This window comes from Lutjanus erythropterus, chromosome 4, assembly GCF_056507025.1.
Source record: "Lutjanus erythropterus isolate fLutEry1 chromosome 4, fLutEry1.hap2, whole genome shotgun sequence".
NCBI classification, from domain to species: Eukaryota; Metazoa; Chordata; class Actinopteri; order Lutjaniformes; family Lutjanidae; genus Lutjanus; species Lutjanus erythropterus.
The window spans coordinates 41,944,617-42,055,263 of NC_139320.1; the positions used below are offsets into that span (position 1 = coordinate 41,944,617).

Below are 110,647 nucleotides of genomic sequence, written 5' to 3' on the forward strand. Positions count from 1 at the left end.
GACAGTTCACCCCCGAATCAGAAATACATATTTTTCCCCTGGGCTGTAGTGCTGTTTATCTATGTAAATATTTTTGGTGTGAGCTGCAGAGTTGTTGAACAATGTCTATGTGTGGTAAGTATTACTATTATTGTTATTTGTTGTATTTGTAGTTTTAGTATGGGTAATGTTATTGTACAATTATACTATAGTATATTTATATTCTAAGATATTTATATTAATAACCACGGTAATTGCCTCCATGGACAAATATGTATTAGTGGCCAGCGGGGCTTTAGGCCTCATCACTGCCTTACAAGCTACTCATCCTCCTGGCATCACAGATTTAACTTCATCCTGGTATTTTGCAACATTCATAGTTTTGCCTTTCCCCAATCTATGGAACTTAACTAAGATATCAATTTACATGTAAATAAAATCTTAAACATCTTGAAATGTTCCCAGGAAGAGTTGGTTCAACGGATACGTGACTTTTCCACTTCTGGGGGAAAGCAACATTACGTAAGACTGTTTTGAGATGTCAATTCACTAAGGTACCATCACACACGTGCAGAGGCATACACTCATGCACGCACACTTTAATCACACACTTGAGACCTTTGTTGACATGAGACACTAATTAGCTTCCTCTTGGAACTCATTTGTGTTGTTGCTTCTGAGTATCATCGGCTTCAAACAAACATGTCACTCTGTCTCCAAGACAAAACTTTTTGATGGTAAACTGTTGTGCTAAACTCAAGATTGTACATTGCTGACCCACTAAACACTCATACAGCCTTGACTTGTAAAGTTGAACAGGTTTGTTGGGGTTAGAAGTTAGTTTTGAAGCAATTAAACTACATGTTGGATCAATATTCATCTAAAGAGTTGGGTGAAGCAGCAATCAGTACTCAGAACTTTCTTTGTGTAGTTTGCATGTTCTTTCTGTGTCAACATGGGTGTCTGCTGAGTGCTCTGGATTCCTGTAATAACCAAAATACATTCAGATTAGGTCAAATGGAATAGCCAAATTGTCCATTAATGTGAATGTGGTTGTATACTATCCCTGTCATAGACTGTGACCTGTCCAGGGTGTAGGCCTACCTCACCACAAAGCATGCCGGGAGAGCCTCCAAACAGGATAAGAGGTGACCCTCCAGAACTGCTCAGCCCTTTGGCCCTGCATCCTTGTTGCTATTTGGACCTCTGCTCATCTGTCTTGATTCCAGGCTCTGAAAATCCCTGTCCAAACGATTAAAGGGTTTTGTGAGTCTAGCCATTACAGCTGCCAAAAGATGCATCACAACTAAATGGAATCCCCTAATATCACTCGGTGGATTAATGAGGTTAATTCATGTGTGTGTGTGTGTGTGAGGGGGGAGAGTGGAGGACTGGTTACTATGTTGGAGGGAGAGGATGGAGGTAAATGTGTGTTTTATGTTCCAAATGGAAGAGGCAACATCTCTTGTCATGGCACTGGTTCTGAATTGTCTTATGTTGACTTTTGTTATGTTCTGGCATGTCATGTTTGTCATAAATGAATGTGAAAAATGAACAAACAGAATTTTCAAATAAACTGATAAGTTTAGACTCATTGTCCCCTTTTTTGAGACAGTGTCAACCTCATGTCTGTGTGTTATGTATGGAATTAGAGTCAGGTCATCTCTAACTTAGCATAAAGATGGGGAGGGAGGAAGAGGATATAGCTTCTGTCCAAAGTGGAAAAATCAAACCAAAGACAAACAAAACAAAGAAACACATTCAAATGTGACTAGTCAAAGTAAAATACTGTATCTTATGAGACATAGGTTATAGTGTTATAGTGAAATTAGTTTAACTAATTATTATTTGAACTGAGCTTAGTGTCCAATGTGATTGGACAATGGATCTGCCTCCTGAAAAGTTACTCCTCTGGTGAGCTTTAAAAGCCCACATCCCAACACCTCCATAGTTAGTTGCAGTGAAACCTAGTTACCTTTTTGTAAAATCTGACAACCACTGGTTATAATTGATCATTTTACAGTATGTTGAATGATATTTTGCTTTGAGAGCAGCTGTTTTTATCAGCATCTTTTTTTGCATGTTTTGTATGAATATTGTTTGCACATCTTGACATTTAGCTGAATATGCCTTTACATAATGCTTCAATCAAAGTAACTGAATTTATCATAGGTGGTTTTGAAACAACCAAAAGGCCTTTGGTAGTTGGTGTAGTTATATTGATTACCTATGTTCTAGCTATCCTAGCTAATATAACAAACATCCTCTTTATTATTTATGACAAGAGATTACACAAACCAATGTATCTTCTGATTTGCAACCTTGCTGTTGTTGATATAATGTACACCTCCAGTTCCTGTCCAACAATGATAGGGGTCCTACTTGCTGGTGTTAACACTATATCCTACGTGCCGTGTTTAATTCAGATGTTTGTTTTTCATGTGGCAGGGGTGATGGAGATGTTTGCTTTAGCAGTTATGGCATTTGATCGATTGATTGCTATTAGCTATCCTTTTCAGTACCACAGTTATTTAACAAATGTGCGCACTCTTGTACTTACATACATCCTGTGGATTGCTGCCTGTGGCTTTGTGGCTGTAATGCCTGCATGTGTGATCCCTCTCCCTCACTGCTCTTTGAAGCTGAAGTACACGTTCTGTGACTTTGCTGCTGTAATGAGAACCACTTGTGCTGACCTCAGATATTATTTTAACATGATAACAATCATATCATTCTTTCTTTTATTTTTCACTTTTACTTTTATTTGCTTGTCATACTTTTGGATTATAATTTTTGTCAAAATATCCTCAAATGATGAAAGAAAGAAGATGGGCAGCACTTGTTTGAGTCACTTCATTGTGGTGACGTGTTATTACTGTCCAGTATTTATCCGCATTGTCTTGACCAGATTAGGTTTGGTATTAACTCTTGAAGCACGTCATGGTTTAATGATTGGGGCGATCCTCGGTCCCTGTCTTGTAAATCCTTTTGTTTACTGTCTTAGGACAAAAGAAATTCAATATAAACTCTTTAAGATATTCAGAAAAGTTGAGACATCTCAATAGATTGTTGTGAAATGTGAATTTACTTTCTTATAAAACTTGCATCTTTTCATGGTCTAGGTATTGTGCTAAAATAAATATATTCATACAAGTATTTTCTAAAGTGTTTGCCTATTAACTATCTTTATGTCAATAAATGATATGCCATTGATATATAAAGTGATTATAAATGTTTGAAGTGTGGACTGAAACAACTAATGTGGCATTAGATTCTGATAGTGTAAACAGTTAGGTATTAAACTTAATATCACATCATAACATTTTCTGTAACCGCTTATTCCCAAAGGGTCGCAGGGGGCTGGAGTCTATCCCAGCTGACATTGGGCGAGAGGCAGGGTTCACCCTGGACAAGTTGCCAGTTCATCGCAGGGCTGACACATAGACAGACAACCACTCACACTCACATTCACACCTGCGGGCAATTTAGAAACACCAATTAACCTAGCATAACTAGGTAACTAACGATAACTAAGTTAGCAGCAGCAAAAACATATGTTAATATATATCACATTACATATCACAGACAAACCCGCACAGAGTTGTGTGACAGCAACTATGATAGAAAATGCCAAGAATCAATTAGTTTTATTTGAATATTTGTTTTAGGATTTAACTGTTAGCATTTTATGGAATTTTTGCTTCATGGTTGTGTTCTAGGAAAGTGTGTTTTGAAAGGCAGTGCTTGTCATACACAAACCAACTGCAAGACTTTTGATAAGAACTGAGCAGGATGACAGTTTTGTCTCACAGCGATCTGTATTTCACTACAACATAATCTGTGTTAACAGCTGCACAAATTGAATAACAATTACATAAGAGCAAGAGAAAGAAACTAAGAAGTGGTACAGAACAACATCAGCAACATGTCACTGTCCTGTAAAAAAGAAATAAAACAAATAAATATCCAAAATATATTGTCACAAGTTAAGAAAAAAAGTCATGTTTTTTGCTGTGTGACATTTTATTTTTCAGATAAGACACTAGATTTTTAATCTGTTTATTTTGTTTGAGAAGTACAGGGATTTTTTTGTCAGCTCATGAAGGAGCAAGTAATCTTTCAGTTAGTCTAAAAAAAAAAAAAAAAAAAAATCAAGGGACCCACTACACACTGAACTGTTACAGGGTTCAGGGATTCTCAGGGTTGGACCAAAATGCAGACCACGCAGAGAGGGGAGCAGTTTGTAAAGATATTTAATAAACAAAGACCAACAAAAGCTTACAAGTAATGCAGGATAGTCTTCAGTCCAGGCAAGGGAGAAAAAAACAAAAATCCATGCAGGGAGAACCAAAAATCATGAATAAACAGAATCCAAAGAACACAGGCCACGAGCCAAAATGCACGAGTGAGTATGAACCCGCAACTGAGAAAAAAGTGACAATATCAGGCACACGGCCTGGCAACAAGGATCAGTCAGTCAATAAGTTCATAGGCCCCGGGGACTGGATAGAGGCCAGGTATGACGGCCTGAGGGCAGGAGACCTCAGGTGGACAACCCAAGGAGCGGAGCTGATCAAGAGGGCAACCTGGAGGCTGCTGGTGAAGGCGGAGCCCCTCTGGAGGCCTGCGGCAGAAGGCGAGACCCCTCGGGCAGACAAGCAGGAGGCCGGCGGCGAAGGCAAGACCCCTCGGGCGGACGAACAGGAGGCCGGCGGCTGCAGTTCAGGATGGGCAGGAGGTGATTGTGGCCCAGTCAGGGACTGAAGGAGACTGCAGCGCCAATGGCCCAGCCGGGACAGCAATGGCGAAGATGGCCCAGTTGGAACAGGAAGTGGCTGCGGTGGTGAAGACAACCCAGCCGGAGCAGGAACTGGAGGCAATGATGGCTGCGGCGGCGGCAGCCCAGCCAGAGCAGGAACTGGCGACAGCTGCAGCTGCAGACCAGCCAGGACAGGAGAGATTGGGGTGCTGGGCAGCAGAACCTCCGTGGCGCTGGGCAGCTGAGAGACATGACATCAGCGACCGCCACGCTTGCGTCTGAGAGGCCTCTCAGATAATGACTCTGGGGCTGGATCAGGCAGGAAACTGGCTGGCAGAGAAGAAGGCTTCAAACTAACAGGCTGGAAGCCTGTAGGTAGATGGCTAGCCAACTCAGGTGCTGGGGTGGGGAGAAGGCTAACAGGCTAAGCAGGTGGTTGGTGGTATATAGAGTCCAGTTAAGCTCAGAATCAGGGTTGCTTGGGGATTCGATATCGGCCTGTAAGTCTTTCTTTAGGCTAGCAAGCACAGCCAGGTTCTGAGTAATCAGGGGAAAAATCAAAAGTTTGGGCCTTGACAAAAGAGTCTTTTCCATTAAAGAGTAAACAAAAATCCTGCGTTGTAGATCAGTGCAACCCAGGATGGCTGAGTGCAGCCAGTCAAGTTCTTGGCATGCCTTCTTCAGCTCCTCTGCTACTGAAAAGTCCGCTGGGTCCATTTTCAGCTGGTTCATTCTGTTACAGGGTTCAGGGATTCTCAGGGTTAGACCCAAATCCTGACCACGCAGAGAGGGGAGCAGTTTGTAAAGATATTTAATAAACAAAGACCAACAAAAGCTTACAAGTAATGCAGGATAGTCTTCAGTCCAGGCAAGGGAGAAAAAAACAAAAATCCATGCAGGGAGAACCAAAAATCATGAATAAACAGAATCCAAAGAACACAGGCCACAAGCCAAAATGCACGAGTGAGTATGAACCAGCAACTGAGGAGAAAAAGACACAGGGTTAAATACACTGGGGAGATGGAGGATAACAAGACACAGGTGAGGGCAGTGAAGGACGAGTGAAAATAATCAGTAATCAAAAGAGCAGGAAAACAGACAAAGATGGGAAGTAAAAACAAAATAAACAAGGGAAGACCAGAAACTACCAAATAAAACAGGAAATAACCAACAAAACCATGACACTGAACAAACTACTTGACATAAACTAAATGCATGCAGTATTAATTAAACTAAAATTGTGATAACATATCATACTCTAATAATAATAATAATAATAATAATAATAGATTTCAATTTGATAGGGAGCATAAAGATTGGACTCTGGAACAGTGGAAAAAGGTCATGTGGTCTGATGGCAAAAAATTAATGCAACTCTGGACAGAAATAAATGTGGTAACTTTATATAAGCTTATCAAAATGATGCCACGGTGAATGCATGCTGTAAAGCTAAAGGCGTTCCAATGAAATATTAGAGCGTGTGACCATTTTTGGCCAGGCATTGTATTTCACTTGTACTTGAGTCAATATAATTATAAATAAGCAATTCTTTTACTTGAGTACTGTTTTTTGTAGTAAGACACATTTGACCAATGAGACACTGATGAGATAAACGCAGCATAGTGCACAGAGATGATCCCACCCCAAAGACCTCATTATGTCATTCTCTCAGAAGTATTTATAAGATGGTGTGTAGAATTCGGTTTGGGTTGGGATGTTGTAACCATTGTTGTCAGGTTTGGGGTTTTTTGCTCTGTTTGTTGTTCTGTGACTAAAGACATGACAGTTCCAAGGCGATAGAAAAAAAGGTTGGACCATAAAGGTATATGGATAATATCTGAATGATGAATGATGATCAATTATAAAAATCCTACATTTGTCAGAGAACATTTTTTTCCAGCATTGTAACACATAAATGAGAATGATTTATACAAACATAACAACAGTCAAAGACTTTGTGATTCTTGGATTCCCAGGACTTGCCCCCGTATATTACGGACCTGTGTCTGCACTTCTTTTCCTCACCTACCTGCTCATACTCGTTGGAAACGTTTTTATTCTAGTTTTTGTTGCCAATGAGCGGCGTCTTTACAAGCCAACATATCTGATCTTCTGTCACCTGGCCATGAATGATTTGTTATTTGGGACAGTGACCTTACCCAAAATAATATCCAGATACTGGTGGGATGACAAGATGGTGTCTTTTGGCGCCTGCTTCACTCAGATGTATTTTGTTCATTCTTTGGGTGCGATTCATTCTCTCCTTCTGCTTATTATGGCTCTTGATCGATTTATTGCAGTTTTCCTTCCTTTAAAATATCCACTTCTCATTACAAACAGCAAAATTTCTGTTGCTTGTGGATTGTCATGGATTGGGACATTTATTAGAATGATAGGAGTTGTACTTCATGCCCTAACCTTGCCTTATTGTAATTCTAACACCATTGTGCAATGTTATTGTGACCATATTTCAATTACAAACCTGGCATGTGGTACAAATGTTAAGTATGTTCAATCTGTCGCTGTTGGTTTTGCAGTGTTTAGTCTCTTACTTCCACTTTCATTCATACTTTTTTCCTTTATCTCCATCTTCATCATAGTTTTGAGAATACGACACACGGAGGGACGATACAAAACCTTAACAACTTGTACACCACAGTTAATAATTTCTTGCCTGTATTACCTGCCGAGATGTTTTGTTTATCTCGCTCATGCTGTAGGATTTTCTTTCGGTTTGGACATCCGCATTTTATTGGTATTGTTGTACAGTCTTGTGCCTTGTGTTGTTAATCCAGTCATATACTGCTTGAAAACCAAAGATATCAAAGAAATTTTGATTAAGAAATTGAAAAATGCTAAAGTTGGAATTAAGCAAGTGTTACAGTAATGAAGTATCTGATATGTACATTATACTCTTAACATTATCTCTATTTATCAAATGAAAATTGTCTTTACATTCTGCTCTAACATTCTAGAGTAAAAGAGACTGCAAGCTGGTGCTGCATGCACTTTATGATGTTGAGACTTAACTGTTTTATGAATGTTCATATTTTGCAGTTCTGATTTATAAACTAAAATGCAGTTGTTTGCATTTTCTAAGACCTAAATAAAGTTCTGCACTCTGTCATTTATTGTTTATTTTACATTTAAATATATTTTAACAAGCATGGTTACAAAAGGACTCCCACACACTGTGTAACTTGCAATATAACATTAATTTGTGACATTTCAGCACTAGACCTTCATCAGCTAAACACTTTGTGTCAATCTCAGATGAAGACTGATTGTCAGTCTGAAACTAATCACATTCCCCACATGCAAAAAAAGGGACAAAATTATCAGTGGGTTACTGAAACACATCAGTAGCCATCAGAAGATGGGTACACTGTGCTCATAAAGGGATGGACATGGTCAGCAGCAATACTCAGGTAGACTGTAGCATTTAAATGATGCTCAGTTGGTACTAAGGGGCCCAAAGCGTGCCAAGAAAATATCCCCCACACCATTACACTAACAGCAGCAGCCTGAACTGTTGATACAAGGCAGGATGGATCCATGCCTTCATGTTGTTCACACCAAATTCTGACCCTACCATCTGAATTTTCTACTGTCCAATTTTAGTGAGCCTGTGTGAATTGCAGCCCCAGTTTCCTGTTCTGTGCTGACACGAGCGGCATCCGGTGTGGTCTTCTGTGTTGTGTGTTCAGAGATGCTCTTCTGCATGTTTTGGTTGTAACAAGTGGTTATTTGAGTTACTGTTGCCTTTCTATCATTTTGAACCAGTCTGGCCATTCTCCTCTGACCTCCATGTGATTGGCTGATTAGATATTTGCATTAAAAAGGAGTTGAACAGGTGTACCTAATAAAGAGGCTGGTGAGTATATGTGACAGCCCTTCTGCTTGTTCCTCTGCTGGTTTCTCTGCTTGCTTCACTCAACTGTGTCTGTACTTTCTCCTCAGGGCTGTTGACCAATAAGAAGCTCAATCAGCAGCTCGGGACACACCTGGGCCCGGTGTGCCGCATGCATATAAAGCAGAGCAGCCAGTCTTGTTGCAGACGTCCTCATCGCAGCATCTTTGCTTTGTGTTTTTTTTCTTCCTTTTTCTCTATTTTTTCCAGCACAATACCCTACAGCACTTTTCTACTTACCCTTTCCATTTACCTGGGCCCCGTTTCCCAGAGCCTTCGTAGCGCTACATGTGTCGTAAGTTGTATCTTAAAGTCTCCCTTAAGCTTACGGGCTGTTTCCTAGAGTCTCCTTAGCTAAGATATATCTTTTAAAAGGTATATCTTAAGAAGGGCGGTCTGAACCACTTGTAAGCTGCCTCTTAGTGATGCGCTCCATTCATTCTAACAGTTTTAGCTTTATTAGGCCAAAATTATGCTTTTTAAAGGGACAGTTGCAGTATAATTCACATCTAGACTCCTTGCACAAATTACATCATTAGTTTAAAATTAACCTCATCAAAAATAATAATGAATATTATGCATAAATAGGTTTATTTATGTATATATTTATTCATTTAATGGAGCTAACTAACTGACAATATGTTTTTTCTGACTATGCTACAGGCTGTTCCCCACCACTTTATACTGGATATCTGAGGTTTTTTCCTCTGGGATACCCGCTCCGAAGCTACCTGCTGACACCAGTGGCGGTTCCCGTAACACACGATGAGCAGGAGTACAACTCTGCCCACATCCTCACCAGGGGCTTGGTTGAACTCACCACTGGCCGTTGGAAGCTCCGGTTCCGATGCATCCATCGGTCGACAGGAGGACTGAAGTTCAACCCTGCAAAATGCTGCGCTGTCATCATCACATAACGTTGCTGTGCGTGCGCGAGCATGTCTTTCTGCGGAGGAGAATGAAGGGGAGGATGACGACGACTGTGGTGTCAACCTCCTGCCCAAACATCATGCAGCACTGTACAACAAGTTTTCAAACAAGACAAAGCATCAACATTTTTGCCTGAAGTTCCTGAGTTTATTAATAAGGGGAGTCACCTCCACCTGCTGTGTGACAGACCTTTCCTTGTATGGACACCTTTCCTTAAATGGACATGAGTGAGTGAACTTGGCGCGCTTCTGCAGCTCAGCTTTGTCTCTCGGAGACTTAGCTGAGCTACAGAAGCGCGCTCAAAAGACTCTCCATACCCTTTGTTCCCATTCTCTAAAGTTAAGTTTTAAATAAATGAAAAGTTTCAAAAATACATATCAAATGTTGCCCTTCATTTTAACAATGAAAAGTGGCCTGGTTTTACTACAATTTCAAGAGTTTGCCCTGCTGCACAGGCAACCTCATTTCTCCCTACAACAAGCCCACTGTTATCATTTTTACCATACATATAGAGAGAGGGAAACATGATATAGAATATAAGTAGGATGGGGATTTTGCATGAAACGGTGCCAAAACACTCATCTGAACGGAGATCTGGTTTTAAAACACTGTCTTTAAAAAATACCTGTGTATGTGTGGATTAGGATTCCGTGGCGAAGAACAGCTCCAACTTACGATGTACCTTAGCAGCTCTTCGTAAGAGCACCCACTAAGGGACAGTCTGGGAAACACTCGTAGGAAAAGAAGTTCCTTTGCTAAGGTATATCTTAAAGACCTTTGTAGAGCGCTGAGATACATCGAAACTGGGAAACGCGGCCCTGGGCTGTAACCCATAGAACAGCCTAAATGTGTGTGATTCGGTTAAAGAGTTCGGTGGGGAATATAAATGTTTTCCCACTTTCCCAGAGTCAGAACTAAGCAGATAAGTGGGACATGTTTTGTCAAGCTTTGTCTGAGGGGAGGTCCACGGTCTCAGACTTTGAAAGCCCCTGTTAGGCAGATGGTCGGGCACATGCAGCTTCCAGGGCAAAATTTAACAGTAGATGCAGCCAGTTACAGGTGGTTCAAAAGCAAACACACATGGCCAAGAACACAACTTCAAACAAACCCTGCCCTGAAAAACATTCACCTACATTGTTTTTGATCATGCAGTTCCAAAATTTTCTAGGATTTATTCCAGAAGGGTCACCAAATTGTTTTAAAAAAAACAAATGATTTTAAGTCCAAGAGGAGACATAAAGTCTTCAGAGTCATTGTCACTAAACAGCACACATGACTCTTCACCAGTGGCAGACTATTTACTATTTACAGGTACCTCAGTTGTTAAATTCTAATTTTAGCATTATTAAAATGAAATGGCACTAAAATGTTGTTGTCCATTACATTAGCAGATGCCTTATTACTGTTAAGAAAAACAACAACAGAACCTAACCTAACATAACATTTTTTTTTTCTTTATTAACATTGGTCTTAGTTTCAGCTGAGCGTTTAAAAAAGTGAAAAATTGAAGGTTGGTGTCTTGTGCTTGTGCTGTTTTGACGTGTTCCTCAAGTTGAACTCATCATTGGAAAGATAAAAACATCAGATGACCCTATGATTCATATTATGATCCTTTGAGAATATGCCATATCAAACTTCATTAAAGGCTGATATCACCTGACATTCATACACTGCCATGGGGTTGTAGGGTTGTAAACTCCAATCTGGAAAGTAGAAGACTGATTGTCAGATATACTTTAGTGCATCATTGTGAACAGTTGGGTTTTTGGATAACTCTGTTAAATTATCTGGCATATTAGGCAAAATATTAAAAGCCAAATCAGTGTTTTTGCTGTGCAGGTCGAATCATGATTGCCAATTTTACAAGACTGAAAAGCTTCTCTATCCTTGGATTTCCTGGACTTTCACCACAGTATTATGGACCTGTCTCAGCTCTGCTCTTTTTTATCTACCTGTCTATCGCAGTGGGAAATATTTTCATTTTAGCATTCGTTGCCTATGAGAAGTCCCTGCAAAAACCGACATATCTTGTGTTTTGTCACCTGGCGTTGAATGACTTAACATTTGGCACTGTGACTCTCCCAAAGATCATATCAAAATACTGGTTTGATGATGGTGTTGTTTCATTTTATGGCTGCTTTACACAGATGTTCTTTGTTCATTATCTAGGATCAGTGACTTCTTTCATCTTGTTGGTAATGGCTCTTGATCGATTTGTTGCGATATGTATCCCTCTGCGTTATCCTGTCCTGATCACGAACAACATCATATCTGTGCTCTGCGGGGTCGCCTGGTTCATCCCTCTGCCTCTGATGGTCGCTGTTGTCCTCCATGTCCTCACTTTACCGTACTGTAAATCTAATGTCATTGCTCAGTGCTACTGTGACCACATTTCTATAACAAGTCAGGCCTGTGGTGAGGATGTGAGAACTGTTGCAGTCACTTCTCTGTGTGTGGCCATGTTTTGTCTCCTGGTTCCTCTTGCATTTATCTTATTTTCCTACGTTTCCATTATTGTTGCGATCTTGAAAATGTCCAAGGCTGCAGGGCGCAAAAAAACCTTATCAACGTGCACCCCACAAATATTTATCACATGTCTTTTTTACCTGCCCAGGTGTTTTGTCTATGTAGCGAATACTGTTGGGTTTTCTTTCAGTTTAGATGTTCGTATTTTATTGATATTGTTGTATAGTCTATTTCCTCCTGCTGTTAATCCACTCATTTATTGCTTCAAGACTCAGGATATCAAACAGATGCTGATGAAGAAGCTGAAGAAAACTCAAATTGGAATAGAGATTAAACTGTCATATTGATGTTAAGCTGACAGATGAAAATGTAGACAGCACACAATAAGCCAATAGCAGGATTCATCTGTCCCTGACAAATTTTTTACATTAAAGACAAACCACAACCTTAACTTCCAACATGATTTGTTCTTTTCCCTCAGCCAGTGCTCCCAACGTTCAGTCTTGGCCTTCTTTTTCTTTGCTGCACCTTTAGTGCACATGAAACAGTCACAGCAAACTGCAGTCTGATCGCAACTCCCATCTAGTGCACTCAAAAGCATCACCTCTCAGGCAAGGCTTGATATGTGACTTAAAAATATGATCTTTACTAATTTTCAAACTTGTTGGTACACTACTATAGGAAATACATCAATTTGTGTAATAAATAAGAAGCCAGTGATTATATGTAAACTTTGTTGTAAACTTTTGAAACTTTTTGTATCTTTGTGTTTTCTATTGTCTTATTCTTTGTCTATCAAACTCATTAAAATGTTTATAGGTGATTGTCATCACTGCCACAATGTTTAAACATATCCTGGTGAGTCTTCCTTTCCAGGCAATAATATACTAATTTTCTTAGTTTTTATTATTGAAAAATGTGTAGTGTTTGTTCAGTTTTACTAGTTTCAGTTGTAGTTTTTTAATATTATAATATTGGGGGGTATTTGTCAGGGGCAAGCTCTGTGATGTTGAGAATACAGACAATGAGTCTTATAGACATCCCAGTAATAAACTGGGATGTCTATATGACTCAGCATACATGCACCAATGCCTCCTTATGCTTGTTATGTTGACAAAGACTAATACTAAAGATGATTCCTGTATATATTTCATTTTATTTTATTTTTTAGTTATTTTTAGTTTTTTCTAAAGTCAAGTCCTTTGATTTCAGTTGATTAGTTTTAACTTTTAGTTCCGTTTTAGTTTCTAATAACCTTGGTTTACATGTGCTATGTAATGTTACAATTTCAAAATGACAGGTGATCTCATTGATGGAGACTAAGATCATTTCTGACATTGATCAGATTAACTAGTTTTCATGTTTGTATGTAAATGTGAGAGGGTGAGAAACAGACAAAGAGAAATGTGTTTGTGTGTGTGTTGGTGCACAAATACAAAGAAATAAGTGATATACCATAATACACAGCCTCTCAGTTCTTAGTTTAGATACTGTACAGTTATAAAGAGTGAGGTAAGTCAGGTTCAAGTGCCACTTAAATTTTTTTATAATTGCTACAACAAAGAGTCGGGTGTGGAGATGAATGGTATTAGTAGTGAGGAGAAAGTATGGAGGAGTGAGGGATTTGTATGTGAGTGTTGAAGGCAAAAAGATCCAATAAACACAAAACCTGGAGGGGTGGAGGCCGACACAGGTGCCAGCACTTTAGCTTAATGATCCCTCCTAATTGCCAGCTCCTGCAGGAGGAGGTCAGCTGAACCACTTAACCTTTAGGCTTAACCTTTTCACTTATTTAATCCTTATGTGACTTGTATTCATCCACAGTGATCATCACTGATTTAACCATCTCAAAATTGAGATTACACAATGTACAGGGAAACTGTATACCAAATATACTAAAGCAGGTTTCAAATTTCCAAAAGAAAGATGACACAGTAAAAGAAGTGTGATACAGTAAAACAGTTCTGAAAGAGGCTGAATATTCTCAATAGAAGGTGACAGTGCATAACACAAAACTGGGGTTATTATTGTTAATAATCCATACAGTCCCATTTAAGCAACGCAGTAATTTTAAAAATAGTTCTAATATCAAGTTGTCGAGTTAATTCATTATCATTATACAACACAGAGTTACACAACAAAAGAGAGTTGTAGTTCCTTCAAACAGACCGTATACAGTAATTCAAGTAGAAGTTGGAGTAGAAAAAGATAAAATACATTAAAAAATTAAAAAATATATAAATTCTGTTATTTATAAATATACATATACACTCATACACCCAGGAAAAAAAACTCTGTGGTGCTTTTCTTGAACTTGCATCAGGTTGAATGTAAACAGCAGCAACAAGATGATGATGATAATTTGGTTCAGCATCTGGGAAACATTTTCCATCATCTCTGACTGTGTCTGTGCACCGAGCATCATCGATGTTAACACAGTCCTCCTCCTCTCTCCCTGCCAGAGTCTTGCAAGTTGCATCCTGTCAGCTCTGAGTACACTCCATCCCATCAAGTGCACCAGCTTGATCTGGACTGTTGTGGAGCAGGTCTGTGTAATGCTAAAGTCAGGCCACAAGATATTTTTGTCTGTTAAATGGTCATTGTGTCAGATTAGGAGATTATGAGATCCTCACTGATGACTGATCTTCTCACCCTATCCCTAAGAGAGATGTCAGTCACCCTGAGAAAAAACATTTTGGCCGCTTGTATCTGCGATCTTGTTCTTTCAGTCATTACCCACCCTTCATGACCATAGGTGAGAGTGCGAACGAAGATTGACCAGTAGATTGAGAGCTCTGCCTTCTGCCTAAACTCTCTTTTTGTCACAACGGTGTGGTAAAGCAAACGCAATACTGCTCCGATTCTCCGGCCCATCTCACGTTCCATTGTCCCCTCACTTGAGAACAAGACCCCGAGATACTTGAACTCCCTCACTTGGGGTAAGGACTCATTCCCTACTCGGAGTAGACAATCCACCAGTTTCCTGCTGAGAACCATGGCCTCAGAGTTAGAGGTGCTGATCCTCATCCCAGCCACTTCACACTCAGATGCAAACCGATCCAGTGAGTGCTGAAGGTCACAGACCAATGATGCCATCAGAACTACATCATCTGCAAAAAGCAGCTTTGCAGTCATCAGACCACCAAACCCAGTCATACGCCTTCTTCAAATCAACAAAACCCTCCAAGATTTTGCAAGACTGAAAAGCTGGTCTGTCGGTCCACAACTGGGGCGGAACTTGCATTGCTCCTCTTCAATCCGAGGTTCAATTATCGGCCTGACCCTCCATTCCAGCACCTTAGAGTAAACTTTCCCAGGGAGGCTGAGTAATGTGAAACCTCTATAATTGGCACACACCCTCTGGTCCCCCTTTCTGAAAAGGAGAACCACCACCCCAGTCTGCCACTATTTAGGCACTGTCCCAAACTTTCATGCAGTGTTAAAGAGACATGTCATCCATGACAGCCCCTCAACACCCAAAGCCTTCAACATTTCTGGGTAGATCTCATCAATCCTTGGGGTTTTACCACTGTGGAGTTGTTTGACTACCTCAGTGACTTCCTCCAGGGAAATTGACATTGATCCCCCAGCATCCTCCAGCTCTGCCTCTACCATAGAGAGTGGGTTAGTTGGGTTCAGATGTTCCTCAAAGTGCTCCTTCCACTGCAGGATGACCTCCTCATTTGAAGTCAACAGGGTCCCATCCTTGTTATATACAGCCTGGATGGTCACCTGTTTCCCACTCCTGAGGTGCCAAACTGTTTTCCAGAAGCACTTTGGTGCCAACTGAAAGTCCTTCTCCATGGCTTCTCTGAACTCCACCTACAAATGCTGCTTTGCCTGTGTCACGGTTGGGGCTGCCATCCTTCAGGCCTGTCAGTACCTTGCAACTGCCTCTGGAGTCCCCCGAGATAACATATCCCGGAAGGCCTCCTTCTTCAGTTGGACACGATGTTCGAGGGGCATCCACGACCTTAAGACCACAGCTCTCAGCCGCAGCCTCAGCAATGGCTGTTTTGAACATTGACCAGTCCAGTTCAATGTCCCCTACCTCCACAGGGATGCCAGAGAAGCTCCACCAGAGGTGGGTGTTGAACGTCTCCCAGACAGAGGCCTCCTCCAAACGTTCCCAGCTCACCCACACTATACGTTTGGGCTTGCCAGGTCTGTCCAAAGGCTTCCCCCACCACCTGACCCAACTCACCACCAGATGGTGATCAGCTGACAGCTCAGCCCCTCTCTACATACAGCCTCAGGTCAGATGATACAATAACATCATCATACATCATTGACCTTCGGCCTAGGGTGCTCTAGTACCACATACACTTATGAGCATCCTTATGCTCGAACATGGTGTTCATTATGGACAGTCTATGACTAGCACACAATAATAAACACTCGTTTGGGTTCCTCCCAGTCATGCCCCTCCAAGTGTCTCCATTGCCCACGTGTACATTGAAGTCTCCCAGTAGGACTACTAAGTCCCCTACTGGAGCCCCATGCAAGACTCCGTTCAGGGTCTCTAAGAAGGCTGAATACTCCTAACTGCTGTTCAGTGCATAAACACAGAGAACAGTCAGAGTCCCCCCCCCCCCCCATAACCCGTAGGCATAGGGAGGCGACCCTCTCATCCACCATGGTAAACTCCAACATAGTGGCAGGGAGTTATGAGTATCCCAACACCCGCCTGGCACCTCACACCCCGGGAAACTCCGGAGAAGAACAGAGTCCAAACCCCATCCACGAGAATGGTTCCAGAGCCGAGGCTGTGCGTCGAGCTAAGCCCCACCAGATCTAACCGATAGTGTTCCACCTCTTGCACAAGCTCCAGCTCCTTTCCTACCAGAGAGGTGACATTCCACGTCCCCAGAGCGAGCCTCTGCCACCCAGGTCTGGTCCGTCGGGACCCCCTGCCTTCACTGCCACCCAACTGGCAGTGCACCTGACCCCAGCAGTTCCTCTCAAGATGGTGGGCCCACGGGATGGGGGAGCATTGACCATGTTGCTTGTTCGGGCTGTGCCCAGCCGGGCTCCATAGCATCATCGGCCACCAGGCACTCACTGTCAGGCCCCCTTCCAGGCCTGGGACCCCGGGGTCCCTCCGGGCAGGGTCACTCTGCCCCTTCGCTTTGTCATGGGTTGTTTGAACCATTCTTAGTCTGGACCCTCGCCTGAGACCAGTTTGCCATGGGAGACTCTACCAGGAGCACTAGGCTCTCAACAATACAGCTCCCAGGTTCATAGGGACACGCAAACCTCTCAACCACGATAAGGTGATGGTGACCAGAGTGGGTGTCTACGAATGTATTTCTGTATTTGGTGGTATTTGTACCAGTAATAAATCTGTATGCAATGGTAAAATGCAATCATACCTAATGTACAGAAACCAGGACATAGATGACAAAGCCAGCAGTAGTGTAACTGTAGTCTTAAAGTAGGTAGAAAGCCTAAGAGATTACACTGGCTCACATTTGTTTGTGTTTGCTATAAGAGTGTCACAGAATTCTGTCTACGGCTGAATGTAGATTAAGGGGTTAACTGGGTTTATTTTAATATTGCTGTCAATTTTTAAAGTTTTCATTAAATTGTTGATAATGTTAGAGGATCATATTCTCAAATGAATCTGGAAAGTTCCCCTCCTACCTGAGGATGCACATGGTCAGACTTCACAAGGAGCAGATATTAAATGTGACCCAAGCTCTGCACTTAGCTTTTAGGTGTTGGCCTGCATCTGAAAGGTAAGACAAAGAGAAAACACCACAACTACACAATGTATAACTGTCTTTGTATTTGCTGTTGTATAGTATGTGTTTGTCAAATAATCCAAAGATTGAACGTTAAAAAACAAATTTTATATGCTTTTTTCAAAATTTCTGAGGAAAGTAATATAAGTCATGACAAATGCTTTTACCTTTGAGCAATTTTGTTTCTGATAGATTCTAACCAGGTAAAGAGAGGAGTGAATAATGCAATATGTAATTACCTTTAAATAGTTTCAACACTGATCAAATACTGTGTAAATTATTAATATAACGATTATTTATTTACTTATTTGTGTAAAGTAAAAGCAAGTAAATCTTCACATTAGAGACACACTTTTCTGTTTCATATAATTATAAATTGAATAAACTTTAGTTATATAGTTGCTAAGTTGATTAAGTTTATCCATTAGGAGAGAAATAATTGTCTTCCACATTGCTATAGTTGTGTCATGTTAAATATTGCTTTTGTGTCTTGTGAAATAGGAGATAATGATCTACACTAATGTCACAAGAATGAAAAGCTTCACCATCCTTGGATTTCCTGGACTTTCACCACAGTATTATGGACCTGTCTCAGCTCTGCTCTTTTTTATCTACCTGTCTATCGCAGTGGGAAATATTTTCATTTTAGCATTCGTTGCCTATGAGAAGTCCCTGCAAAAACCGACATATCTTGTGTTTTGTCACCTGGCGTTGAATGACTTAACATTTGGCACTGTGACTCTCCCAAAGATCGTATCAAAATACTGGTTTGATGATGGTGTTGTTTCATTTTATGGCTGCTTTACACAGATGTTCTTTGTTCATTATCTAGGATCAGTGACTTCTTTCATCTTGTTGGTAATGGCTCTTGATCGATTTGTTGCGATATGTATTCCTCTGCGTTATCCTGTTCTGATCACGAACAACATCATATCTGTGCTCTGCGGGGTCGCCTGGTTCATACCTGTGTCTTTGTTGGTGACCATTGTTGTCCAAGCCCTCGCTTTACCGTACTGTAAATCTAATGTCATTGCTCAGTGCTACTGTGACCACATTTCTATAACAAGTCAGGCCTGTGGTGAGGATGTGAGAATGGTACAGGTCACAACTCTCTGTATGGCCATGTTTTGTCTCCTGGTTCCTCTTGCATTTATCTTATTTTCCTACGTTTCCATTATTGTTGCGATCTTGAAAATGTCCAATGCTGCAGGGCGCAAAAAAACCTTATCAACGTGCACCCCACAAATATTCATCACATGTCTTTTTTACCTGCCCAGGTGTTTTGTCTATGTAGCGAATACTGTTGGGTTTTCTTTCAGTCTAGATGTTCGCATTTTACTGATATTGTTGTACAGTCTTTTACCACCTGCTGTTAATCCAATCATATACTGCTTCAAGACTCAGGATATCAAACAGACTTTGATAAAGAAGCTGAAAACTAGTCGGATTGGAATAGAGATCAAACTTTCATTCTAATAACAAACTGATGATAAAAGTTTGGTTAATTTGCAAGAAATATTACAGTAGAAAGTTATTTTTTGGAAAAAGTTAACATGATGTGTAAATTTATTCTTTGTGTGTGTGCTTGTGTGTTATATTAGTGAAAACTGTGTGTTTTACAGCAATTCAGATGATAATGGTATATAAATGCTGGTTATTTCAGATGTAACTGCTTTACAGATACCGTACAGTATGTCATGTAATAGAACTGATTCGCTAATATGAAGAAACAATACTGTACTTTTTCTGTATTATAATGGAACTTGGAGATATCGTTATTAAAGTTTTATTTTAACTCACATTCAAGAGTGATTTTTTTTATTATTAATTTTGGGTGTTACATTTAAACAAGCCACTTCAATTATAGCCTTCACCAAAAGTGTATAGCATTTGCAAACGCTCAACCTGTTCTCATCCCAACTCACCAAATACAGATGTTTTGTTTTTGCCTTCTGTTTTTCATACTGATTCACATGGTACGCTTTAGCAACTGTATCAGATGCTGCTAGAAAGCCTTTGAAACACATGGTTAACATTGTGAAACAGTCACAGGTTTCACATGGCGTATGGGTGAGTGCGAGGACAGTCCCATAGACTCACGTCTCTGACTCCAGCAGAATGCGTTGTATTTCTGCAGGTCTGTTTGACAGGAGTCGTGTCTTAAGGATGTTCAGGGTGATCACAGCTGCACCACTTCACAGCTCGGACATTTTACTTCAACATTTATGGTGTTGGCTTCTCTGCTGTCTTAAAAGGAGACTGATGAGTGTGCCTCAACATTACCATTAGACATTAAAAGTGCTTTAGTTGCTTAGAGCAGAAATTCTAAAGGAACTAGAGAAATATGTCAGTATGAACATTTTTAGCAGTTACAATTATGAAAAACATGGGTGTAAGCTACTGATTGGAAATTGAGTTCTATTTTACCGAGCATGTCATGTGTCCTGTCTACACTGTCAACTACTAGAACTAGTTAGGCCTCTGGGATCTGCCTGTTTACATCAAATAAACTGTCAAACAAAATGCTTAGCACATATTAGGCAGCTCCACAGAGAGACGCTGCAGTCGGCTCATGGAAGCAGATCTGCTGGCAGTTTCACAAGGTAAGATTTACACCTGAGATCCTCCACAGGAAACATGAAATCACACTGTAGTGGCTTGTGCTGTTGCTTTTGTTTGCATTTTGGTCAGATTTGACATAATTAGGTTTATTTTAATGCTTGTTATTTCATGTTTTTCTCAACTTTTTGCACGCAATAACTACTTCAATCATTGTGTTTTCTATTTGACAGGTTGCTATTGTGAATTAAAGTGATTATGCTCTACACTAATGTAACAAGCATAAAAGATTTCTTCATCCTGGGATTTCCTGGACTTTCACCGGAGTATTATGGACCTGTGTCAGCCCTGCTGTTCATCCTCTTCTTGGTTATAGCTGTAGGAAATACTTTCATCTTAACATTTGTGAAATGTGACCAGTCTCTTCACAAACCTTCATATCTGATCTTCTGCCACTTGGCGTTAACAGACTTAATGTTTGGGACTGTCACTCTGCCAAAGATCATATCAAAATATTGGTTTGATGACAGCATTATTTCGTTTTATGGATGCTTTGCACAGATGTATTTTGTTCATTTTATAGGTGCGACTCATTCCTTCATCCTGATGGTGATGGCCCTGGATCGGTTTATTGCGATTTGTGCTCCACTGCGTTACGCAGCTGTTTTCACAAACACCACTGTGTCTGTGCTGTGTGGAATATCCTGGCTCATGCCCATCTCATGGATGGTGGGGATAGTTTTAGATGCTCTTACGTTGCCTTTCTGTAATTCAAATATAATTATACAGTGCTTTTGTGACCATATAGCAATAACAGCGCTCGGCTGTGAGAATGTGCGAGAGGTTCAAGTGGTGGCGTTTGGTCTGGCCATGTTCAGTCTGCTGGTGCCGCTGTGTTTTATTATCTTGTCTTATTTTGTCATCATTGTTGTTATTATGAGAATGTCCAGCTCTGAGGGACGCTCGAAGACTCTGTCCACCTGCACGCCGCAGCTGCTCATCACGTTTTTGTATTACATGCCGAGATGCTTTGTGTACCTGGCAAATAATGTGGGATTCAGGTTCAGTGTTCCAGTTCGCATCGTGGTTGTGATGCTGTACAGTCTTTTACCTGCTGCTGTCAACCCGATAATATACTGCTTCAAAACCAAGGACATCAAGGAAAGCTTAAAAAAGAAATTTATCAGGAAAATTAATATCAGCACAAAAACTGGATAAAATGTTGTAAGGCAGTGTGCAGTTAATACAATGATATAGCAGAGCAATTAAATCAAGTGATGCTTAGTTTTCTATTGCTATCTCAAAAGTGTTCACCCCTGTAGACTGTAAAACCAAATGCACAAATAAATTATTTGTAATAAATATGGAAAGTTAAGTTTATTGTTTAGAAGTTCCACTAATCTAAAAATGTTGAGTGCCGGTGATTTTTTTCTTTTGTGTCAGGTTCAAATTGCTTAGTCAAGTTGAATTTGCTATAATAATTTTAATTTAGTACATGTTACACTCCAAAACTCCAAATATTTAAGTTATGATAGCCTCAAGAAAAAAAAAAAGATAACTGCTTGCAACAATTGAGATTTTGGGGGTACAGCATAAGTTTTATTCACAATCAGTTTTAAGATTCTGCTGTTTTTTTCATGGTCAGGCTCTCACTTACAATTTTTAAAGTCCTCTATGAGCCACAACACACTATAAAAACAAGACTATTAGTTAAGTTAAAAATATTAGTATTATGCATTTATTACAACATTAAATCCTCATTCTACTCCAGTCTTTAAACATTTGTTAACTGATTCTGTCCCTCACTGTTTTGTGATTCTTGTGTTGATTTCATCTGGCTCCTATTCATCTGTTTGTTTGTTTTTAATTTATCTGTGTTTTATCTGTTGTTTTGTTGTTCTTGTTCTGTGAACACTTTGTAACCATGTTAAGAAAAGTGCTATATAAATAAAGTATATTTTTATTGCTTACATTTACATTTTCTTGTCTTGTTATCTAATATGTCTTTTACTATACATTTATTCTTTCTCTCTCTATCACTGTGTGGTTTTACCTGGTGACTTTGTTTAAAAACTGCAAAAAAATAAAAATTATTACCATTTATTATTACATCCACATCTTTCTATAAGCATCTGGCAACTAAAACTTACCCTGGAAACAGATACCTGGTTCTGTTCAAGGACAACTAGCACCTCTAAAGGATACAAATGAACTTGTAATACTTTGCTTGTTTAATCCATTGTTGTCATTTTATGGGGGTTATGAGGTGGACAATGTCTTGGCTCCAGGATAGCAACTTTCCAAATTTACACTTGTTCTTTTGTTTTTTGTTTGTTTGTTTGTTTGTTTGTTTCTTCTGCTAAGCTAAGCTAACACATGTGAGTGCTACTGATCCCCTCTCATCTAACTCTCACTTAGGACGAAAATAAGTGTATTTCACAAAATGTCAAACTATTCCTTTAACTGACATGCTTGTTTTCATTAAGTTAGTGAGGTCTGGCAAATATACAGGCTCAGGCCTTTTGGACCGATACCATTGCGCAATTGATTGATGTTTCACGGCCAATATTATAGGGAATACATTAATACAAATATGACATGTCACAAGTAGTTAATTCTCCTTGCAAATAAAAACCATGAGCATCACGCAAAATATTTTTTTCTGATTAAAATGGGACAGACATTCAATTAAACTGCCATAAAAGTGGGACAGAGCGCTGTCTACACTGACACACACTAAATATTCCAGGTTTTAATAGGAAATAGACAATATTCTTCCTATTAATCTGTTTACATAGTTAATGAAAATGAATATTCCTCTGATTTTACCATTTATCTACAGCTGTGCATACATGTACAGTTAATGTAATGATGAAACAAACACAGAAACAACAACAAACACAACTTCTATCTTACATTCTTTCAGTCACCTTCTTGAAAATACTGGCAGTGTGATATTTACACAAACCCATCTAAGTATTTTGTAGTTTAAAAGAGTGTTTCTCCTTCTGACCAGAAACATGGGCTTTTTGTGTGTGTGTATGCGACACAAACACGCACACATCCTCTTTTCTGTTTATGGTCAGTTCTGTGACTATAAACAAATAACCATTCAATTGAACGAAAAATTAATTGATTGGTTAATGGAAACAGTTGTTTTTAGAAAAGGAGTTTGTGCTTCAACAACAGGGTTCTCACTGGGGTACTAGAGCATATTCCAAAAAACTGAAAAGGTAGTACATCTCAAGTCTTCAAGTCAAGAAGAACAAAGTACTCACATTTCACTTATTTATTTCTCTCACATCACAATAAACAAATGCTTAAGCATTTCAACACAACTAAGCCTGCAACTAAATATTATTTTCATTTTTGATTAATCTGTCAGTTATTTTCTTTATTAATCGATTAGTTGTTTGGTCCATAAAATGTCAGAAAATGGTCAGTGTTTCCCAAAGCCCAAGGTGACACCTTGTTTTATCAGCAACCCTGTACATGTGCCACTGTAAATACACACTCTTTACACAATCTATGCAGTTGAACTGAGTGCCTGTAACCTTGAATTTGTCCACTAGGTAGAGCCAAACCATCAGGGTACGGTAATAAAGTGAACACTGTGGATGAAAGACTTGTTGGGGTTGTGGCTTTTTATTGTTACAGAGTCAGTCATTCATCTCTCTTGTAGCCATTATTCTATTTTTTACTAACACAACACAGGAAAAAAGTAAATTACACTGAAAATAAATTTTTCCTTTGCCACTGTAATGGAGGTCAAGGGCATTATTCATGACAGTGTTATAAAATCATGTAACAGCATAATAAAACTTAATGACATCTTTATTACAAGTCCAACATGTATCACTGTAATTAAACTATTAATGGCATGTTATTATTATTATTATTATTATTATTATTATTATTATTATTATTATCTCATGACAGACAATGTTTAATCCAGCTGTTTATGATTTGTAAAATTTTAGCATAAGACTCTTCTGTGATTCATGACAGGTCTCATGTCATGGTTAAGACATTGTCATGTCCTCAGAGGAAAAAACAGCAAAAAGTACATGAAAGAACATGTAAAGGCCGTAAATTTTTGTTTAAGTGAAAAATTTTTCACTGCTTCAAGTCTAAACTAAAACTTTTTTCATGTCATTAACTTACGTTATTAAAGAATCTTTATATATTAAAGCCTTTTCAATGACACTCAAGTAACAGACTGCATAATTATTGGTATTTTTCCACCATACCCATTAGTTATGTTGTAGATTTTATATTTTGCCCGTACATCAAATTGAGAAAGTACACAGGAGTCCAATATTTCTTACTCTGAAACTGGTTTAATGAAACTTGATCAAGGAGAATGAATCAGTACACGCTTTGTTCAGATGTTCACTTCAATTCTGGAGTTTCAGCCCCCTAGACCCCCATAGTCTTTAAACATTCACAGATAATTCCATAATTAATCTATGGCCGAATAAGGTCAGACCAACACATCTACAACATATAGTATTGGCTTATTGGTCTGCAATATCCAAACATGGGAAGTTAAGAATGAACCAGGTCTGAGACCACAGTTTAGCACCCTTTACCCCCAATAACTCAGGGTCAGTGATATCCAATCCCTGATTACAGTTACGTCTGCTCCGTTCAGAGAGACATCACAAACACATCTCTGACCTTAACTGCCACGGCAACACTATCAGGTTGTTCCCTTGTTTATCTGAAAGGAGAAAACAGCTGAATCTACTGTCTAGAAGTGAGACAGTGTGTCTGTTAAGAGTTAGTGCAGGCCTATCATTAACCCCATGGCCTTAGTATGATACCTAAAATTGGAAAAACCTCTAACAAGCTAAACCTTTATAATAACCGTCAAATAATTTCCTCTATGTCACTTTGCATATCATAGCTTTGAGTGGGTTCATTGGGTAGACGCGCAATATCCTCAAATACAGCAGCATAGCTGCTAAAAGGTAGATGCATATTTAAAATATTTTCCCATCGCTCAAACATTGAGGGAGCACTCTGAGGTTCATGCTGACCTGCAGCAGACTGACAGGTGTGTTGTAACAATGAGCTGACAGGTAAGATGCTGCACCCTGGCAGGGTTGACTGCTCATGTGTGTATTTCCTGGTGCTGATGATAGAAAACTGTCCACAGTCAGACTCTACACCAGTGAATGTGCTGTCTGTATCACTGTCAGAGGAGACATCAATCATCGTGTTGCTCTTGGGGGATGGTCGATGTGACACTGTTCGCTCCAGAGGAGAGTTTAGTTTATTAATTTCTTCAAAAGTGAGACACTGAACAGGCTCCAGGTACTCTGGTTGTAGGTACATCTTCTTGCAACAAGGCGGCGTTTGTTGGGGCTGCTCTGCATCCGTCTTTGTCAACAGCTGCTTGTTTAGAGAAGCCACATTCTGAGGACTTTTTCCCCTCTCTACAGCGGGACAATCTTTCTTAAATCCTGCTAAGAGCGTCCTCAGATCTCCCCAGCGTTTAGGTTCAGCTTTCACACACTTTGAGCTGTACAGATGTTTGTGCCAGCTGAGCTTCAGCGAGGTTGTGTCTGAATGAAATGTACTGGAGATGCTGCCGATCTCATAATACTCCAGCTCACTGTTTGGCACCGGCTGAACGCTCGACAGACTGGCATCACAGTAAAACTCCACACTTAACCTCGGATCATGTTGTTTCTCTTTTTCTGGAGACGCGGCACCTGTGAGTGTCCTGCTGTTATCAAAACAAAACGCAGCATTGTCTGTCCCGTGCTCCGTCTTCTGTGGCAAGTTTTCATCCTTACACTTTGCACTCTGCCGCCTGACTCTGTACAGAGCAACAAGCATTCCTATAATCACCACGATGGAGACGAGAGGAAGAACCACAGCTATGAGCCACAGCGGCACGCTGGCCTGTGCCTCAGAGCATCGACCATGGCCCTCTGTTGCAGAGATGCAGATATCACACACGTGGTCGGAGACATTACGTAAACATATGCAGGAAGTGTTTTCCACAGCAGCTCCGCACCTCCACCTGTTCTGACAGTGTGCAGAGAGACAACCTCTCCCGGCTGTGTCCTCCATGGAGCAGGGAGATGGGAGACAGACACTTGGAGAGCTGCAGCTCAACTGGACGAGAGTGGAGCTTGGCCAGACGTCCACCATGAGACTCTGTCCACTGACAGGCAGGGTGTAACCACTCACGTTGAAATACTGCACACATCCAGTGAACCCTGATGTAAAAAGAATGAAGACAGTTTCATCAGTGTCAGTCAAAGTGCACATTTACATATACAGGTTTGACTGTATTTAGAGTGATCTAGTTAAAGGTGCTGTATGCAACATTCACTCATAGGTGCAGATTTAAGGGGGATTGAAAGGAACATGTCCTCCTCAACATTTACAACATGTGCATTTGTTCTCCTCATTAAAACACCAAATGCAGAGGACTTTTATTTTAGAGCTTTAATGCATTATATTTTGAACTGGCACCTGGCGCCTGAATTTTTTTGTTTTCCAGTACATAAATAAAGACATTCTATAAACTGATGCAAAAAAGGCATAATCTGGTGCAAAAAAATCCCCAGGGTGAAGGGAGACAAGTGTCCTGGGGGAGAACCTCATCTTAATATGCGTCCCCCGCCCCCCCCCGCCCCCCCCCCAATGAATGAAAAGAAGCCTATGCCCTTCCATTCGCTGCCACTAGAGGACACAGTACAGCGTGAGCATCTCTGACCATCTCTGGCTGCTTCTTTTACTCAGTGAAGTTGGGAGAAAAAAAATAAGTGTAACTGCATTGTCTCTTTCATCCTCAGATGTCTTCAGAAATGTATTTTAGTTCACTGTTTGGCTGTAATATCACCTGATATGCAAAATGTAGATAAATACCTCATCATGACTAATTATCTAGGTGAAAAAAAGTGTAAAAGATCTATAGATTTTATGACCTTTTTATGTCTGTTTCAAACGTTAACATACAAAACAATATTTAATTTGTCAGCAGTGTTTTCTGTATGTTTACCTATCTGTTGGAGCTTTGAATCAGCTGTCAGAGCTGCACCAACAATAATCTTTTCCACACCAAGAGGAGTGAGATCCAGACTTTGCTCTGAGATGTCCAAGGCTGGTTTACCATCCAGAAGCAGGAAAGTTTTCTTTACATCTCTGGACAAGGAGAGGACATGCCAGAGCCCGTCAGCCACGGGAGACTCCACAGTGAACTCTGACAGGTGTCCTGACAGTGTGTCTTTAGACATGTACACAAGCTTTCTGTCTTTTATCTAAATAAGACAACATAAAACAAACAATTTTACACTCCAAACATAAATACAAGATGAGTAGGTATCTAGCATTTAGCATTCAGACATACCTTAAGCATTGTGTATCCTGTCTGTCCCACAACAAACATCAACACTCCGTTATCTTTGGTACTAAACTTGATGTTAATCATTGTTTGGTCTCCAGTGTTTCCCTGTTTTTCATCATCCAGCAAGTCTTTTAGCAGATAGTCTCTCTTGAATCGCTCCTTGATGACATACTCAATGTAGTCATTGCCATCAAATCTCAACACAAGCTCATCTGACATTTCTATTTAAAAAAAAAAACAACATGGATGGGAAAAAGAGGATTTCAGTTGAGAGGCAAATTAAGGAAAAAAACAGCAATCCTGTAAAAAAAAAAAAAAAAAAGGTATCTTTACCTTTGGCACAGTGTCTTCCAGTAAATGAGCTTTTACACTCACAGAGATAACTGGACCAAAGGTCGTGGCACTGTCCGCCATTCTTGCATGGGTTGCTGTGACATGGTGAAGGTGTTTCCCGAGGACACCTTTACACAACAAAGATAAGTTACAAAAATAAATCACTGCAAAGAAGGCACACACAAGTAAGAGAGAGACATGTCTGTATTATATAAATAAGTTGATTATAAGGTTTATTAATTAAGATTTTATCTAGATTTCTCAGTATATACAATATACAGTTTCCACATCAAAAACCAAAGATCTATCTTCACACACACTCAACCTCAGCATCTTCATATATGATCAGCTTAAACAAGTGAATAAGTAAGTTAAGTTTAGTTGTATTGCACCTTTCGCAAAGTGCTTCACATCAATTAAAAATAGCCAATTAAAAAAATATACAAAGACGAGCAAAGACAAAAAACAGCCCAGGGTTGGCAGTTGGAATACACACCAACAAATGACAAATAATAACAAAATACTGAACTACAGTCTTCAAGAATTATAAGAAAATGTATAATACTGTTTTTATTTTGGGCCATTTTTGTGCCTTTGTCAGATGGGGACAGTAGAGAGACCACAACGAATTAGTTTTATTTTGGAGGGGTGGAGGTTGACATACAAGTATGGTCCACAGCTTGACTCCTATACCACTACTACACCCCAATAATGTAATTTCAATTATAGGACTTCATAGTTTATCATTATTTTGGGAAAGTGAATTGTGCATGTTGTAAAAGTCTTACCTATCTAGGATGTTATATGTTGCGAGGGCCATTGAAGGTCTCAGCAGGATGCCGTTCACATGAATGTTACGAATACAACCAACAAAGTCGTGGGTTTTTATCTGAGCAGGATGCAGTAAAATAGATTCAAAAGTCCTCAGTCCTCCAAATGTCACATTACTTCCAACATCAAGTGTCCTGGTTGTAGATAAAGACACAGAGAGGTAATTAATACAGATTTTAAAAAAGGCTAAAAACAGAAATGATGAATTATGGGAAATTAGCCATTATTGTTTCAGTGATACCTTGCTAAGCTGCCATCACTCTGTGAAAAGCAAAATCCACTGCTCTCAACATCAGTGCAGTTGTCCACATGCAAAGAGCCCATCTGTTAAAAACAATGAATGGAACACCAGATCAACTTCTCTCATTTCCATCATATACCGTAATTTCCGGACTATAAGCCGCGACTTTTGTCACACGCTTTCAACCCTGCGGCTTATGTAATGATGCGGCTAATTTATGCATTTTTTCTAACGGCCGCCAGGGGCGCTCGAGCAGAAAAGGTAAGAGTGAGACAGGTGGAATATATGTGTCGAGGAAGACGCAAGTTTAATGTAACTTCGCTGTGCTACCGTGTTGCTGCTATGTTACTGCCGCGTCTCAGTGACTTTTACCGGTATGTTTTTTTAACCAGCCCTTTTAGTGCTGTGTTACTACCGTATTGCTGCTGTGTTACTGCCGCGCCACAGGCACTGTTTAGAAAGAAAAGCTAAGGTATATTATTAAAACTTTGAAAACTCTTTCTGTGTACCGTCTTTCTTTGTAAATATCTCATGTTTCAATGTGGGCACATGCGGCTTATAGACAGGTGCGGCTTATGTATGTACAAAATGGTTTTTCCTTTAAAAATGTACTGGATGAGGCTTATAATCAGGTGCGCTCTATAGTCCAGAAATTACAGTATATGTCATTCATAATAAATAATAAACTCACATTGCCAATCCTCCTGGCAGTGACACTGTGAAAATGTCCATCTGCCACTTGCTTGTCTGTGTGCAGCCTCACAGGTCCGGAGCCGAGGTCGTAAGAGAGACGTACGGCTCCATCCAGGATCTCCAGTGCGAAGAACTCTCTGCTGGATGATCCTCCAGGGTTGTAGAGGAGCAGGGAGTTCCTCTGACTGGTCGCAAACTCGAGAGAGATTAAATTAGTCCTGCGATCCAACGGAGGAAACTCCATGAAGGACAACTCCTCAAAGCCGTAACTGTGGTCCTCACATCGGACACCACTGACTCCTAAAATAAAGATGGAACATTCATTGTTACATTCATTTGCTTTCTTGTTGAAAGTTACATGAGAAGATTAATATCACTTTCGTAACTGAGCCGTCCTGAGTGCCAGCCATTTTGTTCTGTGTTCCAACAACGATAACCTTTTTCAATATAGATGAGCCTTGCACATGTCAAACAGGAAAGGAGAAAGCTGACCGAGGTTCTGCCATGTACCAAGCTCGCTCAACTGTTCTTGAAGCACAGAATGAAAAGAGGTAGGTCCATTCAGTATTAGGCTACAGCAAGCAGCCAGTTAGCTTAGCTTAGCACAAGGACTGAAAATGGAGGCAAACAGCTCGCTGCCCTTTGGAAACAAAATCCACCACTAAGGCCAGAGATACACTGTCTGTGCTGTTTAACCACACATTTGCATTCGTGCATGCACAGCATTAATTTCTAAGGATACGCAAAACCATTGCTCCAAATGGATGCAAGATATGTGAGGCAGCCATAAAGCCACCCAAACCCGCCAGAGAGCTCCACCTGCCAGTTCACAATAAACAAACTTAACCGACTTGCTTTAGAGTTCAGCCTAGCTCTGTGACAGGCTAGCTGTTTCTTACTGTTTCTAGTCCTTATGCTAAGCTAACCTAACCAGCTGCTGGCTGGAGCTTCATGTTTAACATAAAAGTGGTATCAATCTTCTCACCTAACTCTCCGAAGTAAACACATGACCCAAAATGTTGATCTTTTTGATGCATTACTCTTACCAAAGGGACAATGACAGGAGAATCCGCTCTGTGAGTTGATGCAGCTGCCCTGAACACAGGGGGCTGATCTACAGTGGTCTATTGACTGCTCACATGTTTCTCCTGGAAAAGGCAAATAAAGACTTAACAGAATTTCTGGAATCTATTTATGCAAAAAAGGTGACTTTTCTTTTTTTAAATATACCAAAGACTACCTTCAAATCCAGGCACACACTGACAGTTATATCCATCCTGTGTGGGAATGCAAGTTCCTCCGTTTTGGCACTTCAGCTTCAGGCATTCATCCACATCAGTGGAACAGAGAGAGCCAGAGAAGCCGCTCTGACAGTGACAGTAGAAACCTCCAGGAGTGTTCACACATGTGCCTTCATTCTGACAGGGATTCACCTCACATTCATTGATGTCATCTTCACACAGTGACCCGGTAAAGCCGACGGGGCATGTACAATTAAAAACCTCTTTCTGCGGTGACACAAAAATGACTGCCATGCTCTCCAGGACAGCAACGTCCTGGCTAATGTAAATGTTTTTGTTGCAAGTTGCCCCATTTTGACAAGGGCCGGTGAGGCATGGGTCACCGGTGATGCGAGAAATCGTCGCATTGCTCTGAGCCTCCAGTAATTTCTTGTGGCCTGCAGATATACCGCTGGCGACCTCTCTGCTGAGATACTGACCATTGTAATTTTTGACTGCAGCCAAGAGAAGAATTTCCCTGCCGATATGTTTGATTCCAAACACGTGAGTCTTAGAGGCCTGAAGGTTGAACAGACTGTCCAGAGCTTTCACAAACCGCAGATATTTATTAGACAAAAACTCCTCCATTGAGGTCCGCGACACATAGAAAAATATGCAGTTGTCAATGGAAGCGTTCATGAAGCCTTTGTAGTTAATATAGATACTGTTGTTGACTGGGAAGTGAAGATGGTCTGTAGCTTCGACTGTGACGTTAAATGTCGCCTCGCCTTGAAAAGGAGACGACCACAGCTCACATGTGCCATAAGGTATCGTAAACATGTTAAGTGATCCGCTTTTGATGGCACAGCTGAATGTATCGGACTCATCCTCGTCCTCAGGGTGGACGTTACCAATCATGCCTCCTTGGAAGGAGCTACCAAAATATTTCACCTCAATGAAGATGTTTCTCGGCAGTGAAGGGTTGTCGTTTTCGTCCACAATCTCTATGTGGATAATTGTGGTTGATGACAGCGGAGGGATCCCTGCATCCCTAACAGCCACAAGGACTTGAAAAACATGGATTTGTTCCCGATTAATAGTCTCTGTGGTGAATAAAACTCCATGTGAAGTCAATGAGAAAGGACTAACAGTTGCAGGATTTACCAGCCAGTAAGTAAAAGGTCCTTGGTTTGGTGGCATATCCAGATCAGATACATTTAATTTGGTGACTATGGTGCCTTGAGGCTGGTTTTCTTTCACTTGAGCCACAGTGAACGTGAGTTTGGGAGCGTTGTCGTTAACGTCTTCAATCATCACAATGACGTTAGTTGTCCCAGTGGCTGGTGGAGAGCCATTATCAGTGGCTGTAACAGTCAGATTATAAACTGGCAGCAGTTCTCTGTCAAGTGGAGAGTTCACTGAAATGACACCACTGGATGGATCGATGGTAAAAGAGAAGTTTGTGTTTCCGTTTTCAATACTGAAGAAGAAATTATTCCAGTCCAAGATGGAGTCCTGATCCAGAGCGTTCACAGTTGTCACCGATGTCCCAACTGGGCTGTCTTCTGTTACATTTGCCAGATAAATTGCAGAGGTGAATATGGGCGCATCATTCGTGTCAATCACACTGACGTGGACCAACGTCTCGTCTGTACCCTCCATGCCAGTAATGACACCAGAGTTCTTCGCCAGAACTTTTAAAACTACCTGATTGTTGCCTTGTTTCCTTAAACTGCCAGTTGTGTAGATTTCTCCAGAAAGTTTGTTGATTTCAAAGCCCAGAGATTTATTTGGACCAAACATCAGGTAAAACACCTGACCTTCTGGGCCTTGATCATCATCTTCAGCTTTTACTTCTCCAATCCTTGTTCCAAGAGGCACATTTTTAAACACCGAAAAGTTAAAATCTTTGTTCCTGAATGTGGGTGTGAACTCATTGACATCTGAGATTTGGACGACAACATGTGCCAAACTGAATAAAGTGTGACCTCCGGTGTTTGAAGCTTTGATTGTTACATCAAAGATCTGATCTTGCTCGTAATCAAATATGTCCAAAGTGGTGATTGTGCCATTTCTTGGATCAACTGCAAATTTATCCACATGGCCAGCAATAAGAGAGTAGGATATTTGTGCATTTGCACCTGAATCAGCATCAGAAGCCTTCACCTGTAGGACAGTTGTTCCAGTTTCTGAGTTTTCAGGCACTGAGGTTTTATACTCTGAGGATGAAAAGACTGGAGGATTGTCATTCACATCCATAACTACCACAGTAACATTTAATACACCAGTTTTAGTGACCCAGCCACCATCCATGGCTTCAGTTTGGAGATTATAGATAACGTCTGTTTCAAAGTCCAGCTCCCTGTTGAGAGTGAGCAGCCCAGAGGCTTCTCCTACAGAGAATGGTAAATATTGATTTTCTGGGCTGATGCAGTACTTGATGGCACCATTGGGACCATAATCCCTATCATCTGCTTGAATTCTCCCAATTACTGATCCTACAGACAAGTCCTCTGGGACGGAGAAAGTGACATCTGGCTCTCTGAAGCTCGGAGAAAATTGATTCCTTCCAGTAATTTCAAAAGTGATTTCAGCCTCTGATGATAAAGAGGGCAAACCTTGATCTTTGGCCGCAACTAATAAAGCGAGAGACAAATTCATGCTTTCTACCAGACTTTGATTTGACAGTATTTTTCCATTGTCCACTTGGATCCAGAAGAAATTAGAAGCATTGCCTCCTATAACAACATATTCAATACCAGTGCTGCTGTTATTGGCATCCTGATCTATCGCTGTTAACTGGACCACCTCAGTGCCAACTGCCATGTCATATGGGACAGTGATCAGAGGCTGAAAAGATAAAAACACTGGTGAGTAGTGGTTAAATGGCTCTAATCTCACTGTGACAGTGGCATTATTGTACAGAGGAACGCTGCCACCATCGAATCCTATGACTGTAAATTGGTGTATTTCAAATGCAGAATTATGCAACATCAGTGGCTGCTTTGTATAGATTTCACCAGAGGAAGCGTTCACCCAAAACTGCTCATTTGGAGGTTCAATAATGTACAAAATCTTGCAGTTTTGCCCCATATCTGCATCTGTAGCAAGAACCTGGATGACAAACACCTCTTTTTCTTTGGTTTCAGGCAGGACAGCAGTGTAAAAAAGATCAGAAAATACTGGCCTATTATCATTAACATCTGTAATGATTATAGTGACGTCGGTGCTGACGCTCCAGGCTGAATCATTTGCATTAACTCTCAAGATATAATAATCCTGCATCTCCCTGTCCAGAAGTCTTTCAACAGTGATGTAGCCAGTGGTGAAGTCGATATTAAACGGCACATTGTCACTTTGGTCAATTATGGAGTAATTAATGATGGAATTAGCACCTATATCATCATCAGTTGAGGTGATTTGTATAATTGTGTGTCCAACAGGTGCATCTTCGGGTACCTCTGTGTGAAGAATTTGTGAAAAACGAGGTGCGTTGTCATTCCTGTCCAAAACAATGACAATAACAGTCGCTCTGTCTTTATGAAGAGGGTTATTTAGCTCCAGAGCTTCAACTGTTAAATTAAATTCAGGGATATATTCTCTGTCTAAGCTGGAGGTTGTGCTCAGTAAACCAATTTCAGGTTCAATTGTGAAAAAATTCTCAGTATTCCCTTCAGTTATATTGTACTGCACTATGCCATAGCTACCTGAATCAGCATCAATGGCAAGAACATCACAAACCCAGGATGGCGGTAAGTTCTCAAAAGTCTCACACCTGTACTCAACTTGAGTGAATTGAGGGAAGTTATCATTTACATCACTGATGTTTATGTGAATTTCTGCAAATGATGAGAAAGGAGGCGAGCCGGAGTCTCTGGCTTCTATCAGCAAAGTAAACTCCTTTTTGTGCTCATAATCCAGAGGGTTCTCCACCGTCAACTCTCCACTTAATGGGTCCACATGAAACATGTCTTCAAAGTTTCCAGAGGCTAAATAGAAAGAGACGGGTTCAGCTCTGATGCTCCCTGCAGAGAGGATTGCTACTAATGTTCCCACAGGCTCGTCCTCGGAGAGGGAATAACTCAGAACGTCCACATTCATCTCTGGAAACTCAGAGACGTTCTGAAACCTGATACTGATGGTAGCGGTGTCAAATTTAGGATTTTCTCCAGCATCTTCCACATGTACATTGACAATAATATCTTCTGTTTCCTGAAGAGCCCTTGAAGTGAATACAGTGCCACTGTACGGAGAGATGGAAAACAGATCTGAACTTTGTCCATATAAAGAATACTGCAGTTCTGCATTCATCTCAGTGTCTCCATCTGTAGCTCTGACTGCACAAACAACTGAACCTGTAGAAGAAAAAACAAACAAAAGCACAAAACATAAACAAAAGTCTCAATCCAATACATGGGAGCAGGCATATGTCACATTCCTACTATCAGATTGACCACGCCTGACTGGCCATGGGATTTGAGCTCCTAATAGCTAGAAAGTAATATGATGTTCTCATTATATGCTGTTAAACTGGCAAAGACCTTGGAATTTACATTTTCCACCAGTCAAAATGAGAGGGTCTACTTTCATCAAAAAAAAGAGGTGAGTGCATGACATAACGGCAAAGTACCCAGATGAAATATAAAACTGTCAAGAGGAAGTAAAAACTATCACCTGGAGCCATCTCAGTGGGCACATATGCGACATATGGGCTGTTCATGAACTGGGGCCAGTGGTCGTTAATATCTCCAATCAGCACAGTAACGAGCACTGAGCTGGACAGAGGCTCAGTAGGATGCTTATCGCTGCCAATCACCATCAACCTGTAAATGGCGACCGTCTCTCTGTCCAGGACGTCAGTTGTAAACAGCTCTCCAGATGTTTCGTCAATGGCAAAAGGCACATCAAGGCTCTCCATGGAATACCTAAAGGAGAGTTGAAAGATGCAACAGCCTTTTAGTGTATGCAGTCAATGATTTGTTAATTTTTTAACAAGGAGGATGGCACTATCCCTAACCCAACTTAACCCTATCCCTAACTCTAAAGAACAAACTAGGGCTTATACTAGGTGGCTTGGTTTGTGGGTGTGTAGTTTCTGATTTTTCAGAGCTATGGTCAGGGCCATAAATTCTAAGTTGCACAAACCTCAGACAGATAAAGGATCTGTGAGTCCAACAGACTGGACTAACAGCTTCAGTTAAACAACGTCTCAGCTCCTGCACTCTATCTGCCACTAGGGGATGGAGAGGGGGAGGCACTTTAACAAGGGAGATGCATTTTTGCTAAGGTGGGTGTTTAACCCCATTACCCGGTAGATCGTAGGCTATCTTCCAACAATTCTCTCACATTTACCTTATTTCCCCACTGACACCTTCATCTATGTCTGATGCCGTCATCATGGCAAACACAGTGCCTGCAGGACTGTCCTCAGACACTATGGTGTTGTAGACTTCCTCCGTGAACTCTGGTCGGTTATCATTGGTATCATCCACCACAACTTGTACGGTTTGGGTGCCTGTTAAAGGTGGCAGTCCTTAAAATGACAAAATAAATATAAGATTATTTGAAGTGACACCGACAGTTAAAAGTTTAAAGAACAATGTAACGTTTATCGCATTTTTGCTTCGGCCTGAATCACCTGAATCAACAGCTATGATGGTCACAGAGTACAGTGATTCCCTTTCTCTGTCCAGGCTGTGTAAAATCTGAAATGTGCCACTTGGAGTGATGGAGAACAAACCATCACTATTTCCACTCTGTATAAAATACGTCAGCTGGTTGTTGATGCCTGAATCTTCATCCAAAGCTGAGACCTGGATAAAAAAACATGAACACTGAAAAAAATTCTATAATCAACATTCAATTATTTGGTTAACAAAGGCTTGTGGCACCTCATGTGTTAGCTGAGCAGGGTCGTCTTCATTTTCCATCACATGTATGGTGAGTGTCTCTGGAGTAAAGACGGGTGCAAAGTCATTGACATCCAACACAGTGACGCTGACAGCAGCAGTAGCAGATCTAGGCGGATTTCCCTGATCTAAAGCTGTTATGGTTAGGTTGTAGTTTGAAACCCTCTCCCTGTCCAGTTTGCCCATGACTGTGATGACACCGCGAACTGTGTCCAGCACAAACGGACTCTCCTGCGTCAGCATGTACCGCACCTGTCCATTCGTACCAATGTCTCGATCAAGAGCCTGAACCTGGAACAGGCTCGTTCCTCTTGGGACGTCTTCTCTGACTGTCAGGCTGTAGCTGCTCTGTGAGAACTCGGGGTCGTGGTCATTTGCGTCCTCAACGTGCACCGTGACATTCACAGTGGTCACCATCCTTGGCGAACCTTTATCAGTGGCTGTTACTGTGATAATCAGGGTGTCCACCTGCTCTCTGTCCAACGCCTCCTCCAGGTAGATTTTTCCACTGCTGTTATCGATGCTGAACACGCCACCAAAAGTGTTATTTAAATAATATAAAACCTCCCCATTGGCTCCAGTGTCTTCATCCTCAGCATGTATGGTCATTACAACAGAATGAAGAGCAGTGTCTTCAGGTATACTTAATATTTCTGCTGACACAAACAGTGGCGCATTGTCATTGACATCTTCAACCACCACAATAACATGTGCTGTGCTGGTGAACTGTAAAGATACAGGCTGGACGCAGTCGTTGGCTGTCACAGTCAGATTGAAGACAGGTTGTTTCTCTCTGTCCAACTCAGTGTTCAGACATAAGCTGCCGGCAGGGTTTATGAAGAACACTTCCTCTTCATCTCCACCAACCATTCTCAGGTTCAAGTGTCCATTGGTACCTGGCAGAGAGGAAAAGATAACATATAATGTTATCACAAATAATGCTATTTTTTTCCCTTTAAGAAATCAGAAATGAAAATGATTGTGCAGTGGTTTTAACATTTAAATGCACAATGTAAATTCTGTGGCTCTATCACTCTACTGGGGTCTCTCTCAAATTAAAACAATTACAAAAGACGTAAATTGATGTCATCATGAAGCAGTGTGGGATCATGGGATTTGTTTTCTTCTTAATCATGTTGATTGACGAGGTAATAAATTAAAGTTCTCTTCACATTTTGTCTTATCACATACTCCAACTTCTCTAACGTATCCCGTGTTTCCCTGGAAGTTATGGTAACTAACAGTGAGCTAGCAACGTATAGAGAGAACACACCATTACCTTGAAAAAATTATGGCTTTCTCTGCATTTGAATATTGTTGGAAACATTTGGGATAATATAAGTACACAACTCAACAAAAAATGGCTTGCATTTTTAGACATTTTAATGTGGAAATATTATATTATATTATATTATATTATATGTTTAAATCAGTGAATAATATCAAGCCTAATTAGACCTTTGACCCCATGTCACTGTTCCAAAAGCAATGTGGGCTAGCTGCTAGCTAACATCAAAATTTATTTATGAAGGCAAAAATACCCAGTGGAAAATGTCTAATACTGGACAATATATTGTCAAAGGTCAAGTCAGACATTTGGGAGATATTTGGTTTGATCAGAGAATGACAGAATAATGCTGTCAGTGGCTTTTCAGTTTGTAAAAAAGTGCCTAAAAGCTTTTGATAGCCACAAGCTAGTGAGAAGTGTGACTGTGTTTATGTGTTTAAAGATGGATTGGGTCAGGGTACTTATAGAAACAGGTCTGGGTGTGTCTGGATTTGATTTGGAGATAATTGTGGGTAACGGGTCAGTTTTGCAGGTGCAGCTTTGAAAACGTGGACCTGTGTAGGGCTCTGAACGATGACTCATAATTAGCTTAGTGTCATATATATAAGTCAAGTAACGAAACATTGCACTTTGCACATGATGCACTCATACTAAGACCTGTTTGTTGCCAAGAGCATATGCTGATAATATACTTTAATCAAGCATTTATTAGCAATAAACAAAAGAGAAGAATAGGAATTCACTGGCATATGGAAAACTAAAATGTGCAGACTTAGCCTCCAACAAAAACTGATTTTCAGGCTGCATTTCCAGCAAAACACAATCAAATAAATAAATAAACAAAAACAAGATTCTGTTCAGTCTGTGCAGCCAAGAAATGTGTGAATATTAATTGTGCCTTTTCAAACTCAGAACTTGGAAGCTTTAATTTACACAGGCATCCGTACTTTCATTCACACTGGACATGCAGATTGAGCTCCAGGTCAATCTAATTAATAGGGCAACAGTTTTCAGCGCCATCATTTTTATTGCTATGATAAACTGAAAGATTTGGATGAGGCCAGTTCTTACAGAAAGTGTTTAACTTTTGAAAAAAATAATTGCATCAAACATGGCTGGAGCATCTCATTAACTTTGACTGAACTGTGCGATGCAGTGAGGATTGTCAATTTGACCCTCATTAATTGCACAGACCTGTAAATCCTCGGCTGCAGCAGCATGTGAAAAAGGAGACTTTAAGCTATAGACTTTAAAGTATTCGTGTAGAAATAATAGCTTTCCTTTACAGAAATATAAGTACTTCAGGAACTTTTTTTGTTCAAGCTGTGGCCAATTGTTTTGGTTTCACTTCATTCATTAAAAATGTTATATGTTTCTGTTTCTGCACTTACCTTCATCTTTATCTGACACATTCAAGGACAGGAAACACGTGCTGACCCGTGTGTCTTCCCACAACGACGCAGAAAAGGTATCCTGACTGAAAACAGGGGGGTTGTCATTCACATCCAGCACATTGAAGTACACCCTGACACCGGATACCTGAGAATCCCCCTCCTGCACCACCACAGTCAGTATGTAGAGGCTTTGTGCCTCAAAATCCAGGCTGCGGGATAATAGGAACTCCCCTGAGAGGGGGCTGAGAAGGAACAGGTTCTCTCCGTCATCCTCCTGAACTGAGTATGCGATAGGCGTGAGAGTCTCAAGCACGGTTTCCACCTTTCCCACAACTGTTCCTGTCAACACAGATAACGTGCATAATCACTGGGTGGTCCAGAGACCGTGCGATGACAGGAAAACATTTAGGCTGGGTTTCAGCAATAAGTATTTTTTTTTTTTTTTTTTTTTTTAAACAGATTAAATCATGGTTTAAATTCTCTTGTCCAAACTTTAAAACTAGCATAAAATTAATAAAGATTAATTTTTTTAAAAAAAACCTCAGTTTAGTTTTTATTCTAAACCTAGATTAAATTTAATTCTGCGCCAAAAAATTAATCTCCAATTTAAACTGTGATCCAGTATTAACTTTAAATTTACAATTGAGGAGGTTTAACTTTTAAAATGCTTTTTGAGATGGACTGAGCAAAGTAATTCTCAGCAGAGCCCTCAACTTTTTAGCTAGCTAGCCAACAATGTAAGTTGTTCTTTTTTTCTTTTTTTTCTTTTTTTTTTTTTTACGTCTTAGCCAGGTAGCAAATAATGTAATTTAAGAAAAATAAATTTTAGCTTGCTAGCAAACAATAGGATTTTATTTTTACTTTTAAGCTAGCAAGTAATTAATATACCTTTTTTAAGATAGTGAGCATACAATGTAACATTTTTACTTTTAGCTAGCTACCAAACAGTTAATTGTTTTGTTTACTTATTAGCTAAGTAGCAAACATGATGGGCTCTTTATACTTTTTAGCTAGCAAGCAAATAATGTAACTTTTTACTGTTTTATATTTACTACGTCGTGACGGCTCACAAATTTAATTTTTATGTGTTTATTTTAATTTGGGTAAGAAAGCATCTTCATACTTTATTTGAATTTGGTGTACATCACCCAACCTGTGGCAACAGAGTTCTGCTTAAATCTGGATTTACTCATTTTAAAGTTTTTTAGGTTCATTTTTTAACTAAGTTTTGTTGGTGCAACTCAGTCTTAGCAACATCATTGTCAAAAGAGAAAAAAAGGACCTTAAGTGTTCTAAACATTAGGTATGAGGATATTGTTGATCTAAAATTCAAATTAGATAGTCAAGTTAGATAGTAATATTTAAGACTTAAGTAACTGTTGTCAGCAAACATTATGCATTAGTGGCTAATTTACTTGAGGAAAGGCCTTGCCGCACAGATGACTAACCTGGAACTGTGTCTTCTTTCACTTGAAATGAATAAACAGTTTTTGAGAAAGCCATCTGTGTTTGCCATCTGTTATGAGAGCGTAAGCTGACTGTGCCATGCATGGGCACAGCATCAATAGATGTATAATACCAGGAGGGGGCCGTATGCCGTCCTGAGACAATATCTGCAAACTGCCTCTTGCTGCTCACATTCAGTGTATATCCAGATGAAGGTTCATGAGAGGATGTAGTATTAAACACCTGAGGAACCACAGAAAAAAGAAAGAAATTACTCTCAGTTTCTCGTTAAAGTAAAATATGCATAAAAAGGCAAGCACTGAAAGTATTAATGGGCACAGTCCCAAAAACCAGATCAAATGATGAAAACAGTACTTGCATAAACTGCAGGTGTGCTGTGTGAATTCTACAATGTGTGGGATGTTTTTTCTTTTGTGCAAGTTTTTGTTGCTGCTGTGTTTTTTGATCCAAGGCCACATGGACAACTTTGCTCTTGTAGCACTTACTCAAAATGTCAATAAAAGGAATAAAAACTCCAATATCCATGAATCATCATTAGAAATCAAAAACAAATATTAGTTAATCCACTGTTAAACAAAAACTGGCATCCTGAGGGGAGAAATTTATGTCAGATATGCTTATTGTGAGTTTTTATTGCTTTGAGATATTATGGCTTTGTTAAATACTCTGATTGGTCAAAACTGTTGCTATGCAGCACACACTGTTGCTGTGGATACATTTCTGATCATAGACACTAGAGAAGCAATAAAATCATTTTTAAATCAATATTTTGTTAATTTCATGTGTTTTTTGTCAACTACCTGAGTAACAGGCAGGATTATATCCAGTGAGCAGGTAATTATGTTGGGGATAATGTATAGTGAGCAGGTTGTTATTGTGAAATAAATCCCAACAGGATGATGCAGGACCCCAACATGAAGCAGAGGAGTCTTGAATCATCCTGTGGGGATTTATTTCACAATACCCGCTTGCTCACTATACATTATCTCGCTTATTACATGATTATTTACCAAAATAAAAAATAAAAAACATTGGCACACAGGAGCATGACACAAAACATCAATTTTATTGAATTTGATGGCTTTATTTTGCTATAGTGACCTGCTTACTGTACATTATCTTACCTGTTACACGAGTATGTACCAAAATATCAATAATTTGACACAAAATATTAATTCTAAAATGATTTTAGTGATTTAACAATGATTTTATTGCTCCTCCACGGTCTACGATCAGACCTGTGTCCATAGCAACAGTCTGTTCTTCATAACAACGGTCTGTTTTTCATAGCAACAGTCTGCTATAAAGAAATAACAGACCTTAGACTGTTGTAATTGACCAATCAGAATCAAGTGTTCAGTGTAAAAGTGTGAATCAGACAACTTCAGGATAAATCAAGACCTCGAGGCTTATCTAAATATTTGATTGTGATTGGTAATTTACAGCATTCTAATGTCTGTTACTTCTGTATAACAGACTGTTGCTGTAAAAAAGCAGTATAATATTTTTTTTATATCAATAAAATTATTTTTAAATTAATATTTTGTGTCAGATTATTGATTGTTTTTGGTAAGGGACCATGTAGAAATCAGGATAACATACAATAAAGGGATCATTATAGTGAAATAAACCCCCTCAGCATGATTCAGGACCGCTCCACTTCATGTCAGGATCCTGCATCACCCTGGGTTTATTTTGCAGTAGTGACCTGCTCACTGTATATTATCCCTTCCATGCAGCATTGTTTATGATGAAAAGAAGTTTAATAATTATAAAGTTTCCCTATTTCAACCATTTAGTCACAAGTATATCAAGTAATCATTGGCAACTATAATTACAGCTGATTATGTTCACTTACTTTTTGTATTCTGATTACATAATCCTGATTACATGTAATCCACTACTACTAGTACCCTCACTGTAATCATATAAACTTGATCAGTTATTTCAATTAAACTGTGATTGATCAGTCAAACATAAGTTGCAATCAGTTACCTCAAAAACCTGCTCTCACTGCTGCAACATTTGAGCTAACAGGCCAACTTACCAGAAAATGAAACAATAAAATTGTGCATTTTCTCCATTGTCCAGTCGACTCCATCATAAAGTTTACTCCCCAAGGGCCTCTCACTTGGTCATAATTGCCAGCTGAAGTGAGAGATTAAGATCCTGAAGCAAAACAAAACAGAAGTGGCAGTAAAAAGTGAAGCCCTGGAAACTGCACTGCATTACGTCCACACAGGACCAACAAATGGAAAACTATAAAAGCTGTATCCATAGTGATTACTCAATCTTCTCAGCTTGTAATCCTGACTGACACGCCTCTTTGACATCACTCTATGCAAATCCTGCAGCACAGAAAACACTTCTTTTGCAGCAGATCGAAAGTTTGCTGTTATATTTCAAACAGGAAACATGCCAAAATCTTTAAACTAGTTAGTCCACATGTTCTTGTTTTCTTTATAAAAATGAATCCAAAGTCTGGAAAGTAAAAAAAAAAAAAGGAAAACAGTAATTATATACACACCACTATGTTTTGCTGAATTAGTCTGTTTTATATTCTCTCCATGGATTTTGCTATTGAGGTTCCTCGGTGTAGAGATGAAATGGACTCTTTGAACAGTTGTTTCCAGTAAGGTGGCCTAGAGGGAGCCTTTTCTCGCTGCATGTCAGACTGGGGATTCATTCAGAGACTGCAAGGCGTTCATTCAGCTGGTGAAAGGAGAGAAAAGGAAAAAAAAACTGCTGCTCTGAATCACAGGTTTCAAAAGAGAGCTGACATGACACTGTAGCACTGAATGTTAAAACTGAATTTACATGAACAGATTGTTGGGTTGCTGGGAACAAGAATTTCTTTTTAAGCCTGATTAAAGTATAGTTTAATTAAATTATGCTGCACCACACTTTTAGCCTACCTCAAAAAAAAAAAAAAAAAAAAAGATTAAATTAAACCTACACAGCTCCTCTCTGCAGTTCTGTCTCACCCCGTGTGTGTCTGCTGATTGATCATGACTTCTAACCAATCAGATGTGCTGTGCTGTAGGCGGGACATTGAGCCAGACTACAGAGCGTAGTTGTGTATTATACTGTACAGTGTATAATGATCTAATATATGTGTAGTATATACATAGTACAGCACTGTATAAGTTTGAAGTTTTTAATATTATTACCATTATCATTACTATTATCATTATTATTACATTACATAACTATGGTGATAATTACAGACAGACAAAGATCAAAGACACATGCATTTTTTAAATAATTTAACCCTAATCCCACCACTTTTTTCTTTTTTGCTGATCCGAAAAATGATCCGATCCGTGACTCAAAACCGTGATACGATCTGAACCATGAGTTACGATCAATCAGGCTGAATCCATTGAGGGATTCAGCAAAGAGAGAAACAGTGTAGTACTGAAACTTTGTGGTGAATACCTCCGGTGCTAAGCAGATTCGCACCGGAGGTATTCACAATTTATTCTTATAGTCAAGGTACAGAGAACTGACTCATTTGGTTTTAGATTACCTCACTGACCATCTGAATCATCCAGGAAGAAAGATACCAAGGGAGCACAAACAAGACTGAAAGATTAATTAATGTTCATTTGAATAAACTTCACTTTTATTAATTAATTCAAAGCATGCACAGGTTGAACAATTGTAAGTCACTTGAGGTTAAATTTAGTTATATGAATATGTGAATCATGCTTTTGTAATTAAGTCAAAGTTTGATGTAGTACAGCATCTTTATGAGCAAACTGTTACACTAAATATACATGGAAGGGATAATGCATGTCAAGGTTTATTTCACCATGATGACCAACTCACTATAAATTATACTGCTTTTTAGACAGCTACTTTAAAAAAAAAAAAAGTTCTGCCCCTTTTTCTCTGTGCCCCAATTACAGTTGAACAAGTTTGGTACCTGGTGGAACCTGGAATATTCTGATATAGTGATATCACTATGTATTTAGATTTCTATTGGTCAATGCAACAATCCTTGTTTGAGCCATTAAACAGAAGAAAGATGGTGCATCACGGCGTTTTTTGATCCGTTGCACCCCTACCCAAGGGAGGACTTCAACAGCTGATGGTCCGGTGAGCAGGTTTTGCAGTGGTATTCATTTGTACATGGTGTTTTCTTGCAAGATGACTGACGAAGTGAAGTGAGGATCCTGTGTGTGTGTGTCTGACTCTGCACACACCTCTCATAATTTATAGCCTCCAGTTAACCACACACAGCGTGCTGAGGGGAAAAAGTATGTCAGGCTTCTTTTTGTTTCTGTATGTTTCTTTTGTCATGGGCAAAGTGCATTAGAGAGATGTATCATTTTACTGTCAAGTGAGTTGCAGTGTTTTTCCTTTGTTTCTAGAGGCAATGAGACTTTGGCTACGTTATTTCATTAAAACTATGCAATGTACATGCATATTCACATAATTTTGGACTATTACAGTATAAATACAACAACAATAACAGTAATAATTACAAGAATTTGAATTGTGATTTTCTCAACCTCTCATTTAAACATATCAGTACTTGTTTATAACATTTGTATATATACACACAAATTCAATATAATATGCATAAAAATAAAATATATAACTTTTATAACCTTGCTGTCTTGCGCAAAGTGGATAGTCAAACTGAATAAAAGCACAAATACATTTAAATACATGATTTCTATATCATTTAATTATTTTTTTACTTTATCATTAGCACTACGAATAATAAAGGGCAGATTATGAATCAGCACCATGGAGCAAATTCGTGGCCGCCTTTTAACTTTGAGCACCTGCCCCTGCAAAGGTCTCTGCACGGCCCTGAGCTGAGCTTTATGATTTGTCCTCTTCTTTCTGTCATTACAGTTGATCATTTTTCACAAAGGAGGAGAAATTAGAGCTTCTCTCCTGGCTAACTAGGCTAACTAATGTTTTAGCTAGGTAACAAACAATATGTTTGTTTATTTGTAAACTTATTAGCTAGCTAGCAAACAATATAACATTGTTTTTACTTTTAGCAAACTGGCAAATGAGTTAGCTACCAAACAATGTAACACTTTATAAAAACTTTTTAGCTAGCTAGGAAACAATGCGATATTTTTTCTTTTTTTTTTTCTTTACTTGTTAACAAACAGCAAACAAGCTAAGACACAATACAACTGTTTTTGCTCAATTTTTAACCTTTTTGCTTGCTGCCAAACATTTAACTCTTACTCTCCCCCTGCAGAGCTCAAATGTATTTCTTTACTTATTTATTTTTTTTAAGTTGGATAAGCAAGCAACTCCATATTTATTAAACTGCATTTAATCTCAGTTTATATCACTAAACTTGGATTTACTTGTCAGACATTAGTTTATAATTATGCAACAGAGCTCTAATTCATTTTAAATCCAGATTTACTCATTTTAAAACTAGTTTTACTAAACTCTGATTATAGCTTAACTTTGATTGAATTGATCTTTGCTGGTGCAATCTGGTCTTAGTATACCAACATAAATTAAACCAATTTTGTAGCAGTTGCATATAATTAGTATATTAGTATCATTAGTGACTACCATTTGCAAAATATTCTAATAAACTTCTTGTTAATATTCAAAATTAATTGATTTTCTCAAATGATACATATGATTTACTGGATTATTGTTACTATAGGACATATTCTAACAGTTACACATATGAACCTCTTTTTTTTTTTTTTCTTGGCCACCATTATTACAACTTTTCACCCAATAAAAACTACTGTTGTAATCCAAATGTCAACTACATGCAGGAACACTGAGGATGAAAGCCTGTTTGTGTGCTACGCCCACTGAAAGCAGACCACTGGGGCTCCATTCATATTTGCAAACACTTTTGAGAGGAGGACAGTTCTTTGTGTAGCAAAGGGCACCGCTGCTGAGAAAAGTCTAATAAATGGACATGTGAGCCCCCTTTTAAGTGACTGTGAGGCCACCGTGACTGTGAGACTGTCTTCAATTACACGCAGGGGAACTCCGTCCCAGCAAAGGATCACAAAAGGTCCCTGCCTGGACCCACTGGGGCAGCGCACAAAACACAAAGCACAAAACACAAAAACTACTTTTCTCTGGACACTTTGGTGAGACTGAAATAGATGCACAACAATTCATTTCATGTTTTGGATGTGGTCAGTTAAACTCAGCTGACAGTTGGTTTTCATCCTCTATTAGTCACGAAAAACACAACTAATTCTTACACATGTTCATAAAGTGTGTGTGGTTTAGATTTAACTTTTCAATAATATAACTTGCTGATATTCAGGAACAAACAAACCTAAATTAGCAACATATTGTCTGATGGAAAAAAAAAAAAAAACCTAGAGCAGCCCTACTCAACCAAATCCAGACCTTTAACAGCATCAATCCAGCCCTTTGATCATTTATAAATAAGAATATGATATGAAATATGATTGTGATTTTATTATAATTACCAGCTTGCATTCTAAGTTTATGGTTGTTTACGTTGTTTATTAGAAGATCATCATTTATTAGCAGGCAAATTAACCCATTTATTGGTTATGTCTGTTGTTAAGCACAGAGACACTTAAACAGAATGAAAAAAGCTGTCAAATGCAACATTATGTTTATCGAAACAAGCTACTTCCAATCTTTAATTACAAAGGTGCGTTGTTTTTTCTTGTGCTTTTGTACATAATTTTTCTTTTCCTATTATGAAAAAAGGTGCATTGTTTTACACATTTAAATTCCTAAATTTACAGGTCAGACATAAGAAATGTAAATGCCCGGCCGCTTGGATCTTTACTTTTCTGAAATCTGTCTTTTCTAAAACGATAATTAAACAGGTCTGAACCAGACCATTTAGATTTAGGTACATTAACTCCAGTTATAGAAAAAGGCAGGGTTACTGCTCTCCCTGTCTGCCTCGTCAGTTAGGTGAGACTGAGAAGAAAGTCTGTCTCATGTTTTATTGCTCATTATATCATAAAGACCTTTCTCCTTGGTAAAACGTACTTAATTCCTGATGATGAGTCCTGGATAAATGATGAGAAACTTGGTTATATTTGAAGCTATGATCGTGTCTGACTGCAGCTGTGTTTTCTTGTGTCTTAGAAGTCCATGTGTGCTGGATACTGGCATGGCACAATAATTTAATTATAGTTTTAAACATGTAACTGCACATTCTGCGCAATTTACTTCATTGTGGCGCCACCCTCTGGATTAAGGCTGCTCAAACTACACCACAATAATCCACCAGGGATTACATTCAGTTTTCAACTAAACACACACATGAACATTGTTTTACCAGCTGGACACAGACAGGTCGGACCACATTCAAGTCAGTAGAAAGACTTTACAAGCACCCCTTGAAAACAGTGGATAAACTATTGAATTGTTAAATTCTAACTAAATATGATTTCTTAAACTGGGAAAACATCAAATTTGCAAATATTCTACTTGTGTAATCATTGTTCCACGGTCTGGCCTCCCATCCACTTCATTCACTGAACAAAATCAAAACTCATCCACCAGAGCTACGACCAGAAGGGACTGTAAAACTTTATCCAAATCTAACAGTGGTTAATGGGCAATTAAACATGGTGTCTGGGGTAGTTACGTCATTGCTTTACTAATTGTCTGTATTTTGTCTGTGATAATGAACTTGTGTACCATTCCACATGAAGTGAGCATAATGCACTAAAAAATGCACCACAGAATTATTTCTTAGCTGTATATATGTAAAGATCTATGTATATTGCTTTATTTTTATTTTATTTTGTCACGTATTTGTATCTATTCTACTCTGAATTTAATGAATTATCTCTATTGCATGTATGTGTAGCATGCAGGAATTACAACTTTCATTTCATTATGAAACTCAGTGTTGTATGATGATAATAAATCGCCTTTATTCCTTGTACTCAAATTCTTGTGTTAATGTGCATCGCCACTTCTTGAATAAAATAAAATAAACAAATTTTGGGGAAAAACAATTTTGGAAATTTAACACAAGATGGCATGGTAATTACATAAATTATTTCCAGGTAAATGCAATAATCCTTTAGAATGAATTAGTTTCTTATAAAGCTTACACATATTTGATTGTGTTCATATTATTTGCTTGAATCAGTTTGCTGTTCTGCTGACCAAAAATCTCCCTGAATCCAGCTATTTCAGTTTTATCCAGAGTTTCACTACAGATGTTAACAACACATCAGCAACTGTGAGTAATAACCTTACTGATACCATTAAATCCTCATTTCAAGTTCACTTTTCAATGGAAACAGAAGTGCCAGAGTAAAAGGAAATGAGAGGCGCTTCATAAGTGCATGGCAGCCTTTGATAACACACTTGCCCAGTGATCTTTGTCTTAATTCAAAGAGGAAGTGGCACGATGTATTGGAAAGCTCCAGAGGCCCTTCTACAACTCACTTTATGAATCATTTGTATGTAACCATGAATTATTTAAACAGTAGTGTGAAAGGAACAGTGTGTACATGCGCATAAAATACATCCTATAACATGTATTTTTCTTATATTCTTTTTCAATTCTTTTATTTTTAAATATTCCTGTTTATCATTTTATAATCCTCAGGACTGTAACAAAATAGTTATTACTGTGAAAAATAACATTTCATTATTATAAAAGAAAGAAAAGGTTTCAACTATGCTGTTCGACATATAATTTGACAGCAGACACAAGAAGAGCTGTTGTATTATCTTGCACTTGTTCACTTATGCAGCCATCAGCTATACTTTTTTAAATTAAGTGTTTTTAATTATTCATGTGTACACCTGACAAGCATGTTCCACTTATTGGGCCTTTGATAACCGACTGGTTGCCTTAGAGATGTTGTGATAACTAAAAATAGAGGAACAAAACACAAACTTCTTAAGAGAAACGACCTTTATTGAAGACATTCTTGAATGTCGACAGCTGCATTTGATATTAGAGTGGTATTCAAAGAATAAAAAGACATTGGGACAGCACATAAAAAAATATTTTTCAAAATAAAGAAAAATACACTACCAACTCAGAAATCTCATTTTTGAGTTGCAACACCTAAAGACTAGTTACTTCATACTGATTTGCAGTCCTCCTAAATTGTTACAGAATATGGCAGGGATAAAGAACTACCACTAGAAAATCTCAAACTTAAGATATGTAGTGTTAACTTTACAAAAAAAGGAGAATAACACTGTACATCTTAAAAACATTAAATATACACATGTTCTTGTTCAGTCTGACTTGTTTCAAGATGGTGAATTGAGTATATTAGGGTTATATGGCATAAACAAAACTTCAGGTCCCATCCCGAGGCAATCTACTCATCATCCTCATCATCGTCTTCCTCCTCCTCCTCCTCGTCTCCCTCTTCTTCATCATCTTCCTCATCATCGTTGTCATCTGCTGTAGCAGCCGGTGCTGAATCCACTTTGCCCTTTGTGCGGTAGGCGACGATATCCTGTGGACAACAAATATGTTTTTAGTGCTAATTTTACAGGCTTCAAAGAAAGAAATAAGCTACAAAAAACATCAAAATGTGTTTTTTAAAATGAACAAAAACAAGTCGAGCCTTTTTTACCTTGTCGTACTTCTCCTTCAGCTTGGCAGCTTTCTTCTCATACGGCTGTTTCTCCTCTGCAGGTGAGCTGTTCCACATGTCTCCCAACTTCTTTGCTGTGTCCCCAATGGTCAGTCCAGGATTCTCACCTTTTACCTTGGGGCGGAAGTCAGCACAGAAGAGGAAGAATGCAGACCTGTAGGGAGAAAAATGTGTCATGGTTTAAGATATCATAATCCACTTTGCATTTAGCCTCAGAAGTGTACGAGCAAGTTGATTATGGTACATACGGTGGTCTCTTGGGGGCATTGGGGTCCTTGAACCTCTTCTTTTTCTGGCCCTTGGGGGGAATGTAGTTCTTCATTTCCCTCTCATAACGCACCTTGTCCTGTTTGGCCATGTCTTCAAACTTGCCCTTCTCTTTAGCTGACATTGTCTTTGGGAAAACAACACATGCAATTTCAAACAATCAAGAAGATGTACACTGCCTGAAAGAAAATACTGGATGCAGAGAATTCAAATTAAAAATATTGACAGCAATTCATTTCTTATACCTTCCAACGCTCAGAGCACTTCTTGGAGAACTCTGCAAAGTTGACAGAGGCATCGGGATGTTTCTTCTTATGCTCCTCTCGGCATGTTTGCACAAAGTAGGCATATGAGGACATTTTGCCTCTCGGCTTCCTCGGGTCTTTTCCCATCTTGGATTACTAATAAGAAAATAAAAAAGGGTTTGAGAGATATGTTCCCATGGGGTCGGTGAAAAGTTCTCAGATTAATTCATTTAAATGTTTGTGATATAATTTTTTTTTTTTTTTATTTCCTTACCTACACCTATCATATTCAAGTCCTTGGCTAGGTATTTTAATTACAATGATTAATCGATTATTAAGTTAATTGCCAACTATTAATCAGCTTGAGTATTTTTTTAAGAAGAAAGGTCAAAACTCTTGGATTCCAGCTTCTTAAGTGCAAACATTTTTGGCTTCTTTACTCCTCTATGAATGACTATATTTAGGTTGTGCATAAAACAAGACATTTGAGGACGCTATCTCAGATTTTGGGAAACACTAATTGACATTTTAAAAACAAACAAGTATTAATTAATCGAGAAAATGGTAGACGATTAATTAACTACTTTTATTGTTCTTTTTGTATTTCTTTCTTTTATATTGCTTATGTCTATATCTCATTTTTATTTTAAATAATCAGAACGCACAGTTTATTTTAAATATGCACCAGGAATAAAACGCATTTTCTTGACTTGTGTATATTTTGTATGAGTATTCTGTGTTGACAAAGTGCAAATATCTTTAATACAAGTCTAATATCTTTTTTAAATACATTTCTCTTGTGTTACCTTTCACGTTACAGAGCAGAAATCTCAAAATGATTAATTATTCCACGGGACATACAGTATGTTTTCTGTATTATTTTCTATCGTATAAGGGGTCCTTGGCTAAGAAAAGAAAGAACAGAAAATCTGATCTAAATATCCCCCGCTTGCTTTGTCAGTTCCATCTATTGTTTAAATTGGGTGGTGGGAGGAGGGTGTCTGGGATGACTGATAAGCCATTGTATGTAGAGGCCAACATAATGCTTCTTTTAATCTTGCACATTACCCAACTGGCACTGTACTTCCAGCTTCTGTTCACAGTAATATATAGTACAAAGCTAGTGAGAAACAGCACAATGTAACGCTAACCTCCAGTTGATATAACATGTAACGTTAGCTAGCCGGCTTGGGATTGCAATATGTAGATGAAGACATTAGCATTAGCTTCCACCGCCTTTGATTGTTCGCCAACGTTAACCGTTAGCCATTACCGTTGTGGCTCCGCTCTCGCTTTGTGTCCTCTTGCTTTTACCGTTAGCTTTTTAGCTAGGCTAGGCTAGTTGTAGCAAGCTGGCATACCACGGTTCATTTCATATGTCGTGTGTAGAAGGAAACCCCAGAATCGCGAAAGATCTCGCGAGACTGGTAATTTAAACAAAACAATATGATCTTTCCCTAAAGCTAACTAGCCATCCGTTTGTCCGTCAACCCGTACATGTGCTACCCACAGCGTTAAATCATATTATTGAACGGAATTAGTTTGTACATTGCGTACAGTCAATAAACTGCGAAGTACAAATCCCGCGAGATTTTTGCAAATCTTGGGTTCCCTTCTCGACACGACCAATTTTCATGATGACGATTATTAAAATGGCTGATTAAATTGCTAACAATGGCTAACGCTGTGTGCTTTCACACTCCACCCGTTCTTCTAGGCCCCGTTTTATAACCTCGCTGGCTTGTGTGGATAATTCAGACTCTCGGATTTTAAGTTTAAGTGAAAGTGTCGATTATCCCGAGGAAAGATGCTCCGCCTGCATCTCCTTCCGTCGGGCTGCATCAGCACCAGCCAGTAGTATTAACCTACGTTCACCTTCTATCTACCATTAGCTTGTATGCTAGCAGCGCGGCCAGACCAGCAGCCACCATTGTCAGGTTCACAGGAAGCTAACAGTAGCTGTTATAAGTTAGCTCGTCCCTGTTAGCTGGCATCACATTAGTGCACGCTACGCTAACCTATGCGTAATGATTAACCTAGCTTGGTCAAAGGGGGAGTTATCCATTGTTTTGGTTATTATTCAAGGCCGCTGTGTTAGGTAACTGGCTAACCTACGTAGCAAAGTTAGCAAGGCAGTGTTAAACATTAGCAGGAGCTTGGCGCTGTGTTTGCATCCTATCCAGCTCAGTCATACAACTAATCACGTTCAACCCCGATGTATACTGTGCAAACCCTATCGCAGCCCGCCGTTTCATTCATAACACATGCACACGACTCGCTTTGTTTGGTAAGTGAACATTTAAGATGCTTACCCCTACAACGCTACAAGAGGCCAGCGGTACGTCGGTAGCTACGTCTCAAACAATGGGACAAGAAGCACCGTTGGTGCGCGCTCTTTTGGCTGAGTGAGGATCCCTCTGTGTTTATCCTGTCTGCTGCGCTCCGGCTGGCGGACATTGGCTGCCGTCAACTCCTTGGAGCATCTTATTGGACACTCGCTGTGCTTGTTGTGTAGTTGGCTGTCCAAAACACAAAGGGGCGATGGCGCTAAACTTGAATAACAAACAGGATGTACTGTACATATATCCTTTACAGTAATACTGCAGTGTGAAATTACACTCCACCATTGTCTATTTACTGTATTGAAGTGGTGTTTTACTTGCAGTTTATAATGCCGAGCAATACGTAGTTTTTTATGTCTTTATGATTATCTCATTTTGCAGTAATGAATATTATTTGTACAATATTTGTGGGAAAACAACGAAAATATTTGAATATTAATAAAGTGCACTTAATTAAAAATGGATAATCAACAAACTATATATTATCTGGTCAAAAATGAGTAATTTTATTTTTTCAAGATTTCAAGATATATGTTGTCAGTTATGCAATTCTGATTCCAAGAAAGTTGGAACGCTGTGTAAAATGTAAATAAAACAGGATACAGTGAAATTTAGAATGAGTGTATACGAAAAACACTGAGGATTATCAGTTTGACAATAAAAATATTGATTTGGATTGTATAGGTTAAAAAGGATTTGCAAATCACTGAATTCTATTTTAATTTACTCTTTACTGCAGCATCCCAACTGTGTTTGGAGTTGGGGTTGTAAAATTAGGCCCTATTACGAAACAACAGTGAGAAATTAATAAAAGACAGAAAATAATAATCATGACATAACAATATACAATAGTAGAATAAAATGTGCACTTTTATAATAACATATCAATTAATGCAAAAAATAGAATATTGTGAAGAAGACAAAAATATTTAAAAAAAAAAAAAAAAAAAAGGCCATAAAAGGTTACATTCAGTTTTTTGTGGAATATTGCACAAAGGTTGGATTGCATTTATGTGTGATTGGGATGTTTGTGTTTGTCTTGAACCTTGCATATTGTTTCAATATTGCACTTTTATTTGTTTTCACAGGTTAAAATTAGATATAAACATTACAATTATTAGATGACTGGTTGAGTAGTGAGTAGAATGATCTGGAGGATTTAGTTCTCAAACCTGTAGTCTATTTATATAAACTTACACACATTGGAGCTATTAATATCATAAATTGTATACAATCAATTCCTATGAATTTGTATATGAAATGTTAATTAAGTACAGTATTTCTTTTTTAAGTGTATGGCAGAGTATTAGCACCAGGCATAGGAGAGAAAATGAGAGGAGGAAGAATCTTTTTTAGTTTTGCATTTTGATAAAGTCATGATATCAAGAATAAAGATGAACTTTCAGTACTAGTGCCAGGCATAAGAAAAAATAAGGGCAAAGATTATTTTTTTAATAAAGTCGAAATGTTGAGAAGAAAGCTGAAGTACCATTTCAACTTCTTTTTACAGCATTGTGTTTTATTTTCAATAATTCAGCTTTATGCAAAATAAAAACAACTCCGATTTATTTTTTGTATTCCTGGCACTAGTACTAAAAGTTTGACTTTATGCCCAATGCTTTGACTTCATCCTCAAAATGCAAAATAAAACTAAATCTTCCTCTCTTTTTTCCTTAATGTGGCCCTACTACTCCATTGTAGAGATATAAGCTGAAGATTATTGCTTAGAAAAAATAGTAAATGTATTTTGTTAGTACACTGTCAGTAACAGACATATATAAAGCACCTCTGGCTCTGTTGAATTTTTAATGCAACATCCCCCCTGCTGAGCAGCTCACAGTGGCCATTCAAATGTTGTAGGTCTCCATAACCACAGCACCTAGAGACGTCCTGCAGAGATCACCTCGGCCTCTGTGCAGACTCGCAGAGCCAAACTTCATACTGTTATTCACAAGGGCTCAGACTTAGGATCCAGGTGTCAGTTATGCTTTTCAGCAAGCCATCCATGAAGTGAACTTTCTTCTGGGAGTGGAAATGGGAAGGCTTTCATTACACCGAAAATAGCTATCACACAAGGTTCCAAAACAGTGGTCACCAATGGCAACCAGAGGTAATGTTAAACCAAGGATATGTAGAGATTGAAAGATACTTCTTATACTAACTTATACTAACTTAAAAGTAACTTAATTTAAATTTTGAACTGCAGAAATATTTTATTTAATGCAATGTTTATCTTATGTTATGTAATTAGACTATAATTATGATTTACTGTGTTTTTTTATATTGTATATTTTAGTTTAAATAATTCCACAGTATTACTTTGCAGAGTTGTTGCAGATTTATGTAGTTATACTTTATACTTTTTTTCACATTCTGTTTCCATATTTATGCTTTCTAGCTTCCTCTTGGTTCCTGCTTGCTAGTATGAATGTGAGTGTAGGCAAAGATGTAAGATCCACGGGGGATGTGATAATGTGTCCCCTTATTTTTGAAATTCCTCCTCACTTTTGTAGTTTCAGGGTGATTTTCTTTGAAGCAAATAAAAGTTATCCATCAGAAAGTATCAGGTACCTATTAGGGAAAGTAGATAATCTTAAATTAGATTACAAAAAATGTATGAAAACACAATAACTAATTTTAGTATAATTTGATCATTTGTGTCATTGATTTTAATGTTGTTTTTGTTTACAATTTTTTTCCCTCCCATTTCTGAAACCTAAATGCTTGATTTAGAGAGAATCTGATGTGAGTCTTGAATTACTGTTTTCTATGTTGGGGTTGATTTAAAAATACAAATACATTCAAAAACATTGTCCAATGAGAGAGTGCATCCTTCTTCTTACCTGAAGTCTGTGGAGACTGATGTACACAACATTTCAAGCATTCAAGGTTATGATCTAATTGCACATTTTTTGTAGACGGCAAACAGTGGTGGGATCCATATGAAACATCTAATAGAAGACAATTTGTCTACCGGCCAAACTCAGCTGCAGAGATTCTGCTGTAAGTTCTATCTGTGGGCTTCTGGTAAAGTTCTGACTGACAAAAGTTGTGTGTGTTGATGTGTGATTGTATGTTTTTATTGATGCATATGTAGGCGCCCAATGTCGACTTCATATGTAGACTCCTACTCAAAGTCTGAACCTTTTGGCCCAACTGTGTACAAGAAGGATTTTAGCTGGAGGCCAGCCTGTAAACCTGAATGCATCCGCACAGGAACAGCCTCAGGGCAGAGGAGAAACAACCCGCATCCCAGTCAGGTTGGTATTTAGGCTGTTTTAGCCTCAATTTTACATTTATAAATGAATATCATGCTTGACCTCTCACAGTGTATCATAACCTCTAAGTCAAGCCATTTATTCCCAAGTCCTTCATGATGTGGAGGCTGCCCAGGGACTCCACACAAAGTTTCGAGTATGCCGTCTTCCCTTCAAAATGTCCCCCATCTGAGGGGGACATCCATAAGGCCTTGACAGCACAGTACCACTCCACCTATAGGTGTGACTTCATGGGTATGCCTCAAGGTAGGACAAGTCTTTTGGTCCAGTCTAGTGTTTTTCAAAGAATGTCAAGATAAATCAACTCATGACTTTCATGTACATCAGCATGTCCAAATCAAACCATCTCTGAAATAATTAGGGCTGGGTGATAGACTGTTATTTTTAGGCTGTGCTGTGATATATAATATACTGTATATTTCAACATACACATTTTCTCAAAAGTAACATGCCAGACATTTGTCTTTAGTGCGGGTGATCTTATAGAATATGATCATTGCTATAGTTTAGGCATCAGGCAATCTGATAAAATCAAGTATCATGAAAATTTTGACTAAATACCTAAATATCAATATTGCAACAATCTTGTAGGAATGCTTCACCAAAATATTAAAACAATGAGATTTTTGTTAAATAATCATCATAATGTGGCTTTAATGACTAAGTGGGTAAAGGCAACAGCCAGTCTGATTAATCAGAAAATTACATCACTGTGCTGTAATGCAGCCTTTAAAACCAGGAAAAGACAACACTTACGTTATATATGAAATGATAGCCCCCCCCCCCCCAAAAAAAGGACAAATTTAGTCTCATATCCTGATATTAATATAATTTTGATATATTGTTCAGTCCTTGTAATCATATTTCTCTCCACAACTGATTTGCAACAACAAGGACGAGTTTAATCCAAGATTAATTCTAATCAGTTTAGCAAAACTACTTTTAAAAATTGCAAATTAAGCAGAGGTCTGTTGCACAATTGAAAACTCATCTCAGTTTAGTAAATCCAACTTTATAGATATAAACCAAAATGAAATAGAATTTATCAGAATGGAGATCCTTGCTTACCCAACTTAAAATAAATAAAGAAAGAAATGAGTGAATAAATAAATAGATAAACAAATAAATAGCTGTCTGGACCTAATAAGATTGCTCTGTATAAAAAATTACATTGTTTGCTAGCTACCTAAAAAGTTAACAAAACATTACAATGTTGCAGAATTAATGGAGCAACATGGCCGAATAATTAAAGATTTAAGTAGTAAGTAAAAAATAGAGGTTAAATTTAATCTGTCTTAATGTTGAGATAGTTTAAAGTTTGTAGCTATATAAAATTGATTTAACTGGGTTTAAAAATCAGTTTTTGCTGCTGCAACCAAGCCTTTATCTTATTGTCCTGTTGTGTTTGACAGGATGTGATCGCATTAGTAATACAGAAAGAAGACTTGCACCTAAGCAAAGCAGGTGTGAACTGCCGGCCTCAACTGAGACAGAGATGAGGGACAATTACCGCAGGCCGAAGCAAAAACTTGAATTGCTGCACAACAGAGCAGATCGTAATGTGACCTGTCATGGTATAGGTACTGTATGATGACAGAAACCTAATATAAACCCAGAAAAGTGTGCTTGCAAATCACCAAACCAGATTATTTCTTCTATTCTAATCATGTATTCGTTTCCTCTGTGTGTTGCAGTTCCAACTGTTGTGCAAAGGCACGTCCACACTCACCAGAAAAGATCAGACTTGACAAACTACGACAGGTTTTGTGGAAAGAGAGTCAATAATGTCAGAAGTGTGATAAAGTCTCTGTTGCCCGAGGAGCTGGAGCAGTTACACAGAATTTTACCTGAGGAGGGTGAGCATCAACTTCTGCTTTTTAAAGTTTGAGCATTTTAACAGGTTGATACTGACAGATAATTTGTTTGTTGGGTCTTTTTTGCTTTGCAGAAAAGGAAGCTGTAAAAAGAGTTTTGAATGAAGGTACTTATCCAAACAACAAGGCAAAAGTGAGTGAACTTCCAGCAGTTGTGCTTAATTCCTGCTCTCCAGATTGGATATCAAGCTGGCCAGGACCTCTCTGAACCGCAGCCTTATTGTCCCTGTCAGTAGTTCCATTATCGCCGTTTGTAATTTGTGTTTTCATGTATTTTTTCATGGTAGGAGTAAAAAAGTCCAATAATTAACATGACAAATTGTAACTTAAAAGTGTCTCACAGAATTAATTTGCTACATAATTTTTTTTGTGGAGCTTGTGTGTTGTGATAATTGAACTTCTCTGCCCGATGAAAAGATATTTGTCTGCTTTAATGTCTCATCTCGCCCACATTCTGCTATCTGACGCTGTGCAGTTTGTCTGGAGCTTGATAACAAGACAGAATAAACCTTGTTGCATTGATTTACTGGGATCTATCTGTGCAGAATGTCACTCTTTGATTAACCATTCTTCTCTTTTGCTTCGTGAAAAAAAAAAAAAACTGTTTTGAAAGTCTCTCCAACAGGAATATTAATTATCTTTTTGTTTAATCTATTCCTCCCCTTGGTAGTTGCAATGAAATTTAAAAATGATTTAATATTAATGAGAAATTAAACTATGATTGCCTGTAAATTGCTACAGTAGTTAAAGTTGTAAACAGTGTTATTTTGAACATGGCGACAGTTCTGTTTGTCTCTGTGTAAGCCTTGTCTTCAGTGTTGTAGTCTCAGTTGTCACTCTTGGTTTCTTAGTTACCATGGGGCCACCTGCTCCGCTCTGCTCTGCTCAGGTGTAATGTTAGAGTGAGTGTCAGGTGGACTAATGTGAGATCTGTCTGACTAACACCTGTTCAGAGGTTAGACTGAGGAAATGTGCGGCACTGAAGTTTTCTTAAACCTTTAAGACACAGCGTTCTAATAAGAAGGATGCCTTTGGGGAAGAGGGTTCGCTCTTCTTCAGCTTCAGGAAGATTAGAAACACAACATGCGACCAGGTAATCTGCTGCTTTGTTGCTCTCCTTACAACCTTATAGTGTAAATCACATGTGACATTTTGCTGAGGTTCATTCCTATTCAGTGCTACTTTATATTAATTTGACAACTGAGTTTCTAGGAGTATTAATGTCATGTCTATGGAGAAGAGACAATAGGACCGTGACTGAGGCCATGCTTTGCTTCTCATGTTTAGAAAACTGTTGTCATGGTGCTTGAGTTGCCATCTGTGGCAGCACTGAGCAGTTACCGTGTAATAGAGGAAGTCTGCTCACCTGGAAGTTTTTATTATTATTATTATTTGAAGTGGGGTTGTGTGAGGTACTTATCCATAGGAAACCAATGTACAGCTGTGGACACGGTCGGCCATCTAAAATAAAGATCCACCGAAAAAAAATCTATATCAGTTTAAGTGTACACTATATTTAGAATATTTTTACCGCTTTACCTTGCCATCAGACAGCCTTTTCCCGCAAGAAACTACTGTTATATAACAGCAGCCAAACTCAATGGACGAAATCTGTAATTTTACCTCATAGAACACGGGAGTTGCTGGTCTACCAGTGCCTTGATCAGTTAGTTTGTTTGTATTAATGTGTAACTGCGGTAAATTCAGACTAACCCTTTACAACACAAAAGTCACACAGTGACGCAAAAAACAAATCGGCGGTAGACTACAAACTCTAAAGTGGTGAAAATACTCTCTATATACTCTAAATATAGTGTACACTTAATCTGATATTGATTTTTACAGGTGAGCTTGTTTTTAGATGGCTAAAATAGACCCTGTCTACAGAAGTCCATTGCTTACATGAATACAAATTGGTGGCCTGCCAACCACCATCTAATACACAACCCCACTTCCAAAAATCTAAACAATCCCTTTGAATAGATTTATGGTTTCCACTGGCAATTTTTTTGTCACAAAGATTGTAACATTGCTGGTAAGCCAGAGTCACTGAAGCTACTAAAAGGAACTTTAATAATTGTGTTGATTTTGAAGGCCCCTGTGGACAAAAGCAGTGGTGTTTCCACTGTAATAACCACTAATTATAACATCAAAAAGAATATTATCTGAATAAAAGTCTCCTCCTGCTTTTTTTTAACTGGCTCATGTACTCCTTACTATAACTTGGCCTGTTAAAAAATAAACTCAGGCTCCTTTAATCTGATTTCCAGGGCACTCCGACCTGATGGCAGACATTAAGAATACAGAAATAGCTTATCTTCTCACGTGTGGTCTCATTAATTTATGTAGGTCATATAGAGACATCATTAATAAATTGAGACTCTTTCAATCATAACCAGTTAAAAACTCTTTGTAGTAACTTTAAAGATACAATAGCATTTGTATACTTTTAATGATGGCCAAACACAATATTTATCCATAATATCAGTATATATGCAAGAATTTAATCAAAGAAACTTTTCTAATCCTCCAGCATCCTCTGTGAACTGGGGAGCAGAGAGGAGAGGCTGAGAAGCACTTCTGGGCCAGATAGTCGGGGTGAAAAAGTCACAGCTGACTTCTCGGCGCCGAGACGTGTGGGTGTCAGCGAGGAGCAGCCTGAATGGTTGATTCGAGAGCTGCTGAAACAGAACAGGCGAAGACACTCTGTCACACTCGGAGATCAGGCTCAAATCATGGAACGACAGCACCACAGTATTATTGACTCAACTCACAGACTCTACAGCCTGCAGGTACAGTTCTCAAAACAGCTCTGACAGTGAAATCACACAAGTAAATGTGACCTAGTTGAAGTTTAGTGTAATTTCGTATATTTTCACATGTATATATACATACAAAAGACAATAAGAAAAATCAAGAATGAGAACATTGTGCAGGAGAGACTGGAAGCCAGAAAAAGCTTATGAAGATGCTTCATTTAGACTACATTAATAACAGTGACCTGCAGCCGATTCTGTCCCAGCATCTCATTTTTGTTGCCTGCAAGATTTTGCAAACAATATAATTTATATAATATATACAATACATGCTGTGTTACGGAAATATGGTGTCCATAAACTGTGTGGCTCCCTGTGGTTTTGCCAAAACAAATTATATGGAAATGAATAATTTTTTTTAACATTTTAATTTTCACTTATTGTTGTAAGCCTAAAGTTATTCTTACAAACAAAAATGTGTAGCTTAGGCACCGAATGAAAAAACATGTTTTTATACTTCATCAACTAAAATGTGCATCATAGCCTTCGAGTGCAGCTCAGCATCTTTTACTCTAAATTTTCCCGGTGGCTAATCTTGAGTCTCCCAAGCGTAGCTATAGATGCCAAATCCAAAAAAGTAATAACTTCATAAGCTTTTATGGAAGCCAAATAAGGCTTATGAAGATACCTCCCCTAAATAAATAGCAACAATTAAACCTGAAATTATCAAGACTAAGCAGTAATACAAAAAAGCAATTTACATACAATGGAAGTGTATGTTTACAAGTTGAGATGCATTACACTGAGATCCAAGACGTTAAAAATCTTAGCTAATTAGAGATTTCATAGGGATTTCCAGCTGTGGCATTTTAGCCAAGTGGGTGTAGCTAGTATTGTTAATTGTAGCAGCCGTGCAAAATGCTTAATTTTTCATTTTTAAGCCAGTATACATTTTGGCTACACAAACTTAAACAACCCTCAGTGTTGCTCAGAAATCACAAAAAACTCCAAGGCACTCTTTTTGAAAACAATTAAAGAAAATCAAAAGTCAAAAGTCTTTGTTCTGATGCGTTTCAGCATCAAGCCGTGTTGAAACGTGTCTGAGTTTGTTTGTTTTAAGGTCCAAAATGACTATGATGTGACAATAAAGGCATTTTAATTGAGGTTTTTGTTATTTTGGAGTACATGTGTCTGTAGCCAAAGAAAACCTCAAACAAATGCGTTTTTAGTCCAGGAAGCACAATTTTTAAAAACATTTGTTATTTTTACTCTATTACTTATATACTACTTTAAATATTTAATGTTGTCTAATGAATTGTATAATAGATGTGCACTTGAATGTGTGTCTGCCATGCTTTCAGAGCTACTTATTAATTCTTACGTCACTACAAAAACAATAATAACCAAATGTAGAGGAAGTTTTGCAATATGATAACAAACAGATGCATTTTTGTAGTCATACATTTACAACCAGCCCTGTGTGTCTGTGGAAGACTTTAAAAACAAACAGCAACAACAAAAATCCTCTCTATATATTTTAACCTGTCTACATCTGAAAAGCTGTACTAAATTTAGATAAATTCAGCGCCATGTTAGATTTTCTCTCTCTCCCGTTGTGTCTGCTCTCTTGAAGTTGCTACTTCTCGCCTCAAGATGTCACTAGAACGTTACATTGCTTCACTTGCCAGTTTGCAGTCCTTTTCCAAAGTGCTTAAACTCAATTTCAGCTGAGGTGTATCTCACCAGCAGCTGATTGAATATGAGGTAATGCCAGAAAATGCCATTTTAAATCAAGCTGATGATCAATTTACTTGCAGCCTGACATCGCGTCAGGCAGAACAATCTGTCCCAGAGCCCGGGAAGGCCATGTTTCTGGCCAAAGTAAAACAAAAGACCCTGGTAGAGTCAGATTCAAGCTCTCATGCTGACAGGAATGATGGAAATTATGAAGTCTATCAGTCTCAGTTGCAGATGTCAGTCACACTCATCATGCTTAATGTAATGAGCCATGCGCCATAACAGATTAGTCAGAACAGACTGAGGAGTTCAAAGTTATGCAACTGTAATAAAAAGGGATGTGGAAGGCGGTCGAGGTTATGTGAACACTTTCAGGACTCCCATCGCTCTGACTGATTAAACAATTATCTCAGCATTTCAGGAGATACCGTGGGGAAACCTCGACCCTAGTTACATCCTTGAGGGATTAGGCTGTTTATCCCTGTTATTTATTAATGATAGATCAAAGAGTGTCATGGATCGAGGACCCGTTGCTAGGAAACGGTGGCAAATTGAAGAGAGGCCATTAACACGGAGAGCAGGCCCTGTCACCTGGCCTTGTGCGAGCATCTCAGAGATATGTCATGGCTGCTGGTGGCGGCTATTACAGACAGTCATTAATACTCAGAGGTGGAGCCCTAATCATGTCTGTTGATAATTACAGTGTTCGTGTCTCCTCTCTGACCCTGGTTTGTATTTTTAGCACTCAGACTTTATGAACTGCCTGGTGAGTGGATTATGAGTGGAATGAAAAAAAATGGATGGAGCTAAACTTAATTGCTGGTTTTACTATGCGTGGTGGTCTTGGTTGCACTTTATTTTACAGTATACTAATAAGATGTAACAAGTCGTATTTTTATATCAAATTATGCAAGATATAATACATTCTTTATTAGATAGTAGTTATACCCTATTTAGACACCATTCATTTAACAGTATATTAATAAGACATAACAAGCAGTGATTTGTATCAAATTCTACAAAAAAGAGATATAATATGTTCTTAATTAGACAGTATTATTATGTATTATTTATTAGAACCTTATTAGACTTTCTTAGAGGATAGGTTTGGACCCATTACAACAGAACTGTACTGTAAACTAAAGTGTATTATTTCCCACTTATTAGACTTCTTAGAGGATAATTAAGGACACAATACAACAAAACTCTAAATACTAAATACACTAAACTAAAGTGTGCTGATGTTGCCCATTATTAAACCCCTAATTGTAATTTATCAGTCAGTAATTAGGGACACATTACAGAAGAACTGTACTGTAAACTAAAGTGTAGGCTATCATCATTTGCCATTTTTAGACTCCTTGCTTGGCTTTTGAGAGGATAATCAGGGACACATTACAACACAACTGTACTGTAAACTAAAGTGCATTATTTCCCACTATTGGTAGACCCCTCGTTTGACTTTCTTGGAGGGTAATTAGGGACATGTTACAGCTGAACTGTACTGTAAATTAAAATAATTTATTTCCTAATGTTAGACCCTTATTGGACTTTATTAGAATGTAATTAGGGATGCATTGCAACAGAACTGTACTGTAAAAAGTGTGTTGTATCCCACTGTTTGGACTTAATTAGCAGGTAGTTTTGGACAGTCTACAACAGAACTATTGTAAACTAAATGGTATTATTTCCCATTGTTAGTATCTTATTAGATCTTATTAGAGGATATGTAAGTACACATTTACAACACAACTGTACTGACCAAAGTGAACCAGATGAACCAAGTGAAGGCCAGAATTAAAGAGATAGAGAAATATTTTTATCTATGAGTGACTGCACAGACTTATTGTCATACTAACTGTGAATAATAATGCACTTTAGTTTACAGTACACTTCTATTGTAATGTGTCCCTAATTACCTTCTAAGAAAGTCTAATAAGGGTCTCATAAAGGCTCTGATACTGTTTAATAAATAACATATTGTTTTTAGTTTTTGTCTAATTTGAGTCAAAGTATGGCTTATGTTTTATCAGCGTACTGTAAAATAAAATGCAACTGTGTTGTTTTGTAACATTCACAGTCTATCTGCATGATAGTTATTGGCTTATGTCATACTATAATGCCATAATATTTTCTCTCTCCGTTAAGACTGATGAGACAATATCACTCGACAACCTGCAGAAACTGAAACTCGCATTTGAGGTACTGTATACACTGCATCTTTGAAAACCCACACTGACAGTGTGGTTATTCATTTCTGGATGATTTGACTGTTTTCTCTTTGTAAAGGAATTTGAAACGGGTGACTTGAGATCCATCGATGTGAGGAGTTTTGGACGTGCAGTGAAGACGTGTTTGGGTTTGCCTGAGACAGTAAGACACAGTGATGTTTCTCTTTATATCTCTCTCAGATTCTCTCATCTCTGTCTTCTCTCTGCCTCGCTTCTTTGCAATTAACAATGAGCCTTTGTAATTACCTGACTAATTTACAGTAAGTGTCATTGTGTTTTATTCTTTTGTTCTTTGAATTTCACAGAGCAATGCACAGATTCAAGGGTTATTCAAGAAGATTGATTATTCAGGCCAAGGAAGGATTTCATGGGTGAGATGAAATTCATATTTGTTTCTTATGGAGCATGCAGCCTTTTTACTCAGTGTAAGGAGAACCGTACATGCATGCTAACCAGGAATCTGCAATAAAAAAGTTAGGCCACCATGAAATATGGGTGCATCTGAAATTCAATTAGGATTTGTGGAGCAAGTATAACTGAACACAATGACTCAGGCTAAATCAACTTTTCTTGTGCCAAGTTTACTGTGTACGAACACATTTCAGTCAGGAGACACTAGAAATGTGACAAGTGTTTGGCAACTGTATTATATGATATTATATGTATATATAGAGAGAGGGAATGCTGAAGATATGGACATGAGACATGAGGAGGAGTGGACTTTAGATCAGCTCAACCTGCACTGGAATGAATGAACAGGAGGTGAATTTGGTGGAGGAGGGCAGCGGTGATTGAATGACAGCTGACAGCAGCAGAGACGAGAACTGATTTAAAGTTGGACAGCAACAGTATGACCAGCTGATAGAGACTGTGGCAAAATGTGATTTATTTAACTAAAAAACAGTGAACACACATAATCAGATGATTAAGAAAAAGCAGGAGGAGTGATAAAGAGAGAGAGAGAGAGAGAGAGAGGGCTGTGAATGAATGAAACATAAAGATCGTCTTACTAATTGAACTTAGGCTGAGCGTCATCTGTCTTGTGCTGACTCAAAGGCGTTAATTTCCCAAGTAACAGCCTACACTGGTATTGACTCGTGATGCTTGACTTAGTTTTTAATATCTTTTCAGTGTTTTATTCCTCGGCTTGAAAGCTAATCAATAATTACAGGCTATGTGCAAAGTTGAAAAATGTTGTCCTGGTTTTGGATTTTGTGAAGAATTGATTACAATATATTTCCAGATATGATGTAACTCCTGGAGTATGATTTGTTTGTTAGGAGTCAAAGAATTAATTTTAGAATTGCGCTCATACACAAGGCTGTAATTTCCACTTGGGATGGTGAGGACACGCCCCATGTTTACTCTATTTTTTGACACTCAACAGTCTCCTAAAAATAAATATATTAAATATTGGGGATGTCCAACTTGGACTCGTACAAGTGGCATACAAATAACATAACTAAAGACTTTTAAATTGCATGCAGTGGAGACACTTAAGTCTGATTTTGCTTACAGGTGACACGCCAATCCTTCCCATTAACTTCTGTGGAGAGCTGATCCATCTGCTTGCAGTTGAGTTATTTTTAGGCAACAAAACTGCTTGGTTAAGTTTAGGAAAATCATGATCTGGATTATTTTAAGTACTTTAGGTAAAATTATTTATGTGACGTAAGTGAGATAAGATAAGATAAGATAAGATAAGATAAGATAAGATAAGATAAGATAAGATAAGATAAGATAAGATAAACCTTTATTTATTTTTTTATTTATTTCTGGCAGGAAATTTAGTTGTCATAGCAGCAATAACAGCAATGAGAATGAAACACAGGTAAGGGACAGTTAAAGAGTAGCAAGTACAGGCAAAAAAAAAAAAAAAAGAAGAAGAAGAAGAAGAAGAAGAAAAAGAAAAATCTAAATAATAAATAGAGTAAGGTGAAACTATGAGCAGCTGGCCATGGAAAGCTACAGTGAACACTGAATGTGTGTCTGTTGGCCTTTGGATTGGATCTATACCGGGGTACGACAGGAAAAAAAAGTTTTCCTAATTTTCCCACTCCATGTAGATCATAAACCCTGAAATATAACATGACTCATTGAAATTGGCTGAGAAATTTAAAAGATATAATGTTTTTTGTCCAGAAAAACAGCAGCCCATGACTGGTCCAATATGGCGACATTGTATCGCAACAATGGCCCGCAGTGGTCATTATGGCGTCTACGTATCTAGGGGTTAAAGTCTCTTGTTTGTTGGATCCATCCAACCAACCTGCCTCCTCCACATGGAGACTTTCACTCTTTATACTCACCTGACAATGGGGTGGATAGGTATATGCACGCAATTTCAAAGCCTAAAGTCAATTTATTTGAAGAGAATGGGCTGGTTTTGACAGTACAGGTCAGTGCCTTTTTAGTTAAGACACACATACATTATTTATCTGTCATAAAGTATTAGATCAACAAAAACTGAATGTGGTTTTATATAAGGTTAGTGAATTAATAAAATTATACAGCATTTCCATTTTTTTATTAGAAAAGCTTAAATGTGGAAAAAATGGTGTGACAAATGTCATTATTTCATCACTTTTAGATTGATATACTTATGTAAAATGATTTTTGTTTTGACGCTGTGTATCTTGCTCACATAACCATGTTAATAATTTGGTAACAACCTGAATAATAACAGTCCTAACACTAAGTGATGTTATGCAGGGCGACTTCTGCACACACATGCTGCAGGAGTACAAAGAGAGACAGGAAACTGTCAGACGCAGTAAGCAGGTGATGTTCACTCTGCCAGCTGCTATGAGGACGCTGTGTCACGGCATTCCCATCACCAACATCCACTCCACCCAGGACGGCACCATCGTCACAGTGAGAGAGGACGGGGTTGTTTGTCACTGGAGCCCTGAACTCAAACCACTGAAGACCAAACACATGTTTGTACGTTTTAAAATTTATTTACCTGATTGATTTAAGGATAAGTCTTGTGCCGTTCTACATTTTTCTTTTTGTTAACAAATCCCACAAAAAAAAAAAAACAATGTGTTTGTCCATCTTTCAATGCCTTAATACAATTTTTTTTAAAAAATAGCTCACAAATACAGAGCTTAAGTTTCTCAAAAAGATAAATTATTTCTTATAACAGAAAAAAAAACATATTCCAACTGGAGGACGTAGTGCATTTGTTGGTGGCTTTTATCCTCTGATTAATACCCTTGATGCTCTGGTGAGTATTTACAGCAGGAGCACATCTAATATCTATGTGACAATGACTCAACGTAAATTACAGTGCCCATGTTCATCGTAATCAAGGAATATGTCACGCAGTGCTCACTGATGTGCTTTTAATAGTTTTGGACCACAGCTGAAAGTGAAATAAGATAAATCAGGTTCAAGCTACAGAGGCAGCACTTGTTCTGTTCAGTGGTGGTTTGCTTCTTTTCAGGGGATTTGTTGATGATAAGAAAAATACAGACCAGATTATGTCTTTAATATTTTCCATATTATGTACACAAGGTGTAAGGTCTTTGTGTCATTTTGTCACATAAGGACAAAATATTATGACAGGGTTTCTGCAGGTCCTTAAAGCTCCTACAAGAAGTTTTTAACTGATCATCAGTGAGACAATTTCTATATAGATTATCTCTGAAATCAGATGAAACAAGTCTGTTTTTCCTTTTTTCTAGACAAAGTTACAGTGAGTTGTGTAGTGCATTAGACGGTTAAAAGGAAGCAGAAGATTTTTATTTTGATCATTTTATTTTTGACATTATATTTTGTGGTTATTACGGTGGAAACCCTACTGCTTTTGTCCACAGGGGTCTCCAAAACCAACATAATGTGAAAGTTCAGCTTGCAGTAACTTTAAAAAGTCTCAAATTGAACAATATGAATTTTCGGTCATAAAATGTCTTACATGTGTTTTGACAAGTCTTAAAAATGAATTTAGTTAAGAAGTTAACATAACTTTTATGAATGTGCATCAACTACAGTCTAACTTTTAAGTGTGTTTTGGGGAAAACTGTATTGATCCTGCTCTAAAAACTACACAACACTAAATGGAAGCAGTAACCATCAATACAAACTGTGCATGTACTTTTAGGTCTTAAATTACATTCATAATCCTTAAAAGAATCTAATTTAAAGTTGGTACAAAGAACTTTTCCAGTTTGTTGATTCTGGAGGCCTCTGTGAACATAAATTTACCAAAGTAAAAATCTGCTCCCCCTTCTTTTTAACTGGCTAACATACTACTCACTTTTGCCTGCGAAAACTGTAAACACAGGCTCGTTTCATTTCATTTCAAGGTGAATTCAACCTGGTGGAATATGTAAAGAATAACTATGAAGAAATAGTCGATTTTCTTGCAGATGGTTTTGTTTGCTTAAGTAGGTCATACAGAGGCATCAGTACTAAACTGAGACTGTTTCATAATCAGTTAAAAACTCCTCATAGCATTATTAATGTGCTGAAACCTTCAGAACTGCTGCATGAACAACTGACAGGTGAAGCAGAGTTGAAGCTGAATAAGAAAAAAACAAAACCCACAAGAGTCTCTACCAGTATTAATTTCTTTTGTTGGATTGCATTATTATTCAGCTCTCTACCTCTTGTAGGGATTTTTTTCCCCCAAGATGACAAAGTCATGGCCAGCCTTACTCTGACTCTGATTGGGTAGTACTACCCTTTGTTGGTTTGGGTCGTTTGGGTCATAGACATATATATGTGTGTATAGATGCTGCATTGCCCTTTGGATCATATGTCAATGTTGCCACCACACTGAAAAGGTCAAGACTGACCTGTAAAAACCTGCAGTTTTTTTCTGGATAAAAACACTATAATGTTTATTTCTCAACTGTTTTTATATTCAAAGGTTCATGATCTATGTGGAATAAGTTCCACATAGACTACTACATGTAGATCATAACTTCTTAAATACAGCAGTTGAGAAGTAAATGTTAAAGTGCCTTTTATTTAGAAAAACTGTAGCTTCCCTGTTTACAGACGTTGTATATCTATGTAAGACAGCAACAAGCTGCAGCAGTAAATGTAGCGTCTGTGTAGGTTGTGGGTCGGTCTTGGTGTGAGGAGTGGTTAAGGTAAGAATATCAGGCTAAGCAGGAGTAATGCGGGACATGCCTTTGCCATCCTGAGAAAAAAATTGCCTCTTGTTTTTGCATAATGAATTTGACAAAAGTTTTGTAATTTGTCTATTTTGCAGAATGAAGGACCTGCAAACAGGAAGTCAAAGTGGGCAAGTGATTTTACTCTAATGATGGAGTACAACAAGCTGATGATCGCAACAGGGTAATGAGAGAAAAGGTTTAATAAAATGACTTAAAGAGCAAATTATTCATTGACTATATTGATTACTCTCTTTGCCTGCAGGGCCCAGACTCATCTAGCTTTGTTTATTGTGCTTGCCGTTGTTATCTCACAGGGACAGAGAGATTCAGCTTTATGAGCTCACAACTCTGGATCCTTACTGCCAGATCAGTGCCCTGGACACCCTGCCTTTGACTTTAGACTACAGGTGAGCAACAAAACTGAGCGGTAACACATCTTCCAAATGTCACAATAAGTCCCAACACACTCCATGGTTTGTGTTTTTCCTCATAGATACATCAGCCCTGATAAATGTTGTATTCTGTATGGAGACACTGAGGTTGGAACCTTTGTTCAAATCTAATCCAATTATCAAACACAAATCATTCATTGTGTAACTTGATTCATACTGGGAGTTAATTTGTGTGTTTTTTGTGTTTCAGGGGTGTGTGACTATCATTTTAATATCATCTGTTGAAGATACCCTTAGGTAATTGTGCTCTTCTAAAGACATACTACACAACTGAACACTTACTTCTGTTCAGTTAACTAATATACACACTGTTAGTCAGTATTATTTCATCAGGAATTAGAAGTTGCCCATCAAGGTATCATAAACACATTATAGAGGTATTATTAGGATAACTTAGTTAAGGTCGAGGGAACCATTAACAGCCAATCATAAATTATGTTCTCTGATGATCAAAAGGAATCTGTTGGGGGCCTCTCAGAAGTTATGACAGGGGTCCACTGGAGCAAAATATAGGAGGGTCATGCATTTTTAATTTTAGTCAGAGGGAGGGGACACTGTTTTTAATTTAAGTCCTGGGGAGAGTTATTCAAATTTGAAGTGATTCAGCGACTCCCCTCCTGGCCACATACACGAAAGTGTAGCAGGGCTGCTGTCACATATATTCCAAGTATCCAAAATTAACCAAACCTATTAAACCCATTCTAAATAACATACAGTCCCTTACTAAAAACACATGCGGACACAAGATTATTTTATTTCCTATGAGTGATATTTCCAGTGGGTTTGGAGATTCCTGAGCAAAGTAACAGTACGTGATCATGATTAAAGCCACCTCCGAGAACCAACACGTGCACTTTAAACCTCATGTCACTAAGCTAATTCAGTTTTACTTTTTTCAGCTGGAAACCTTGCAAAAATAAAACACTGTCGACCAAAAACATTAGTACACACCATTTTCTTTTCTCCTGCCTTACTCAGTCCTTGATAGCCTGTCTTCTATTAGTACAAAATGCAGCAGCAAGGCTGTTAACAAATACTAGTCATCAGTCCCACATCACCCCAGCTCTCACCTCTCTTCTTTAGCTTTCACTTAAATGATTTTACAGTTTTATTCATCACATACAGGGTCCTGCATGGCCCGGCCCCTGTATATATCGCAGAGTTGCTGAGCCCCTGCTCCAGCTCTCGGCAACTCCCATTATCTGATTAAGGCCTTTTATCTGTTCCCGGCTCCTATTTGGAATCCAGAGGTGACCATGCATTTTTTTGTCACTGTTCCTAAACTTTGGAGTGGCCTCCCCGACTCCATCAGATCTGCAGGATCCATGGTTTGTTTTAAGCGGCTGCATTAGGTTAGCATAAATAGTGTCTGTTTGCCTTAGTTTTGTTTGTCTTCGTCGTATGCTTCAATCTACTTTTATGTATCATGCATATTGTGTACTTGTATTTGTGTGCCTGTATTTTATTCCACATGAAACACTTTGCAAATGTGTCTTTTAAAAAGTACTATATAAATGAAATTATTATTATTATTATTACTGAATAGCATGAATGATAGCAGACACAATATATGCCACTTCAGACCAGAATCAGAATGACTTCATTAGAGATTTTCCATTAGTGTAAGTAAACGGACATCTTTGTATTCATACAATAATGAAGCACCTTTGAATAAGATAATTATAATTTCTTTTCTCGAATGGTCAAGACTTACTTTTGAATTTTCATTCAAATTTGCAGTGAATGAAACTTTCTGATTTGCGTAACATCATGCAGTTTTCAACTGTTCAGTGTAAGGATCTTTTCATTATATCATAAACATAAAATACTGAGCTACAGGGAAATATGTTGCAGAGGTGCAGAGGATGTTAGAGGGGAAGGGGCCCAAATACATAGAAGGCATCATGTTAGTTCATGCAGGACACAGAAGTCATACACCCCCAGCTATTTTCAGCTCTCAGCCTGCTGATTGAACCATTTCTAATCAGTCACACATCAATCACAGCCCATTCTCACAACAAGGCGGTTCATTTAAGTATGACTCCCTCCTCATTTAACCCTGCTACAGCATTGCTTCCATCGTCACTGCTGCTGCCACTCTCAAAACTTTACCTCCACAACCCCAGCCTCCACCTTTCCAGTTCAGAGCCCTAACACGCCTCAAAGGTTATGTATGTCTTGCGTAGGCCCGTGGGAGTTTTGCATTGCGCTCCTTGTTGTGGCATATAGTGCACTGACATGCTCCTGCGATGGTCTCAGATGGGTTGTCATTGTCATAACTTCTGTGTTCATGTGCTTTTAAGTTGTAAAGTGGAATCAACATGGATGCTGCTGAGGAAAGAGTAGGGGGTGTTTGTTTACTGAATCCATTTTTATATCCTGCCTGACTTCAGGGTTTATACTAATGTTTCTAATTTATCTAGATCCCCCTGTGTTGATGGAAATAAACGATTACAACCTAATACCATATTACAAATTACACATGAGCAAAAAAAAAAGAACAAAAAAAGATATGAAATATGTGAATCAATGGAGTTGCAAATTGTAAGCACTTTTCTTTATTGGTACATTTGTAACATTAACAAGCAATTCATCAATCTTCTACCTAAATATCAGATAACATATGGAAAGAGCTCATAAAAATAATCTCGGTTATTTTTCAGATCTTAATGACTGATTAATCAATCACTGATTAATAGTTATTATCTCTAGTTATCAACCAAACATTTATTCTCATCCACCGTATTCTTGGCAAAATATTCTCCGACTTTCTGAGTTATTGTTCTAACTTGAGAGGACATTCACATAAATTTCCACTGTTGGGAAATCATTTTTCTGATCATTCCGACACCACATGGATGCACTATTAGCATTATGACTGGCTACACCAAGACGCATCATAAGAGTGGAGCCATAAGCGCCAAGCATAACTCTATTTCCATTACTTACAATAAATAGTTAAATCTATGACAAGAGTGTTCCAAAAAATAAAATAAATATATGCCTGGGATGACTTTTGCAACACTGTTTAAGGGACTGAGAACACTAATGTAAGACAGGAGACAAAATGAAACAGCTTGTTTTCACACACATACAGAGTTACTACAGAATTGAGCTGATGGTGACATACTGTTCATTTTTCATAACTATGTAGCTGCTGTGGCTTCCTTTCACAGTAGAGAGAGGAGGGGTCTGTCTGTACACTGTCACTGATGAAGATCTATGAGCCAACCCAACATACAACAATCCAGTAGAGTGATCGGTTATTAAATTAAAAGACTACAATCAAAATTATGCGCTTACTGTTTAAATCCATTAGCCTGTATGCCCACCAGAAGCCGACATGTGTGATCTTAATGATTAAGATATTAGACAACATTTATTTTCTGAGAGAGCTGATGTTTGCCTCACAGTAAAACTCAGTGACTCACGCTGTCTGTCGAGCGTGCATGTGCATGCATGTAATTTCATGTGTGTGTGTTCTTTCACCCGAGAAATGGTTAGTCCACACACAGTCTCGCTGCTTCAGCAGGAAACCAGGAGGGAAGGAGGGTAGAGGGCATTGTCCGGAGCACAAATCTACCGACCTGATATTTTGATTCAATCAATAAATCTGTTCAGCAGGGCAGGCTGCGCACACACAGGAATTTATTTATTTATTTTTTTTAAAATGCACCCTGTAAAAAAGGCAATCTCTTTCTAGGTGTCCAAATAGCAGCTACTCCAGCCCCCTTAGAGGTAGATCTATGCAAGTGCACGTCACTCACAAAACATCCGACCTCCGTTTAAGTAAAATCTATTTTTGATTTTCTTTAAACAATTGCAAATGCAATGCAATGCAATGATTTCACTGTTTTCCCAGGCTGTAAAAACTGTTTTGTCATGCAGTATAGTATAGTTGTTCCAGTGAGTCAGTGCTTAGTGATTCATTTACTGGCAACTCATTGTATTGTTCTCAGCAAAAGCTTTCTTTTGTAATGCTGCTACTTGAGTTAAATGCAGTACATTTTAATGTATTCAGGATTTCCACACGTGTGCAAATGTGATTCATTGCATGTCTCTGACAGCAGTGATCATGCAGCTATTGTGTTCTGCTTAAACGAGAACAGAGTGCATGTACTCAGGGAAAAAATAGACCAGTTGAAAGGTCGTTTCAGCCATTTCAAAGATGTGGTAGAAAATTATACCCTGTGCTTCCTGTAGGTTCCCCAGCCAGTCAAATAAATGATATGCTCTGCACTTATGTGAGCCTGTGTCTCAGGAAATGTGGCTAGTCTCTGATCTGCCTGATTGCACCTCTCAAATTCCTTTTTTTTTTTTTTTTTTATAGATTATGGAATAAATTACCAAAGATTGAAAATATACCCAACATAGCGATCGACAATGCAGTGCTTTCTCCCAATGTGACATTTGTCAGATGGAAGGTTCATCAGGACTGGGTGACACAGGTGACATTTTTCTCCTCTATGTCTATATATACACTCTTCTTCCAAAGAAATATATATAAATTCAAGCAAGTGACAACTCACAATATCTGCAGAAGCTGTGTAACATCACATATATGAGTGTTATGAACAGATAATCCTGAAATAGAGTGAGCCACTAACTCTTCTCTCTATATTTAGGCAAAATATTTCCAGAGTTTTCAGGCCGTTGTCTCCTCATCAAATGAAGAATCTTCATCTCTTGTTATAGGTAATCTCTGTTTAACTCGTTTCTTTTGCTTTTTTTAAGGTTTGGGGCACCATCAGAATAACAACAAACAACTTCAAACACATATTTACCTGTTTGTTCCTACACATACATATTTTCCTTGGCTGTTCTGAGATTTTTTTTTCTTTTTTGGTGACCAAGTTTAAAAAAAGAAAAAACAAAACAAAAAAACAAAAAGCCAATGTTTATTTTGCCTTTTTTGAGCTGCTGTAGAAACATGGCAGTGCAACATGGCATCCCTCTCTAGATGCACTTTCTAAAAACCCCAACACTTCTTATTTTCAGTTGATTATAAGCTAATGAAAACACAGTTACGAACATTATATTCTATTTCTGCCAAATTCTGCTAATAAATCCCTCTAAATCTTCCACACTGGACCTTTAAGTGCTTTCACTCTATGATATGCAGTAATTAAACTCAGTGCTGAACATTAGGCAGCCTGGTAGGAGAGCTGTGAGGGATGACTCATGATGATTCATCTATCACAAATTCACCGATCAGTGCCAGCATGTCACCATGTGTGCGCGCATGCGTGTGTGTGTGATCGCCCATGTCCACTTGCCTGCTTGGTCATTTATTCTGATAATGACTTACCCTCGCTCTAAAAAGCATGTTTTGATTGATGCTTATGGCCTTGTAATAAAATGCTTCTTTTCTTTCCTGCTCCTGAGGCTGCATGTTGCCATTAACGGATGCTGAGCAGCAGCTGAGGGAGATCAGAGAGGCCTGCTATGAAGGAAAGACCAAGAAGGTCCAGCTGAGCTGGACCCCACAGCTCCGGGCATCGTGTGAACAGACAGTTTTCACAATCCACAAAGGTGTCAAGACATTTGACCTTTGTCAGAAGCACAGCTTGCTGGTCACTGGAGGCATGGACAGACTCATACGCATGTGGAACCCACATTTTTCTGGGTGAGGAACCAGATTTCAGAGGACTTTCTTTACAATAATTAATGCTGACTTAAAAAGCTGTATCCTCTTTTTAGGAAACCAACTGGTATTTTAAAAGGTCACTGTGCTCCCATCTTCTACCTCCGCGTCTCCTCAGAGGACAGTCAGATCTTCTCTGTCTCCATAGACAACACTGTGAAAGTGAGTCATGACTCATTTGTTATGTTTCACTTGTGATTTTGTGTCTTGTAAACAATCCAGGTGAATGCAGCAATCATACAGCAATGATTTCAAATGTTTTACACCAGGTACCATCTCAAAAAATATCAGGCTCTCTAATAACCACTATTATGATGGATGTTAAAATACAGTAGTGTAGGCCAGAGCATGTGAGCAGAGTGGAGCGGTGAGAATTTTCACTCCTCGCTCACGGAGCTGTTTGTCTGCTCCACGCTCCATCCAACCCTCCCACTCCACTCCACTCACACGCTGTGGTGTAGGCTTACCCTATTCAACTACAGACAGTTCATGCAGGAGGCAGGTTTATTCCTAATAAGGTTATTTATTATTGACTGTTGTCGCACTGCCTTCACAGCAGGCCAGAGGCTTCTTTCTATCACAGTATGTTATGTGCATGAACTGGCTGATATTGAAACAAAAATACAACAGAAAAGACCAAACTTATTTTAAAATAAATTACAGCAATAGTTTAAATATTTTCATTTGAAAATTTGCCTTTATTTTATTTTTATTTTTATATGTTTTTAAAATAAGTAGTATTTTTTAAATCTTAGGAGATTCCACAGTGTAACCCCTGTGGTACTTGTACCATAGTTTGAAAATCTAGGTATTACTGTGTATACATTACACCAGCAATGGTGAAAAGTAACTAAGAGGCCCTGCCCTCTGCTTGTATTTTCTTATTTCCTCATGTTTTGCTGTGTTCTGGACATTTCTCTGCTTCAGCCTGTTTGGCATTCAGGTGTTAGCCTCCAGCCAATAACAGCACACAGGTTGTGAGGTCAGGACTCTATAAAAACGCAGCAACCAGCTGTTACATCACTGTCTTTGTTTCTTTCCTCTGCTCTCTGCCTGTGAGAGCTGCACAGAGAGATACACACACATACAAACACACACACAGACAGATCAAACACAATCTGTCCGTGTTTATTTGTGCTTTAGAACATACCTGCTATTAAACTATGAGAAAATGACGTTATTTCTCTGATTCACTGTTTTGTTTTGTTCACTAATGCCCCTCCCTCACTTCATTCACTTTCTAGCTCTCCTGTTTGTTGAGACGGGGGGGAGGGGCTAACATTGAATGGCGCATTCACAAATGATCCTGCATGTTCTGCTTTTAAGTAAAAATTTGAGTTTTTCCATTTTATCCCACCGTTACTTCACAAGAATTCAGACAGGAATATTACAAATATTTCAGTTAATCCACTACATATATTTGACAGTTATAGTTAGTAGTTATAGTTACATAGCTCTAGTTACCATCAAAAACATGTACGCTAGGTCAGTTCTCCAGTCAGTACTCCTGTCTGCGGTGCAGGTTTAGAACTGGAGTTGGTCCCCGGGGGCTGTACCGTGGCTGCCCACTGCTCCTGATACCAGAGTGGGTTAAATACAGAGAATGAATTTGAGTGTGTATTTTTACTCTATACTATGATTGTATAATCACAATTAAGTTGGCCTTTACCTTTAATTACATTTTAAGGTTAGGGTTAGGTTAAAGTTTTACACACACATGTATAATCAGTTTATAAATCATGATGCATAATTCCACATTAACAGCAATATAAGTAAGCTATTACATACAGGAATAATAATGATCTTTACTGTAGTATGACACTGACAGGAGATAAGTAGTTTTGATACTTTTAGTTACTTTTAGTTGCTAATTATTCTGTGCTTCTACTATATTTTTAAATGCAGGACTTTTACTTGTAAAGAAGTATATTTCTTTAGTTGTTCTAGTAAATAAATGATGTGACTGTTTCTTTCATCGCTGCTCACCTGCTCTCATTTCAGATCTGGGATATTCAGGATCAGTGTTGCCTGTTTACAGCAGAGCCCAAAGCAAGCGGGATTCATGGTGACATATCTGCATGCTTATATTCCTCTGCTATGAAATCCCTTTACATCGCTGCAGACTGTATGGCTGTGCTCTCCCTGAAGATAAGGTTGGCTGTTGTGCCTCTGCGCTTTATTCATCACAGAATCCAGTCTGCTCTGAAGATATTTTGAAAATATTCCTACACTGAACTAATTTAAGATGTATAGTCTCTATCATTCATAGTTTCTGATAAGTTCTAAAACAGATAGTTGATGATTTTGAAGATTTCATTTCAAGGATTAAACACCCCACTTTCACCCAAAAGATACAGAATTTAAGATGTTTGTTCTTCAGAGATGACTGCAGCTCCTTAATATTCATCTCCCTGTTCTTCATTTTGTTATCTCTGTCTTCTGTAAGGCCGCGGCTTCACAGCCGTCTGACTGTTTCACATAATGAGCCTGTAATGTGCTGCGGCTACAGTGAGGAGTTTCGTCAAGTTGTCAGCTGCACTGATGGATCTGTGAGTAAATTAGGATTTTACAACCTCACGGACACAGATGACCAACTTCACATTTCCACTGACAGATGAATCCAGTCTGTAATAAAACAGGAACATGACCATCACATTCGTCTCCGCTGTACAATTAACTCTGAATTTTCAGGTGGTGAAAGTCTGGGATTTTGACACTGGGCGTCAGTTGTTTGAGTTTGGTGGCACACGTGACCTGTCTGTCATCACCTGCATGACTTTTGACGACAGAGGACGGAGGTACAGGACATGAAGCAGCCTGTGAAATGTTTCACTGCTCATAAAAAGTCTAAAAGCATCACTGTATTTGAAGTGGCGTGACTGTCATAACAATGTCATAATCATGTCATGACACCTATTGTGAACATGAGTCTTTATGAATGTTTATGACTGTTGTCAACAAGTGTAATTCAGTCAGTTATGTCATTTTTAATGCAAAGCTGACATTGTTTTAGATGTCTTTGTTGTGATGACTTGACATTAATCAACCAATAATGTCTTTGTTATGACAACTTGACATTATCAGACTTTAAGAAAAGGATTCGATTTATGTTTTAACATGACTTTAAACCGTCATTTATGGTTGGTTTTGACAGTGGCTGTCATGAGACCAGCATAAGTGTGTCATGAATATTTTCAGTGACCTCAAGTAAAGTTGCCATTTTGGGCTTGTCACAAAGATGTTTTTAAGTGTAATTAAACTGCCAAATGCTTTTATAACAGTATCATGAATGATTCTGTTGACCTCAACTAAGGCGGCATCATTTGGACTTGTCATAAAGTTTTATTACACTATCACATGCTTTTATAACAGTGTTACAAATTCCCTTGAACTCAACTTAAGTGGTATCATTTGACACCTGTCATAAAGATGCCATACAGATGTCATTAAATGTTATAAGGCCAGTCTGATACCAGAATGCAGCCTCAAGGTGATTTAGCTTACAGATTTAAGTGATGGACAGATGGCAGGCAGCTAGTTTACTTGTTTCCAAAGTAAGCTAACTATCTTCTGCCATTATCTGTTTTGGCGTTAGCTAGAGAACTTGGTTAGCCGTGGAGCTGTGTAATTAGCTGAGCCAGTCCTGGGTTGCCTGAGGCCAAACCCACTAATAAAACCACTTTGGTACTGCAGGGCGGTTGAGGTTCAATCAGTTGCAACATGTTGGGCCTGTCAAAAAACACACTTGGTACTCATGGACTGGTGCAGACTGATGCCCTTCGAACCCTGTCAGTAAGTACCAGGTAATATCCATCAGGTAACTCTGTAAACTACATTGGTACTGTACTCTGTCAAATGGGCTTATAACATTTATTGATATCTTCATGACAAGTCCAAACGGTACCACTGGAGCTTAAGTCAAGGAAAAAAATTCCTGACACACACATGTAACGATCTCATGACGGCTAGTGTCAGAACCAAGCATATATGACAGCATAACATGCATGTTGAAGCGTAAAGTTAAACAGCTTCTTCAATCATAAACATTCATAAAGGCTCATTCATGTTCACAGCAGGTGTCATGACATGATAATGACAGCGTACAGTGTTATTGTTTCAACTTTTTTTAATTTTGATAACAAATTTCTTACCATGTTTTGCAAATCCTTTACTGAGATCATCTTGTGATATTGTATTGTATGCTGTCATGGACACTCAAATAGTTAGTAGTCCCTTCTGGTCAGATTTACTGATAACCCAGAATCAAATCCAGGGCAAAAAAATTTCAGTGGCTGTACTTCAATTAAACAAGATGCTATAGCCGCTGTGTTTCTGGGTAAATACATGCACGAGGGGAAACATATGAAATACACAGTATAGGGTTGCAGGGTTGCACAGTATACTCACTGTTACTTTTATGATATTCATTGGTATGTTGTTATTGACATGTGCTTTAATGACTGCCAGGACTGTGATATTTATGACAGCTGCTACAGGTGATTGAATATTGTTAGATTATATTTGTTGTTGTTCTTGTTCAACGTGCTTTTAATGTGTCTACATGTTGCTGAGCTGGACTGCAAATTGCCTCTCAGAAAACACTGAAGTTGATGGGTTTTTTTCACGTTTTTCAGTCTAATGCACACCCTTTCAAATAAAGTGTTACCAAATATTTTTAGCTACTTCTTCATCACAGTATGCTCTTGTGTTTCAGACTCATCACAGGTGGGAGAGACGGTTGTTTGAAGATCTGGAACTTCAACAGTGGTCAGTGCCTAAAGACACTAAAGAAGGGTATATATTATAAATTTATATTACTCCCTCTAAAACAAAAAGTTTAAAATAATATATTATGCAGTAAAAGTAAAAAATCCCTTCCAATCTTTCCCGTAGATGGTGAATGTCACGAGGTGTGCGACTGCATCTTTCTGAAAGTTCACAGGAATTTGTGAGTCATGATGTGATATTTGGCAAGTGTTCTTGGCTCAGTATCAATTTTAATCCATGTTGAGTTTGTGCAATTTATATTTGAAGCTATGTGATGTCTGTCGGCCGGGACCGGAAGATTGACATTTACCCAGTGAGTACAAAAGAAGAGACGTGAGTTCTATGTATTATTTGTCGGATGAGTTTCAGAAGTCCCATTCCAATTATTTCTCCAATTCCTCCATCTCTCCATCATATTGCATCCCATTTGCATTTGTTTACATTGTTATTATCAGCTGAACTCTATTGCCATATATAGCCTATTTTCAATTTTATTAGAGGAGAGAGTGTGCCCATTATTTGCTGTATGGCAGGTGACACTTGTCCTCGTCATTGTCTGTTTAATAAGAATTTTAATGGGACAGTTCACCCCCAAATCAAAAATACATATTTTTCTTCTGGCCTGTAGTGCTGTTTATCCGTCTGGATTGTATTGATGTTAGTTGCCGAGTTCTGGAGGTATCTGCTGTACAGACGTCTGCAAACTCTCACATGTAAGTCCGGAGGTGTATTTGGTTTTAACTATGCATTCACATATGCATTATGGCTGCCTCATGTGTCCATTTGGAACAATGTTCGTATACGTCTTCAAAAATTAACGCTACGTGAAGGCAAATGCGTGGTATGTCAGTCAGCTTGTGGGGCTCAAAGCACCAAAAACCTTTCCAGAATTGTATTACCAACTGTATTACCTCACTTTTCATGGTCTGGGGTTTTTTTTGTTCAGTTATTTTCTCTTTTATTTTAAAAGAACCAGTCTTTTTGTGTGTCTTGTTTTATTTTACTTCCTTTTTTGATTATGTTCCTCTGTCCCTGAGTAGCTCCCAATATATTCAGTTTGCATTTTTCCCTCCTTAGTTACCAGTTCATCTTTGTCCTTTTCATCATGCCACCTTGCGTTTTCCCGTGTTTCCCTTTCTTTTGGATTTCATGGACTTTGGACTTTGCTTGCACTTTTGGATTTCTTTTGCCTTTGGACATAAGCTTTTGTGTTTTGACTTTTGAGTTTGTCCATTAAGTCACTTTAAACTACAATAGTCTGTCTAGTCTGCATTTCAGGTGCATTCACGTGTTTCTACTGGTTACCTCTCTTGACTATTGTGTCAGCACTGGTTAGTTTAGTTGTGCAAACATTACGTTACAGCTCAGCTGAGAAGGATATCATTAATGCTTACATCCCACGCTGTCACAAGCACAAACCTCTTGAGCATTGAGCACCATAAACTGAGTGCCCTCCAGTTCCACAATATTCAAGAGAAGGCAGACATCTCCACGGCCAGTATCTCCAAAATTCAGCAGCTCGCACCTAAACAATCTAGATGGATAAATAGCACTACAGATAAGAGGGAATATATGAAATAGGCTATTTTTACCATCCAAACATAAAGAATAATATTAGATTGTAAAATGTCTCCTGTTTGCTGACTGTGCATGTGTATCTTGTCAGGACATACCTGAGGACGTCCATCATGTCCAGAGGCCGCAGCCTTCATGGCAGGATGATCTGGTGATTAATGGACAGAAAACTATCTTCACAATAAGTTTGAGAAAATGTGTTCCGACAGACCAAAATAATAACTAGTTCAATGGGCTCTGACTGAGAGTTTCTGTTCCCTCTGTGACATTTATTTCAGGCAGACTAGCTGACAGCAGTAGAAACATTGGATGGATTCAGTCATTATTCTTCCATTTCTAAAAAGCAAAGCTTTCTCTGTTGAAAGTGACAAAAAGACAAATTGGGTCTTTTTGTTGTGAACTGAATGCATGATCAAAAACACATCAGGCAATGTGTTCCAGCTCTGTAGTTATTCAATTGCCACCTTATTTATCTATTTATAATCATCAAAAAAAACAGACAGGGTTTTTTTTTTCTTTTTTCAGTGTATTTCCATACCTTAATGTAACAAATTTTGCACTTTGTAGAGATGGAATGTAATGAAGTATGTATGTTTACTTAAAGCTAGAATATGCAGGATTTGTCGATTGCTGTTTGTAAAAACACCAGACAGATGGTTAATTGTTGAGTCTTATTCTCGGGTCATCAAACACAGAATGTCCCAGATACAGCAAAATTATGAGAAAACAAGAAGAGCGCACTTTGCTTTACCAGACCCCTGATAAATATAAATTTAAGGCTAGCAACCCCATAATCTAGTGCCTCTCCCTGCATGTTGCATTAGCTTACTGAAAGGTTGACAAGCGAGAGTGAAGATTAATCTACTTTTAGTCCTAAAAGTTTGAAACATAAACTCTGAGTGCTCCTCCTGCCAGTAAAAGAAAAAATCAGTGTGACTCCGATGTGTTTTCCTCCGTAAGCTCCAGTCTATCCCCGGCTGTCTCCCCCAAAGCTCCCCGGCTCTCAGCAGTTGTCTGTCAGCTGTGTGCCTCAGCTCCGCCCTGGTCTTCTCCACACAACACCTGGCAGAAGCCCTGCGATAGACGCACATTTTTTGCTGTGTGTAGCAAGTAGCTAAGTTCTAAAATGCGTACAGGTGAACTTCAATAATGAAGCCAACAGTCGGTGTGGGTCAAAATGCCATAACAGGCTATTTTATATACTAACATCAATTACCAAAGGTTAAAAAGTAGAATATCTCGCTGCAGGGAGGGTGGCACACCAGTCAGCAGGCTGATGCACTGGAAATATACTATAAGTGGAGAAACCAAAAATAAATAAATAAATAACTACCAAAGCTACAAAACAAAATAAACCATCTCTTTACCCAAACTAATGCCAGTGCCACAGGAAACCTTAAAATGATAGCACTAAAAATCAACAAGTGAACCCCCACTGCACCAGCTGCTCCTGCAGCACTAGAACAAAGTAAAAATTTAGATTAGCAATATAAACAAAATCCAAATAAGCAATATAATATATGTTGTAAATGGCAGCCAGCACTTTGTCTTGCCACTGCCACTATTCTTGGACTTTTAGGACCCAAGGAAGCATGTGCACAGGGGTGATCTCATGAGCGTGAGTGAAGCTTACACACCTTATCAACTCAGGTGCTCTCCTCCTGATTGTACCTGAATCCTAGTATCCCCCTGCTACAATCGTCTTTATGCTTTTTCTCAGTTTTTGTTACTCCTCTGCGGTTGTTTTTCAGCGATCTCTCTGCCCGATTCAGTCAGTCTCTCTTCCCTTGTCTCCCCTCCCCCTCCCCCCGTCCTGCACACGAGCACGAACGTCATCTGTTGCTGATTGGCTGGAATAGTGTTGTATGGCTCAATCCAAGTCCAAGTTAGAGGACATTAAGAAGCTGAATTTTGATTTAACAAAAAAAAAAAGTGTATTGGATCAGAATCAGAAGAGCACACACCACCTTTAAGAGGAGTGAGGATTCAGTAGTTTGTATAGGTTATGTATAGATTTTTATCAAGGTTTCACAAAAACTTCCACAAGTATACAATCATAAAGGTACGCAAAAACTTTTAGCTTTCTTGGTCATTGATACACACACAGACAGACACACACAATCGACTTACAATAAGGGAAGGGTCTCTGCAGATATAAATACCATCACACACTTCTCATAGGTCATAGGTGATGATTCAATCAGATTGAAATTGCATACAAAACCTGAAAAGAGGCTTGAATATATTGAAGTACTCGGTAGTATATGAAATAGTTAAATTAGCTCCACGTCGACTGCAATAGACCATTAAAATGCAGTTCACGCTCTCTAACTCGTCATTGTGCTTTAAATATTTGGGGTGCTTGGCCAGTCGTGTCCCTCCTCTGCCTCAGTCACTGGTGCACCTACAAGGCAGTGAAGATAAAGCTCATATTAGACGGACACACGGAGGACACTGTAGTCTTTGGTCCTGAGAATAATTTTTGCTGACTGGCTGGAAAGCACAGAGAGAGAGAGAGAGATGGGTAACAAAGCCTCCCTGATCTCTGCCCCATTGTGCAGCATCGCCTGCAGGAACAAATTTAACTCAAGTAGCGAGTTACCCCAACCCCCCTTCTCCTTTTTATTCTCCTTTTTTCTTGCTCCATTCCTTTCAGTTTGGGGAATTTCTGTTGCATATTTTGAAATTTTGAAAGTTTCTTTTCAAACATTTGCCATCTTCCTGTACCCAGACAGTATACTAAATTATATAGTGTAATATATAGTATTTATTGATCATGTTTAGTGAAGTTTTCTCCCATTCTCATCATGGTTTATGTCCTCACATCACACAGCTTTTCTTTGTGTCTCTGTCCCTGAGCAGCCAGGCTTTGACCTGTCAGTGTACCTGTAGTTTATGACAGGCTCTGCTCCAGAGCTGTCACTGAAATGTAGGGATGGTTTTATCACTGACTCACTTCATAACACAAATGCCCAACGTACCCCCAGCACTCTGTCACATAGGGTTACATCAGTATTTTATCCCCTGTCATTTTTCCTGTAGGTTTTTGTTTGCATATAGAATGATATCAGGATAAGTTTCATAACAAAAGTTTAGCTACATGATTACTGTGTAGTTAAAAAGCTCTAAAGAGAAATTATTCGATCCTCTAAAATGTCACCGTTTTGTAATCCAAGGCACGTCAGATAGCTGCCAACACCAGTGATGTTCTTTAGGCATTTCTGTTTCTCATCATTGATCATTGTGTCAGAGTAGGTTTTAGATTTGCTGAATACCTAATTGTGCAAGACACCGCTCATTTAATTTGATATTTTCTAAAGGTAAAATTAGACAGTATTTAATAGTTTGTGACTAATGTATCAATAAACAAAACTGCAGCAATCCTAGCAGCTCTGTAAGATTCTACAGCTTGTTCTCATCACATACCAATGATTTGTAACCGCCCATTGGTGACTCATGAAGACGTACACGGTTGTTGTATGAGACACGCTTGCCTTGACGTAGCATAAAGAGGGATAAGGCCACATATGGAGGAAGTGGGGTGAACTGGCAGCTACGGGTGTGGTTTTAGGTGTGATGACAGCAAGAAACGTCCATGGAGGCAACTCGTCTAAAGCAAACAATGCAAACTCCTGAAAAGGTTAGCATAGATACTGCAGTAGCATCAGTTATATAAGAAGCAGAGAGGGAAATGGAAAATGTGTTTTCACTCTTTTTGCGACTGGCTTTGGCAAGAGTTTGATTTGATTGGTTGAAGTTAGCCTGTGTTAGATGTGATAGACAGATGGTTTATCAATCACCTGTCAAATGTTTCTTGAAAGTGCCTGCCCTTTTCCAAACAGTTGGTTCTGCGTAATAAACCATCTGGCATGTCAGGTCACGTCTAACATGAGCTAACTTCAACCAATCAGATCAACTCACTGATCTGAAGCCGAAGCCAGCTGGAACAAGAGCGAAAGCATCTTTTCCGTCAACAGAAGCCTTCAGGGCTGTTTGTTGCTGTTCTTTCAATTAAGAAATACTCTCCAGTTCTGATACAAACTAATGCAATCACAGTATGTATGCTAAGATCTTCAAGAGCTGCCATTGTTTGTGCAACACTGGTTGTTTCTATGGACACTTCTCGCTGTTGGTGCACCTAAAACCATGCCTGTAGCTGCCAGTAGTCCCTCTGAGGATGCTGATTGGCTCGCACCACTTCTGGCGCGGACACGAACGGATAACTTGGAGCCTGGCAAGATAGATTCTTGCATGATCTGGCAAATCCAGCTGCCCCGCAAGGCAGTACTAAAGTAAAGTCAGGGGATCACCAAAAAAATCATTAGGATTTATTTACTGAGCACCATGCATATCTGTACCAAATCTCATGGCAGTCAAAGCTGTATGAGATAAAATATCAGACACATCACTCCGCTTTAAAAGCTAAACATTCAGTAACTATTTCAGATCATTATCAGGTAAATGCAATGATTAATGCGGCCTCATGTTCTCAAAGCTGTCCTGAATAATATCACACAGTTCCTTTATCTGATCTAACATGTACAATGTGGTCAGGTTATGTCTGACAGCCAGCACAGTTTTCTCTCTACATGATCTGTAGGAGGGAAAACTGATTCTCACTAATGCTATATGATCTATTGGAGGAGGTGACGCTGAGTCCCCCGCCATCTCTTTCATTATGGTTACACTCACTCCCAAAGAGGCCCATTAACAGAGCAGAAAGATTGTATTACAGTGGCCTGTAAGAAGAGTGACCCGTTTGATTATCTACAGTGGCCTCTCTTGAAATTGTTTTTCATTAATGGCTTGCAGGAGGAAGATCAATGGGCTGTTCTATATATATTGGTCCCTTTCCCTTATCCACTGAGCCTCGGGTTCACTGTGAATTTTTCTCTTCCTCCAGATGGTCAGTGTTGTGTTGCATCTCATTAATATTTTAAAACACAGCCCAGTTCAGCTAAATATTTCACTTTGGCCTGGAATACAATTTACAGTAAGTTCACTAATCAGAGCCTGAGTCAAAAATGCCATCTGCTTTTCCTGATTTGTGTAGTTTGTTGTTGGCAGCAAAGTATTCCTGATGAGCTCAGTGAGAAATAAGCACACAAAGAACAAGATGAATCGCCTCGTATCAGTGTGAAGTACAGCGGCAGCGGTAATGTTTGCTTGTCTGCTCACTTGGGGGGTTTTGACGTCAAGTCAGTTGTTGGTTCAAAACATGTGACACGCTTGGACAGAGAAATCTAAGCAAATCACGACTTCAGTGAAAACTCTGACAGTCACATGTGGCTTCAATGTCCACAATTCCTCCCTGCTGTTTCATTTGACTTCTTCAAAAAAATATGTAACAGACTGGTGACCTTTAAGATGTTCTGTGAGGTGTTTTTTATACTCTTTAATCATTTCTAAATTGATAAGGGTTACAACATTTAGGGGAAAACCCTCATTTGCCCTTTTGCCGAGAGTTAAATGAGAAGATTAATACCTCTCTAATGTCTGTAGGCCTGAACTGTCTGATAAATATTACCACCACCAGCAGCCAGTTAGCTAACACTTTCAGAAATAAAACTGCTAACTGGAACCATACAGGGTTCTTCGGCTTGTCCCCATAGGAGAACACTCTTTGTATCAAGTAGAACCTTTTATAAAGGCTCTACCTAGAACCCTTTAAGAGTTCTACCTAGAACCCAGGCTCAGGAATGTACCTAGATCCATCTGTGAAAGCTTCCTCCTATAAGGGGTTTTACAGAGAACCTTTCTATGGCACAGTGTTCCCAGGCAGAACCCACTCTGGAGGTTCTATCCAGGACCATACCACATTTTAAGCATGTTTACAAGAACCCACCTAGGGAGTTCTACGAAGAACTATTTTATATTCTGACGGTTTTATCTAGATCAGGGGTGTTAAACTCATTTTGGTTCAGGGGCCACAAACAGCCCAATTTGATCTCAAGTGGGCGGAACCAGTAAAATTAAAGCATAATCTATCGATTATTCTGCTGATTAATCGAGTAATCAGATAAGAAATATTACGTGTTCTGCATTTTTTTCTATTACATTACTTTTGTTTTATTTAAGAAAAATGGTAATATACAAAATAGAAAATAAGACAGGTCTATTAAATGAACAACTATAAATTGCTAAAGTAAACATATTCAGAAAAGTAACTTTACTTTTAATGTAGATTTACTTTTACTGTATTTCCTTTACTTTAGCACAAAGGTAAAAGTAAAGGTAGTAATGTCTGCAGAAACCACAAACAGAAGAGTGAACTAACTCTTTTAACTGAAACAGTCACCAGAATGTTTTGTTAACATGTTAAAATCACAGCATTTGTCTTCTGGAGCAGGACAGACGCTCCCAGACCCCCAGAGGACAGAGGACTGGTTTACCAACATGTCACCTTTTTCTCCTCTTAGGAGTTTGCAGGTCTGTATTTAGTCATCAAAAAATAACAATAAGAATACCATTAAAGTACAACAACAGCAATAAAAATGTTGATTTTTCAAACAATAACATACAAAATATTTAAATTGTAATTAAGTAAAAACACTAATACCATAATGTAAAAATACCTAAGTAAAGAATGTGAGTATTTTTTTCATCACAGCAGGTCAGTGATCAGTGTTTCAGTGACTCTCTGTGGATCAGTGAATAGTGTTTTATTTATGGCGGCGTGCCACATTAAAAACATCGGCACCATGACATGATTTTCTATTTTTGGAGCTGCGCACCTTTTTCAGTCGTGTCTAGAAGGTAACTCTACGGAGCCCCTAAAGTGTCATGAAGGAAAAAAAAAACTATATCGTGTGCACGAGATAATAAAACATGCGCACGAGATGATAAAGGTCCCTTTGAATAGTACTGTCTTCTGTGAAGTCTCTGTCGCTGTCTGAATGCAGACCCCTCTGGATCCAGCTCGGCCAATATGACTCTTATTTCTTCTTTTTTAGCTTTTAGGCCAATTTCTTGGCACTTGGTAAACATCCATCGATATCCATGTGTGATGCCCACTTAATGAATGTTATTCATTTTGTTGTTGTGTATTATTTCTTTTGTTTGGGAAATGCTATGTTCATGTTGTGAGAAAGTAACCTGAATTTGGGTCAAAGTAGATAACTGCAGTGGCGGCTTTGTGTCAGTGGGTGGCAGTGTGAGACCGTTTTTTGCACTGGTCTGTGGCCAGGACCGTTGCTCTGCTGGTTTCCTCTCATAGCAACAGAGGATCCAGTTGAGTCCAGTCGCGTCTCCCTGCCTCATCATTGTTCCTTGCATTACAGGACACACACATATAACTGTTCATGGGTGCCGCAGCCCGGTACCCGTAACACATGCATCTTCTACTAGTGTACTAGTGCAGCTGTACGTGCATGTTCTGTCGGTGAGACCCTGACTCAGTGTCAGAAACTCCTGTGGGAAAAAGTTGCCATAAAATGGAATTATCAGACAAAGAATCTTAAAAAGAGTTCAGCTAATGAGCAGCATGCTCAGCCCAGGGGTTTCTCAGCTTTAATGCACACAAGCCAACATTTCTTTTTAGAGTCAACTTGAGCTTAGTATTTATAACTATTTAAAACAAAACATACAAGGAACATGTTTTAATTTTTTTTTTAAATTGTTGCATTTTATTTATTTATTTTTTCTATTTTATTTTATAGTATAGTATAGTATAGAAACTCCATACAGCATAGATTGAGGCTGGGAGTCCAACCCTGACCACTGCTGTGTGAGGCCACAGTGATAAAACACTGAGCTTCCGTGTGGCTGGACGTCTCTCACAGTGGACAGTTTGACTTGTCAGATGTGGCTCATAGACACCTAAATGGAACACAAACTGCCCACTTTGAGAAAAGTCTATTGATGGCAGTCATCCTGAGGGAAGACAAGTTTTTTAGGTCTTTGCCACCATGACGCTCCACCTCATTTGACCTACGACAGGTCAGGTGAGATGGAAGGTGCGATGGTTTGTCAGCTGATTAAATTGTTTCCTTCAAGATGAATGTGGTGTGTATCAAGATGTTCAAGCAATGTTGAGAAGGTCTCTGCACACCTGAAATGTCTGACAGGTGCGTCGGAAGAAAAAGTTCAATTTGAAAAAAAGTTAGCAGACTCCCGCACACTGTCTCGCTTTCTAGTGATTTATTGAATATCCGACGTTTCGGTCCAAACGACCTTCATCAGGTATACTGGCCAGTATACGAGAGACGCGAGACAGTGTGCGGGAGTCTGCTAACTTTTTTTCAAAGTGTATCAAGATGTTAAAAGAAGTCGGGGGGAGATAGGCATAGATGGTCATTTAATCATGGCAGTTGCTCATGACGTGAAGAAGGGTGGCACAGTGAAAAGGGGTTGATGTCTGCCATGTGAAGGGATTTCATTCATTTCTAAGGGGCCAGGGGAAAGTGGTAGATGGTCATTTAATTGTCGCAGTTCCATGCGATGCAAGCGGGCCCTTGATTCTGCAGTGGCTGGGACCTGAAGGGGTTGGTTTTTTCGTTATGGGAGAAACCGGAGCACCCGGAGAAAAGCCACGCCAACATGGTGGTGGTGCCTTCAGGTCTTGGATGTGATGCAAGACCTGATGGGGATGGTTTTTTCGTTATGGGAGAAACCGGAGCACCCGGAGAAAAGCCACGCCAACACGGTGGTGGTGCCTTCAGGTCTTGCATGTGATGCAAGACCTGATGGGGTTGGTTTTTTCGTTATGGGAGAAACCGGAGCACCCGGAGAAAAGCCATGCCAACACGATGGAGTATAGAAACTCCATACAGCATAGATTGAGACTGGGAGTCCAACCCCGACCACTGCTGTGTGAGGCCACAGTGATAATACACTGAACTTCCGTGTGGCTGAATGTCTCTCACAGTGGACAGTTTGACTTGTCAGATGTGGCTCATAGACACCTAAATGGAACACAAAATGCCCACTGTGAGAAAGGTCTATTGATGGCATTCATATTGAGGAAAGAAAGGTTTTTTTAGGTCTTTGCCATGATTGATTTGTGAAGCCAATTTATTTTCAATATCAAAGCGAAAATGGTAAATAATTGTTAAATGTGGTAACAATCGGTGAGCCAGCGTAACTGATGGAAAGTGATTAAAGAGACTTGCAGTAAGGTGACAGTGCTAGTCAAGTCAATTCCCACCATGAGTAAGCATTGGGGTGGTGGTGGCTCTGAAAGTTGTGATCTGTTGGATTAAGAGGGATGGGGGGGTGGAGCTTGACTTTGGGGATTGGTGGTTTGTAGCCACTCAGTCATGAAGGGGAGGTAGTAACAGACGGTGTCCAAACTCCATCTGACAAGACGCCATAACCATCTGTCAGCATTGGTCTTAGGCTGGACATCCTGTCCTTTTCTGATCCAGGTGGGTGAACTTTCTTCATCGACCCTGGGGAGCTCAAGTGTGCAGTCAGCGTTCTCTGGTACTGACATCTGATACGGTAGGAACAGATACTGTTGAGTGAGTTCCAATGCTTCTTCAGAGTCCGGTATTTCAATGTAGGTGTGTGGATGCGGGCCCTTGACGCTGCAGTGTCTATTGGCTTGTCCTGCCGTACGATAGCCAGAATATTGTTGACTGGGTTCCGATGCTTCTTCAGAGTCCGGTATTTCAATGCAGATGTTAGGAGAGGGGCCCTCAACTCTGCAGTGTCTGTTGGTTGGTCCTGCTGTATGATAGCCAGAACATTGTTGACTGGGTTCTGGTGTTTGCTCAGTGTCCTGTGTCTCAATGCAGTTGTCTAGGTGTGGGCCCTTGATTCTGCAGTGGCTGTCTACTGGTCCTGCTGTATGATATCCAGAACATTGTTGACTGGGACCTGGTGTTTGCTCAGTGTACTGTATGTCAGTACAGATGTCAGGAGGGGGGCCCTCGACACTGCAGTGTCTGTTGGCTTGTCCTGCTGTATGATAGCCAGAACATTGTTGACTGGGTTCGGATGTTTGCTCAGTGTCCTGTGTCTCAATGCAGTTGTCTAGATGCGGGCTCTTGATTCTGCAGTGGCTGTTTACTGGTCCTGCTGTATGATATCCAGAACATTGTTGACTGGGTTCTGGTTTTCCTTCTTCTGGTAGCTCTTTGCAGGTGTTGGAAAGAGGGCGCTTAATCCTGCAATGAAAATTCTCCCTTTCTACTGTCTCATCTGATGAAGATTGGCCACTGTGTTCCGGTGTTCCTTCTTGGGGGTCTGGTGTCTCTCTGCCTTTGTCCGTACTGGATCTCTCAACCCTGTTGTGTCCTGCAGTGTGATGGTCAGAACACTGTTGATTTAGTTTACTTAGGGTGTCAGCAGGGGAGCTCTCAAACCTGCAGTGAACATTGTCTGGTGCACCACCACGGGTTTCTGAGCCTGCGCTCAGATACCCAGAGCCCTGCTGAACTTCTTCAGCATCTTCAGCTTCTTCAATATTGTCCAAGTCGGCAGTGTGGGAGCTCTGTGGGACACTTTGAGGAAAGAAAGGATGCTGCAAAGCCTCCTGGGCTGTGATTCGATCATAAGGGTTCAGGGTCAGCATCCTTTTAATCAAGTCCACCAACAGACGTTGATCACTCTGGCTCTCTGTGTCCCACACCATGTGCTGCTTAAGTTGATCAAGAGAGCTAAGAAAACAGTAACTCGATTCCATGCCATAGTAGCCTGAGTCCTTTGCAAACTCCTCTCGCGTCTTGAATCTCCAGCGCCGTTGGCTGTTGTTTTCTGATTTGAAATAAAAGGGAGTACGTCTTCCCAGGTCCAGCACCTCATCCTCTGGCTGGCCTTGAGTCTGTATTATGAAGTTTAGAACATCATAGTCTTTGTCCCCAGAGTAGAGGGGTTTTCCTGTTGCCAGTTCTGCAATTGTTACGCCCAGAGACCACATGTCTATAGCCTCCCAAAAAGGAGCATGTAGCATTAATTCTGGTGCCTTGTAACAGGTGGTCCCCATATTGAGACCAGGCTGGAATTCTGAAGATGGCAGTGCCAGGCCAAAGTCAATCAGCTTGACCCTCAATGGCTGCTGTTGACGGTCCACAATCATAATATTGTCTGGTTTGAGGTCCGCATGAGCAATTCTCAGTGAGTGCAGATGGTAAAAGGCTGTTGTCAGCTGATGAACAATTGGTCTCAGCTCTGTCATAGGAAGTCCTCTGTACTCACGCTCTTGTAATTTTTCACGTAGACTTTGATCAAGGAGTTCGAAGTTGAGACATATTTGCTCATTGTCAAAGAAAAATCCGTTCCACTTGATAATATTACAAGTGTCTGGATCCAAACAGCGTAGCCGCCTCAGCATGGCAATTTCTCTTCTGGTGGTACGAACAACATTGGGGGTACTTTTGTTAACTTTGATGGCCACCCTCTCGCCTGTTTGAACGTTGCAGCATTGGCATACAAAACCAAAGCCACCCTGTCCAAGATAGGCCTCCACTTCAAAACGACGTCCGAGTCTAATGCCTGTAGGCAGCATAAATCTATTGTACATTGCCATTTAGACAGATGTTTACTGTGAGTATTTTTTCTATCCAAAAGTTTGTGTCCATTTGTTGTGGATGTTAAGTTTGAAGATTTGTTGTGCACTCAGAGATTGTGATATTGTGATTGAAGTGAATTCTCTCAAAATTCCTGTATCAAGATATGTCGTTGGTGGGGTGGTTTTAAACTAAGTGTCTCGGCGCTGCAGTGTCTATTGGCTGGTCCTGTCCTATGATAGCCAGAGTATTGTTGACTGGGGCTGTGTGAGGCTGACGTCACCAAAGGAATGTCAGTCCTTGATGACGTCATCTGATATTCTTGTGTGCATGTGTGTGCGCGTGCGTGCGTGTGTGCGTGCGTGTTCGCGTGTGTGCGTGTGTGTGTGTTCGAGTATGTGTGTGCATGTGTGTGTGTGTGTAGCTTTGAACCAAACCACACAACCAACAAAAAAATATTTAGCAGGGGTCCCTAACTGGCGGACCGCGGTCCGAGTCCGGACCCACACGCCGTCCTATACGGACCCGGACCTATAACCAATAAATTATTAAGAGATTTTAAATTTTGACGGGACGCTTCTATTTTAACTGGCGAGACTTTTCTAGTCTTTCCGGCGCTGGTTTATCTGATCAGGAAACGCACAGACCAACTGCAGAGAAGCTGCATGTGGAGGAGACTGTTGTTAATGACGAGTTTATTACAACAGTCGAAACTAACGTGACGGTTAATGACATCGACACCAACCAGATGCTCTTATAAAATTAAACAACTGTATGAAGAGGCCTAAATGTAAAACAGGAGAGTCTGTGTTTCTCTGTGAGAAACTTTCAGACCTTCACACAGCAGAGTGAACAGGTGAGGGAGGAGAGGAGGGCAGACTGATCACTAATCAATCACTGATACCGTCGTCCTCTCGGACTGATTAAAAAAATAAAAATGCCAAAATTGGTGACAAACCAAACCTGTGTGTCCACACAAATAAAGTCTTTGTGTGAAACACTGCAGAGTTTAACATCGTGCTGTTTACAGACAGTCTGCTGTCTGTAGTTTGACAGAGAAACAGAGAGGGTCGTGTCTAGAAGGGAACCCTAGACCCGCGAAAGATCGCAAGAGTTGTGCAAATAAAGAGTTACCTTCTAGACACGACTGAAAAAGATGCTCAGCTCCAAAAATAGAAACTCATGTAGTGGTGCCGATGTTTTAATGTGGCGGGCCGCCATAAATAAAACACTATTCACTGATCCACAGAGAGTCACTAAAACACTGATCACTGACCTGCTGTGATGGAAAAATACTCACATTCTTTACTTAGGTATTTTTACATTGTGGTATCAGTGTTTTTACTTAATTACAATTTAAATATTTTGTATGTTATTGTTTGAAAAATCAACATTTTTATTGTTGTTGTACTTTAATGGTATTCTTATTGTTATTTTTGATGACTAAATACAGACCTGCAAACTCCTAAGAGGAGAAAAAGGTGACATGTTGGTAAACCAGTCCTCTGTCCTCTGGGGGTCTGGGAGCGTCTGTCCTGCTCCAGAAGAAAAATGTTGTGATTTTAACATGTTAACAAAACATTCTGGTGACTGTTTCAGTTAAAAGAGTTAGTTCACTCTTCTGTTTGCGGTTTCTGCAAACATTACTACCTTTACTTTTACCTTTGTGCTAAAGTAAACTAAATACAGTAAAAGTAAATCTACATTAAAAGTAAAGTTACTTTACTATTTTTACTTTAGCAATTTATAGTTGTTCATTTAATAGACCTGTCTTATTTTCTATTTTGTATATTACCATTTTTCTTAAATAAAACAAAAGTAATGTAATAGAAAAAAATGCAGAACACGCAATAATTCTTATCTGATTACTCGATTAATCGGCAGAATAATCGATAGATTATTAGATTATAATCATTATTTTACTGGTTCGGCCCAATTGAGATCAAATTGGGCTGTTTGTGGCCCCTGAACCAAAATGAATTTGACACCCCTGATATACACGTTGATACAACTACGACACTACTTCAGTATAAATCACTCTCATAACACAAGTGAGACATTATGATGTTCTAGACCTTTGCTTTAGGAAATATTCTCTAACTGGACCTCTTTGAATTTTAGTTGAATACCCCTGCCCTAAAGAAACAAGTTTTAGCCATACTTACCACCTACTGTCCTGATTTTCCCAGGGTCACATTTCTCCCATAATTCTCCCAATCTCTGAAAACGTTTCACACCTTTTTTTTTTTTCTTTTAGTTATCACAACCTTTTTCTGGCACTGTGCAGAGTGCCACAAAGACCACAACTCTAAAAATCTGCTGAACACAGCTACAAAAAAAAAATCATTTCATGATTTGGAAGCAAATATATGCTTGCAGTTTGCGCTCTACAATGATTGACAAATGGAGAAAGAAATGGAGAGCACAAAGAGGCAGAAATACTCGCAGATTTCTTTAGACATTCTGGAAAGACCAATTCCTGTTTCTTACGGAAGGTTTTAAAGGAAAAGGACACAACATTTTCAGTATAATGTCAATAATATTGTAGTCACGTTGCTGCAACCTAATGTTTTAAACTACTTCTTAAAGGTTGTGTGTGATCTGTAACATAGGCTTAGAAAACTAGACCACACTTGCTTCTAAAGAGGAGATGATCAAAATGTTGCACTGCTTTTGCCAGTTTTTGAGGTAAACTTTGAAGCTTTAACACATCTCCACAGTTAGTTAAAACACACTGAAGTTCTTGGAAATGTAATACACTGGCCTCTATCATTTCTTGTGCAAACAAAGACAGAAATCCTTCAAATGGACTCAGTCATGGCTGAAATGGAAATAAAATTGCTGTCGCCTGTTGACCTGCAAACTCATTTTGACATGGCTTTGATTAACTTTTCATCCTGCAGTTGCTGGGAGAGACTCACACTTTGTCTTTCCTCAGAGAAATGGCCATAAGGACGACATCCTTTGTGTGGCGCAGTGTCCCCCCTCCCTCGTAGCCACCAGCAGCTATGATGGGGAGATTATAGTGTGGAATGTGATTTCTGGACGTATACAGTGTCGGTTTGTCAGCCCTCTTCTCGCTGAGCAGCAAAATGTTGAAGGTGATTTTGGGGCTTCAAAGTGAATGATGAGTGCATTCAGTAAAACCTCTGATGTGACCAGAACATTGCTTTTGTTTGATGTTCTTCTCTGTCGCACAGGGCTGGACACGAGTATTCCCAGCATCATTTTCCTCAAGAACTCCAAATTACAGCAGTTTTCCTCATCCACAGCTCTCCTGTCGTCCGGGGCCATGGGTCAGTTTTACGAACACACTAATTACAGCACATGATTGCACTTCACAGACACACTTCCACAGTGTCTGTCAATACACTGTTAATTATGTATTTTCTCTTTTAAAGGTTGTGTAAATCTCTGGAGTGTGCTCAGTGGAGGAAAGTTTGTAGGAAGCTTCAAAGCCGTAAGATATTTAACTTGATAACATTTCACTTCTGGATGCCAAGGGATCCAGTTTTACTTTTCTTTCTATTGCCTTTAAAATAGCTGATTAAACAATGGGATAATTGGTGGTTCGCTCACCGTTTCTTTGCTTAGTTCTAGTTTTTGAACAACTAGCAGCTACCTTCTGTGCAGCTCCTGTACATAATGCAAAGCCTTAATATTGGGAGATGGGTGAACACGGGGCCATGAAGCTGAAATAAAAGATGCATATGAAAGCAGAAATTGTCTTTTTAGGCTATGAAACTACTAATGTTTTACACAAAAAACCCTAAAAACAACGTTTTCACTCTGCTATCATACCCCACTTGTGTATTGTTACCTAGCAACAATGGCTCTTAACAATTTTTGCGTGCTTATTTTCACGTGCTTTCATTTCTACATGATTAGTTTCCACAATTTGTTGCCTGGCACATTTTGTATTATATTATACATTAGACAGTTTGGAGAGGACTGTTATCTGAGGGAATGTAATAAATCTGTCTGCAGTGAAAGTATTTACTCACCACAGGGGAGACGAACTGTTTGATGTTAGTGTTTGATTCTGCCTCTTTCATTCTGTTAGTTTGAGTGGAAGTGAGCCATTACCACATCAAGAATATGAAAAGTTGGTGATATGTAAGTGCTATGATTGGAAAGTACCTTTACACATTATTTTTTAATTGCTATTTTGCAGTCTAGATTCCAGCAAAAGATCACAAAACTTGCTAAAAGAGATGAGGACACATTCCTGTATGCTGCTGACCAAATTGGTTACGTCTACGTTTACAGCATGAAGAAGTTTGTTCCTGAGCAAAAACCACACAGAGGTTTGCTGCATTTTTTTCTTGCCACTGACTGATAGTAAACATACATTGAAAATATACCCTCCAGAACATTTAAACTCCACCTTTTTTTCCATATTCTTTCAGCTGAAAACTTCTGGCGTGCCCACACCAGCAGAATAACTGGGTATATGAAATACACAACACGCTTTGTCATTTTCAGTCTCAAATTCATCTTGTCTTAAAGGTAGAATATGCAGGATTTTTCAGTTGGTGTTTGTAAACGCACCGTTCAAAGTCAGCCCCTCCTCCCCGACTCAACAGACAAGAGAAGGAGAGAGAGCAGTAGTGGTGGAGCTACTTGGAGAATGAATTAAGAGAGGGACCGGCATTAACAAAAACAAAGCAGTCAATTAGGGAAAACAAACATTAGAGACGGAGATAGTGCTGTAACCCTTTATGGTTGGGGGTCAGATTTTGCCCAAACATTTCCTGTTTCCTGAGACATACGATAATAGAAAACTGGAGAAAGTGTTTATTAAACATTTAGAATATATAGACCTACTTTTCTTGAAACAACAGCTGTGTTTTGTGCTCCAGTGTAGCACACTGAACATTTTAATTTATTGATTAACAAGCGCAAACGGCCATGAATTCAAATACTTCTGTGAGTCCAGTAACTTGTGGCTCTATCATCTAAATTACACTAATACGACATTATTTCTGCCACCAGCTTCATGTGGAAATACTTCAAAGGTTTGCATAAAGAAAATGTAAAGTGTGAATGTGGGCTCAAATATGCCAGAATGAGGTTCTCAGGTGGTATTCTGCAACATATAAAATCTCAGACAAAATTCCAAATGAAATCCCAAATAGTGCAAGAATACTGGATTTATACTTTATCCAAAACACTGGCTGGGTGACAGATTTACATTCCACAGTATGGTGATATGAGCCCAACTCACAGCAGGACTGAAAAACACGGCTATCTCCTGAAGAATCCCTCCAAAATCTCACACGAATTGAGTGAGAACTTTGCTTCTTTGACTAACCACTGACTGAGTGATCACCAACTATATCTAACATCACTGCACACACGGTGCATTCTGCTGCGGCGAGTCGTAACAGCAGCCTCTGAACGTGAACAGCATATTGTGCCTCATCTTAACAGAATTATTTTGAAAACGCCAAATGATTTGCTTTAACGAGTTCCATTTCTTTATACCGTGTAGAATTTTGAAGAAATGTCACTTCCATGAGGCTGTTCAGACAGACGCTGACAGATCACTGGCATTGAATTTGGCATTTCATCCTCACAGCTGTAGTAAAGTTCAAACTCCATGTGCATGCTGTTTTTTTGCCTTAATAATTATTAATATCACCAAATACCAAGCCATCAGGTTTGGAACCCACATTTCTCCTTGTTGCATTCAGAGTTGCCTAAAATATGACTAGTGCATTTTGGCTGTAAGTAACTTTAAAGTGTGTAAAGCAGTGATAAATATGTTTGTTTATGTATATGCATGTATGTTTGTCATGCCACAGAAACGTGTCAGATGGAAATGATTAAAAAAAAATTAAGTAACTTAAATTAGGTCTCAAAAACATGAAAAAATGAGCAGTTTTCTCTGTTTTGAAATGTTGGGGGCGTGTCTACTCTGCTGTCTCAAGTGTCAAACACCACAACACCTGAAACATGGACGCTCCGTCTAACTGCTTTAGTGGACACGTCCGGACATGTTTGAGCCACCAGAGCCAGAGGACAGGGACAGGATGGTGTTTTTTTTTTTTCCTTCTGTGTCAGGTGAACAGCTGGGCTGATTTGGACTGAGAGAGCGGCTGAGTTACGTTCATAACTGATCGGACACGGCGTCATTTGTGAGTCAATTCATGGGGTTTACATGGTGTTGGGTGACTGTGGCTCCGGCACATCAATCACAGAGCCATGTTTCTGTTCTGTCCAAAAACTCCTGAACGCAGAAATCGTGAACAACAGTTTACCGGCCTAACTCCAGAACACAGTACTACGTAGTTCTCAGCTTTCATATTTTTTCAGCAGCTATTTTCTAACATGTGAAATGTGTTTAGAAGAAAACATCTTAATCCCTTTTTCACAAACTTTAAAAACAAATGCCTTTCTGAGGATTCCTGGGATAGTGTGCTTCAGAGACTCTGCCCTCTGATGTGTTTTCTTATTTTCTCTTTATTTAGCTGTGTGAGGGATGTCGCCGGGTGTCAACCTTTAGGCAGTGATGTGTAGCCCTCAGTAAGGATTAATATTTTTCCTGAAAATTAGACATTTTCCGTCCTGGGAACGGAAGTGTGGTATTTGGTGGAACAAATAATTATTTTTAAAAAAATAGTATGCACACAAACTTTAAATTTGATCTAACTGTGAGGGTGAGCAACCACTGCACACTTCTAGTGGGTCATAATTGATGACTGAGAGGGATTGTTTTTAAATGAGTCTATAACCTACGCTGTTTTTTTAGGAAAATCCTACATAGTGTGCCTTTAAGTTCAAAGTTATCAGGCAACTGCAGTCATACAAATTAGTCTTTGGCTTGCATCCTTAACTTTTAGCTCGTTCTATACTTAAAATTCCCCGTGGGTACATCCTTAGTGGAACCAATCATCCTGAGTCTGGGGTGCTGGTGGCAGCAGAAGCAGCGTAGCTTCCTTCTTCTGCAGTAAAAACAACGTGTAGAAGAGACTGTGTGTGGGAAGGTCTTAAACAGACAATCAGTATAGGTGAGATGCTGCCCGGGGTGCGCCTGCCATCAGACGCACCAACAGAGTGGATGATTTAGAGTGTTCTGCCAGAAATGTCTTCTCCCATTTCATCTCATGTCTCTTTATTCTGGTCCAGCCTGCAGATTGTTGACAATGATCAAGTGGTTCTCACCTCATCCACCGACTACACTGTGCGTCTCTGGAGCGCACATGGAGAATTCATAGGTGGGTGTCATTCTGCATCAATCAATCTCCTCTTTGTAGACATTATTGATGCTCATGCAAATAACATTAATCTTGAGCCTGGTGCAGTGATTAAGATGGAAATGCTGTTATTTATGTGCATGTTCATTTCAGTATGATGGTACACGTGGTTGGATTAACCTACTCAAGGACTTTGGGGTGAAAAAAAGCGGTTGGGCCCCTGCGGCCCCCTATTTCCTCCCACTCTCCGTGCACTGTGTATGTGCCCTGTCACCTTCAAGTACCCGTCAATTACCGTGTACACTGTAAAACACACCACAGATTAATTATATTTTGCCTGAAGAGCTGATAAACAACAACTACTCCTACGCTGCAACACAACCTGGCCCCGGGTTTCCAGCATGTTAATTACATTTTGTTAATAGCACACATTAATTTAGGAATATGCACCATGTAAGCACAGTATTGCTTTAAGGTGCAGTAGTGATTCTGGAGCAAGATGATTGATTGTTGAGTCTCTTTTCCAAGTCGTCAAATACTGACGGTTTGGGAATGAGAGTCAACAATCAACTATCTTACCAACCTGTGAGTTTGTGAGTGAGACAAAGCCTGAAGAAAGAACCAAGAGGAGGAGCAGAAGTCTAGTTTTCTCTCAGACCGCTTGGTTCACATTATGCTAATGTTATTATGGAACTCTAAAATAATCTGCGTAGCCCAGCCTTAAATAAATAAAGATCTTAAAACTGCATTTTGAGTCAGGAGATCTAGTCAGATAGTGACGCAGGACCTGCCTAAAGGCCATGACATCTTTGTGAAAAATTTGATTTTTCTCAGTACATATTTGGAAACAAACAAATGTACATTCAAGTACTTACACTCTTAGATATAAAGGTGCTAACTAGAACCACAAAGCGTTCTTCATCTTGTCGCCACTCTCAGAGCGTTCTACTTTTTAACCCAGCATAAATGTTTATACCTAGAACCATCTGTTCACTCAAAACCCTCTATAAGAAGTCTTACAGAGAATCTGTTGATGGGTGTAATGGTTCTATCCAGAACCCTCTCAGGAGGTTGTATCCAGAATCTTTACACTCCCTAAGGGTGCTAACAAGAACCCACACAGGTGGTTCTACTGAAAATGCTTTTTATATTACATGGGTTCCATCTAGAACTCACTCCTACCGAGAACCCTTTTATATTCCAAAAGTTTTATCTAGAACTCATCCAGGTGGTTCTATGTAGAACCTTATAGTGTATATCCTCAAAGTGTTTATCTAGAACCAACTCAGGGGGTTCTACCGAGAACACCTTTAGGCTTTCATCTAGAACTAACTCAGGGGGGTTCAACAGAGAACCCTTGACAAAAGGCTTCTTCAAGGATTTCCTCAATTACAAAGGAAACTTGATAAAGCCTTTCTTCAAAAAAGCGTTCTTCACAAGCAAATGGTTCTGAATAGAACCTCAGCCTTCCAAGAGGAATCCTTCTGGAACCCCTATTTTTCAAGAACGTACTTAATTGGAGCTGTCAGGAGCACATGACCCTCATCTGAACAAATAACAACATACAAGGACTGCAGGAGGGGGAAAATGATCATTATTATCTTAGGAAAGTTATTATTGATTTCCATAGTGTGCCAAACTAAAATATACAGAGCACATGAGGAAATCTGTGTCTGCTGCATCTGTGTCTGTGTCCTTCATGATGACTGACAGTGTCGGTATCCCCCTGATAGCATGTGTGAAACTTTAAATAAAGATCAATGGCAAACATGAACTCAGTAAATAGTTCCATCTATTAAAACTGCATGTGTGCTTTTGACTGGGATCCCCCAGGACCCCAACACATTGTTATTTTTAAAAAGCACTAATTAAAACGGAAACAAACAATGATGATATAATTTCATTAGGAACAAACTGATTGACAAAGTCATGAAAAAAGTGGAGTAATAGAATAAAGCACCTGAGAGATATGACAGGAAGTATACCCCTGAGGTCTGCAGGTACCTCAGATGGTAGAGAGGAAGGAATGATTAATCAGGACTGAGTCTGGCCAAGAAACAGTCCAGCACATAAATATAACATGGTAACTGGAGAGCTTTGGAAATGCTGGTAGGTGAATTTAGTTACATTTGGACAGAGCGAGGCTAACTGTTTCCTCTTGTCTCCACAGTCTCTGCTAAGCTAAGCTAACTGGCTGCTGGCTATAATTTCTTATTTAACACACAAACACCAAACAGCTAATCTACACCAATCATTAGCTAGCTAGTTAGCGAGCATTTTGTGAACATTAGCTCAAGATGTGACAATATATTTCCTGCTTTTACAATTCCCTTGAAATGTCGACAAAATTTGGTTTAACATAGAGGAAGTGAGTGCTGTGCTGCGACAAAACACAACAAATAAAGAGCCACCTCAAACATCACTGCAGAGACAAATGTAGCAGGTATATAAGAAACAGATTTTTCCAAGTCAGTCTAACCATAATAATTCAAATATATCCAGACATATATAGTGGCTGTGCTTGCAGATTTATATTAAATAGAAGATTAGACTATTGGCCTTGACAGAGGTCTGCAATCTCTGAGTCCTTCTCTAGTTATCAAAGTTTTTGTAATACGTTAATTATCTTCAGCTCTGCCCTCTGACAGGAAGTAGACAAAAGGATAAAAGTGAAATTCATATCTATCTTGCACACCTTTATGACACATAGCTGCACATGAGGAAATGCCATGTAAATGCTCAGGTATGTAAAAGAAATAATTTGGCATTTATGTTTCAACTACATTCATAAAACTGTGGAGATACATTTTTCAGTTTTGTGTGGGTCTGTAGGAGCTGTGCTGCACTGCTGCAGAGAAATGATTTCAAATTGATTCAGACATTGTGACATTTTAAGAAGCCACAGTTTTCACTGTGTCACTTTCTTTCAGCACCATGCCGTGCAATTTGGCAGAACATCTAAATGTAGAGTTTTGGTGTTTATCCACAGGGACCTTTGGGCAGTCGGAAAGCTGGAGCGTCCACATCTCCTCCTCCTGGAAGCATCCCGCTGTCCCCTACGAGGTTCTGATTGATCCTCTGAGCATGCCAGATCATGAAATTCTGAATTTAAAAACACATCCGTCTGATACCATCAATCCTGACACAACTGAGGCTCATAGAGGGGAACTAAAGGTGAGCTGCATTACTTCACGAATGATTCTCTGAGCTGTGGAAGGTGTTTTTCCCCTCTCTGTCTCTCTCCGCTCTAAATGTTGAACCGAACTGAACTTTGCCTGCTCTTCTTGCGGCATAATTGCAGTCGCACAGTAAGGCGAGACTTCCTCCAACATTCACCAGTGACACAGACAGTGAGGAAGATTAAAAAGCACTTTTCACCCAGAGGAACACAAGAGTGGGTGAGTTATAACCATTACAACTGCAAAGACTACTGTACATATGCAATACAAGTCTTACACCAGACTCAGCTTAAAAAGTGACAGATTTATATTTAGAGTTAGTGCATGTGTCTTCTTTTGCATTTCAGGCTCTGTCACAAGATTGTCAGGCATACTAACAAGCTATCGAACTACTGCGCTCTGAAAGGCTTTGATACTGTGGAGCCACCAAACAGCAGCGGAAGACCTGACCTCTCCCTCAATGCTATTGATCCTTTCATAAGCAGCACTGAGGAACTGGAGTCAACTGAATGAGCTGAAACTGTATTGATCGCAATGGGAAAACTGGGTCATGGCAGCACCCAATGCCATGAAGACAGAGCAAGGAAACATTTCATAGAATGAAATAATAGAGAGAATTAGGTGCATATACACTCTATTTCTGTGCACACCATCCACCTGACGGGTGTGGCACACAGATGCTGATTAAACAGCAGGATTATTGTTACATATTTGTTTCATACATATGAGATCAAATTGCAAATCTATGATTATATTAATCAGGTCAAATGTTAATACATTATTGAGCTGCTCATGTATTATTCTGTGACTAGTTCCAAAACTACAAACTATGGTTTTACTTTTACACTAAAATGTTACTCCAGTAATCCAGTCTGTGCCTTTTAACATAGAGCTTGTGCTAGTAGCCCTGTTGCTGTTAAGCTATTACACATCACACCAAAAGGAGACCTGCTGGCGACATTGAATTAAGTGCAAGTTGAAAGCGTGAGTTGTTAATATTCAGTGAAAAGGTTGCATGTATTGTGTTGCTTTGCAGACTGTGTGGTGAGGACTGGGTGGAGCAAAGGGCCACTCGTCCACTGATAGCTGCTGAACTTTGGAGGGGAGAGCCGGGGGCAGAACAGAGTTGTACCCCGAGTTGTATCGGCTTTTGCTACTCCCTTCCTAATATTTTGTCTTGGTTTTATTTGTTGAAGAAGACGTCAATAGATTATGTCCTAATTTTTGTCATCATAAATTACTTTTTATTAAGTTTTTGTCTTGTGTTTCAAAAGTGAAAAAATACAATTGACAAAAACTATTAAGAAATTTATAAGTGAACAAAATGCCCAGTTCTGCCTCTAACTGACTAGTTCCTATTGCCTTCGTTGGTTGGGTTGGTTTGGTTTGGGCATGAGGAGTGACTAGGTAAGGTGGGTCATGACTTTGCTCTACTGTCATAAAAAGTAGGTATCTGTAGTACTAAAACAGACATAGTTTAGCTCCTAACAATTTTCTTTTTTCAAGATTAGACTGCACATTTTAGAGTGTCCTTTTATTGTGACCACTTCAAAACACCAGTGTGCAATAATCCTGCTGTTTAATCAGCATCTCTACATGCCACACCTGTTAGGTGGATGGATTATCCTGGCAAAGAGCAGTGCTCATTAACCTGGAATTTGACAGATTTGTGGACAAAATTTGACAGAAATAAACCTTTTGTGTGCTTAGAAGAAGTCTTTAATCTTTTCACTTCAACTCATGAAAAACGGGAGCAAAAACAAAAGTGTTTCATCTATATTTTTGTTGAGTGTATAATTATACCCAAATGGCTTTTTCAACATCAGACCATGTGAAGTAAAACAATGCATGAATGAAAGTGTGACAGTACCTGAAATGATTTCATTAAAGACTGCATGAATGCCCTTGGTAGGTTTTGCAGCTGCTCACGTTAAAAAAGGGAACGTGGTAACCTGTTTTCCAGTGTGCTATTCCATAAAATTGCTCTTATTTGCATTTTCAAAACACACACAGGTAACACAAAAGTGAAAAGGGGTCGGGAACTTGTCACCATTACAACAGAGCGGCAATGATAATTTTGAAATTCATGACCTCCGACTGTGAGGAAGATGAGCACATTTTGTTTAATATCCCTGAGAATAAATCAGACCAATTTAGTGAGTGATTTTCTACAAAAACTCACAATGATTGAAGTCACAAAAACAGGTTGATCTTCAATGATTACAACCTTGCCTAATATTTACAGGTGCAGTAACTGATTCTGGAGACATTTAGTTCATTGTTGAGTCAAATTCTGATGTTTTGGCACAACAATCAATTATCTTACTGACCTGTGATTGGTCAAAGTCCCCCTTCATTTTTTAAATCCCCCAAACAAAGCTTAGAGGAGGATCACAGGTCTAGTTTCTCTCAGGTCACTTGATTTATATTATGCTTGAAGATTATTATGGAACTTTTGCCCAATAACACCAAAATTGCACTGCGTGCATCAACTTTAAGCTAAGCACGTCATCATTTCTACTGATAGTGAACTTTAGTCCTTCATATTTTAAGTGGCTAATTTTCCTGTTGATGAAAACAGAAATTTAAATTTAGGGTAGTTGAGTAGCTCACTAGGTCAACCAGGGCAGTTTGTTTTATTTCTGGCAATTAAATGTCGGTACATGTTGGGATGCTACTGAAAATGGCAGCATGTGGACCATATCTTCCCACCAAATGAGGCTTTCAATCATTTGGAAGAAGAAAATGCTGTTCATAATATTTGGATACATGATACATGACGTGTTTCTTGTTTTATTCTATGTTTTTTTGGCATCACACACTATAAAAAATATTAATAATTTGTTTAACCGACTAGTATTTTTGGTGCCAACCAGTGAGAGCAGCAAAGCTTAATCAATTTGTCAACTAATCATGCACATCCATATTTGATAGCGTCTTTAGGCTCATTATTTTGACTTACTGGCTGATAACTTTATTGTTTTGCTTCTCTCCTGAGGCTCTCATAGTGTTGTTTTCAGTTTTTTTCAGCATCTTTTTTCTGTGAAAAAGTTCCAAAAACTTACTGTACAGTATCTGCTCAACCCAAAACAGAGTTAAAAGGAGAGTGAATATTGGATTAACATTCTTCAGGTACAGTACTTCATTCAATACCTTTTTTTTTTCAAAATTTCTCCTTCATGTAGCAGTGACTGCTGTGAACAAAGCCATATAAATCATAATTTTTATCAAGATCTGGGTACCAAAAGGATTGAATGCAGGAATCGTTTCACTGAAGAAGTTACGATAGTACTTGGTAGTGGGTTGTTGCCAGGGGTAGAAGTAGCAATTACAAATACTCAAATTACTGTAATTAAGTAGTTAGTTACTTTTAAAATCATTGTTGAGTACTGAGCACAATTTGAATTAATATCTAAACCTTTGATCTGCATTTTAGTAGCCAATCAGATGATTTGATCACAAACAGGCCAATGAAAGACATACAAATGAAAAACAAAACAAAACACTGCGGCAGCACACATTTGGAGTGGGGATCTAATCATTAATCATGTAATTCCCGTTAAGAATTTAACCAATTAAAAATGTATTCATGGATATTTAATCAATAGACATTGCGGTGATTTGCACCTCATTTGACATTGTTTCGTCTGACAGAGCCATTTGATGAAAATTAGGAAAAAAAGCATGTTTTGTATCTTATAAATTTTTAATGATTAAGTAACTGTTAGCATTTTGGTTCAGGAAAATGTACAAAATGTTCAACCGTTGTTCAGAGAGGTGACTGTGACATCAACGATTAAAAGTAACTAATATTCTGAGTAGTTCTTGCAATGAATACTTTGTACTTTTACTTCAGTATTTTTCCAACACCAGTACTTTTACTTGTAACTGAGTATTATTTTAGCTATGTAACAGTACTTGTACTTGACTACAGATTTTCAGTACTCTTTCCACCACTGGTTGTTTTCCCAGTACTATTCATTTATTATTTGTAATAATTAATGTATGTATTCATTAAAGTCCTGTGTCCATGTAGCATTTTTTTTCTATGTCAGCAAAATGCTGGCAGGGTGTTGGGGAGCATTCCCATGAATCATGTTTACTGTGAGAGAGAAAAAAAACAGAAAACACTGCACATAGGTTTGACATTAGCTAGTAAGCTAACTTAATGCTGCATTAACAGAGGGTCGACTTCACTAATAACAAGGAGCTTACAACACACAGGATGATGAAAGCACAACACTCACCAGCAACATTCAGTGTGCAACTGATCTGCTCCCACAACTGGGCTTTTCTGTCTCTGTTATGATGAGTTTCTGTCTGACATAAAGACAGACTCACCCAAAACAAGCTTCTCCTCAATTTCCTTGGTTACCAAGGTGACGAGTCCCATCTAATATATGATTGGTCGAAGAAAAAGCGACAGCCACAATGCCAGCACCTATTTGAAAAGTTCAAAGACTTTCAACAAAAGGCGCACAAATAAGGCGGAGCATTCGGAAAAAAGACACTGGGCACAGCGCCTTTTCTCAAGGTGCTCCAATATTTCTGCATACGCTCTCTCCTGAGTGGGAACAACTGGGGGAAAAAACATGGTCTGATGCAGATGCTATGTGGACATGGGGTCTTAATAAACTTGTAAATACAGGCTGGGATAAAGAGAATTTAAAAATACTGAGCCAGGAAAGAGAAAACATATGTTATCCTGTGATTTCAGTCTTCAAGACATGATGAATTATCAATTTTTTAATCAAATTAATCATATTTAAAAATGACATTGTAATGCTGATTTCTCTATTCTCTACTTGCTTTGTAACTTTCAATGATTAAAGAAAGTGAGATATCTGACGCTGGAGTTTGCCACATTAAACACCGCCTGTCTAGGCTACAAAAGAGAGGACAGCAACTGTCATGGTGACTAATATAAATAGTGGGGGCAGTAATATTTTAAAGCACATGACAGTGGAGATTAGGTGTGCATTGTGTGAGTAAGAGAAACGTGAGATGTCAGCCACAGTCATGTTTGGCCAATATAAAGTGTGACATATAATGAGGGAACGTGTTGTACATAGTGCACAATCATCCATCAAGTAAATTGTCACGGTGGTATTTAAATGCTGTTGGGTCATGGAAATCATACCCACGGAGATCTTGAAAACCTATAATTTATCATCCTTTGTGCACAAACAAATAAACGCACACTCACCTGAACACTCCCCCTCTTCTCGCCAGGAATGTATGAGGGCATGCAATTTAATGTTAACAAACAATAATTACAGGAGTAACTCCAGGGAGGTTATACACACCACATTTATTTTTTGATTACACTAACTATTTAGCACTCGGCCCTACCCTATAACCTAATTACCCACACAAAGTCAACGCCGTGGGACGTCTGAATTATGCAGGAATGCTCAGTGAATACAAGCACCTTTACAGAGAGAAGGAGTAATTTTTGAAGCCAGAAATATTCTGGGTGGGAAACATTGCAATTATAGGTCACAGCTCTCAACAAATCCACGTGCTTCAGTTTCACCCTGGCTAGACAGAAACAGCCTGATGTTAGAGTGAAAATCCATCTTAGAAAACTGAAATCTGTGATGGACTGTAGAAGCTGTAATTTATTCTGGTCTTCTCACATACAGGCATTCTCCTTTCACAAGCATATACTGTCACTTTCACATGTGTATATACTTAGACACTCACATGCATGTATTTTGTCTCTTTTTGTCTCATTGTTTTGGTTCCCAGTACATGGGAGAAGTTAGCGCTGAAGGCTGTCTGCCAGAAAACATTTCTAACATGTAGCTAACGGACAGTTTTAACCCAAACCATGATCATTTCCT

At 39.0% G+C, this 110,647-nt stretch overlaps 9 protein-coding genes across 10 annotated transcripts; 7 read left to right on the forward strand and 2 right to left on the reverse strand.

The window, feature by feature from the left end:
- The first annotated feature begins 2,105 nt into the window (after positions 1-2,105).
- Positions 2,106-3,044, forward strand: LOC146329050 (olfactory receptor 13G1-like). Its single transcript, XM_084716736.1, has one exon. The coding sequence runs from the start codon at positions 2,106-2,108 to the stop codon at positions 3,042-3,044; it is 939 nt and encodes a 312-aa protein (XP_084572862.1).
- A 3,609-nt stretch (positions 3,045-6,653) lies between these two features.
- Positions 6,654-7,625, forward strand: LOC146329051 (olfactory receptor 52E8-like). Its single transcript, XM_084718019.1, has one exon. The coding sequence runs from the start codon at positions 6,654-6,656 to the stop codon at positions 7,623-7,625; it is 972 nt and encodes a 323-aa protein (XP_084574145.1).
- Positions 7,626-11,425: 3,800 nt separating this feature from the next.
- LOC146329052 (olfactory receptor 52E8-like) lies at positions 11,426-12,391 on the forward strand. The gene has a single exon (XM_084716611.1). It carries the CDS (start codon positions 11,426-11,428, stop codon positions 12,389-12,391), a length of 966 nt encoding a protein of 321 aa, XP_084572737.1.
- A 5,904-nt stretch (positions 12,392-18,295) lies between these two features.
- Positions 18,296-19,264, forward strand: LOC146329053 (olfactory receptor 52E8-like). The gene has a single exon (XM_084716612.1). The coding sequence runs from the start codon at positions 18,296-18,298 to the stop codon at positions 19,262-19,264; it is 969 nt and encodes a 322-aa protein (XP_084572738.1).
- A 1,326-nt stretch (positions 19,265-20,590) lies between these two features.
- LOC146329054 (olfactory receptor 52E8-like) lies at positions 20,591-21,881 on the forward strand. The gene has a single exon (XM_084716613.1). It carries the CDS (start codon positions 20,606-20,608, stop codon positions 21,563-21,565), a length of 960 nt encoding a protein of 319 aa, XP_084572739.1. The 5' UTR covers positions 20,591-20,605; the 3' UTR covers positions 21,566-21,881.
- A 2,477-nt stretch (positions 21,882-24,358) lies between these two features.
- LOC146329055 (protocadherin Fat 4) lies at positions 24,359-44,001 on the reverse strand. The gene is made up of 16 exons (XM_084718021.1): positions 43,137-44,001; positions 41,071-41,311; positions 39,620-39,961; positions 36,923-37,836; positions 36,670-36,844; positions 36,384-36,564; positions 35,706-35,956; positions 31,052-35,386; positions 30,858-30,959; positions 29,810-30,111; positions 29,119-29,201; positions 28,835-29,011; positions 28,047-28,174; positions 27,717-27,934; positions 27,369-27,627; positions 24,359-26,580 (listed from the first exon to the last, which is right to left on the reverse strand). Exons 1-16 carry the CDS (start codon positions 43,191-43,193, stop codon positions 25,220-25,222), a joined length of 9,126 nt encoding a protein of 3,041 aa, XP_084574147.1. The 5' UTR covers positions 43,194-44,001; the 3' UTR covers positions 24,359-25,219.
- A 5,957-nt stretch (positions 44,002-49,958) lies between these two features.
- hmgb1b (high mobility group box 1b) lies at positions 49,959-53,659 on the reverse strand. The gene is made up of 5 exons (XM_084718024.1): positions 53,501-53,659; positions 51,189-51,344; positions 50,925-51,070; positions 50,656-50,830; positions 49,959-50,535 (listed from the first exon to the last, which is right to left on the reverse strand). The coding sequence occupies exons 2-5, from the start codon at positions 51,333-51,335 to the stop codon at positions 50,395-50,397; spliced, it is 609 nt and encodes a 202-aa protein (XP_084574150.1). The 5' UTR covers positions 51,336-51,344; positions 53,501-53,659; the 3' UTR covers positions 49,959-50,394.
- On the forward strand, positions 51,458-59,404 carry tex26 (testis expressed 26). 2 transcript variants are annotated; one of them, XM_084718023.1, is made up of 7 exons: positions 51,458-53,475; positions 56,449-56,533; positions 56,628-56,790; positions 56,898-57,054; positions 58,221-58,388; positions 58,503-58,664; positions 58,757-59,404. In XM_084718023.1, exons 3-7 carry the CDS (start codon positions 56,635-56,637, stop codon positions 58,888-58,890), a joined length of 777 nt encoding a protein of 258 aa, XP_084574149.1. In that variant the 5' UTR covers positions 51,458-53,475; positions 56,449-56,533; positions 56,628-56,634; the 3' UTR covers positions 58,891-59,404. The 2 variants fall into 2 exon arrangements, with proteins under 2 accessions (XP_084574149.1, XP_084574148.1); XM_084718022.1 differs by lacking the exon at positions 51,458-53,475 and adding an exon at positions 55,095-55,640.
- A 303-nt stretch (positions 59,405-59,707) lies between these two features.
- On the forward strand, positions 59,708-105,745 carry wdr95 (WD40 repeat domain 95). Its single transcript, XM_084716614.1, has 30 exons — positions 59,708-59,775; positions 61,216-61,474; positions 65,324-65,377; positions 65,465-65,548; positions 65,712-65,777; positions 68,119-68,349; positions 70,631-70,716; positions 70,850-70,942; positions 71,029-71,074; positions 71,178-71,224; positions 75,318-75,435; positions 75,613-75,682; positions 76,373-76,613; positions 76,688-76,793; positions 78,633-78,784; positions 79,078-79,180; positions 79,323-79,429; positions 81,346-81,425; positions 81,525-81,579; positions 81,666-81,711; positions 83,065-83,124; positions 97,362-97,524; positions 97,624-97,719; positions 97,825-97,883; positions 98,598-98,730; positions 98,833-98,872; positions 101,555-101,643; positions 104,612-104,796; positions 104,924-105,020; positions 105,149-105,745. Exons 1-29 carry the CDS (start codon positions 59,708-59,710, stop codon positions 104,984-104,986), a joined length of 3,000 nt encoding a protein of 999 aa, XP_084572740.1. The 3' UTR covers positions 104,987-105,020; positions 105,149-105,745.
- Positions 105,746-110,647: the final 4,902 nt, after the last annotated feature.

Excerpts from the sequence above, each read along its gene's own strand:
- hmgb1b (XM_084718024.1), bottom strand. The coding sequence starts at position 51,335 with ATGGGAAAAGACCCGAGGAAGCCGAGAGGCAAAATGTCCTCATATGCC. Across the intron at positions 51,071-51,188 it reads AGTGCTCTGAGCGTTGGAAG|ACAATGTCAGCTAAAGAGAA; the intron begins GTATAAGAAATG and ends GTTTTCCCAAAG. Across the intron at positions 50,536-50,655 it reads TGAAGGAGAAGTACGACAAG|GATATCGTCGCCTACCGCAC; the intron begins GTAAAAAAGGCT and ends TGTTGTCCACAG.
- tex26 (XM_084718022.1), top strand. Across the intron at positions 56,791-56,897 it reads ACAACCCGCATCCCAGTCAG|TCCTTCATGATGTGGAGGCT; the intron begins GTTGGTATTTAG and ends TTTATTCCCAAG. Across the intron at positions 57,055-58,220 it reads CTTCATGGGTATGCCTCAAG|GATGTGATCGCATTAGTAAT; the intron begins GTAGGACAAGTC and ends TGTGTTTGACAG.
- LOC146329051 (XM_084718019.1), top strand. The coding sequence starts at position 6,654 with ATGAGAATGATTTATACAAACATAACAACAGTCAAAGACTTTGTGATT.
- LOC146329055 (XM_084718021.1), bottom strand. The coding sequence starts at position 43,193 with ATGATGGAGTCGACTGGACAATGGAGAAAATGCACAATTTTATTGTTT. Across the intron at positions 35,387-35,705 it reads GCCCACTGAGATGGCTCCAG|GTTCAGTTGTTTGTGCAGTC; the intron begins GTGATAGTTTTT and ends TTTCTTCTACAG. Across the intron at positions 27,935-28,046 it reads TGGAAGACACTGTGCCAAAG|AAATGTCAGATGAGCTTGTG; the intron begins GTAAAGATACCT and ends TTTTTTAAATAG.
- wdr95 (XM_084716614.1), top strand. The coding sequence starts at position 59,708 with ATGCCTTTGGGGAAGAGGGTTCGCTCTTCTTCAGCTTCAGGAAGATTA. Across the intron at positions 79,430-81,345 it reads TTTGACGACAGAGGACGGAG|ACTCATCACAGGTGGGAGAG; the intron begins GTACAGGACATG and ends CTTGTGTTTCAG. Across the intron at positions 98,873-101,554 it reads CACACCAGCAGAATAACTGG|CCTGCAGATTGTTGACAATG; the intron begins GTATATGAAATA and ends ATTCTGGTCCAG.
- LOC146329052 (XM_084716611.1), top strand. The coding sequence starts at position 11,426 with ATGATTGCCAATTTTACAAGACTGAAAAGCTTCTCTATCCTTGGATTT.
- LOC146329054 (XM_084716613.1), top strand. The coding sequence starts at position 20,606 with ATGCTCTACACTAATGTAACAAGCATAAAAGATTTCTTCATCCTGGGA.
- LOC146329050 (XM_084716736.1), top strand. The coding sequence starts at position 2,106 with ATGCCTTTACATAATGCTTCAATCAAAGTAACTGAATTTATCATAGGT.
- LOC146329053 (XM_084716612.1), top strand. The coding sequence starts at position 18,296 with ATGATCTACACTAATGTCACAAGAATGAAAAGCTTCACCATCCTTGGA.